Here is a 144,179-nt window from a genome sequence, read left to right on the forward strand (position 1 = left end):
GGTTCGATGTTCGGGCGGCCGATGGCTAAAGAGGCTAGGAAAACCACAAGCGAGAGTGAGCTGGTGCAGTGCGAAGAATACAAGCGCTGTTGCTACTTAGACGAGACAGCATTCACAAGTTTGGCCGACGCGCAGAAGGCGAGCTTCGTGTGCAGGCTGTGCGAGGCACTGAAGGCTGCCGTGCAGCGCATGGAGGCTAGCATCGAGGGGCTTCAGGGGGAGCTTAGGGCGGAACGGGAGCACAGGATAGAACTCCAAAAACAACTCTGAGTGTCGCGTGAGCGGGAAGAGGCTACCGCCATCCTATTAGAGCAAATGAAGTGCGACCATCGAAAAGGACGGGAAGGGCGAACCGAGCTCGAGCAGCGGGTAAAGGAACTAATGGCACTTTGCCCCGGCCCCGAGCGGTGTGAAACGGAAGGCGTGGGTAGCGGAGAAAGCGACAGGTGGGAAGGAACAGGCAAGGGAGGTTAGGGGGCCGCAGTGTCTGGCCACAGCACGGAGCCTCCGAGAACATACAGCTCGGTGGCGCAGCAGTCTTCAAGCTGGGCAGGAACACAGGACAGATGGCAGGGAGAGAAACAGGGGAAGCAAACAGGGGCGGCATCAAACAGGAAGCCAGCGATTGGAGCGTAGAATGGTCCTAGTGGTGGGGGACTCTAACGGCGCCAGAATTAGGGATGGCGTCTTTACGACAATGAAGGAAGATGGGAGAGTGAGGGCGGAGGCCCAGTCAGGGAAGAGCATGGTGGATGCACTTGCCAAAGCTCAGGTGGTTGTAGAGGACAGCATGTAGGGCGAAAATCTCGTCATTATTCAGGCTGGACTCAATGATGTGTTGAAGGGCAAAAATCAGAACCTTCAGAGACAGTTAAAGGATGGAATGCATAAGCCCTGAGAAGCCTCTGGGAGTGTGCCTGTGACCATATGCACAGTCCCAGAGGTCTGGGGGCAGTCTCGTGGGATTGAAAGGAGGATAGTGGAGGCCAACTGAGTGAACAAGGGTATGAGCCGGCAACTCGGATACAAAGTAATAAGCAAGACGTGTACGAGCCTGGCGCTCGCCCCTTTGCACTGCATGGCATTCACTTCAGTGGTGCGACGGGCAGGATGGTCAGTAATAGAATAGGTCGTCAAGCCACAGCTTTTTTTGGGGGGGACCGAGAGCCCTGAGGCCAACAGTGTAGCCAAAGACGGTTCTAAAGGGGTAGAAATATTTAAGCCACACGGAGTCTAGGAGTCCATGGGAGAAGAAACCGACGTAAGCTCAAGGGCCAAGCTAAGTCAGACATAGGCTATATTAACATGCAGGGTGGCGGGAATAGGTTAAAGTCGGAAGAGATACAAGAGCAGTAAGGCAGGAGGAGCTGATGGTATATGGGGTTGTGGAGACACATCTTCAAGACATGGAGAAACCAGCTTGCAATCCGGACTACGTATGTGAATATTGCAATAGAACAGAAGGCAGCAAAAAGAGGATGGAATTGGTGCATTCATACATAAATGTATGGGTTGGCAAATAGTCAAGCAGGGATGCATGGAATATTTATGGTTAAAAGGGAAAGTAGCTGGGCAGATGACACTCCTTGGTTTGGTGTACTTGTGGACGGGAGCAAAGGTCAGAGAAGTTCTTTGGTTTGGGCTAGTTCGTTCATAGTTCTCACATAAAAAGGGCAGCGCAAAAACTCGGAGAAAAAAGAAGGACAATCTCTACTGTCCTTTTTTCCCGAGTATTTGCGCTGCCCTTTTTATGTGAGAAAGGTCAGAGCGGAGAGCCAGGCAATGGTGAAGTGTATATCAAAGGATATTGAGGAATTAGGAGGAGAGTGCGAGATATACTAGGATTCTCGCATAGAAGATGAATGCCCGCATAGGAGATATCAATGAAATGGGTATACTGACCCAACAGGCAAATCGATCATGGCTATGTGTGAAAGGCATGATTTGATCGTTTGCAATAATACTGAGAAGTGTGAAGGGCAAATAACATGGGAGGTAGAAAGACTGCAGTCAACGATAGTTTATGCACTGATGTCACATAGGATGTATGATAGGCTCAGGGAAATGCACATAGATGAATGTGGCTCCAGAAGTCTGGGCAGTGATCACAAACGTATCATTCTAAATTTTGGAAGAGCAGTGAAAGTGGTAAGGAGACAAGATGAGCAACTAAAGCGAATTTTTTATTCAGAAAAGCAAATAGCAGTTGCTACTAAACAAATTCAGAAAGTAATCACTGACGATAAAAAAACAGTGCGGACATACACGAATCTAATTAGACTGTTTAAGCTAGAGCTTGCTAAGGCACGTGACAAGTTTCTCGGAAAAGAAGACACAAACCCATGAGTTGGTGGGATGAGGAAGTTAAGAGAGCCATAGCAAAACGTCAGGAAGCTTCTAGGGAACACAGACATGCTAAGCAGCAGGGTGAACTGCCAGATGATGTTGAAAGAAAATGGGACATTTTTCTAAGCTGTAGAAGGGAAGCATCCCTCCTGATCAATGAAAAGATTAGAATAAAGGGTGCTCAGTGGCTGGAGGAAGTACATAAAAAAGATAGAAAGGCAGCTGCAAAATTTTGGAACCATCTATACTACCTAAGAAATGAGACGAGCCTAGAGCAGAGGTTTATAACTACAGCTCAAGGTGCTAGGCTAGAAGGGGGCGAAGCAATTGAATATATAAGAACAAGGGTGAGAGAAAAAATTTCAACAAAGAAGTGCTTTATGCACCACAATAGCCAAGGATGAATCAAGTGGCGCGATGGCTCCATTTTCGCAATGAGAGTTGGAAAGGGCTGCGGAGAGGGTTCCTAATAGTACATCGCCAGGCCCATATGGCATTCCAATTATGCTGATAAAGACATTAGGTCCGAAGTCTAAGCAGGCTTTGAGAGAGGCAGTGAGCAAAATAATAATCGATGGAGAAGTTCCCGATGGATGGAAACTTAGCAGAATGAGCATGATCTATAAAGGAAAGGGGGACAAAACTGACATAAACAACTACCATCCTATAACAGTGTCATCAGTGGTCTACAGGCTGGCGATGCAGATTACAAAGGAAAGACTGCAGGCATGGATAGAGGATGAGGGGATGCTGGGGGAACTGCAGAATGGGTTTTGGAAACACAGGAGGTTGGAAGACAATCTGTTCTCACTGACGCAGTGCGTCGAAATAGCAGAAAAGGAACTCAGGCCACTGTGGCTAGCATTTTTGGATATCAAGGGAGCGTACGATAGCATGGTTCAAGAGGACTTGTGGGGAATACTAGACACACTGCGTGTGGAAGATGGAGTCACCAATCTTTCAAAGGAAATCTATAAAAGTAACAAGGTAGTTATAAAGTGGGAAAAACAGGTATCCAAGCCCACAGGGGTGAAACGGGGACTTAGGCAGGGGTGTCCACTGTCACCCTTGTTATTCCTGATGTACCTAGTAGGATTAGAGGCCAAATTAGAGGGAAGTGCACTTGGCTTCAACCTCTCTTTACTCAAACAAGGAAAAGTCATTGATCAGGGACTACCAGCATTAATGTACTCAGATGATATAGTGCTAATGGCCAACAACAAGGAAAATTTCCAGAGATTGATGGACATCTGCGGTAATGAGGGAGATAGGTTAGATTTTAGATTCAGTAAGGAAAAATCAGCAGTCATGATTTTCAATGATAACGAAGGTAGTCAGCTTAGAATACAGGAGGTCACACTAGAGATAACAGATAAATACAAATATCTGGGCATATGGATAAGCAATGGGACCGAGTACCTAAGGGAACACGAAATATACGTGACGACTAAAGAAAACAGTAATGCAGCAGTAATAAAAAATAGAGCACTGTAGAATTACAATAGGTACGATGTTGTGAGAGGAACATGGAAAGGGGTCATGGTTCCTGGGCTGGCGATCGGCAATGCTGTCTTGTGCATGAGATCAGAAGTTGAAGCAAGATTAGAAATTAAGCAACGTGGAATAGGTAGGCTTGCTTTAGGAGCTTACGGGAATACACCAAATCAGGGAGTACAAGGTGATATGTGATGGACATCATTTGAGGGCAGGGAAGCTAGTAGCTAGATAAAATTTGAGAAGCAATTGAGAGAAATGGGAGAGGAGCGGTGGGCTAGGAAGGTTTTCAGCTACTTTTACATGACGAATGTCGATACAAAATGGAGGAAGTGAACCAGGAAATCGACTGGTAAATACTTAGAAAACAGCAGGTGGCCAAATCGAAAATAACTATCGGTTAAGAAGAAAGTGAAGGAAACGGAGACTGACATGTGGAGAATTGGCATGATTAAGAAGTCTGCACAAGAGATCTATTGAACTTTTAAGCAGGAAATTGCCAAAGAAAGGATCTATGATAATACTCGGGGTAGTTCTCTACTGTTTAAGGCCAGGACGGGAGTATTGCGAACCAAGACTTATCGGGCCAAATACGAAGGGGTAGACACAGTATGCAGTGCGTGTGGAGAGGAAGAACAAACTGCCGAACACTTGATAATGTTCTGTAAAGGGCTTCACCCTATAGTTCAGGATGATGGCGCAGAGTTTTTCAAAGCACTGGGATTCAGCGACAGCGAGGGCAAAATAGACTTTAAGCGGGTAGACTTAACTAGAAGGAGGTTATCTGATTGGTGGCTAAAGTCAAGGCACGAGTGAAAATTAAATCCTTCACTGCGAAGTACGAATCCTCAACTTCATTATTTAAAGGAAAAAAAAGATAAATGTAATGGTTAGTTCACTAAGTATTACGGCTAGGTGGCTTTAGCCGCCGCCCGATCTAAAGGGTACAGCCGCATAAATCCATCCATCCATTCGTGGAACGGTGCTGGAATGTAATGTCGCGGCCGGGACGATGCTGACACCTATACTTTTAGCCACCATAGTGCTGCTACGCTATTTTCACCCAACTTGGCTTGGATCTAGGTGGATTTGTTGAACATCGTGGCTTTTCGTCAAAGTTTAGAACAGCGGTTCAGGCAACTAATGGAAGCTTTTCATTTGATGAAGGCACATCGGGCGTATTTTTCGTGTTTATGGTCGGCTCGGTGTTCATGTCTTTGGCGCACACTGTGATTGTGTTTGACGTTGCAGTGTGCTTTGTGAACGTGAATAGTTGGATTGTAGTTAGCTTGTGTGAAGGCCACGGTGTCTAGGACTCGTCAACTTGTTTCAGTGCTCTTTGTCATCCGTGATATTTACGTCTGGTGTGTGTGAGGTGGTGACGGTGTGGTAGTCCTTACGTGTTGTCAGTTTTGCTGGATGCGCTTGTAGTTTAGTGGTTTGCATGGCCGTTCGGCAATCTGCTCAGATTCTTGCGCTTGTTCGTCGAATACTTCATTTTACATGTGTAGTAGCATCGAACTCGTATTAGCTGAGCTGTTAAATGCGCGGTACTTTAACCACTACATCATTCAGAAAAGCTGCCGACCATTTCTGGTTTCAAAGTACAGACATCACACGATATAATTTCGATGGCTATACAGTCAAAGTTTCTAAATTGCGTTAGATGTAGAGATGAGTCAATCTTGGTCCATAAATTCACCTTCGATAGAAAGTGCTCATGTGACTCTCGCATGCTCAATCAAGCCTTGCTATTCGCTTCCATGGCTGCACGAGCGACGAAAAAACATTGGACTTTGAGCGTGTGGCTAGCATCCCAGGGTTTCTGCGCATGGAGCAACATATGTGGCTGCGGACTAGTTGGTATTCTATACTTCAAACTGCTCAGCGGTAAACACAGCAGCATAAGTGAGACGGGAATTAGCGCCAACATTCAACTGAAATTTATCTCAACTCCCAAATGTGTTGCCTACACCCAAGATAAAAACAACACGCTTATGCTGAAAACAAAAAAAATCAAAGTAAAGCAAAAAATCACAGAGACCACAAAAAAAAAAACGAAAAGCGGTGACATAGAACATGCCAATGAATCTAGGTAAGCCAGTTCTTTGCAGTCGAAAGTATTGAAAGTTCTGGGTGCCATCATGAGGATGAGTTATAAGAACTTGTGTTTTCTCAAACAGGCACTGGCAATCGTATTTTTAATTATGTGAACCCAAAGAAACATCTGTATTTATGTATTTTACTTTTTGCAAATTACCCTGTAACCATATGTTTAGATACTTTCCCGTTTTACCAATGCACTGAATAAGCAATCTCATTTATGTAATTGTACTTGTGATGTTAAAGGAGCTTTGAACCATGGCCAATCTATGCACGGCAAAACTGTTGACTGTGCAGGAGGCATCGATTACAGCATGTCTTGGTTCTGTGGACACAGTTATGTAGGTCAATGAGACAAGTGCCTAAGTATACGGTTGCAGGAACATTGTCAAAAGGTAAAAACCATGGATAGGGATGGTTCTTTGGCTTCTGATTGTTGAGAATGTGGTTTCCAGCCTCTGTTCGAGAAAACAGAAGCTATTGCAGCTCACCTTTATGATAGCATCAGGATTATCATTGAGGCTGCATGAACAGCTAAAGGAAGCTGGTAACATTAACTCATCGATGTTCTTATCTGCTAAAGAACTGGCTTACCTGTAATAATTGTCTTGTGTTATTTTGCCTTAGTTTTTTTTTAGTTTGTTTCAGTGCACTCTCACTTAAGTTATTTTTCCTTACCATGAGAATGTTAATATTTATTTATTTATTTATTTTATTTACAGGTTCTGCAGGCCTATACTTAGGCCCAAGCAGGAGGGGCAAAAACAACAAAAAAAAAAGTACAATGTCACAGCACTTAATTAGACAACTTATAGTGCACTTGCACAACAGAGTTACGGCACATAAACAGTGATCAGAACACTCATGCGCAGCAGAAGTCAACTAACTACATTACTCGGGCACTGCGAATACACACCATATGGATACATCATTCAGAACTAAACAAAAAAAGTTTCAAGCTGTTTTCAATATCTTCGGACTGAAAAGCACTTATTGGTAAAGAGTTCCAGTCAGCAATAGTCCTAGGGAAAAAACTATTTTTAAAAGCAGTGGTACGGGCAAAAACTGGCGCCAATGAATATTTATGCTTATGTCTTGTTTTTCTAGAAGATAGAGGTTTCACACAGTTGGGCAGACTTGTTGTAACTTTACCGGAAAGAATTTTGTGTAGGAACGTTAACCGATTAATTTTCCTGCGAATTTCCAGTGTTTGGATATCATTTAGTTGCATAAGTTGTGTTGGCGAATCATATCTTTTATATTTACTAAATATAAATCTGACAGCCTTCCGTTGAACTTTTTCAATCAAGGCAATATCTTTTTTACATTGAGGGTCCCAAACAACCGAGGCATATTCAAGTTTTGATCGGATGCAGGTGTTATATGCCAATAATCTAGTCTCCTTCGTTGAGGATTTAAGTTTCCTCTTAAGAAACCACAGTTTCCTAAGTGCAGCCGTGCATATGCTTGTAATGTGGTCTGACCACGTAAGTGACTTTGTCAAAGTGACTCCTAGATATTTGTATTTTTCTACGTCTTTGAGTGGGTTATTGCGGAGAAAATAAGTATAAAGGCTGGGAGTTCGTTTTCTTGTTATTCTCAAGAGAACTGTTTTGTCACTATTAAGTTCCATGCCCCAGTTTTGACACCACTCATCTATACTTGTAAGAGACTGTTGAAGTAATATGTGGTCATTTACACAACATATTTCTTTAAAAACAACACAATCATCCGCGAATAATCTGACGGATATGTCCTTATGTACGACATCAACTAAATCATTAATAAAAATTAAGAATAACAAGGGGCCTAACACACTACCTTGTGGCACACCAGAAGAAACATTTAGCGAAGAAGAAAAACAACCCCTGACCTCAACAAATTGAGTTCTGTTATTTAAGTACATATGAATCCATTTAACGATACCCGAAGGTAGCCCAATATTTTCGAGTTTAAACAAAAGTTTTCCATGAGGCACCTTATCAAACGCTTTGCTAAAATCTAAAAAGAACACGTCAGTCTGCCCAGATATATCTAGAACCCGTGCGAATTCATGCACTGTAGACACAAGCTGTGTTACCGTAGACATATTTTTTCGGAAACCATGTTGATTAGGCGACAAAATATTATTTTCTGATAAAAATGTGTTAATGTAATTTGCAACAACATGCTCTAACATTTTACAGCAGCTACTAGTGATAGAAACAGGACGGTAGTTTGTCAAGGAATAGCGGTTACCCTTTTTAAAGATCGGCACAACACGAGCTTTACGCCAATCGTCTGGTATCTGACCATATTTGAATGATACATTGAAAAGGGCAGTAAGGAAGTCAGTGATTTGTTCAGCATAGCGTCGTAGGAATGAATTACCAATGCCGTCAGGGCCTGACGATTTCTTAGGATTAACCTTAAGTAACATTTGTAAAACACCTTCACGAGTTATCAGAACATCATCCGTGATTATGGGCATCGGGTCTCGCAGTTCATAATACTGTGGTTCGGAAAAGACGCTCTGAAAGTATTTATTAAAATGATCAGCAATTAGTGCCGGATCTGTTATCGTGACCTCATCAACTTGTATTTCAGAAACGCCTTCTTTAGTTTGCTTAATATAGCGCCAAAATTTATCAGGATCTGTCCTGATGAATTCAGGTAGTGTGTCGTTAAAAAATTGATGCCTAGCCTTGCTAACACTCTCTAATAATTTTTCTTTAAGATCGGAAAAATGTTGCGTACTAGTCTTGTGTTTTTTTCGTAACCTTTTTATCTTTCTCTTGATCTGTATAATCTCACGGTTTATCCATGGGTTATGTGAACGCCTGCGTATTCTCCTAAGCGGTACAAAGTTCTTTGTACAGAAGTCCACAATACCACGGAAGCGTTGCCAGGCTCTATCAACATCACTAACAGATGTGGGGAGATGTGTTTCTAAATAATCAATTACTGCAACATCATCCGCTCGATTGAAATCTCTTACAACACTTTCCACTGGCGTTTTCACTGATTTACAACGTGCATGCCTGTCCCAAACAAATGATATTAATCTATGGTCAGAAATACCGGTTTCAACTGTGATAGTCGCTTCGGTAAAGAGTTCCGTTGTAAATAGCAGATCAAGTATCGAACTCCCCCTTGTGGGGTGTCCTACCATTTGCTCAAGGCCTAGAGAAAACATTATGTCTAAGAGTGTGTCAGCCGAAGAAGAAGTACCATAATTTATATCATCCCAATTAATGGCTGGCAGATTGAAGTCACCCGTTAAAATAAGATTTTTGCTTCGTAGACGTAGTAGTTCATCGTACAAACCGCTCATAAAAGAATCATCAGCATTAGGACATCGATAAACCGCACAGAGAAAAAATGACATATCAGCAAATGAAAGTTTTAAAAGCAGACTCTCTCTCACTGGAAAACGCTCAGTAATAGTTACATCAATGCCATACTTGATAATGACAGCCACTCCACCGCCCCGATGACCACGATCACATCGAAAAAGTTGGTAGTTCGGCGGAACTATCTCGCTATCGCCAATGGCTTCATGTAACCAAGACTCTGTTATCACACAGACATGAGGATCGTGCGTGAGCAAAATATTTTCCAACTTTTCAATTTTATTTGTTATACTCCGTGCATTGAAGCAAAGCAAACGAAGTTGGTGCTCCCCTAATTGCTAGCTGGGATTCCCTACGGCACTCTCATGTGACACTTTCCTACGCGCATTAAGCGAGTCATCCCAACAGAAAAAGGTGTGATCAATACGAAGCTTATCGTGAACAAGAGCAACCTTGCTACCGCTTTCTCTGTCTGCTTTTGCAGTTGCCCATAGCAGTTTTCTTTTGCGGAGTGTGTCAGAACAGTAGTCGTTTTGAAGATAAATTTTGGTTCCCTTCAGCTTATGTGCTTGACGCAACACAGCTTGCTTTTCCGTATAATCTTGGAAAAAAAGTATAACAGGACGTCTGCTTGATACCGGCTTGCCTAATCTATGAATCCGCGCAATTGTCGTGCATTTCACCCCTAATCGATCATGAAATATGCCCTTCACTACCTTTTCACGTAGCTCTGCTTCAGATTCACTCCCAGCAGCGCTGATACCAAATACAAGAAGATTATTCCGGCGACTGCGATTCTCAAGGTCAACCAGCTTGGACTGATGAATATCAATTAACTGCTGAATGGAATCAACAGACTCCTGTATCGATTCGCTCACGCCCTTCTGAGTTTGTAATTGCTTAACATTTGCTTCTAAGTTATTCAGACGCACTCCAAAGGTGCTTATTAATGATTCTGTTGAGTCTAAACGTGCTCTAAGGCTTACAAGTTCTGCTCGGATATCAGATTGTCCCTTCAAGAGCTCGTGAAACATTTCATCAACAGTTGGCCCAGGGTTTTGCTCGACATCTCCACACAGCAATAACTTGCAAACAAAATAACATTCATATGCAATAATAAAACATGTCTGTGGGCACGGCACAATAAGAAGTACAATTTCGTCTCCAGACCTATGATTTGAAAGAGAAAAACTAACCTGTACAACGAAAAAGAAGCGTTTCGTTAGCGGCATCTTTCCAGCCGCTTCGCCGTGCCCACTGAAGGTCCAACTGTGTGGCCTGTCTTTAAAAGGGCGATCCAACGATGACGTCACGGGCATGCAATGTTCCAGAGGGGGCGTATCCAGTATGTCCAAATTCGATGAAGGCACTGGACAGTAGTTAGCAGAGACAGATGTAATCGCCGCAACTTCATTCCCGGTAGTGCAAGGTTCCGATGGCCCGGCGAGCATGAAAAACACGGCCTGTACAACGAAAAAGAAGCGTTTCGTTAGCGGCATCTTTCCAGCCGCTTCGCCGTGCCCACTGAAGGTCCAACTGTGTGGCCTGTCTTTAAAAGGGCGATCCAACGATGACGTCACGGGCATGCAATGTTCCAGAGGGGGCGTATCCAGTATGTCCAAATTCGATGAAGGCACTGGACAGTAGTTAGCAGAGACAGATGTAATCGCCGCAACTTCATTCCCGGTAGTGCAAGGTTCCGATGGCCCGGCGAGCATGAAAAACACGGCCTGTACAACGAAAAAGAAGCGTTTCGTTAGCGGCATCTTTCCAGCCGCTTCGCCGTGCCCACTCTACAATAATATACAACCCACATTTAGGATGTGGGTTGTATATTATACGTTCTATAAAATTTCAGTTGGAAGCCTGTGCTTGTCCTCGTGTCACTAGTGTTGCTTTATCTGCAGTTGTGCTGACTATTTTCAAATCTCTGCACAGATGCATTGTATGCATGTTAAAATCGACACAGTCAAACTCGCTCGCTGGATTCCGTGCCGTCCGGTTGTGCCCTCGCGATCTCCAACGACAGCGCAGCCCTGGCCGACTGGGTTGGTCCTACGCCATTTCCTGCCGCCGGTTCCCTACGACGACGTCAGCCGAGCTTTGTCTGACTGGATTAGCCCTACGCCATCTCCAGTCGCCGACAAGATCTCTCGCAAGTGGTGCCCCGTCCTTGGACTCCTGTGACCGTGTTTCCATCCTTCCTATCTCTCTTATGTCGCCGCTCACTGTCCTTGCGCATCTCTCTCTCTCTCTACCTTTAATCCTATCCTTTTAATCCCTCCTTACCCCCATCCCTCGTGAGCTACTGTTGAAGTGTCGCACTTTGATGCAGACAGTTATGGGGCTCACTTTTCTCTTCTTTTCTCTTTAAAATCACATAAGAAGTCGACACAGCGAAAAAACGAGGACGCAGGAAGAACAAATACACATCACTGCACCATCTCCCAACTAACCTTATGAGAAAGCACACCATTAGAAGAAAACCGAAAGTATCAAGCTCCCCTGATCTGGTGGACCACAATCACAAAGTTTAGTCCTGAAAAGGCTAGCATGGTGCAGAAATTTGATGTGGAGGAGGGGGTGAAAAACGTCAAGTAATGCAATTTAAAAAGCCTTTTTACCGCATCTTATATATGGGAAGTTCCTTAGAGAGATTTGTCATTAAATATAAAGAAATGATGATACCTACATTCAGAATGGCTAAGGTATGCTGATTACAAAATAAAGAACATTTACTTCGTTGGTATGTTCTGGCTGCATGGGGGGCTTGTGGAACAAAAGCTTGCGAGCAATTACATCAGTGCGATTTGCCTGAACAGGTTATCAAGAGCAAGAGGCAAGAAATAAGTGCGAGTGCTATTTAGCAAAATGACACAACTTTCTTCCTTGTAAAGTACAAAACAGCTGCTGAAGTTTGAACATGCTCGCTTGATGCATTGTGAAATTTAGCAGCGACAAAAGAAGGAATGTTTGTATTCTTCTGCAGAGATGATCCTCATGGTCGATCGCAGAGCCTCGTCAGTAGGGTAAGAATATTGGCTTCAGAGTGTTTTGTGCAGGCTTGGTCACTCAAGAAAGGTCGGCGTGACACGTTTTTCAGGCCTTTGATTTAATCTGCAACCAGTGCCAAGTGTTGTTCTCACAGGATAACAATGGGACAAAAAAATTGAGGCAGATTTGCAATAGTGGTGCCAAGCCTCAAAGAAATGATACTGAACAAACTTCGTTGTTTTTGTGTTATTAGTCTTTTTCTTCCTCTTTTTCTTTTTATCTTTTATTTCTGTCTTCTTTCCTACAATTTATTTTTGTCTCTATTTTATAGATTCTATTCTATTTCTCTTTTTCACCTTTCTCTCTCACCTTTTGATTCTGTTCCTTCCTCATTCTTTCTATGCGACACCTCTCTCCCCACCTTTTTTCCCTGTTCCTCCCTCTTACTTATCTTTCCAACCCGCTTGCCCTGTATACTATAAAAAGCTATGACAAATTTTGCTAGCGTGCCTGGATAGTCGAGTTTCAGATTTGGTTGTTTTCAGATTGTTGGTACATAGATTTGAATGCCGTCTTGTTGAGATTTTTTTTATGCCAACATTTCGTTCTTTTTGCACTCATTCTCTAGTCCATCAGTCTTAATGCATCATATGCTGGACATATCGGCGCATGTGTTCTGGGAGTGAAGCACAGCAGGACAAAAATGAACAAGAGGCCAAAGAGAGCATGTGCCCGTTCATGTTAATAGCTACTTCTGTTCTCCCATCGCAAACCAGTGCTCTGCTTAAACAGCTCTACTGCTAATATATGAAAAAGGTTGTCATATGCCCAATCTTCTACTATGTTCCAAATGATCTTCCAATTTGTTCTTAAGCGTGTGGGCCATCCGAACATTACAGCATTTTTTAGCGAAATAAAGGTATTTTGACCGTTTCGATCTATCCATCTATCTAGCTGCCTGTGTCTGGGTGCTCGGGTGATCACCTTTTTTACTAGTACGTACCAAAACTGGCAAAACTGGTATGAGTGTAAGACAAACATGAATGACGCGTCATGGCTTGAATGACATGAAATACTTGTGTAAACCATGAAACCTTTTCTCATACACATCTGGTGCATACCCATGACCCATGAAATTTGGGCGTGTCCCATAGGTTATAAGCCCACAGTAAGGCTTTATCCTCAAGTATCGCTAAAACAGACATTTGAAATCGTACCATTATAACTTTAAAAAGCTCATGTCAAAAAAAAAAAAACCTGCTGCTTGTTTCAGTGACAATGCCGAAGAGTAAAATATTTCTAGACCATGCAGAATAAAAATAACAGTTAAAGCCAAAAGTGAACCCACGCATTTCGTGAAGTAGCCAATTTTTCTATCCCAGAGCGACACGACTGCTTCTATCCCAGAGCGACACAACATCTCTACAACTTGTTACAATGCGACAAGCGAGTACGCCTACGAAGAGTTGTTGTCATTACTGACAAAGTGTTAGCCACAACGAGCTGGTTCAGGCAGAAACCTGGCAAGCACGAACCACACAAACATCATATTCTTTCACACTGGCACATAGCTGGCACCACTTTGATCCGGTACATACTATTTGCTTTGCAAGAGGGTGCTTAATGTATGAAATCGGTGCCTTACAACGTCTCAATTCTGAAAGCTTGATTACCACGTGTGTTCCTTTAAAGGAAAGATGTGCCTTATCTTTATCGTGTTTCACATTGCTGCAGGGAGCAGGAGAAGATGCGTTGTCATTTATACTATGGTATACACTGTATTCTATCGCAGATACATTTATTGTCCTCTTGTCTATCAAGTGGTCTCCAATGCATCCAAAAAACACTCGTACATTTAAAGCCTCACATGTTGGGTGCCTTGTCTGGAACTGCATTCTTGCTATAGCAAAGGGGCTAAGAAAGCATGTGTTCCTGGAAAATAACCATGAAGTGGCTTGTAACGAGCCTCTAATCAGTGTGTCTTAATTCATATGATTACCATGTTGCACAAATCACTGGCTCTTGCCTTCTTGTCAAACGAGTTTGCAGCAACGAAGAATTTTGTGATTTGTTCACAGTATATGTGAAAAAAAGTTGGATTCGTTGATCTCTTACCTGTCCGTATCAAAGAAGAATGTGACATTTTGTGTGCTTCAAAATAAACTGATGTTCTTAATTCTGTTTCCTGTGTGGTTTTGTCGATGCCACACATGCCTGCACAGTCCATGTACAGTTCTATTCATGTTTTATGGAATGCAGAAAAAAAAAACTTTCTGCTGTATGGTAAATGTTCGATGAAGCAATCTCTGTGCGAATTACAACATAGGTGACAAATTGCTAGCGGTGCTTTTTCCACGTTATACAGAATTATGTGGTTGCATCAACAAAGAAATGGATAAACACCAATCCCAAGGTTACACACAATACTGCATTTATGCCCTACTGAGTATACTTATTCTCTATTGGTATAACCAATTTCTCCAGTCATTTTTTATTTGTTTCTATGCTGATAGTCCTCTGATACACACTGGGGCAAAAACATCCGGCATCTTCGGCTTCAATCAAGCTTTTTTTTTTTACAGCACTGTCTGCTCTACAAAAATTATGTACGGTAGCCTATATCAAGACGGAACTGTGCTGCATTTGCCAAGACTGAATTCTTCCATGCAGTTTCTTTATGAGAAAAAAATTAAACAGCACCATAATTAAAAGATAAGGTAAAAATGGCAGACTCGTGTTGTGTCTGTTGCCTTCTCTCTAATTTATCTACAGTGCTGCACGATTATCCCCTAAAATAGATGTATTCGGTAGTACACCATCAGTGTGGTACTAAGCACATAGTGAAAAAGTGCTCCACACAATAAATGAGGGAGTTATTTATTTCAGAGTCTAGTATAGAAGCAGAAGCTCTATTTTTGTATGCATAGGTTCTATAACAAAAAAAAAACAGAAAATGAGTATACCACTCTTGCAGGAAGTTAAAAACATGCCAGAAATTCTAAAGTTGAAGAAAAAAGGACAAATGATTCTGAAGACGTAGCACTCATATGTAATAGGATATCACAATCTTGTGCATTTAAAATAAAGTAATATTCACACCCTGGTTTCCTCTATGGCTTTCTTGATGCCAGGGGTGTATGCATTGCCTTTGTTCTGCTGTAGCCATGTATAAAACACAGCAAAGAAAGCAAAGAAAAACACTTTCTTCTCTACAGTATAAGTACGTCCCAAGAACGAGTATGGATTTAGTGACCAATTGCCGATTGTGTTATTTGGACAAAGAACAGAGTATACATATGTCATTTCAACAGGGAATGAGATAAAACCAAATACCAAGGTTACAAGCAATGTTGCACCTATGCTATCCTCAATATAGCTATTTCCTTTTGTTATGATCTATATGCCAGTCATTCTTTAGCGTGTGTCTATGCCAGGCATTCTTATGACTCATAATAGAGCCAAAATATGCTGCATCAAGTTAGGGCAACGTTTGCTGGGTCACATTAATCAAGTGTCTCAATTATTAGGCTGTATTTGCATAGACATAATTTAGCCATGAATTTATGATCAGCACTATATAAAGAAAAAATGTGGTGAAAATTACAGACACAGCATGTGTGTCCCATTGCTTTCTCTCTATTTCATCAACAGCACTGTTATTCCCTCCTAAAAAAATAGTATTCAATACTACACCTGCATGCACTGTGCATGTGCCACCAAGAACATTCCAAACAAGTGCTTCACAAAAACTCTGGAATTCATTCCTTTCAAAGCCAATTACAACTGGTATGTAAAAAGTATGCCACTTTTTGCCAAACTGTTCTGAAAGCATATGCCAGCAATTCTATATGTATATATATAAAGCTGGACAGAAAGGAAATGTCTTTAAAATGCTAGGTATTTAATAGGTAAAAGCTTTGAATATACATTTCAGAAAGAATCAGATTTGCAGAGAACTGCAGTAGTACTGTTTAGTTGATACTGCAGATGACTTCAAGTATGGTCACATATCTCTTAATGTGTACTTTGTACATACATGTGCATCATCACTGCACAACAAAAGGTATTGCAGTTGATAAATCTAGGGAACCAAGTTTTTGGTATTAATTACAGCTACATAAACTGCATGCTTACATATTGGGTTCTCTTGAGAGAACCCAAGATGCACTTTGCACCCATAAATATTGTTGCAAAACGAACTTGTACTGCAAATGAAACAAATTGTGCAAGGAATATGTCAAGGCGACAATGAACAGCATGATGTAAAGCCAATGTGACAATCACAACTGTATTAGTTATAACAGCCAAGTTTATTGTATGGCTTAATTTTTATGGTTGATTTTCCCGGTGGGCACGTGTAGAAAAAGTTGTGAGTGAGTCATTGAAAGAGATTTGGTTGTATACAGTAGCGGTGATATTCCACGCTCGCTCATTTCTTTTTTATATGATCGATATACCCATGAAAAATTGATCGGCGCAGGCAGCGCCAGAATGTTTGAGAAACTTCTAGATTGTTTTAGACTATTTGCGTGTATGACACGTACGAGGAGTCTGGTTACTAACTCAGTTTTAATAACTGTGCTCCCAACGTGAGCCTCCGCGTTAACGCTCGTTTCTTTAAACAGCTATTATGGCCACCTTTCTCATAAAACGGCACACCGTTATAAACACACATGACAATCGATACTGCACAAGTTAGATCGTCAGATGAGAAGTGGTTCTGAATGTCTGACGAATGATGTGCATGTGAGATCAGAGTCAGCGTTATCTTTAGAAATCAAATTTGTGGTGATATGACGTGGTTACTTCGAACTATTGCGCATGTAAGTATGATAAACAAACTAGCAACGTCAACGCGCCCACTCACTGTACGATGTTTAATACAATCCCTAGTCCACAACGTTGACTGACTGAGACCCCATGGAATACGCGTCGTTATCGCGGAGGCTCGCGTTTAGACTACTTGTGCCGTGGGCGCAAATAGTCTAAAACAATTTAGTAAAAGTTTTTTAAAGATTCTGGTACGGCAATGGTGGTCGAAGGCCTAAAAATGAGCGCGCCCGGCGCTTGCAACAAAAGCAATAATAAAAATTATACAATGAACTTGGTTGTTATAAACTACAGTCCTGGCTCTCACATGGGCCGGCTCTGGGATTCATAATATATTATGCAGTAAATTATCACCTGTATCTCATGGAAGCTATGGTTGTTCAGACGTCATTGACGCGTTCATGTGAATGACTTTGCACAACTTGTTTCACTTGCAGTGGGAATCTACATCTTACGTAACATATTTCTAGGCTCAAAGATCGAGAAAACCCATGGCAAGCAGTGTTTCTGTAGCTGCAACAAATATTTAAAAAAACTTTATTGGCTCAATTCATTGCAAGTACTTTTTTTGTGAATTGCAGATGTGCATGCCCAATATGTAGACCGGCCGAGATATATGTGACGTACCATACTTTCAGATGATCCGTAGTACAAATTAGAAAGTGCCTATAATCCTGCAGTTCCCGAGAATTCGTTTCTCCCAGAAAGGTGTGTTTGATGTTTCTCACCAATACATATACGGCACTGGAAACCTTTGTCTTTTCTCTCCAACTTTAGAATTGCTGTCATTATTTCAACTTTCTCGCAAGTGTAGTATACTCATTTTCTTTTTCAATGATGCAACCCATACATGCCAGATGTGGTGCCTCAACTCCCGTAATTCCTTGCCGCGGTGGTCTAGTGGCTAAGGTACTCGGCTGCTGACCCGCAGGTCACGGGATTGAATCCTGGCTGCGGCGGCTGCATTTGCGATGGAGGCGGAAATGGTGTAGGCCCGTGTGCTCAGATTTGAGTGCACATTAAAGAACCCCAGGTGGTCGAAATTTATGGAGCCCTCCACTACGGCGTCTCTCATATTTGCCGCATTGAATATGCAGCACCAAAAGAACAACGAAGAGCACGCGCAGCGAGAGAGAAAGACGCCTCCCAGATTACGCGCCTCCCAGATTGGTGTGAAAGAACGTGTGATGCATACTATATAGGCCAAACTGGTAGATGCATCAATGATAGGCTGAATGAACACAAGAAAAACGTGGCCAAGGCACAATCTGAGGGTTTTCTTGCAATTCACTGCAAAGAATGCAGGTGCCAACCCCTCTTTAATCGCATCAGCATAATCGGAAGAAGCAGTAACCTTAATGACAAGGCTCATCATAGAAGCAAAATTCATTGCTAAGTTTGGGGACGCGTGTATAAGCAAGCCATCGATATCATTATCATTGAAAGAATTGCATTATTTGAATGTCGCATGAGTTGCAGTAGATCAGTTTTCTGGTTCTAGCACGTGGTTGTGGCGCGCCATGTTTGGGTATAAGTATTGCTGTTTCTCGGATTAAACCGCATTGTTGAAAGTTAGCGCTGTGTATGTGTTCTGTGTTTTCTTCTCTGTCCCGTCCTGGATGCGCTATACCTCGAACAACATGAATAACCAACAAGCCCGCCGTGCAACCTTAGTTGACTACATTTCTAGTTCAACGGGCTCTTTTCTACATGTCTCCGCGAACCCGTGCAATACAGTTGCCTTCATCGCTGCGACCGTGTGTAAAGCCCGATCTCTTGGCTTTTGCATCCGCAATCGTGTGCTTCCAGAGGCCATCACTGCTCTCTTCAGTGGCTTCAAGCCCTTCATAGGACACGGGATGCGCATCATGAAGATCCTCGGAGCTGAGTCACTCAGGCATGCTCGGATCTTGCGTTGCCACCTTGACTTCCAGTTGCACAACAGCTTCGAGTTTCACTCGGCAAGATCACAGTTCCGACAACACATGCAAATTGCGCACCAGTTCACCGAGTTCCTGTGGCAGCCTCAGTTGCGGCTTCTTCGGCAACACGTTGCAAAGACGCATCAGATGACTTCTTGTGCTCTCCACAATCCTGACGGTGTTTTAAGACGGTAAGTTGGGCCAGTTGGTTAGGATTCATTGTGAACTTACTTACAGTGCAACACCAGAAAAAATACAGGACAGGGAAGGAGCAAAAGAGAAAGAAAAGACGGCGCTGTCTTTTCTTTCTCTTTTGCTCCTTCCCTGTCCTGTATTTTTTCTGGTGTTGCGCTGTAAGTAAGCTGACGGTGTTTATCTACCTGACGATGTACAGCATCCCCTTGGTTTAGGACCAAAGTTCGCCGTCGATGCTAGGAGGAACAAATGTGAGCTGCTATCCATTGTACGTCAGGTTTCTCAACGAACACCTGAGGACGAAGCTTCTAGAATGAATCCTGAGTGCGTGGATGTGTTAACCCGTTGTAAACCCTCTGGTTCTAAACTTCCTGTGAATCGTGCTGTCAGTTTTTTACGTGACAATTCGTTGTGTGTCGTTCCCACAGACAAGGAAGGTGGTTTTACCGGTCTTTCACACCAATCATTTGACAAAAAAGGCAAGTGACGCCATCAAATCAGTTTTCACTGAACATTCTCGAGTTTCGCTCAATAAGGTTCGAGCAAAGGCTATTAAGTTATGCAAGCAGATGAATTTAACAGGCTTGCAAAAAAGCGTTGAAAAGACAAAGAAGCTTAGCCTCGACGTGTTTTTTAGCGCGAAGCCACATAAAGTTGACGTCCCGTTAAGGGTTATCATATCAGAAAGTGGTACTTGGCAAAAGTGCATGGCATCCTTTTTAATGGATAAGCTTAACATTCTTCCCATCAACGACCCTTTTCTTGTTGTAAATTCTGAACAGATATTAGAATTTGTTGGTCAGCATGCTGATAAAGGAATGCAAGCTTTCTCGGCAGATATAAAGGACCTTTATTATTCACTGCCCCACTCCCAAGTAATGACGTGCATTCACGAATCCATTGAAGAATTTGGAACTGTCAAATTTCATAATGAAGTAGGTGTTTCAGCAGCGAGCTTCATTGAGCTTCTTAGTTTTTACCTGTCGTCTACTTTCATTACTTGGAAAGGATCGGCATATCTTCAGAATAATGGTGTGTGTATTGGTTCCTGTCTCGCTCCGGTTTTAAGCAATTTGTACTTAGCTAAGTTAGACAGAGACCTCAACGATGTACTACAAGGGTCAAATCTAAAAATTTTTCGTTTTGTACATGATTTTATTTGTTGACAGCTCAATCGAACAGTTTGAGGAAGTGTGTTCCAGCATTCAAGTCGCTGTTCAAAGGAGCCTTGAACCCCTTGAAGTGTCCTTTGAAATGCCATGTGACAATGTGATTCGGTTTTTAGATGTCCTATTTGTTTTTAATGATGACCAGACATGCTGGTATTATCACCCTCGTGCTAACAAACCTATACTGCCATATAACTCGGCGCACTCCAAGATCGTCAAGCGAGGGATTGTTAAGATGTGCCTTACTAACACCTTGAAGAAGTCCTGCCAGCATTGTTTGCCTTTAAGCATGAGAGAGCAAAGAAAACGTTTAGCTGACTCGGGGTACCCACAACACGTCCTGACATCTGTCGCGGAAAGCCTTCTGAGGCAAATCCGCTCCGACGGAGCCGCGGAAACGCGTGCTACGCCTGCAAGGAAAGGATTAGCTGTAATCCCATATATTCATGATGTTTCACATAACCTGAAAAAATTAGCAGAACATTGCAACGTGCGAGTAGTTTTCTCGGCACCTATCAAGCTAAACAGTCTTTGCCGAAAGACGAAACCGGAGCGCCCGGAGAAAGGTCTGTGCGAAAAGAACCACCGTATTAGGTTTGTCGCGTGCATCACAGGAGTCATCTACCGGATCCCATTAACGTGTGATACATGCTATATAGGCCAAACTGGTAGATGCATCAATGATAGGCTGAATGAGCACAAGAACAACGTGGCCAAGGCACAGCCTGAGGGTTTTCTTGCAATTCACTGCAAAGAATGCGGGTGCCAACCCCTCTTTAATCGCACCAGCATAATCGGAAGAAGCACTAACCAAATGACAAGCCTCATCATAGAAGCAAAATTCATTGCTAAGTTTGGGTACGCGTGTATAAGCAAGCCATCGATATTATTATCATTGAAAGAATTGCATTATTTGAATGTCGCATGAGTTGCAGTAGATCAGTTTTCTGGTTCTAGCACCTGGTTGTGGCGCGCCATGTTTGTGTATAAGTATTGCTGTTTCTCGGATTCAACCGCATTGTTGAAAGTTAGCGCCGTGTATGTGTTCTGTGTTTTCTTCTCTGTCCCGTCCTGGATGCGCTATACCTCGAACATCATTTTTATCATCGTCGTCGACATCAGCAGTACTAGAAACTTTTAAATCATTAATCCTAGCAAACATTCGTCTAGTGCGAAAGATATGGGGGCCAGGCCATCGTAGTATATTCATAAACGAGATGGCCGACACACTTGCGCGAACATCTCTTGATCTTCCGTTTGTGCCAATCATGCCTCCTACAGCTTATGTAACAGCAGAGAGATTTAGAAAACTTTCCCTTCTTGAAGACTCATCAAAAATCATGATACCGAATCTAGATTTCTCGCACCTGCACTTCACATGGAATAATAAATGGTGTCCCACGCGTAAATTGGAAGCCTTGATAACAAAATTACGTTGCCGTGTACCACCTCTTAATTTCTACTTAAACAAGTCTGGTCTGGTGCCATCCCCTCTGTGCTCAAGCTGTAACGAACCTGAACATATCGACCATTTTCTTATCACATGTCACCGATTCAAAAATCAAAGAAAAAACTGCTTCGAAATTTTATTCAGAAAATTAGGAATATCACTTAATACTCCCATTATTTTGTCTTTTGGGGCCACTTCATTGGGACACAGCGACAGGAACATCTGCGTGGCTCTCTGCGAATTCATATATAACACAAGAAGATTACCTTGCTGAGTCAGCGATCTGCTCTCGAATTTTACTAGCCACACTACCACTTATTATTTAGCTGATACACTGCAATGATTCAACTTTCAGGAGAATTTCATATAACGATTCCACCTCAGATATTCAACAAATTCTATTATTTCTCCCCCCCTTTTTTTCTTTTTTTTGACATTGTGCCAAATTAATTTCACAGTCAAAACACAGTAATCATTTTCCCTTAATCTAGAAAATCTAGAGGTATTGACTTGCATTAACCACCGGCTTCTTGGCCAATCCCCCTTAGTGGGTGAGAGCCACAAAAGAAAGGAACAAGCAAGCAAGTTTGCCAGTGTGCTGGTACAATTAAAGCAAGTTGTCCGGTATTCAACTGCTGCTGTTTCTGCATTGTCACACTGGTGGAGGCGCTGGGTACATGTTCGGGACGCCTGATAACAGCCCCGCATGTAGTCCAGAAAGGCTTCCACGCATCGACACCCCCGTTGACCGCAGCAGCCGCCGCCTAGCTGTTAGGCCTCAGCCCGGAGTTCGGTCCATTGCCGGAAAGCGTGACCGTGCCAGAAAGCATGACTGCGCCTGACTGCGGGTTTCCTTCCACTATACCACGGCGCCATTTCAACGAAACACCTGACGTCGACACGAGTGTCATGACACCGCGGGATGTTCCACCTGGGTTTCGGTCGCGCTCACCCTCTCCTGGGCGTTATTCTTCATCCTCTAGACGGAGCACCACTGACATGCCAAGAGGGAGATCTCCTAGTCCACGCCGGGGAAACTAAAAGCAGTGACCTCAGGGGAGAAGGGTGCGAATCGTCGAAGTGCTGAAAATCCCCTAATACTGCCGAGCGAAGAGAGACACATTTTCAATGAATTGACGAAAGATGGGGTTGTTACTGCCGATGTTGCAACTACGATTGGCGGACATGACGTCATGGCATTGGTCGACACTGGCGCGGACTTCTCAATAATGAGTGAGAGTCTGGCAGACAAGCTCAGGAAAGTTAGAATGGAATGGACAGGACCGCAGATTAGTGGAGCTGGAGCGAAGCTACTCACACCTACCGGAAAAGTGTACTGCAAGAATGAAGATAGGGGATGCATCCTTCGTCACAACTTTCGTTATACTCTCCGAGTGTTGCAAACAGGCAATCCTAGGGATGGATTTCTTGCGTGAATATGGTGCCATCATCAATATACCAGATGGTGTACTGACCTTTTTAGCGGATCAAAGCGCAGCGCTACACCGAAAATCCCTGCGAGTCATTGACGATGCGACCGTACCTCCGTTATCGTGCCGCCTTGTTTCGGTCACGTGCAGTGCGCCGCATACTGGAGAAGGAATCGCTGAACAAGTATTGACGCTTCTACTCTCTCGCGGTGTTGCAATTGCCAGAAGTATCGTCGATGTTGTGTGCGGTGAAGCGGAGGTTGTGTTGACGAATTTTACCAACGAGCGACAACACATTACACAAGGTACTACAGTTGCCTACTTCGACGAGATCACCGAAATCCGCGAGTGCTGTGTAGTGCAACAGGACGAGCCACAAGCCACGTCAGCCCCACCACCCATTGACGTAAGCACGGATTTATCACTAGCGCAGAGACAGCGTCTTGTAGATCTTCTTCACCAGTTCAAAGAGTGTTTTTCATCGACCTTGAGGGTCAGTCAAACGCCACTGACGAAGCACCGGATAATAACGGAGGAGACAGCAAGGCCAATACGACAGAACCCATACCCCTTAGCACCGAAAGAGCGTGAAGCAATTCAGGAACAAGTGAAGAAAATGCTCGCTGATGTCGTTATCCAGCCGTCAAGAAGCCCTTGGGCATCGCCTGTAGTGCTGGTTAAAAAGAAAGACGGAAGCTTGCGATTTTATGTCGACTACCGCGAGCTGAACCATGTGACAAAGAAAGACGTGTACCCATTACCGCGCATCGATGATTCACTCGACAGGCGGAGGTATGCACGCTACTTCTCGTCAATGGACCTCAAAAGTGGGTATTGGCAAATTGAGGTCGACGAGCGAGATAGAGAAAAAACGGCTTTTGTAACGCCTGACGGGCTTTATGAATTTAGTCATGCCTTTCGGATCGTCCTCAGCCCCCGCAACATTTCAGAGACTAATGGATACCGTTCTGTCAGGCCTTGAGTGGCAAACACGTCTGGTCTATCTGGACGACGTCACTGTTTTTCAAAAACATTTGAGGAACACCTGAGCAGGCTGCTATCGGTATTCAGGGCAATAAGGTCTGCCGGCCTTACCCTGAAACCCGAGAAGTGTCATTTCGGTTTCAAGGAGCTCCAATTTTTAGGCCATGTGGTGAGCCATGGAGGTGTTCGACCTGATCCCGATAAGATTGCGGCCGTCAGAAAATTTCCGGTGCCGACAGATAAGAAAGCAGTCAGGCGTTTCCTTGGTCTGTGCGCATACTACCGAAGGTTTATTGCCAATTTCTCCCACATAGCCTCGCCGTTAACACGACTCACAAGAGAAGACGTTTAGTTCACATGGGGCGACGATCAACAAGCGGCATTTGACGATCTCCGACAACGCCTGCAGACTCCGCCTGTGCTTGCTAACTTTGATGAAGATGCTCCTACCATGGTCCACACTGATGTCAGCAACGTGGGTTTAGGCGCTCTACTCGTCCAGTGGCAAGACTCAGCCGAGCGTGTGATCGCATATGCTAGTAGGACACTTTCCCGCGCTAAGTCCAACTACTCCACAACGGAAAAAAAGTGTCTTGCTGTCGTATGGGAGGTTATGAAGTTTCGTCCGTACCTTTACGGTCGTTCGTTTTACGTAGTCAGAGACCATCATTCCCTCTGCTGGCTGGCCAACTTGAAAGACCAACTTGAAAGCAAGCTCTAGCTCAAACAGTCTAATTAGATTTTTGTATGTCCACACATTTTTATTATCCTCAGTGATTACTTTCTTAATTTGTTTAGTAGCAATTTCTATTCGCCTTTCTAAATGAAAATTTACCTGTAGTTGCTCATCTTGTCTTATTCCCACTTTTGCTGCTCTTCCAAAACTTAGCTTGATACGTTTGTGATCACTACCCAGACTTCTGGAGCGACCTTCATTTATGTGCATTCCCCTGAGCTTATCATACATACTATGTGACATCAGTGCGTAATCTATCGTTTACTAGAGCCTTCCTACCTCCCATGTTATTTTCCCTTCACACTTCTCAGTACTGTTACAAATGATCAAATCATGCCTTTCACACGTATCTGTGATCATTTTGCCTGTTGAGTCAGTATACCCATCTGTATCTGCTATGTGCGCATTCATATCTCCTTGTATAATTATCTCGCACTCTCCTCCTAATTCCTCAACGTAATTTGATATACACTCGACCATTGCCTGGTTTTCCTCTTTGGCCTTTGCTCTCGTCCACAAGTACACCAAACCAAGGAGTGTCATTTGCCCTGCCACTTTCCCTTTTAGCCATAAATGTTCCTTGCACTCCTGCTTGACCCTTTGCCAGTCTGTACTTTTATGAATGAATGCCCCAATACCACCCCTCTTTCTGCTGCCTTCTGTTTTATTGCAATATTCCCATACGTAGTCCGGATTGCAAGGTGGTTGCTCCATGTCCCGAAGATGTGTCTCCACAACCCCCTATATCATCAGTTCCTCCTGCCTCAGTTGCTCTTCTATCTCTTCCCACTTTAACCTATTCCTGCCACCCTGCATGTTAATGTAGCCTATGTCTGATTTAGCTCGGCCCTTGTGCTTACGTCGATTTCTCCTCCCACGGACTCCATGTGGCTCGAATATTTGTGCCCCTTTAAAACAGTCTTCGGCTGCAATGTTGGCCTCAGAACTCTGGGCCCCCCTAAAAAAGCTGTGGCTTGACGACCTATTCTATTACCAACCCTCCCGGCTTTCGCACCACTGTAGTGAATGCCATCTTGTTCAAAGGGGCGAGCACGGGCTTGTACACGTCTTTGTTCACCTCCATTACACTGTATCCGAGTTACCGGCTCATACCCTTGATCACACAGTTGGCCTCCACTACCCTCCTTTCAATCCCACGAGACTGCCCCCAGACCTCTGGGACTGTGCATATGGTCACATGCACACTCCCAGAGGCTTCTCAGAGCTTACACATTCCATCCTTTAACTGTCTTTGAAGGTTCTGATCCTTGCCCTTCAACACATCATTGAGCCCAGCATGAATAATGACGAGATTTACGCCCTCCATGTTGTCCTCTACAACCTCCTGAGCTTTGGCCAGTGCATCCACCATACCATTCCCTGACTGGGCCTCAACCCTCACTCTCCCATCTTCCTTCACTGTCTTGCCACATTAGAGTCCCCCACCACCAGGACCCTTCTACGCTCCAATCGCTGGCTTCCTGTTTGTGATGGCGCCCCTGTTTGCTTCACCTGTTTCTCTATCTGCTGTCTGTACTGTGTTCCTGCCCTGCTCGAAGACGGCCGCGCCACCAAGCTGTATGCTCTCGGAGCCTCCGTGCTGTGGCCGGACACTGTGACCCCCTGACCTTCCTTCTCACCTGTTCCTTCCCGCCTATCACCTTCTCCGCTACCCATGCCTTCCGTCTTACACCGCTCGGTGTTTAGGGATAGGGAGGGCAAAATTGACTTTAAGCGGGTAGATTTAACTAGAAGGAGGTTATCTGATTGGTGGCTAAAGTCAAGGCAAGAGTGAAAATCAAACCCTTCGCTGTAAAGTACGAATCCCCAACCTCACTATTTAATGGAAAAAAAGATAAATCTAATAGTTAGTTCACTAAGTATTACGCCTAGGTGGCGTTAGCCGCCGCCCGATCTAAAGGGTACAGCCACATCCATCCATCCATCCATCCATCCATCCATCCATCCATCCATCCATCCATCCATCCATCCATCCATCCGTTCGTCCGTCCGTCCATCCGTCCATCCGGATGTAATTGCCCAACATTATCCATACGCCCAGATATTTCTATTTGTCTGTTATCTCTAGAGTGACCTCCTGTATTCTAAGCTCACGGTATTCGTTATCATTGAAAATCATAACTGCTGATTTTTCCTTACTGAATCTAAAATCTAACCTATCTCCCTCATTACCGCAGATGTCCATCAATTTCTGCAAATCTTCCTTGTTGTTGGCCATTAGCACTATATCATCTGCGTACATTAATGCTGGTAGTGCCTGATCAATGAGTTTTTCTTGTTTGACTGAAGAGAGGTTGAAGCCAAGTCCACTTCTCTCTAATTTGGCCTTTAATCCTTGTAGGTACATCATGAATAACAAGGGTGACAGTGGACACCCCTGCCTAAGTCCCCGTTTCACTTCTGTGAACTTGCCCCGCCGCGGTGGTCTAGTGGCTAAGGTACTCGGCTGCTGACCCGCAGGGCGCGGGTTCGAATCCCGGCTGCGGCGGCTGCATTTCCGATGGAGGCGGAAATGTTGTAGGCCCGTGTGCTCAGATTTGGGTGCACGTTAAAGAACCCCAGGTGGTCTAAATTTCCGGAGCCCTCCACTACGGCGTCTCTCATAATCATATAGTGGTTTTGGGACGTTAAACCCCACATATCAATCAATCATCACTTCTGTGAACTTGGATACCCGTTTTTCCCACTTTATAACTACCTTGTTATTTTTATAGATTTCCTTTAAAATATTAGTGACTCCATCTTCCACACGCAGTGTGTCTAGTATTTCCCACAAGTCCTCTTGAACCACGCTATCGTACGCTCCCTTGATATATAAAAATGCTAGCTACAGTGGCCCGAGTTCCTTTTCTGCTATTTTGATGCACTGCGTCAGTGAGAACAGATTGTCTTCCAACCTCCTGTGTTTCCGAAACCCATTGTGCAGTTCCCCCAGTATCCCCTCATCCTCTATCCATGCCTGCAGTCTTTCCTTTATAATCTGTATCGCCAGCCTGTAGACCACTGATGTCACTGTTATAGGACAGTAGTTGTTTATGTCAGCTTTGTCGCCCTTTCCTTTATAAATCATGCTCATCCTGCTAAGTTTCCATCCATCAGGGACTTCACCATCGATTATAGTTCTGCTTACTGCCTCTCTCAAAGTCTGTTTAAACTTCGGACCCAATGTCTTGATCAGCATAATTGGAATGCCATCTGGGCCTGTTGATGTACAATTTGGAACCCTCTTATCAGCCCTTTCCCACTCTCATTGTGAAAATGGAGCCATTGTGCCACTTGATCTATCCCTGTCTATTGTGGTGCATAAGGTACTTCTTTGTTGAAATTTTTCTGTCACCCTTGTTTTTATATGTCGGGGCACGACATCGCGCCAAGCATGCCAAGCTTACGATGGTTGCTCTTACAGGCTGCCATTTCGTGGATGGTGCCTTCCGTACATCTCCTTCCGAATTGTGACTTGCCCGCTGCCCCTCTTCAGCTGCCACCTGCTTCGGCAAACCGCACGCCAGTTCCGGTGGGAACAAACTACCCCATCTGGCAACCTGGAATCGCGGCACCAGGTGGTGGCACAGACGGCGCGGGATTCATAAGCCAGCCAGGAGCCGTCCACTTCGGGCACGACATCGCGCCAAGCATGCCAAGCTTACGATGGTTGCTCTTACAGGCTGCCATTTCGGGGATGGTGCCTTCCGTACATCTCCTTCCGAATTGTAACTTGCCCGCTGCCCCTCTTCAGCTACCGCCTGCTTCGGCAAACCGCACGCCAGTTCCGGTGGGAACAAACTACCCCATCTGGCAACCTGGAATCGCGGCACCAGGTGGTGGCACAGACGGCGCGGGATTCATAAGCCAGCCAGGAGCCGTCCACTTCGGGCACGACATCGCGCCAAGCATGCCAAGCTTACGATGGTTGCTCTTACAGGTTAGTTACCTGAAAGGTGCCATTTGCTACAGAACTAGTAATTATGTCCTAGTTGCGGTGTCGTGCCCACCCGAATTCATAGATAAGATACAGCGTATGAAAGATGTTTCTTTTGTGAAGTGCCGCGCTTTCTGCTCTTTATTGTTACTTCTCGCCGGTGACGTGGAATCTAACCCGGGCCCAATGACGAAAACTGAAGCCGACACATTTTCTCAAGCTCTAGACGCCATACGGAAGCTTGAAGAAAGCCAGGATACCTTACTAGCCGAATTGAAAGCTCTGAAAGAGAAGCATATTGAAGCCACCAAGGAAATTCAGTTGCTTATGGCTAGAGTCGCGGCCCTGGAAAGCACTACCACGTCACCACATAACACAGGTGTAACCGAGGCAAGTGCCAATGCACTGCGTACAGTATCAAGCCAAGTGACAGAAATTTCGTCGCGGTGTAATAACTCTGAAAATAGATTACGGCGCTCTAACCTACTTTTCTTTGGACTGGACGATGAACCTAAGGAATACTGGGCAAAATCTGAGCAGAAAATAATCGACTTCTGCTCAGAGAAATTAGGCATCACTGTGACGGAACGGCAATTTGAACGTGTGCACCGAATAGGCAAATATACAGAAGACAAGCGGAGACCTATAATAGCGAAATTAGCCTTCTTTAAGGATAAAGAACAAATCCTGTCGTCTGCACACAAACTAAAAGGTTCCGCATTTTCCATACGAGAAGATTTTTCACTGGAAACTCGGCTGTCCCAAAAGAAGCTGATTGAATTCGCGAAAACGCAGAAAAGTGCGTATAAGCTCTCTGTGGACAATCTACGCATCGCTTCAAAGACATACATTTATGACTCTGCGACGAACACAGTTATCGAATCTGTCAGATAGCTACAGCGTTGCACGCGCGTGCAGAATCAACGACCGAAATATGCTAATACCTCATTGTCGCTGTCAATCGCTAACACACGCAGCATTATGTCGAAGCAGGATTTGATATCTGCTTTTCTGGATGACAGCAAATCTGATATCATTGCATTCACGGAAACTTGGCTAAATCCTGCTATCAGTGACGACGAAATATTCACCTCAGCCAGCATTTATCAAATCTACAGGTGTGATCGCACTGGTAAAAGAGGAGGCGGTGTTCTGGTCGGCATAAGGAAAACCATTACTTCATTTTTTATCAACACTAATTCTGACCTCGAAATAGTTTGGGTAGCTTGTACAGTCCCTTCCTCCAAAATCCTCGTAGGTTGCTGCTATCGTGCGCCGGACTCGGACTCTTCCTTCATTAATATGCTACGTGACAGTATAAACAACGCTTCTGAAATTTTCAAAGCCGATATCATTTACTTACTAGGCGACTTCAACTTTCCGCTCATTGATTGGGCCACACTGTCATCGCCCTGTCACATGTCAACTGAATTTCTTAACTTAACTCTAGATTTCAACCTCTTTCAAACTGTTCTGAAACCTACACGTGGTACGAACACCCTTGATCTTATCCTCACGACCGCTCCGGAAACAATACGTAATACAGATTACCTGGACGGATTCAGTGACCATAATTTACTCCAAGTAGATATAAACATACCCCTTCCCGTAGCCGGTGTACATACAAAACAAATTCGGGACTATAATAAAGGCGATTATCAGGCAATTAACACAAAGCTAAGGTTATTTTCTGAAAACACTCTCCTGCCGTGTTTCCACAATAGATCTGTAGAAGAGAACTGGCTACTTTTCAAGCAAGTTTTGTGTACGTTAGTTGACAAGCATGTTCCACTGGTTAAAATTAGCAATAGTAAATCAAATCCATGGTTCAATAAAAAGCTTCTGAGAATGCGGAATAAGAAAAAACGGCTTTACAATAATGCTAAGTGCTCGGGTAGTTCTTCTTCTTGGCTTAAATATAAAACCTGCATAAAAGCATATTGCACAGCTTTAAGTAAGGCTAAGGAAAAGTATTATTCTAATGATCTACCCACACTACTGAAAAACAACCCAGCTAAATTTTGGAAAGTCATAAACCCCTCCAGCGAAAACCAACACATCTCATTGCATGACTGCAACAACGTCCCTCTCACAGCTAGCCAGTGTCCAACAGCATTTAATTCCTTTTTCACTTCTGTCTTCACGAAAGAGAACAGTACCAACATACCCAACGTAGCTGAGTTCGATTACCAATTTATGGAACCAATAGATATTCAATTAGAAGGCATAATTACAGCCATAAATAATCTTAAGTTGTCGTCTTCATGCGGCGTGGATGGAATCAACTCAAAGGTGCTAAAGAATACGGTAACGGTCACAAGCAAAATACTACTTCATATATTCCGGCAGTCTCTCGAAACAGGCATGATACCGTCTGACTGGAAGCTGGCGAAAATAATTCCAATATTCAAAAGTGGAAATAAAACCTCATGCGAAAATTACCGTCCTATTTCCCTTACATGTATTTGTTGTAAAATTCTAGAACACATCATCGCTTCACATATTTACAGGCATCTGGAATCCAATCATTTCTTTTTCAAAAATCAGCATGGTTTCGGAAAGGGCTTTTCGTGTGAGACTCAGTTGTTTGAATTTACCACAGAGCTTCATGCAAATATGGACAATAATTATCAAACTGATTGCGTGTTCCTCGACTATTCGAAGGCGTTTGACAGGGTTGCACACTGTCGCCTGATATCGAAACTTTCCGCCCTGAAATTAGACTCCCGTACATTATCATGGCTTCGCAATTTCCTGTCGAATCGTCAGCAATACACAACAGTTAACAATTTGTCTTCTTCCCTATCTGACGTTTCTTCAGGTGTACCACAGGGCAGTGTACTCGCGCCATTACTTTTCCTCATATTCATCAATGATCTTTCGCAACATGTCTCTTCATGCATCAGGGTGTTCGCTGACGACTGCATTATTTACCGTCCAATCAAGAACAGTGAAGATCACCTGTCACTCCAAAACGACCTCGACGTAATTAATGGTTGGTGTAGTGCATGGCTGATGACACTAAATGTCTCAAAATGCAAAGTAATGTCGTTCACACGTAAACCTAGCATATCCGAATTCTCTTACAGTATTAATCATTCCATTCTATCGACTGCAACACAATATCGGTACTTGGGCGTAATACTGACACCTAATCTATCCTGGTCCGACCACATTACGGCAATCTCTGCCAGCGCCTCGAAATCACTAGGTTTCTTGAGACGTAACTTGAAAGCTGCACCATCAGGCATTCGCAAATTATCTTACTTGACACTGGTTCGTTCTCAACTAGAATATGCCTGTTCGATTTGGTCTCCCCATCAAAAATACTTAATTGACTCATTGGAAAGAATCCAGAATAGAGCAAGCCGCTTCATTGCCAATACCTACAGTCCGCATTCTAGTATATCACAAATCAAACAGGAACTTTCACTCCCACTCTTGAACATTCGTCGCGACATTGCCCTGCTGTCATTCTTTCATAAAATTACCCATTCTTCCCGAATCACCGTTACTGGTCTGCAAAAACCATATCTCACTTCACGTAGACTACACAATCATCTTAGCTATTCCCGTGTATACGGCTCAACAAACGCGTTCAATCAGTCCGCACTTCCACGTGCTATCCGTCTGTGGAACAGTTTGCCTGACGACATTGCATCCCAGACAAACTCTGACACATTCCGTCATATCTTATCAAGCCACTTCACAAGCCTCAGCAAGTAGATGCCGTATCATAATTCATTGGTCCGTATTGGTTCATTTTTGTGATTGTCACATTCATGTGCGCGAGGATTCTGCCTTGTGGCCGCTGCATGCGCAGGAAACACAGTGTTTCGCCCACGGTTACTATGCGTGTATCTTTTGTACATGTTGAACTTTTGTACATGTTGGTGCTTTTTGTTTGACTTATTATTTTCCAATTGTTTCTTTTGTATTTGTTTTAGTTTGAGATGTATATAAGTATTGCGCCCCTTACTCAATTGTTTCTTTTGTACTTTTTTTCATTTTGAGGTGCCTATATGTATTCCCCCCTTGCTCAATTGTCTGTCCTGTATATTTTTTTCCAGTTTATTTGTATATATGTATAGCCCCCCTTACTCAATGCCCCCCATGGGGCCTGTAAGGTACTTTGAAATAAATAAATAAATATATTCAATATCTTCCTCCCCTTCTAGCCTAGCACCTTGAGCTGTAGTTATAAACCTCTGCTCTAGATTTGTTTCATTTTTAGGGGGTTTAGATGGTTCTAAAATTTTATAGCTGCCTTTCTATCTTTTTTATGTACTTCTGCCAGCTACTGAGCTCCCTTTCTTCTAATCTTTTCATTGATCAGAAGGGATGCATCCCTTCTACAGCTTAGAAAGGTCTCCCATTTTTTTTTCAACATCATCTGTCAGCTCACCCCGCTGCTTAGCATGTCTGTGTTCCCTAGAGGCATCCTGACGTTTTGCTATGGCTCTCTTAACTTCCTCATCCCACCAAATTTTGGGTTTGTGTCTTCTTTTCCAGGGTGACTTGTCACGCGTCTTAGCTAGCTCTAGCTCAAAGAGTCTAATTAGATTCGGATATGTCCACACTGTCTTATGATCCTCCGTAATTACTTTCTCAATTTGTTTAGTAGCAATTTCTATTTGCCTTTCTGAATGAAAATTTTCCTGTAGTTGCTCATATTGTCTTCTTCCCACTTTCGCTGCTCTTCCAAAACTTATCTTGATACGTTTGGGATCACAACCCAGACTTCTGGAGCCACCTTCATCTATGTGCATTCTATGTGACATCAGGGCGTAATCTATCGTTGACTGCAGCCTTCCTACCTCCCATGTTATTTGCCCTTCACACTTCTCGGTACTGTTCAAACGATCAAACGTGTATGCGACAACGAGTGCCCCCTAGCGGATGCATAGCTAAGCGGCGTTAGCCCTTCCCACGCCATAGACGCCGCTTAACAGTAACCGGACTTCTCCTTCTAGCCACTGTAGTATGGTGGCTAGAAGAAGAGGTGTCAGCCATAGAGTTTCCCAAAATTAACTAGAGGGCACTCTGGCGCTGCGATAATTCAGCGGCTTAGAAGTGTGGCAGCTTGGGCTAGTTGGTATGGCATGACGATAGTTATAGCGCGAGAACAAAACGACGACACAGGGACAAGGACACGGAAGACACGACCGCTAACTTCCAACTGACTTTATTGCGCATAGCACGAAAATATATAGAGGAGACAGTAACCATATGATAAAAACCATATGGCTCAAATAGCAGAACATGAGTAAGAGAAAAACAAAGAGATAAACAAAGCACAAAAAACGGCAAAGAAAACATTTTTTTAAGAAAACGAAACAGAAAAGTAAAGATAGTATAACTACTTGCGCGCACCGAAACCTTCGAGGAACCCGAGTTCCTTCTCGGACAGAGCAACGGAGGGCTTGCTAATACAAGACACCTGTTTGCGTTCCATCTGCGCGGCCTCGACAATGACTCGGGTGCGCTCATCTCTCTACTTGTACAGTGTCACTGTGTCCTTGAAAAGGGGCGCACAATTGCACTCAGTGCAGTGCTGAGCAAGAAAACCATCTTTCCTGTTTCTAACTTTGTTAGCGTGTACTCTCAGCCGATCGTTCAGACACCTTCCGGTCGTTCCGACATAACAAGCACCGCAAAGGGGGGCCCTATCGACAACTTCTCGGGAGCAGGCCACATAGTTGTTTCTATGTTGAACTCTGCATTCCGTTGATGACTGCGTTTTCAGGGGGTCTGTAGATTTGGTGAGGCTGATCAATTTGAACGGTGCCGAGAACAGGACACGACATCCAACACGTTTTCCGATTTTCTCGAGTCTGTGTGAAATCTGGTGTTTGTATGGAATCACGGTTATCCTTTCACGTTCTGTATCCGTGTTGCTCGGATTCTGTCGCTGCCTCTGCTCTGCCTTATTAGTCCGCGGGTAGTCTCAGCAACAGAAGGGATAAACGCTTCGGGGAAACCCGAAGCCTTAAGCCGGGAAACTTGAGCTTTGAAGCTCGCAGAGATATTGTGGGCGCACGACCTATTTAAGGCATTCTGAAGACAGGTTCGTGCTATGCCTCGCTTAACTAACTTGCTGTGCGCGGAAGAACAAGGAAGTAGAGGTTTCCTCGCACGTGGTTCATACCACAAACAGATGTGCTGTGAGCTAAAAAGCAGTCTTAAATCCAAAAAGCGTAACTTGTCATTCCCGGGCATTTCATGTGTCAACACAAGAGGCTTTGAACAATCTTCGAACTCACCTATCGTTTGAGTCGCAAACGAGTGGAACATAGAATAATTACAATTTAGAAGAACCGAGAAATCATGCACGTATCTGAATACTTTGACGACATGCGAGCCTTCCAGCTTTTCCTGCAGTTTTTTGCCCATTTTTGCCAATAGAAGATCACTGAGTAGAGGTGCTATGCATGGGCCGATTGAAACACCCTTTTTCTGCAAATAAATGCGATCATTCCATTGAACGAAAGTAGAGGTAAGGTACAGCAAAACCAGGTCAAGAAAATCTCGCGCACTTATGCCAGTTTTTAATTGGAAGTTCAATTCCCCGAAAATTTCTATGTTATCCCTTATACATTCTAATACCTCATCGTGAGGCAGAGAGTAGTATAGGTCCTTTATGTCAATTGAAAAACCGAAAAGATTAGATTGATTTGACTGTTTGAAAACATCTATCAGAGCCTGCGAGTTTTTGATCAAAAATGGGTCATCAATCTTTAGACACTTTATAGATGGGTCTGTATAAACAAGCCGAGTTGCTTTTGCCACGTACCACGTACTGAAGTTTAGCGTTCGGGATGAGCTCGATCATGATGTGTTCAATTTTTAAGTCCGGCCTAACGTCATGACGTAAATAGGCGAGATGCTTTGAGACTAGTGTCGCTACACCCCTCCTGCGTTCTTTGAAATACGCTTCTGCACGATAGTGACGAAGAACGATGACATCGGTGAGCGTTTCCTGGAGGAGGATTACTGATGGCCTTTCGGTAGCAAAGCTAAGAAAGGGATGCAGTACTACTTTCCTTTTGCGGAAGCTGACGCAATTCCATTGCCAGATTACTAGATTGCTTGCTTTAGCCATTTTACTGACTCGAAGGGGGTGTGCCAAGCAGTGCGTGCTGCCTGTATGATTCTAAAATTTGAAGCCTCGCGGTGTGCTCGGTCAGTTGGAGCCTGATAGGAGTAATTTCAGCAATAACGTCATTTCTTAGCTTTTCAAGCAGTGTTTGGATGCTTGAGACGTTAAGCGCCTCCTCGTCCATGGGCTCAGGGCCTGCCCTGCGTTTCGCCCCTCTGTTGACAGACGCTGTGGCTGCGGTAGCTTGATCGCTAGACGCGCGCTCTCGCTGCTGCATTTCTTGCAAGATCGACTTAATATTAGCTAATTCCTGTCGAAGAGACGCATTCTCGTGCTCTAGTGATTGTAATTTGTCTCGCGTTTGCTGTGACAGTTGCCCTGGTTGCGCGGGGGCATGGGCCTCACCTGTTCCGGCTACCTTGTCCGCCCAGGTAGGTTGCGAGTTGAAGCCACCCCGGGAACTCCGAGAGCGTTCTGTGGCGGCGTTCCTTGGAGCAGCCGCAGCTGGTGTCTTGGTAGGAGCGGAAACTTCCCGGTCTCCGGCGTTGCTCGTAGCGTTCTTCGTCTTGTGACCGCCTTTCCTTCTTTTTCTGCGTCGCCTTCTTAGAACGTAGGGAACTTGGTATCTGTTTTTGCAGGTACGGTCACCGGTGAGATGAGCGTCTCCGCATAGCGCGCACTTCGGTTGCACACATTCGTGTCCGTTTGCGATGATCGAAGTCCCGCACTTTTCACACACTTTTTCAGTCGGTCTAGGGCAGACATCGTGCCTGTGGCCGATTCGGCCGCAGTTACGGCAAGTGTCGATTTGCCTCTTGTACAGTGTACAGCGTAGCATGTTGGGGCCGCAGTGAACAGAGTTGGGCACTTTCATGCCGTTGAACAGTACAATCACGGTAGGAGTCTCCTTTATGCGCCTGACTCCGAGCACCATCGGGTTTCTGAGTGTGACAAAAAGGCTTTGCAGCGCAGGTTCGGCCACATTGGTGTCGATGCCCCTGACCACACCTCTACAGGTATTTCCCGGAGGTGTAATGTAAGCCGAGATAGAGTGCTTTTTATCTGCCAAGAATATTTTCTGCACTTTGCAGTATGCATTGGCATTCGATTCGGAGGGTGTGCTTATAACGAAGATATTCTGCATGGCGTTCGCACACACGATAACCTCCTCGGCTGCCGCTGGGGGCAGCCTGGCAGCCATTAAAATGGCTTGCGTGACCTTTAACTGACTGCATGTTCGCACGTCCAGCCCTCCCTCGAGCGGATGACCACTCGAAAGTGCGATGTGGGCAGGCGTGGTAGCCTGGAGGCTGCGGCAACCTTTCTCAGCTGGCTGTCTTTAGCGGGGCCAACGTGGTTTCTAGTTTGCCTAGCCGAGTGCGTCTCGTGCTTGAAGCGGGTTTTATCCGCATTCCGCTTTCTGTGGGCGGTAATCCAGCCGTTTGACTCGGCTTCCTCTTTGGAGGTTTGCTCTCCTTCTACCATAGCCTCATGAGGCATGGCCTCCTCGGGGGTCGGCCGAACAAGCGGCCGCGCGTTCCGCGTTTCCGCGCTGCTGCGCCCGATGCCGTGTATAAGCACAAATAGGCCTAACCCTTGTTGTCGGAGAAAGGACCCACAAAAGAGGTTCCAGTGGACCTACTGTGATTAATGGGGTATTCAGGTGTTCCTTGAAACTTCCCGGATTTGCTCCAGTAGAAATCTCGGAGGGAAAGCACATCGGACTCAGTTGAACAACGTCGGTTGGTGGAGCCAATGCAGACGCGTTCGCAAGCCACTCCACCACCTAGCGTCTCCTTCATGTACAAGTAGCTGACAACCTTCCTAGCCCAACGCTCCTCCCCCATTTCTCTCAATCGCTTCTCAAATTTTATCTTGCTGCTAGCTTCCCTGCCCTCAAATGATGTGCATCCCATATCACCTTGTACTCCCTGATTTAGTGTATTCCCTTGAGCTCCTAAAGCAAGCCTATCTATTCCACGTTGCTTAATTTCTAATCGTGCTTTAACTTCAGATTTCATGCACAAGACCACATTGCCGAACGTCAGCCCAGGAACCATGACCCCTTTCCATATTCCTCTCACAACATCATACCTATTGTAATTCCACAGTGCCAATTTTTCATGACTGCTGCATTCCTGTTACCTTTAGTCGTCACGTATATTTCGTGTTCCCTCAGATACTCGGTCCCATTGCTTATCCATACGCCCAGATATTTGTACTTATCTGTTATCTCTAGTGTTACCTCCTGTATTCTAAGCTCACTACCTTCGTTATCATTGAAAATCATGACTGCTGATTTTTCCTTACTGAATCTAAAATTTAACCTATCTCTTTCATTACCGCAGATGTCCATCAATCTCTGCGAATCTTCCTTGTTGTTGGCCATTAGCACTATATCATCTGCGTACATTAATGCTGGTAGTGCCTGATTAATGAGTTTTCCTTGTTTGATTAAAGAGAGGTTGAAGCCAAATTCACTTCCCTCTAATTTGGCCTCTAATCCTAGTAGGTACATCATGAATAACAAGGGTGACAGTGGACACCCCTGCCTAAGTCCCCGTTTCACATCTGTGGGCTTGGATACCTGTTTTTCCCACTTTATAACTACCTTGTTACTTTTATAGACTTCCTTTAAAAGATTAGTGACTCCATCTTCCACACGCAGTGTGTCTAATATTCCCCAGAAGTCCTCTTGAACCACGCTATCGTACGCTCTCTTGATATCCAAAAACGCTAGCCACAGGGGCCTGAGTTCCTTTTCTGCTATTTCGATGCGTAGTATGGGTAGTACACACATTTGCCCATTCTTCATACTTGCGGCCAGCGAATCGTACTTGCGGCTTCGTTTATTGCTGGTTACGGTTTTGCTTTGAAAGAAAGAACAAACCCTTTTGAACTTAGTGACTTGATTCAAAATGGTAAGCCTAAAAAAATAAGGTTGTGAAGCGTAAACATTCAACATTCGCTAATTTATGTGTTCATGAAAAAAACAGCTTCAAGCCACACAAACACACACGGAGCCAGAAGCAGGCCAGAAGTACAATATTATAGAAATGTGTGTACTGCCCATCATTCCCATGCTCGCTAAAGCGCCGTGTGTTGCAGCTCCCTTAGACACTAGCGCCAGAGTTCCCTCTAAAGTATATTAAGAAACTCTATGGTGTCAGCATCATCCTGGCCGCGCCTTTAAAGGAGGCGTGCTGGTATTTCAATCCGTTGTAGAGCGGCGTGCAAGTCGCCACTCCACGGCATGATTAAGAAGTCTGCACTAGAGATCTATCGCACCTTTAAGCAGAAAATTGCCAAGTAAAGGATCTATGATAATACTCGGGGTAGTTCTCCACTGTTTGAGGCCAGGACGGGAGTATGCGAACCAAGACATATCAGGCCAAATACGAAGGGGTATATAGACACGGTATGCAGTGCATGTGGAGAGAAGGAGGAAACTGCCCAACACTTGATAATGTTCTGTAAAGGGCATGATGGCGCAGAGTTTTTCAAAGCACTGGAGTTTAGGGACAGAAAGCGCAAAATAGACTTCATGTGGGTAGAATTAACTAGAAGAAGGTTATTTGATTGGTGGCTAAAGTCAAGGCACGAGTGAAAATTAAACCCTTCACTGCAAAGTACTAGTCTTTAACTTCACTATTTGAAGGGAAAAAAAAGGTTAAACTAGTGGTTAGTTCACTAAGTATTACGGCTAGATGGCGTTAGCCGTCGTCCGATCTAAAGGGTACAGCCACATTCATCTATCTATCCATCGATCAGTCGAGAGCGTTTGCCAACCGCTAGTAGTGCGGCAGTTTTAGTCGCTTGCTCGTGTGCTAGCAAGCCGCAACGTCTGCGCTTTGCCTATTTGGACTTGTTCAGGACACGACCTCTTCTATAGATTCTATAGAGGAGGTCGTGGTTCAGGATCAATACGTGCCAATGTGACCATGCAACAGTGATGAGTAAACAGCAAAGACACTGCTTTACACCTGGATGCAATGTGGGATATGGTTCACCCCGCAAACAAGGGAAGGAAGCGTCTCTCTTCTCTGCTCCCGCCCACGATGAACAGCGCAAAGCCTGGGAGCGTACGATTCCTCGCGCTGTCAAACCACTGGAAAAGGACTGCGTTGTGTGCGAAGCTCATTTCGACGAAAAATTCATCGTCCGTAGCTACAAGCATGTTATCAATGGGTTCTAGGCAACTTGGGAAAACACTGTACATAAGGAAATGGGTTCCTATGTGAAGCAACTGTCAAGGACTCCGCGTCACTCTAACCAGCACCCTTTCCTTCCAGCACTATGTCACGAAAACCTTGGGCTATAAATACTTGATGACGTCTCGCCTCTGCCAAGACACACTAAAAATCTTTTTTTTTTTTTAGAATTCTCAAACAAATGTCTGACTTCAATGATCACACTTCTCCTAAACAATTTTTTATCACTGTGAATGGCCTCAATTTTTACAATTTGGCACAGTCATCCTCCAGTGGAAACATATACCTTCTGGAGTACTGAGCAGCTTTTTATGTCCTGGCATCCACAATAATTCAATAAAATGGCAGAATAAGCTGGATGAGCTGCTAGATGTGGGGTGCCTCAATGAGGTTCATGAAATTATTGTAGCTTGTGAAGCCCTCGCTGACCACTCTGATTGGACGCAAAAGTTACTCCCGGATCACATTACGTCAATGGCTATGTGGCCCGGAAGATTGTGAAAAATACGAAGTGCAACAAATGTAGCAGGTTGTTGCTTCGCTAAGAATTCCAGCTTGCTTCGGGCAAAATCTTGCTTTTTGTACCCGTCCGAGTCCTTAACAGATCTGGTCAAAGCTATGGAAGATGTATTCCCCTACTGTTTGAGTTTCAATACGTTGAAAAGTGACCTCATAACAGACCTTATCTCTTGCCTGTCTGTTAAGAGGTTAAATATGGCTGGCTGTGAACACCACAAACTGGAAGTGACAAATCAGATAATGATTTTTTACACTGACCACAATGCATTTTCTTAGAGAGAATGTGTACGATAAAAAAAGAGAAAAAATGAAGTTCTTGAAGTTGAGACATATGACTTAACTGTCATAGTGTTAACTCAGAGAACAAGGATTTATTTTATGTTTTTGTGCGTTACTCACACTTTGTTGTTTCTTGTGATTTTACTATTGTTTTGTTCACATTGTTATAAATCTCCTGTTAACAACAGTGATGTGACTGTCTGGCTCTGTTTCACATAAGCAGAAATAATTTTTTTTCGTGAACTGGTTTGTGACTATATCTATGTTTGCGAATAAAATCTCATTGTTATTGATACATGTGTAGATACATGTGTAGATACATGTGTAGATACATGTGTAGATACATGTGTAGATACATGTGTAGGAAGTTTCATGTAAGTCTTCGTTCCCGCACCGCTCTGCCATCTGTTCACCATGCCAAGTTTCGGCAACCTCGAGCCGTTCAAGGGGGGAGGAGACGACTGGCCCTGTTACGTGGACCGGCTCCAATCATTTTTCCTGACGAATAATGTCGCCCCAGACAAGCGTATTGCCGTGCTCATCAGCTGCTGCGGGCAGAAAACGTACGCTTTGCTCCGCAATTTGTTCAAGCCCGCCAATTCAGTGACAAGACGCTGGACGAGATTCTTCAAGTTCTTGGAAGCCATTACTCTCCGAAGCCCTCTTCCGTCGTGCAGCGTTTTCGTTTCAACTCGAGCATTCGCACGGAAGGGGAATCCGTCAGCAATTTTATCGCAGCACTAAAAAGCCTGTCCGAGCACTGCAACTTCGGGGCTGAACTCGAAAACATGCTCCGCGACCGCGTCGTGCGTGGCATAAACAACGTGAATGTCCATACAAGACTTTTGGAAAAACCAGACCTCACCTTCGACGACGCCGTGCAGACCGTCCTGGCAATGGAAGCAGCAAAAAGGGACGTAGGTGACATAGCGCAAGCGAACACAAGCAACGCTTTCTCAACTCACCGTGTCTCGTCAGGTTCTGGGGGCGTAACCTGCTACCGCTGCGAAGACGGACATCTTGCATTAAAATGCAAGCATGTGAAGACAATCTTCAATTACTGCCACAAACTAGGTCATTTGGCGAAGGTGTGCAATTCGAGACGTAGAAACAGCCAAGCCCAAAGCAACAGCCCTGCCAAGGCACGTTCGTTCTCGGCTTGCAGTTCACCTTCGTCGAGTAACCTTCATCGTGCTAATACTGTACGCAAACAGGAAGCCGCTACCACTTCATCTTACGAAGTTTTTGACATGTGGCCGGTCGACTACGCCACCCCGCCTCCCCCTTTCACCGTCACTGTTGACGTTTGCGGCAAGCCGCTCCGCATGGAAGTGGACACGGGGGCAAGCGTCTCTGTCATGGCTAAAACGCGTCTTCTTCAACTTTTGCCTTCGGTTCCCGTGCAGCCGTCATAAGTGCTTCTGCGAAGCTATTCCGGGGAACTAAAAAGGTTCAGGGCAAAGCTGACGTCAGTGTGAAGTTTCATGGCAGGAAGGCCGACCTACCTATTTTTCTGACCGGAGACGTATCGCCCACTCTTCTTGGGCGCAACTGGATGCGTGAGCTGGGAATCGGCGTTTCAGGCGTTGAAGTGAACATCCACGCACTTTCCGACGTCAAACACCTAGTCCAAGACCACGCCGAAGTGTTTGAAGAAGGCCTGGGTACTTTCAAGGGTGCCAAAGCTTCTCTACATGTTCCTTCAGATGCTCCGCCTCGGTTCTTCTAGCCACGTCCACTGCCGTACGCCTTGACAGATGGAGTAACTCAAGAAATCCATAGACTAAGAAGAGATTCCATTCTTGTTCCAGTCAAGACAGCAAAGTGGGCTGCACCTATTGTTCCTGTGACCAAAAGAGATAGACGCATCAGAATCTGTGGAGACTTTGGTGTCACCATAAACCCAGTGGCAACAGTGGGGCAGTATCCCATTCCAAGGATCGAGGACCTGTGGACTGTACTTGCTGGAGGTGAGAAATTCACAAAATTGGATTTGCGAGATGCGTACCAGCAAGTTGTCCTTGACGAGGCCTCTAGGGAGTACGTCACAATTTCGACGCATATGGGGTTATTTCAGTGCACCCGGTTGTCTTCTGGCGTCTCATATGCTCCTGCCATATATCAGCGCGAGATGGAAAACTTGTTCAGGAGACTGCCCCATGTAGCAATCTATTTTGACTACATTCTTGTGACTGGCGCAAATGACGCTGAGCACCTTCGCAACCTTCGTGCTGTACTTAGCAATCTTCAGGAATTTGGCCTCAAACTGAAATTAGAAAAATGCCATTTCTTTGTGCCACAAGTTGAGTATCTCAGGCACATCATCAGCAAGGAAGGCCTTTCCCCGAATATTGACAAGGTAGCAGCCATTCTGCATGCTCCTGTGCCTCAGGATGTCAGGAATCTTCAGAGTTTCTTGGGAATTGTAAACTTCTACAGGCGCTTCTTACCCAATCTTTCGTCACTCCTTCGTCCACTGCAGTTGCTTCTTTGTGAAGGGAAGAAGTGGGAGTGGGGACATGAACAACAAGATGCATTCATTGCGTGCAAGCAGTTGGTAACATGAGCTCCAGTTCTTGTGCATTTAAACCCTGCCAGGCCTGTTTGCCTCAGCTGTGACGCATCGCCTTATGGTATAGGTGGTATAGGTGCAGTTCTGGCGCACAAAGACGCTGATGGCAGGGAACATCCCATCCTCGTCGCCAGTTGATACATGTGTAGATTACGGATGGCCAGACGGTAGTGACTGCCGTGAACAGTAGGCCATCAGGCCCGCGAAGAACACGAGGACATGTTGAGCCCTTTGCCCAGAACGAACTGTCGTTTATTGTTTCCAAAATACCCCCCCCCCTCTGTGCCAGGCTTGCGCAGCTCAACACAACTATCAGCGCCACGTGAAGCGCTGCATTTGAGCCAACATTGTAACAGTTTTGTGTGTATGTATGCACATTGTATCATAGTATATTTACTGTTCTCTTTATTTGCCTTATTCACTTGCTTTAGCTAAGTTTCATATAACTTGTAGTTTCATCAACCTTAATGCATATGCTGTGTTTATTTTTCATGTTTTTCGCTTTCGAGAAAACAAATGTCTTACTTGTAAAATTAGACCTTGATTGTACAAGTTATGAAAATAGCGGTTACCGATACATTTGCGTGTATTAAAACTTCACGGAGAATACTGTGGCATCAAATTTGAAAACTACAAGAACTTTGTTTTGGTGTCAAGCTCACGGCAAGTCACTTGATTCTCTATTTTCTAAGCTTCGTAGCTGATTTACTACGAAGTGAATTGAAAACACTAGTTATCAGTTAGCAGCTTTGCAGCTCGCCACCATAATTGTGACAGGTAGACTTTGTTATATCCCGCAGGGTAGCGTGAAATATTTTCAACGAAAAACGACTGATGCGGGGGTGCGAGGAGGCGCATCTCGAAAGCGACCGCAGCGCCGTCGCATCCAGATAAATTCTCACTCGTTCTCCGGCGCGCTGATGCTGACACCTCTCCTTCTAGCCACCATAACTGCCAGTTTAGCTTGTTTTTGCGTCGTCTTAGCGTTCGTGGCTGGCTGCGGCTGCTTGTGTTCCGAGGTTTTATGCGGATAAAATTATTTCGATGAAGCACTGGCAACTCGAGCACAGCTGTATCAATCCAGGATGAAGTCTACATGCCTGAATTAATTTTATATGCTAGTAAAAACGTGCTGTTTCCTGACCGATGACGATAGAAAGAGTGCCTGCATTGGAGCGATCACGCGAGAAAACTGGATTCCCACCAAAAGCGTGTAGATTTGTTCTGCCCATTTCATCAAAGGCAATGTAAAGCTCAGCGCAGAATAGTGGTGGTGGCGGTGGTAGTGGTTAGAAGAGGAGAAAAGGCACCTAATTTCTGCAACCCGGTCGGGAGCACGGCGAGTGCCTAGAATAGTGGCACAGAGGCGATACTCAGACGTCGGACTAGTCGAAGCCCCCGTTACCGGGAACACATGAATTAATGTCGTCTTCCACTTATGGCAGATAAGCGTATGACGCGGGATATTGATAGCAAAACGTGAAAACTAACACTGAAAATCCATCGCAAAGGCGTTTATTGTATAGTTTGAGCTATACCAATGATGCGTAATGTTCGAAACAAAACGGTACACAAAGTTAACCGCGCTTAACATTGATCGCCGCACGTGTACGTGGTGTCCACGTTTCGTTATCATTTCATTTTATTTTTTTAAGCGACTTCGGCGAGTGGGCTCTCATTTGTGCGAGCCCACTCGCACAGTGAGTATGACCATCGCCGCATTCAAGCTCATTTATTTTTTGGGTGTGAACATGAACTGTCGGCTTAGGTAGGTTCAACTTGAAAGTTTTGTTCATGAATAGCTTACTCGTGAGTAAAACATAATAGTTCGCGTAACCCTGCAGCTGAAGTTTACGTCATCACATCAGTAAATTTTATAATTTCTCAGTCACACTAACACTTCGGATCGTGAACGCTTCCGATGGCCGCTGATCTCTTTAAAAAGTGACCGGTGTGACACAGGCGATGAAATAAGCGCTTTATCCTGAGTTTGTGTGCTTAGACAAAAATACAGATATGTTCGGGGTTCAACAGGAGAAAGGTTTTCAGTTCTAGCCGAAAAGCTGAATTTAACAACTTCACTTTTTTTCCTGCACATCGACGATGTGGGTGCGCTTTGAAGACGTGGACAGGAAAAAGACAGGTGTGCGCTGTCAATTCCCGGTGCGCGTCTTCAAAACGCATCCACGTCGTTGAAATACAGAACCAACTCGCCCAATTAAGTTCGCTGACAAACTTGTCCTACAATTTATGCTTTTTATGTTTGACCACTATCAAAGGTGAAACGGAGCAAGGGGCCGCGCTCATCGGAAGACCACTACGGATATTTGGCGTGGCGCCCGTCGGCCACGAACACACTAGCGGTGCGACGCTCTGCCGCGCGCCGCTCGCGAGACGCCGCTTTTCTCTCTTTCTCCCGCCGAGCGTCGAGGAATTTCTGCCGCCGACTCAATCGCTCCTTGCGCTATTTCTGCCGCCGCCGCCCAAGCAAAGCGCCAATCAGCGACGTGCGTGGTAGTCGCCATAGCAACGCACGAAGCTTGTTTTCTTTTTTTTTTTCCGGCTGTCATTTTTCTCACGCCGTCGTTTTTTGAAGCACGCACCATGGACACCGAACGCTTTTTAGAGGAGATTAGACTCTACCCTTTCTTATACGACAAAACGATGCCTGATTACAAAAATAATGAAGCAAAAATGAACAGATGGGATCTTATAGGATCTATGTTTGGATTGACAAGTAAGTGGCGATTGCGTGGCTCATTGAATGTTGAGCGCGAATGAATAGTATGTTTTATTCACTCACTTGTGCAGGAACACAGGCCATGCTGAAGTTTAAAAATATTAGAGACAGGTGGATGAAGCTTGTGTCGGGAGTCGAGGCGAACACTCGGAGTGGTGCGCCAGGCAATAATGGCAAAATTAAGTGGCCCCTGTTCTCAATTATTTACAGCATGCTGAGGCAGACACCTCACTATGCGGAAAAGTAAGTGATCAATGACGTGCCGTTTCATATTGCAGCGCACGCAGGATACCTGTTTCATGCCTTCAGTATCTCTGTACCTTCAAAGCGGATGGACCCAATATCTTCGCGGCGCATTTCGAGAGCGGCGACGCTGAAGCAACAGCAGACACGCCATCACGGTAACGTTGAGCGTTGCGCGGAGATCGTCGACGCCTGCCATTGTTCCCACGATTGCACCGTAAAGTCGGAGAGCTCAGAACCAACGCTTCCTAGTACAGGAGGCGTTGTCAGAACAGACGACGTAAAAGCGCGCAAAATCTCGCGAGCTGCGAGACCGCTTGAGACTGTTGTCACGTGGCTCCCGCAGATGTGGCCAGCGTGCCGCTTTTCACCGCTCGGCGGCGAAGACGCGCGTCATGCCGCGGCGGCACGCTTCCCGCTTGTGTGCTCGTATTACCTGCAGCAGTGGCCGTGCCTGTGCCTGCCATGTTCTACGTCGAGCCCCTTCATGTAGCCGCTAGACGTTGCTCCAAACACATCGTTAGTAACGCGGCAGTAAAAATAGAGCAGCAAACTCAAATACACTACGCATACTCCGTCGGAACCATTGAAAAAGCATTGCCGAAAGTGCCGCACCGGAAGTCTACCGGGGTAGGCCGTTCAGTTTGTTTACAAACACCGAAACTGATGCCAGGTGCGACGGCGTGACCAGCGTCCGTCGGTGCGGCCCGAAAGCAACCGGTGCGAAATTGGCACCGATGCGTTACCCAGACAACACTGCGTCTCCCTATTTTCGTGACGGATGGATACCGGACGCGCTGAAACGCGCATGCCTCAAAGCAACGCAGCGCGGCGCACGCCTGCAAGTATATGGCAAAACCGGCGCCTGGCGTCGCAACGCCGGCGTGACGAGACGAAATGAACGCCGGCGAGCACGCGCACCGCGTCATTTCATTAATCTATGTCGTCCATTCACGTCCCGTAATACCAAATTTGGTATACGTGAAGCTAGCCAAATGGCTGCCAAGGCTACGCGGTAGGCGCAGCACAGTCACAGCGAAAGCTAGAAGAGCGTCCTTTCAGAGCCTTTTCAAAACACTTATTGGGTAACTACTGCAAGCACACTTGCTTGGTACCCACTACGGCATTATAATAAAGTTTTGGGTAGTAGGCCGGCATTCGCTATGCTATTTTTCGTCATTCTTCTGAGAAGCGTGGTATCCGCTGAACAATTGCAAGGAATTTTGTGCCAATTGTCCATGCAGTGGCTGATGACGATGACGAATTATGGCTGTAGTGGGTATGCGCCACACTTAATAGGGAAACAAGAACAAGCTTTTGTAATGGGTTGGAGCATTGGATGGCCCTCTCGTTATGCTGATCGCATATATTGCGATGACTGGTTGTTCTTTCGCTGTTTTAAAACGCTTTATAAGTCGTATTAACGCGATTGCCTTCCCGACAGCAAGCCTGCCTAAGGCAAGTTTGACAACAAGTCACGAGCACCGGTGTAGCTCAGTGGTAGAGTACTGGGCTGGCATCCAGCGGACCTGGTTTCGAGCCCAAACGTGCCATTGGTGCTAGGTCATACCTGTCTGAAACAAGTTTAACATCAAGTTACAAGCACCATCGTAACTCAGTGGTAGTAATACTGGGCTGGCACCCCACGGAGCCGGGTTTGGTGCACTGTTTTTTTTTTTTTTTCATGTGGTTACGGACAGTGACGGCGGAAACATGCAAGTGCGCGTGACGCGAAAAGTGATCTCATAACAGTTTTCGCTGTAATATTATTTCAAGAGAAATTGGCCCCTCCCAGACACCCGCGCAACCCGCCACACTCCTGTTAAAGGTGATATTTGCCTTGCCGGATCTGTGAAGCCGCCAGTAGGAGAAGACGGGCAGGCCAGGTGAATGCGAGTCAGGTTTGGCCTTGGCGCGGTGCTGAGAAGGCAGGATGATCGAGCGGCCTGAATGCTGGGATATGGCGACGAAAGACGCTACTCAAAAACAACGCTCTAGAGAAGGCTGCGATCTGCAAAATAAAACTCTTCGTTTATCCATCTTAAGCAACTCTTTGGATGCGTGGAGTTCTTTAAATTGCTTGCTACTATTCTTTCGTGCTCCACGGCGAAGCGTTCTGTTTTGCATTGGTCCTAATGCAGGCCGACAGTCGGCACTGCGTTCGTTCTACTACATTTCCTGTGGTTTCGACTGCAAGCGGCGACCAATAGGAGCTAGCGTGCTTGCTACAACCAATGCCTCGTTGCCGCAGCGCACTTGAAGGTCATTCGTGAGTTCGGCGTGTTTCTGCCCTGGTATAGGTGCTCGTGGCGTCTCGGTGCTCTTCGATAGCGGCACGAAAGACAGCGACAAGAACTGTGAGTGCATTTTAGCCAGATGTTTCGACAAAGACGAGTGTCTATCGCGATTATACACTATTATACGGTCGAATAGCAGCTGGGGGCCATATTGCGTTGATATCGTTCTCCACCAGTACCACAACTTCACGTTGTGCTGCGCATCGGATCTGCCAGGAAGGGCAATCCGCCGATTTCACCGTGGTGTAAAAGCAAAAGCCTGTCTCATGCCAAGCCGTGGCTTAGCGTTCTACCATTTGCGTCGCCGCTGCGAAATGACGGTAGTCGTGGCCGATCAGGTGCCTATAGCTACTTGCGAGTGCGTTTTTGGAAGCCGCTCACGAGCGAAATGTTATCACCAAAGTAGCTGTGTGCTTCGGGACATTTTGCCTGGCTTATTTAGGACACTGTACGCCTTCGTCTAAAAACCCCCGACACTGTTGAGAATTTGTTTGATGTACAGCCGGTCATTTTCTAAACCTGAACGCGCGTGCGTCGATCGGCCAGTCAATAAGCGCCCTATAAAGGCTGTTTCACATGCCACGATTGCAGTGAAATAAAAAAAAAAATCTTTCTGTTCGCCTTTTTGCAGCCGCCGCTAATGAAGGTTTCGTTTCACGTGAACTGCCAATGCTCCGCGATTTTCGCTCTGCGACTATGGCGTCCAGCAACGTTTCTGCCGGAGGTCTTTGATGACAGACACTGCAGAATTTTTCATGTGTAGTGATCTGTGCGAAGAGCACGCGTGTTTCGTCATTCAAGAACACTTTCTGCAGTCTAAATTCATTTTGAAATGCGGTGAAATCGGGCATTGCCCAAACAAACAAGCAATATCGATGGTGTGGCTGGCCCGGCTCTAGCTATTTAGCGGGTCCCGATAAAAAAATTGCTTCGCCGCTGAGCGAAAAATTTCCAACATGTTGGTAGCTCGACGCAGACCACTGCGGCGGGAGCAAACTGCCTTTTTTTTTTTTGCTGCGACCGAATTCACAGCCTCAAAATCGCTACTTTGTGTGTCATGTGAAATGGCCTTAACGAAGCACAGCGGCGAAATGAGCCAGAATGTGCCTGATGAATAGGCCCGTGCGGCTGCCTCCTGCCAGGCTGTTGCGGGAAGCGGTGCTTGTTCTCTCGGGGATCTATGCTCGCGTGTTCGAAAATGCTTGAGGCCCGCCCATGTGCTCCGATTTAGGTGCACATTAAAGAACCCCAGGTGGTCGAAATTTCCGCAGCCCTCCACTTCGTCGTCTCTCTTAACCGTATGGAGGTTCTGGGACGTTAAACCCCTACAATTATTATAGATCTTCCTGCGTTCTGATTAAAAATGTGGGCAGCTGTACAACAAATGATTTATCAGTGAACATTCATCCAAATGTTCGTAGGGGAAAAATTGTGCTTTTGCTATGTAAATAATTCAATGTTATGACCCAAATCGGCAGATGTATTCCATTTATTATAACACGCGCCTACCTATGCTTAATAATTGTTTTCTTCTGAGGCTAATAGCAATGAATGTTTAGTGCAAAAACAACTGCAGGACAGAGAAAAAAAAGAGGGATTCAACATTGCTGATTTTTTTATTCTTGTTTACTCCTTGTGCTACTTGTGTACTGAAAATTCATGCATCACCTAAATTGTTGCCTTGTGAGGTAAACAGTTCATTTGGTCCTTGCCCCACCATGTGCGACTGGCTAGAGTGTTTTCACTGTCAAAGTTCTTGAGGAGGCTGTTGTGTCATGTTGATGCTGGAAATAGGTTAATGTGCACTACATAATTATGACAGGATTCAAAGAATCTGCTTGTGCCAGTGCACCTCACTATCAGCATAACTGATCTCAGTTTTGCATGTGTGCAGGCACCCAAGAACATACATAGATTGAACTAGCCTAAAAAACATTTCTGGCCCTGCACTAGCCAGAAAAGACATTTCTTTGCAGTTCCTGATGCATTCACATGCTTCCCACTGATTGCTTTTTCTCGATGCACACAGCTATGATTCAGGGCCTTTGGTACAGCTCCAACTTCTTCAGGCATCGTCAGTGGCCAAGACTGCTCACGCTTTTGCCAAATGAAAGAATTCCAAAGTCTGGGACGACCAAGGTTCCTTTCTGTGTTCATAATATAAAGGAACCTTTTCTGTGCATGGTCATGAAGAAGCAGGAGAGTCCGTGTTGTGGTCCTTCATATCGCTAGACATGTTGGATACTGACAGTGGCTCATGGTTTCCATTCCTTGATCGATGCCTCACCTTTAGCGGGAAATGATTAGGCTATGTGTAGTATCCTTGTTTCCTCTGTGTTCTGAAATAGTCCTTCCTGGCATGTATGTCACCCATGAACTCCCTCACGAGGCGACTCACTCGAACTTGCTCAGACTCTGATAAAGCTGCGAGTCTGGCTGACGGAAATGTTTGTTTGTGTGAGTCTGGCTTAGAAGAGTTTTGGGCAGTTCGAGTGAGCTCCGCTTTATTTTGTCGACCTATTATAGCTACACATTTTCAGCATTACTATCAATCTTACTTGGGATAATCACGCTGTACAGTGGAAGTGCCACAGACCAGCTGGCCGACGCTTTGATAGGAGGTCCTATCTTTTTTAAAGGCACCGTATTATCCTCGGTGTGCTAGTTTTAAGGGTGGGTTAGTAGTGACATCATCTGCTGGTAGTGGCGCATGTCCCTTTTTGTAATCGTCATCTGAAAAGAAAAAAAAACTATAAAGCAGAGAAGTGCAGTCCTCGCTTCTCTTCATTTCAGGTGCTAGTAATTCAAAATTGTTTTTCGAAAGTGGAAAAAAAAAGAAAGAAAACATGCAAAGTTGGAGCGGTGTGCTGCTAAAGTGGTGGCCGCGTCAGACACGAACAAATGAAAGAGCTTAAAGCTTCGGAGGCGGCAGACGGTTCCCGGTTCTGGCTACCATAAAGGGTTGCCAACCGTAGCGACATATGCCTGTTACCGAACACCTATGAATGGGACGCACAAAAAAAAAAGCAGTTACAAACAGGGGGACAAGCAGGCAGCGTATTTTTAAATACCCAAGATTTCGAAAGTAAGCAATACCGGATGAGGTCTGAAGAGCGTGTGTTTAATGGGGAAGATTATTGGTGAAATAAGTTTTCAGTATCCCTGTATGTGGCCAGCTCAGCAGAATTAATTCAAGAGTTCGGTGGCATGTTGGCTGAGAAATAGGGAAATTGAGAATGCAAGAGAAATGAGCAAGGACAAGAGAAACACAAAAAAAGAAAAAGGAGGGTGAGGGAGGGAGGTGACATGTTAAGGTAATTTGACGAAAAAAGTTAAGAAGAAGAGAAAAAAAAAGACTAGGAGAACTTTCTGGGTTTGCAATGACCTTAACGATGCCTGGTAGGAGTGGTTTTAAAAGCAAGAAAAGAGGAAAAAAAAACGAGGCGTGTAAAGGTTCTAGAAAATAAAAGCTTTGTAGTTGTGTATAAACACATGCATATATGCAATTAAAATGGAGAAATTGAAAGAGAACAATAATAGCACAGTATCTAGGCTAGAAGGGATTCCATGTAGTACCTATTATGGCTATTTGAAAGTTGAACTTGTATTGTCTCTGTAAATATTGCCACAATTGTGCTATGGCTTTCACTGATTTTAAATTTCCACGTGCTACATTTATTCCTGATGGGTGTAGGGGCCTGAACTTGTGTATCAAATATGATTCCATGTATTTTCTGTCTCGCGGTGACCGGAAATCAGTTCGTAGAATGTAAAGCTTTGCTTGATCCAAATTGTGGTCTTGCTGATTGAAGTGACCGGCTACTGCTTTTGATAAATTGTGTTTTGTGTGTGCATGGTGGCCATTCAGTCTTGCGCTAATTGGCTGCCCAGTTTCGTCTATATATTGTTTTCTATGGGTGGCACACTCAAGACGGTATTTAGGTTGTTTGAAGAGCAGGTGAAGGTCAATGTGACCTTGTGAATGTAATATTTAGGTGCTTTGCTTTAAAAACGCTGGTAGCCGGCTGTTCTCTTTGCAGGTGGAGCATCTGGGCCGGCCACAGGGGCCAGATGTCCTAGTCTTAGCTTTGAGTTTCGCGTGAACAAGCATGTCTTAAAAGTTAGCGTTGCATCTGTAGGCAACCTTAAGTGGTTCGGGAAAGATTTTCTCAAGTTTCTGGTTGGTTGTTAGAATTTGGTGGTATTTTGTGAGGATGTTGTTTATGTCAGGGTGTGCATTAGAAAACGTCGTAAGAGGCATAGTTGTTATGATTTTGGAGCATGGTTTCTCAATCCATGTGCCATACTATCATTGTTCTTTTTCAATTTTTCAATTTTAATTATAGATATTCATGTGTCTAATAAAACTACGAAGCTTTTATTTTCTAGTCTCCCCCCCCCCCTTTTTTTTTTCACTTCTAAAACAACTCCTAACATGCATCGTTGAGGTCATTGCCTACCCAGGAAGTTGTTTTTTTTTTCACTTTCTTCCTTCTTAAATTTTTTCCTCAATTTACCTTAACATCCCACCTACCCCCCCCCCCCCCCCCCCCCCCCCCGCCTTTTGGTTGCATAGCTTAGCCTGGGTTCATGGGTGCATAGCTTAGCCCCCCAACTCTTTGAGAGAAATTCTTAATATATCTCTTTCAAGAAAAATGTTCTTATCAGATTGCAGCCACTCATAACCTGTACTCGAAAGCACCATATCAAAAGGGGCTAAGAAGAGCACCGCAATTACGCGAGATAAAAAGCATTAACACCATGATAGGAAAAATTAATTCTAGGCCAACACTGGACTCTCGAGTTGACTTATTCAGACTGAGCTGTGAATTTGTGTCCAGTGGAAGGAAACTTTGAGGAGTGCAATTGCCGTAATTACTCGAATCTAACGCGCACCTTTATTCCGGTTAAGCGAGTTCACAAATCGCATGCGCGTTAGAATCAAGTACGAAAAAAAAAATACGTTCAATCTATTGCCATCGGCAAATCCAAAATGGCCGCCCCCTACGTGCGTCGGCATGGCGCGTCAGCCATTTCTGCCTATGTGTTTCCCATGTGCGGCACTTCGTACGTGTGCTGAGGAGTTCGTCATCTAGTAGTGCATTAGCATCGACGGCGTGGAAGGGCCGACTCCGAAAACTCAAGTGCACCACGATGCCGCTTTTAAAGGAAAAGCCATCGCGTGTGCGGAAACTGACGGGAATCGGGCCGCATCGCGGTCGTTCGGAGTTCCCGAAACGTGCGTGCGGGATCGGCGGAAACAAAAGCAGAAGATTGTCGACAGCAAAGCTTCACGCAAAGGCTTCAGTGGACCACAGCAGGGTCGGTTTCCGCTAATTAAAGAGCTGCTCGGCGAGTATGTGCTTGAGCAGCGAGCGGCAGAGCGGCCCGTGACGACAGAATTGCTCCAAGTGCGGGCTATGCAATTAGTCTTAGAAAAAGGTCTAATGTGGAGCCAGTTTAAAGTGAGCAGGTGCTGGCTAACTAACTTTATGAAGAGGAAAGGCTTTTCCCTCCGAAGGGGAACATGCATATGCGAAAAGTTTTGCGGAGGAGTACGATGAAAAGCTTCACAGTTTTCAGCGGTTCGTCCTAAACTTGCGGCGCAACAACGGCTACCTGCTTGGGCAAATCGGGAATGCCGATCAGACGCCTCTTTACTTCGACATGCCTGGCACCACAACCGTCGAGAAGAAGGGGGCGAAGCAAGTTCGCGTGCTGACACTGGTCCACGGTAGAACTACAGTGACGGCAATGCTCTGTTACACGTCAGATGGGCACAAGCTTCGCCCGTACCTCATATTTAAATGGAAGACGCTCCCTAAAGGAGTCGTTTTTTCGAGAGATGTGATCGTGCAGGCCAGCGAGAAAAAATGGGTGCGCGTTGCAATCGATGTCTTACGTTTTTTTTTTTTTTTTCGCGGTGGAAATCGGGTGTGCGTTACAATCGAGGGCGCGGTAGAATCGAGTAAATACGGTGAGTCTGGCCAGATATATTTCTTCCACATTGCCAATAATTTTCTTGTGTTGTTTAGTGGCTCCTTCCGTGAGGGCTTTGTATGGAATGACTTCGGCATTCACCGATTCTCCTTGACAGTTGCATTCCATTAAAACAATATGTGCGGCACCTTAAATGTTTCGGCTAGCACTAGCTGTCATCGACCTCCCATCAAGCTTTTTGTGCTCTGTGTAGTTGCAACTGAATGGAAACAAGAGTCTGGAATGAGTAAGTCGTTACACACAGCATTTTCCTAACAAGAGTGGCAGATGTGATACATATTTATAAACAGAATTTATGGTATGAAAGGACCCCTGACACCGGATTTGGTAACTCGAGATGCTTGTATTGTTTGATAGTCCAGCATGTGTGAGCACTGCTGACCGATTATGACTTACGAATGTAGTCATTAAAATACATTAATTTAGTTTAAAAGTAAGCATGAGTGCTCATCTTGATCTTCAGTAGCCCTTGACATTGCCACAAGTGTGGAATGGACTCTTACTGATATTTCACAGAAGCGAGTATTATCGACATCGCAGAATCCTCATGGGGTGCATGCAAAATCACGACTGTTCCTCGTCCCTATCGCTTTGTTGTTTTGCTGCGTTTCTAGCTGCTTACACCAGGAATGCTCCCGGATTGTTTCTTTGCCGCAAGTGGGTTACCCGGCTCCACGTTCAGCGTCACATCTGGCCTAAGCACTCTCCTGCTGTAGGGTACTGATTTCATATGGGGCATTTTGAAGTCATACTGAAATTAGAATGCAGTTATGATGCTAGCATTAATTAAATGGCACATGAGAACACTTTTAACTCAATTTCAGCATTACCAGATGCAAAGCTACAAATTACAGTAAAAAAAGTCCCAAAAGTGTTGCTTTCAGAGACCTTTCAAGTAGCCCATTATAAATCTTGCATCGGAAGATTTTGTTGGTAAAACAATTGGTTACTTGTTCTAATATTTTTGCGTGGCTGTTATACATTAATTAGTGTAAACGAGGTGCCAACATCTTTCTTGCAGCCAATGACGCTTTACTAGCCAGCGTTCTAAAATTGGGAAACATATAAGATGATCTTTTTATTTCCATTCTCAAGATTTTCTTTTTTTTTGTTTCATGTACGTATCATGCAGTGAATAAATTCCTTTTACACTCTGGTGCACCCTACATATTTTGCACATAATGATTCTTTTTAAGAATAGCGTGCACATTAAAGTACATGGATGTGATGCATGTGAACAATAAATATGCAAGTTTAGTTAATTGCTCAACAATGCCTATGCAAGTACAGTGAATTGCTCCAGTTTTTTCGGCATTGCTGTTTCTTATTCCCAATGGTCTCTGCATAGGCTGGCATTCCAAAATGTGCAGACAAGAGTTTTTTTGCTTTTACACCTCTGCAATGTAGTAAAAAAAAAAAACGAGAATGTGTGCACAGCGTTGCTTCTGGTGTGAGTGGTCTTGTTGGCATGAAGGCAAGCTGGTGGCAGCACATGAACATGGGGGAGAAGAAGGATGTCCGAATGAGAAGATGGCCATTTCTTCTATTACGTGATGACCTGTAATAATTCAAGTACTACAAGCCCTATCGTGTCAGCAGCGTGTCCGAGTAAGATTGCGTAGAAAAGTTTCATAGAAAAGGAGGTTGAAGCCAACTATGGAGCTGCAGATGTTGATGCAAGCTGAGGTGCCGTCATCTGTGTCCTCACTCAATATAGGTGTGCGGTTGCTAAACATTTTGGAAAGGTGTGCAAGTCTTCGCCACCATCCAAGTGAAACTGGATGTAGCCCTCTAAATGAGAATTAAATGAGCAAAATGAAACCCAAACTCTTACAAATTAGCTGAAAAGGCCAGATCAACATGATATGCATGCGGTGAGCCTTGAGTTCTGGCACAAACGTTCCCAGGCTTTGAAATAGCCGCTCTTTAGTGAATAGCTGGTGTAAGTTCTGGGCACTTTATGTCACTCAACACTAACACATTGCGAAGCTGACATCATCATTTGTATTCGGCTTGGGTTCATTTTGGAGTACAATGAACACCACGCATTTCTCTCAAGTGCGTCAGCCATGCCCACTTTCCCAACAACACATTCTTGTTGGTTTGCATGAAAGTCTCTCAAAAATCGCCCAAGTTTTTACGGCAGCGAAATTCAAACTTATTCTGAAAGACCAGTGGCTGGACTAACAACTACTCGGAGGTGCCAACATGAGAAGCGAATTGATGATTCGATGCATGAATCACCAATGATCACTTAGAATAGGCAGGGTAACGAAGAAGTGAACCATCATTGATGAAGCTTTCTATTTGTTGACTAATCAGATGAGATATTTGGCAGCTGTTCTTAAAGAGGTGCATGGGCCATTTGTCTATCATGTTCCTTTATTTAGGGCACAAGGTACGTCCCATGCATTTTTGACTGAAAGGGTACCCACATACAGTATTTATTCGAATCTAGGCTGATAGTTTTTTTCACTTTCTTTGCATCGAACTCCAGGGAAGGCTTAGATTCAAGCATTTTGAAAAAAAAAAGCTAATTTTTATTGAGCAAAGTGGTGCAGAACAGGTGCCACTTAGACGGTATTGTATAGCAGCTGAGCCAGCACCTGGCTTTAGTACACAGTGGTGTGCTCCGAAGCGGTTTTGACTGGCGTGAGGGTGGGTCAGAGTCAGCGGCAGTGGCGCACGCTGGATAAATTTTTTGGTGATGGCGCACGACCACTTTTAATTGGCAACAGCGGTGTGAAAGCAGAAACTGCAAGTTGAGCTCGCAATTACTGAGTACTAGACCTTACTAAAAGAGAAATACTAGAAAATAAGTGGCAAATGTTATATAAATGCTTTGTTTTTGAGCATGCATATTGAAACTTTGAAAAAAAAAAAACAAAGGGTGACTGACAGGGGGGGGGGGGGGGGGGCATTCATCTCAAGTCGTACCACAATTAATTTCCGGGGAAGTATTGACCACCCGGTTATCTTCAGTCTAAATGCGAATACCACGGCTGGGATCGAACACTCATCATTACACCGTGCCACCGGAGTATGTGGCTATGTTTAGTGTGTACGTGTTATTTGTTTCCTCAATTGTGCAGCACTTTATTTTTTGGTACCTGCCGTGTTTGCATATGTTTCACAAGATTCATGGTGGTAAGCGGTTAGCTTATCGTTTGCAAGAACGAAGAGCCCAGCCTTGAAGGATGCTCGAACACAACCACGAGTGAAAATGTGCAACACGGAATTGAACTGGTTTCAACTGGTAATAACTGGTGTCAACTGGTCCCAGGTGGGAACAAACTGGTATTAGTTAATAACAGCTGTAACTGGTTCCACTTAGCAGCTGGTCCCAGTTATAACTCAATTGGCCACCAACCAGAATTACGACCAGTTCAACTGGAAGCAGTTGGCTCAGTTATATTGGAAGCAACAGGTCCTGGTTGCGCTCTAACTGAAATTGCTGCCAGTTGTTCTGATTGTTAAAAAAAAAGAGAGAACTACAACGTATACAATGCAGCAAAGCTGTACTTGAGCAAAGAGGTATTATCGAAGAGCTTTTTGTGTCTTGCTCACGAGAGTGTACCGAATTGCTGGCCTAGTAATTGTTAGGGGCCAATATTAAAACAGCAGACAATGAGAAATTAACAAAATGATATCTCTTGGATTTCAAATGAAGTATATTTTTTAGTTTAGACATCATCCTCTTTGTGCTTATTTATAGTCTCACCTGACCTGTATTTATTATCGTGGCTTATTCCACTAAGGCACAACACAGTGCACTACAAGATTCACGAATTAGCAGTGAAGCAACTGGGTTGGAAAGCAATATCGAGACACAGACATGATGCAACTGGTACATATGAAAACACTGCACATGAGAGCATCCAATTAATTACAAATATGCCGATGCCCTTAAGTACCATAAAGATTTCTTTAAAAAGGTGATCAGCTTCTTTCCGTGATAATGCTATGGAAGGTATATACACAATCAGGACCATGTTTTTTTCTTTGCATTTTATGTTTCCATCAGTGCCCTCTCGCAGTTATTTCATTGCTCAGTATCATTAAAGACGGGCGAGCAACCGCACACTCTGTAGTCGAGAAGGCGAGTCTGCTCTTGCTGATGTTTCATGTTATTTGTGCCTGTCATGTGCACCGTCTACCACAAGGATTGGCTAACCTCTCTGTTCTTCCTTTTCTCTTCTACAAGAAAACGGTATGCGATACTTGTGACATGTAACAAACCAATGAGCCCTTAATTTTCCACTTCTTTGCTGACATTCGCGATTAATTCGGTTAATCTATAACATCGCCAGTAGTGCAACTGCTTCTTGATTTTCAGTTTTCGATTATCTCGGAAAATTGCAAAAGCATTGCATGGGCATCTAAAATTTGGAAACTTTTTTTCAACGTGTGAGAAATCGCGTACTTCCACTTGTCTACTGTATACTCGCTTTCATGGATACCTGGAGTGACTGTTCATCAATAAATCAGACCTACAAGGTAACAATGCGAGGATTTACTTACGTACTGACTGTGTGTAGAGTACTGGCAGTGAATTAGCAACTCCCAGGATTGTTTTTTTCCACAAAAACAGTGATACGAGTCAGAAAACAGAAAAAAAAGTTATTGTAGTTGAATGAAATGCTGCAAGATCTCGCTTTGTGGCCGCTGTCAACAGTATTGAGTTTCGTGTAAATACACTAGACGGAACTGTGGTGCTAGTATCCATGGAAGCTGTCACACGGTGCCTCGGCCAGCATGGGAATGATGGGTAGGACACAAATTTGTCTATAATCTTCGTTCTTTAGGCTCTGTATGGCTTCATGTGGCCCGGAGCCGCTCTGTTGCGAGACAGCAATTTGCAAACAAATGTTCAGCTGTTGCACTTTGCCACCTGGACGTCATTATGCTCAGATCGTCTCATGAAGTTCACAACTGTCTGTCTTCTTATTGAAAACAAAACGAAAACACACAGTAAATAAAGCCACAAGTGAGTTTGAAGCCACAGGTATGATGACTAGGTAAACTTGTGTACTACCCATCACTTCCATGGTGGCTGAATAATCACAGTGCCAGAGTCCCCTGTAGTTAATTTTAGGATGCTCAACAGCTGCGGTAACCAGTTTTCACAAATTTTAGGCAGTCTCTCTACTGCCAAGATTGTATTGCATAGTGGACAGGTAACTTGTTCGGTACGTCAACTTGCGTATGTGGGATTGGTAGGCCTTGAGAATGCTGCATTGTCCAATCTGAATCGGTAAAGCGTACATCACATCACTTACATTGTTACGAAGTGTCAATGATAAGATATCACTGCTTCCTTAATTCATCGCTTCTCAACCTGCTACTCTGCAAATGCTTGGAGCAACAATGCTGCGGCTGCTCCAAGCCTTAGAAAAGTGTCTTTTCAGGTGGAAAATGATGACTGGTAGAAAATTGCAGCCACTAGAAAAATTCACGCAGTGAATGGAGCCTTTCTGACTGATCTCTACACTCTTCTCAGCTTCGTCGCCCATCACTGCACTGGATAAGCAAAGTAGTTTGACAATTGAGGAACTTACACTCGCAATGCTCAACATAGCAGACGAAACGGCAGCGCTGACAACATGGCAGAACCTGGCCAGTGATCACCTGATCGCATTTGCTAATGCACTATGTCGTGGGTCTGCCACAGAGTGTTCTTTGAAATCAAAACTGCTGCCGGTCCTAACATACAAGCGTATAATTAAACATTTGTCTTCATTTGGGCAAATGCATTTCGTTGTCGTCATTGACGAATCAGTAGCCACTGAATAACAGCAGAGGTTCACAAAATTTTTGTGACTTGAGTTTTTTTTTATTTTTTGGTTCGTGGAACAAAGTTAAAAAACATAAGTGCACCTCAGTTTGATAAGTTATAATATTTCTGTTGAATCCTAAATTCAGTGGTGGGAATGCTGCTTCCATTGCTTCAAAAGACTACATTTTATTGAAGCTGCGAAATTCCTTCTACAAAATAGAAAAAATGCTCTGAAGGTTGGCTTTCAAGATTGCTGAACTGTCTAAATCATCCCACACTGCCACATGGACCACAACTACTAAGAGAACTTAGGGTCAACCCGAGGTAGCAGTTGGGACTACCTGATATGAAGTCTCTCTCCTGAGATAGCTACATCCTATATGCACCCATTCACAATTAAGTATGCATGTGTCAGTATTTTTTGGGCACAGTTGTGCATATGCTTGGGCAGCTTCACGATTTAATTGGGCCTTGCATTTGGGAGAGTTAAATATATGGTTCCGTCTGCTGAAACTGCACCACTAGGATGGCCTTAGTAGAGAATCGGAGCATGCACATTAGCTACTGTTTTATCCCCGTTTCTGTTTTCCACATGGCAAGTTGATAAGGGGGCAGACTGGTCTTAGACATTTTTTGTTTATTTCTTCAGTGATCTCGATCAAACTGCACAGGATTGTGCAGTTTTTCTGCTGAATTCAAATATTTAAATTTTCTTTTAACTCATCTTGTTCCTGAGATACCTAAGTTCACACCTATTGTTGAAGGCCGCCATAGAAAAAAGTGCTTAATGAAAAGTGATGTTTAAGATATGCCAACATAGCCTAATGACTATAGATTGAAAGTGTGCAAGAGTTTTTTTTGTTTGTTTGTAGGCCTTTCTTGGTTATTTTACAGCAAAATGAACTATCCATTTCAAAAGCAGTTGGAATTGTGTTCAAATTTTTATGAGTAATTAATTGAAGACGCTTGGGCTCTAAATTCTGCTCCCATACTTGTATTCTACCCATATACATGTTTCCATTACAAAAATAATTATTGTTGTACGAGCTCTAGCTACAGAAATATTGAGGCCTCTAAATGGAACTGTCATAAGTTTACTTTTTTGAGAGAAATGAAAAAAAAAAACTGAACACACACAGTTTCTTCAAAAAGCAACAATCATGGTGTGCATGTTTTGCAATCCTCGTAACGGTGCTCATAAATTCATAGCAGAGATTCTAATACAGGTGCCAGCCAATTATAAAGAAGCCTCGCAGTTGGTTTGCCATTTTTTTGAAGGTTCTGCATTTTAACAGCACCAAGAATCTGGACAGTTAGAATGACATACAGAAAAATTACCACTTCCTGGTGTGTAAAAATTTGCAGAGATAGAAAAAAACTTGCAGAAACCAAATATGTCAATTAAAAAGAATGAATTTTTTTGTCACTTTTTGGTTCCAAAGACCAATCTGCCCCCTTAAGTCGGCCGAATCAAGCAACTTCTTCAGTGATAGTCACCATCATAATTTAGTTAGACAGAGATCTTGGGAGTAGGTTTTTTTAAAGAGCACTCACATGTTGCAGAAGCAAGCTGTGCACTTACCAAAACTTTGATTTGTAGTAAAGCGTGCCAAGTTTCCGCACCTCAAGAACTTGCATATACCGAGACTCCAGAAATGCTCCAAGTTCTCTGGACTTGTGAATGGGGAACTTCTCGAACTACAAAATAAAGTTGCCACCAGGGAAAGGTTCCTTACAAAGGTATGTAACTAGTGCAACTGAATGTGGACAGAGTAGAATGTGCACGCACAGACACACAGCCCCCCAACATGTCAGCATGCCGTCCTTGTCCAAGGAGGAAATGAGATTTCTCGATCTCTGTAGTTTGATTACAACAGGTTGTGGTGGCATTTGTGTCATCATTCTGTATCTTTCTTGCTTCTCTTTTCATCCTTTATTATTTATTTGCATGCACTGCTGTTTTGCATAGTAAGATATGGCAGGAGTTACACTAAAAAATGCAGTATCAGCAAGAGGTAATGCGTTGCAAAAAGATAAATACAGCAGGAAAGTGTATGCAGCTCATCGGTGAGGCAAGTTTGGCATTGGCAATCGTCCTAAGAATTCATCATCAGACGACATGACGCGCTTGCGCATGGAGCCCTTGAGACCATTCCAAATGTAAAAAGCAATCGATGGATGATTTCAAAGTAACTAGAATAAGGTGGCAAATTCTGCTTGTTTGTCTATATATATTAAAACTTGGTAATTCCAAGTTTCTGGAGTTATAAAAAATTTTTGAATTAGGTGGGTTTTTGAATTAACAAATCATACAAAAAGTGGGATGCAAGAAAGTTGGAAATATTCAAAGTAATTAGGGATGGTCGTTTGCTGTGCCGGCTAGTCTGCCATTCCAAGGGTCATGTTATCTAGCAGTACCTAGTAGCAATTTCACCACAAACATGGGAGAACAGCTGGCCCATAGCTCCTAGCGTAGCTGGTGCTAATGGCTACTTCAAGAATAAGCAACAGAAGCCGCCGTGGAAGCTCAGTGGTAGAGCATCGAACGTGTTATTCAAAGAATAAGCAACATATTATATTAAATCTAACAGCACAGAATACCAAAGTCACTTTACAGACAGTAATGATTGAAAAACAAGGAGTATAGTGTTCCTGGAATGTAAGGTGAGCTTCCACACTAAGGTGATCCTTGGAGAATGTTGATGTTGAGTGCAAAGAAACGTAAATTGCTATGGGACAGTGCGAAAGCAGAAAAAAAAAATGGCAAGAAAGTCGCTTTGATAGACGAGAAACTGCGAGTCGATAACGATTACTTTATATGGAGCGATCCCACCAACGGCAGGGTTAAAATTCATAACTATCGTAGCACTTCAAAAAAGGACTGACTTCCTCCACCTCGTGATTTCCGAGTTTTGAACATTAATGCACGAAGTGTTCTTAATAAAACTGATAAGCTTGAAGCGGTTATTCTTGCATAACCCACACGTGGTCGTCATCACGGAAACTTGGTTGCATGACGAAATAGATGATACGGACGTTTTTCCCTCTGATTACCGTGCTTTCCGTCGCGATAGGCATACAAGGGGTGGTGGTGTTGCTGTCTTGGTGAGGCAAGATATCACCGCAGTTCTCCTACGTCAGACAGCTAATCTTGAAACGCTTTCTTTAAAAATATTATGCCGTAATACATCTTTTCTATTATTTGCTGTTTATCGAGCCCCTGATTCCCCTCCGCTATTTCTTCAAGATCTGCATGAACACATGGCATCTTTTGTACACAATAAAATTTTTTTAATAGGTGATTTCAATCTACCGGGCATTGACTGGATTCGCGGTACATATAGCGCTGATGTGAGCGTAAACAATGAACATTTGCGTGACATTATTTTGATGCATAACTTACAGCAAGTGATTACTGAGCCTACACGAATTAGCGCTGCTTCTGCTTCAATACTTGACCTCATATTTATTAGCCAGACTTTTCAAGAGTTTTCTGTTTCTGTTGAACAAGGCATTTCTGATCACGAACTTGTGGCTTTTTCCTGTACCATCGATCTTCCCAAGTCTACTAGTTGTAAAACTGTTTCTGTAAAGGATTATTCACGTGCCAATGATGAGAGCGTACTAGATTACCTTGATGATAGTCTGAGTGCTTTTGGGGGACATGACGCTGCTAAACTTTGGGACGAATTTAAGAATATTTGTATGCACTGTATCGACAACTTTATTCCAAGCAGAACTAAAAAAACATCCAAACCTACTCCCTGGATGACGCGTGAGATAGTGCATGCGAAGAGAAAAGTCAAACGTCTGAGACGACGGGGTATTTCTCGTGACGAAATCGTACCATGCCAAGCTAAATTAAACGAGGCTGTTAGGGCAGCTAAACTTCGTTACTTTCAATTTACCCTGCCTAACTTCATCCGAACTGCTCCCAGCAAGTTTTGGAGCTTTCTCAGCAAAAAAAGTAAACCAGTTGACCATATTATGCACGAGGGCAATCCTGTCGTCGCTAAACAAGAGATCGCTGTTCACTTCAATGCTTGTTTTAATAGTATATTTTCAAACTCGCCTGTTCCCCGTTGCCTGAATCACACATTGGTGAAGGATGACTTTAGTTTTGTTTCTTTGCCTGGCGTCTTTTCTATGCTGTTCAATATAAAAACAAAATCATCACCCGGGCCTGACAACTTACCAAACGTGTTTCTTCACAGATACGCCGAAATGCTATCGCGTTTTCTTGTTATCATCTTTCGTGCATCACTATCTTCAGCAGTGCTTCCGAACGACTGGCTATCTGCTCGTGTCATTCCTATCCTAAAGAAAGGCGATCCATCATTAGTTCAAAACTACCGCCCCATATCACTAACCTCCTCTTGTTGTAAACTTTTAGAACACATTATTGCTAACGAAATCACTAGGTTTCTTGATGATCGAGCTATTTTAACTCCTATGCAGCATGGATTTAGGAAGGGCCTCTCCACTGTAACCCAATTAACTACTGTAATTCACAGTCTCGCTAGCGTTGTCGACAAATCAGGACAAACTGACATCATATTTCTGGATTTTAGGAAGGCGTTTGATCTCGTGTCACACGCGAAACTAATCGAAAAACTTGTTCATCTGGACGTTCCCTCATACCTAGTAAATTGGATTTCTGCTTACCTCACTAACCGTAGGCAATTTGTTGCAATTGATAATTGCTGTTCGAGTGACCTTGCTGTTACTTCTGGAGTTCCCCAAGGAAGTGTTCTTGGACCTTTATTGTTTAATATATACATTAATGACATAGTTGACTCTATTACTGAACCTGTACAGATAAAATTATTCGCTGATGACTGCTTACTCTTTAATGAAATTACCTGCCAGCAAGACCAAATCACCCTAAACTCTAACCTTCAAAAAATTTTAACATGGTGCGAACGCTGGGACATGCAGCTTAATATTGATAAAACAGTATTTATGAAAATCACCAAAAAAATTAATAAACTTTCGTTTACGTATAATCTTGCATCCATGCCTCTTACAGAGGTTGATGAATATAAGTACCTGGGTGTCATCATAACTAATAATCTCAGTTGGAACTCCCACATCTCTCACCTTTGCGACTCAGCCTTCAAAAAACTCTGCTACCTCAGACACAAATTAAAACATGCTCCTCCCGAGACCCGTCTAACCGCTTATACCTCTCTTGTCCGTCCTAAGCTTGAATATGCAGCTATCGTATGGGATCCTTACACTAAAACTAACATCGATGCGCTAGAAAGGATCCAACGTAAAGCAGTAAGATTCATCTTCTCCAAATATTGCACCAGTGACTCTCCAAGTGACCTAATGGCCCAACACAACATTCAGTCCTTGCAACTAAGAAGAAAAATTCACAGGCTTAAATTTCTATTCTTACTGTATAAAAATAAATTGTCTCTTTCTCCTGAACCTTACATTAAGCCTCTCACTGCTCGCCGAACAAGACATCGCCACTCTGCCACATTAACGCCTTACAATACCAGAACCAACATCTTTAGGTATTCCTTTTTTCCTCGAACAGTAGCCGACTGGAACAGCCTACCTCTTAGTACACTCAGCAACACCGACTCTATCGCATCCATTTCATCTTAGATCTAGCCCTTCCTCTTTCAATACAGTGATCCAGTATTTTACTAACTCCTTTGTACATTGATTAGATAGTTCTGTATTGTTTATCTTCTCATATTGTATATTATTTTTCTTTGTATCACATTTCTTTTAGTGCTCATTTACTTGTTAGTAGATTCACTTTGTTGTTGCTTTGTATAGATCCTACTTGTATATATTCTTGATATTTGCAGACTTTGTACTTTTGTTCGTACTTTTCCCCTCCTGCCTGGGCCTATTAAGGCCTGCAGTATTCCTAAATAAATAAAATAAATAAATAAAGTCATGGTGGCGGAAAATATGAGTGCTTTATCATTTTTGCATTCCTTTTGTGTTTTTTGTAGGTCTTTCAAAAGTCACATGATACAGAGTATCGGCTACCGTAGCGGTCCTTTTTGGTGGTTAAGTGAAACTAAAGGAAAACTGATCCTGTGAAAAATTGATGCAGTGAAACTTTGGTGTGATAAAGTGAGAAAAGCAATGTTTGGTTCTCGAACAACGGGCTTTCTTCGACAAATGTTAAGTGACTGAGACCATATGGTATGAAATGGTGGTTATATTGTTTGGGTGACAGCCAATACGTGCAGCTCTTGCAACCACTCTTTCCATACCCTTTAATTAGTATGCCAAGGGATGCAAGCAACTTGAATGGCCAATTATCGACTGCTTTGCTTGGGAAGAAAAACAAGCGGGGCTCGTTTCACGTTGCCATTGTAATGCATAGACCTAACCCAAGCTATGTGCCAGGAAGGAAAAGAGGGACAATCTTGCCGCATTGGCGATGCACGTTCGAAAATCACCAACTGATGGCATTGGACCTGTCTATGCTGTATGCAATATGCGAACTTTTTGTGGTATTGATGTGCAGTGTGCTGCGCATGCCTCCTGTACTGTGTATTCGCCCAAGGATCGGAGTACAAGCGGCAGCACCGGGATCATGCTAGTGTGGATAGGCGGTGCGCATTTCCTGAGTGGTGCAAGTTGCTTGTTGGAGAATAAAATGCTTTGACTGTAGCCTACTTGTAATATGTATGTTGCCCGTTACCGAATGGATGCACGAAGCTCTCCGATCGTTAGGAACACAATCTCCCATTGAAAGGGATATTCACACGTGGCCACTGTCTGCGTTTTCACACTACTTTTGCATCGTTATTTGTAAGTACCCTTGTAGTGCAACTGAATTTGTCATTTGTTGCATTCTTGATCAATGAGCTAAGGTAACCGCGAATATGCATCCACACATAGGACAGTTGATACTATGCAAAATCGGGAAAGCTGAGAGTCGGAGCGCTTTGGTGCACTTGTCCAATGACAGCAAAAAAAGGTAACAGCACACAGATTTGTTCAATTGATGACCTACATGACAGCAGGGTTCGTACAGGTTCTTAAAATACTTGAAAACACTTAATTTAGAAAAATTTATCTTCAAGGCCCTTGAAAGTCCAGGAATGTTTCGCCATCCTTGAAAATCCGTGAATTTCCTGAGCAGTTCACTCTCATATTGACATCGCGACCTCCTAAATGTGGTACATCAGTGTGTCAACCTGTCAAACTCCTCATTTCTAAAGCAGTAATGCGATGTGGGTGCACACGATCCCATTTGGCAAAAGTGCTTGTGAAAAAAGTTACTTTGTGGCAGGGTGAAGCAGTGAGTGTGATAGCAAGAAATTAGAATGTCACACCAAGAGCAAGCCACCCCATATATGTAACGTTCCACTCAACCATGAAGGACGCACAAAAGGAAAGCACACAAGACGAGTGCTGGTGAACGACTGTCACAGCTCGGCACTGGAAGTGTGCTGCTTAAACAAACTAAGAAGGCTGCTAGAAAGGAACACACTTGTATCCACAAGATGAGTGTAAATTAACCACTGTCACAGTTGTTACCTCTTGGTTGTTGAGCAACATGCTGCGAGTGTCAACTGTGCACAAGCCGACACTCTTGATGCAGTGGTGCAATCAAATTTCAAGGCACCGTGTGGGTTTAAGAATATATCTTAAGTCACTTCCCAAGTGTACCTAAATGCTCATTCTCCTAAAGAAGCTCATCGCGAGTGCATCCAACACTGACGTAGCTCTATAGGAAGGGCAACGAAAGTTCTAGTAATGTCGCACCAGATTTGTAGTCGGGTGAGTGACCTCCGGACCTTCGCCCCGTACATAACAGCAAAGTATCACTGCTGCAGATACTGGCGAGTTTGTTTTGCAGGTGCTTGGTGTGGGACATGTGTGCGAGAGCTGACCATACTGAGCATGACACGTGCAAAGCTCTCTGATCAGGTGACTAAGTCAGCTACGCTACTACGTACCTGCCCAACTCGGTCCTCACAAGCGGGAACTGAAAATTGGTCATATCAAAAAGATGACAAATAATATAGCAAGAATAAATGAATCTTGGTGCATGTATCGTGCTTATAGAGCTGTAATTAAAGCTTGCAGTAAAGAGCACGCAAGCCACAAATATTGTGGCACGACCCCTTTATGGCCCAACTACACATGCGCGTTGAAGCCCATCAGCACATAATCTTCTGACATGGCATCGTGCTTTCTCTCTATAGAGTGTGGGAGAGGGTGTGATAATTAAGACTATGCTCTTTTTTTTATAGTTGTGATATACAGATATCTATTTTAAGTGCACTGAAATTGGTCATTTTTGAAAATTTTTAGGTGAGAAATTTCAACTTAGCATACTGCTTTCAGTCCTTGAAAAACTTGCAACAGGTCCTGGAAAGTCCTTGAATATCCTTCGATTTTCGCTTTGGAAACCTGTAAAAACCCTGGACAGTGACGCAACAACCTTTGGTTATTTGATGGCACAAAGGTTATTTTTAAAGTGAATATCCCCTCTTTCTGTCAACCTAAAACAATGCCGCAAAAGCGCTCAAGATAGTGTAAAACAAGATGGTGTTTTGTGGGACATATGATATAATGGAGGCATGCCATCTGGATTAATTCTTTTACCATCTTGATTCTTTAAACTGAACTCAAATCTAAGCAGATGGGTGGGCTCGCACAATGTTCAAGCTGCGCATGGTGACCCATGTTAAATCATGGCCATGTACTTCTATTCTTTTTAAAGGACAATGTAAGTACCGAAGTGGCAGAATTTACTTGACACAAATATTTCAATGTAATGAGACCGTACAATGCAAAAAGTATCTCGAGTAAAATCGAAGCTCGTGGCATCATAGAAAAGCACAACAGCGCCGCAGTTACAATAAGCAAGATCTGGTCAACCTGCCTTCTTCGTCCTTGTTAATATGTTATCTAATATTCCTTATGTTTAAGATGACGCTAAGGGCACTTTAGTACAATGTGCTTTACATGTGTGGTTCTGCAACTCCATTTTGTTTTTTTTTTGCTTGATATTGTGATTATTAAGAAGCACCTACTCGCTCAAGGCATTCGACAAAGCGGCACCTATACTGACATGACCCTGGCGAATGGAGGGTACGACAACAACACCCAGTACTCGGCAAGGGCACATACTGATCATATTGCAGTGCATATACAGGCGAGCAAGTCCAAATGCTTGCGTAGATAATGCTAGGCAAACATGCAAGCAGTTGAGCTTATGCTAATAAAGCAGGACAAACCGCCCTTTGAGGATGAACATAATGTGCACACACACGCTAGCCTTGCATGGCTAGCAGACAATGCAGAGGCCAATCCACACTAGGCACGCTTTAGCTAGTGGCCACCCGACATCAACACAGTTCGATCTTGGGGCGAATACATCTAGGAAAATTGTTGTGCAATGAAGATAATTTAGCGCTTGTCCTGTACATGTGTTTGTCTCTTCCATACCAAATTACACACTCTGAAGTTTATCGCTGTGTGAAGATTAACCGACGAAGCCAGTACAGTTCGGAAGCATGTGTGCTTGATCATTGTGCCTAATGTAGATTTGAAATTCATTATGCCATTTCGTTACTTTTTCTGCCTTTGAAGTGTGTATTACAGGCAGTTTCTGTGCCTTACACGCAGTCCTCGGAACATCACAAGTTTCCTGACGATGCCATCATACCGCAAGCCACCTGTGAACAACGAATATTGCATTGGAGGTGAAGAGCAGAAAGCTGGAGCTAGCAAGGGGCCCCAGAGATCTGGAATTTCTGAGCCCTTCCACCCAGTGCCTGGATGTCGCAGCTTAGGTGAATGGCACCCCTTGCAACAGCCAAAAAAGGATGTGCCACTAAACCCTCCCTTGCGACGCCCAAAGGAAGACCTGCCACTGAACCGTCCCCCGGGACAGCCAAATGATGTGCCACTGAACCCTCCCCTGCGACGGCCAAAGGAAGACCTGCCACTGAACCGTCCCCTGGGACAGTCAAAAGATGTGCCACTGAACCCTCCCTTGCGACGGCCAAAGGAAGACCTGCCACTGAACTGTCCCCTGGGACAGCCAAAAGATGTGCCACTGAACCCTTCCTCGCGACGGTCAAAGGAAGACCTGCCATTGAACCCTCCCCAGCGACGGCCAAAAGAAGACCTGCCACTGAATCATCCCCTGAGACAGCCAAAAGTAGTGCCACTGAACCCTTCCTTGCGACGCCCAAACGAAGACCTGCCACTGAACCGTCCCCCGGGACAGCCAAAAGATGTGCCACTGAGCCCTCTCCTGCGACGGCCAAAGGAAAACCTGCCTCTGTACAGTCCCCTGGGACAACCAAAAGATGTGCCACTGAACCCTTCTTTGAGACGGCCAAAGGAGGACTTGCCACTGAACCCTCCACCTCTGCTCGAGACCACTACGCCCTTAGAGTTGTTCCAGGATGCATTTGCAGTCCTGAATGACTTCTGGTAGGCTTCCTTCTTACCTTTGTGAATATGTCCTGCATGACATGTGGTCCGCAGTCTTTTCAGCAACTAGGCCTGTATCACTGGTGTTGTATGTCTCACAGTTTCGTTATAGTTGCATTCACAATGAAGCTAACAGAACATGCGTAAAAAGTTTGTTGCAGTAAAATTTCATGTATAGACGACAAGAGTTGAGAATGACTTGTTCTCTGGGCCCAGCAAGCATGTGCATTATTTTTTACATCACTTTCACTAACTTATGCTTATTCGGTTGCACTGAAGTTGCCGTATTTTATTGCATATAAATTTGAACAAAATATACAGATAATGGGGAGCCAAAGTTGGATCGCAACTTATATGCTAATTTCAGTGCGTAAGTTGGCTTCATGGCACGGGTTCACGGTAGTATAAACCCTTCATTTTGATTTGCAGGAATCGTTTTTCTATCATTTTTGTTCTATGATCTGTAGGGCAGGGTAATACGAGGAAAAAATACAGCATTGAGACGACTCCCGAGTGAATGCATTTGTCAAAGCTTCAAGGGTGGCAGGAACTACAAAAGCTACGAGCCGAAGTATGCAGCACCATGGTTTCAAGTGAAGGACAGAAACGCACTTTGTGCCTTTTTACAATCGTGAATACTTTAAGAGCTGTGTAGCAGGTATAAATGATCAGAATGGTAGCAGTGATGAAAGTGCTGTTCCAACTGCTCCAAGAGAGAAATGCTGCTCTATGTAGCTCCAAAGTGCAATATTTGTTTGTAACTGCTCCAAACCTGCTCTGAAAGGATGTTTGCAAACTAAAAAGAATGAAGTTTAGCCATGAGACCATCCCGTGAGCCTAAGCGAAACCAAAAGAAAGCTGTATACACTATCATTCTAGTGTGCTACTCAGTGGCATAAATCCAGAAAAATCTCAAGGGGTGGCAGATATCAGGCTATGGTGTTCAATTCATATTTTTAATATGGGTTGTATTTTTATATATATAGGAATTAAATCCTGCTTCCAAATAAAATAATTGAGCATAGGGTCTGAGCTTGAGCAATTGCACTGTTCTATTCAGTCTTTTTTGTTTCACCTTTTTTCGATTTGCATAGTTCACACAGCTAAGGGGCATTTGACACAGGCACACAGTAAAAGATAAAAAGACTTTTAAAAAGTTTATTGTGCTATACTTAACTGTTAACTCAGTTATATCATGTCCTAAAGCTAAATCTCAAGTGGGACACTTGCTAGGGTGTCCTCCCCAGCCTGAACACCAAAAAAGTCCGGGCTCTCTTGACCCCTCTCCTGCCCATGATTTACGCGAACTATACTGCTTGTATACTAGCGGCATACCAGCATATGGCATACCAGCATACGACACGTTTATTAATACAGTTGAATCAATTTATAAGAGATGTGCTCTCGACAGCAATTCTCTTTTCTTATATGAGATGTCTCTTATAAGCAGGGCACCTCGTATTCATTTTTTTATCAACCCGTATTTTACTGTAGGCACACTGGTGTCTCTTATACCTATTTTTTCTTATATCAGTGTCTATTATAAAGGGGTTAAACTGTAAATATAAACATTTATTAGATGTGTAAGTGATGTTTTAGACTTTAGGAGTCCTTAGAAACATGCATCTGCTCCAAAAACACCAACAGCAACCCTAACCTCTAGCATTTTTTCTGCTTTGAAGACACTTAAGGCTGCTTCAAAGCACCATTTCGTCTGCTCCAGAATCAGCTCCAAAAAGCAAAATGTCGCTTTCATTACTGTAGTAGGGAACCATGGTTTTGTTCGCAGTGGTCAGGTAGTTCATTCTTGGTGGGCTGGCTGCACATGTGCTGTCAGAACAGCTTGCATGACTGTGTCTACTGCAGCTTTGTTGGCAGAGGTCATGGCAGAATATAGTTTTGTTTGGTTTGCATGCCTCTTTCGAATGTCTTGGTTGTTTTGCCCAGTCCCCGCAGGGGCGCCTGCGCAAGTAGGCGTTTGGTGTGTAGCGACACCACGGACCCGAGCTAACGGGGGAGTTTCTACTCCCTCCCGCGCCTAGTCGTGCGTGGCTTTGCCGTGTCCGGGGAAAAGGGGATCCTGGGGGTTGAGCCGACGCTGGGTGATTGGACCTTTAAGGCCCCCCGGCAGAAGCAACACACCCCTTTGGCCCTGGCTTCACGTAGACGGCACCCCTGGGCTGACCCACCCAGGGGAAATCGGCAGTCGCCTTTTCCTATCTCTCTCTCTCCCTACATCTTCGTCTTTATCTCTTACTGTTTATCTGTCCTGTCTTCTACTCTCTTCTGTTTACTTCCAAACTTCCTGGCGGCGAGGGTTAACCCTGTGCAAATAGCCTACCTTGGTCTAGGCGCATTGGGTTATAGTTGCGTTGTACGGCTGGCGTCTGCAGGTTTTAGCATCCACAAACTTGTAGCGTCCCCTTGTTGGGCTCCGTGGTGGGTGGCCGCCAACGCTTCTGAAGAAAATTAAACTGGCATGCATAAAGCATTTCCCCTATTAAGTGATCGTACCGCCTTAAAGCGTGTACGCACCGAAGACTTAGGCTTTTTCAACCGATCAAGTGAAAACTTCCCCCATTTTCATGTTATACATAGTGAAATAAGCAGCAAGCAAGCCAGAACCGTATCACCCTTTGTAGTAGCCAGATGTCTCACAGAAACTCTTGGAGCCGGGTACAAAGTTACCAAAATGGCCAGCGGAGACCTCCTCCTTGAAGTCCGAGGAAAAGAACAGTTCGAAAAGCTACAGAATCTTTCAACTTTTGGTGACACTCCCATCACTGTAACGCCACACAGATCCATGAACACAACCCGTGGAGTAGTATCTGATGCTGATTTGCTCAGCTTGACTGAAGAGGAACTTCTGGAGGGGTGGAAGAGTCAGAATGTGACCAATGTACAAAGGATCACCATTAGAAGAGACAACAAGGCAACACCAACAAAACACCTAATACACACGTTCGCTTCCAGTAATCTCCCAGAAAGTATTCAAACAGGCTACACAAAGACGTCGATCAGACCATACATACCTAACCCACGTCGTTGTTTTAAATGCCAGAAGTATGGCCATGGCTCACAAAGCTGTCGTGGTCACCAAACTTGTGCACAATGTGGAGTGTCAGGCCACAATTCTGACAATTGCGAAGAACCATCACACTGTGTGAACTGTGGTGGAAATCATGCCGCATACTCACGGTCTTGCTCATTTTCGAAAAAAGAAAAGGAAATCATGACATTGAAAATTAAAGAAAATATCGCATTCAAGGAAGCAAGACGAAGAGTGTCGCCATTTTATGGCGCTACATATGCTGATGCGGCGCGTCAGGGGGCAACGCCGCACCAGCCCTCGCCACTCCTTCGGCCAGCGCAGAGCGAGCCGACGGCTGTGGCACCTGCCCCCAAGGCGGCAGTAGTTCAGGCTACTCCGCCTCCTAGCGAATTGAGGCCGGAGACTCCAGGGTCCTCTGGTCTCAAGGCCTCCCCTCACCAGGCGAGGCCTAAAATCCGAACCACGAGCTCGCATGTGCGGGCACCCAGTGCCTCTGAGGAGGCAATGGATACAACGGTACCCTTGGTACCAAAAGAGCGGGGCGCCTCCTTGGAGCGCGCCAAGAAAAATAAAAAACCAATAACGGGGCCGGACAACCGTCCTGCCACCTGAATTAATGAGCTCACTCCAACACAGGATACTCTTTGTACACACAGCAGCATCTCTCTTGTTTTAATATGCAGACAAATATTACAGTGGAACATCCGAGGCCTTCTTCGAAACCTCGATGACTTACAAGAACTCCTCCATGAACACAATCCAAGAGTGCTGTGTGTACAGGAGACACACCTAAAACGAACTAACACAAACTTTTTACGTAACTATATAATCTTCCGAAAGGATAGAGATGATGCCATGCTACCATCCGGTGGTGTAGCGGTTATAATAAGTCATGGTATAGCATGCACACAATTACCCCTTCAAACTTCCCTCGAGGCGGTGGCTGTCCGAGCAGTTATTCTAAACAAACTTGTCACTGTTTGCTCTTTGTACATACCTCCGCACCACCGTCTCGAAAAACTTCAATTCCAGTCTTTAATCGACGAACTACCTGAACCTTATCTGGTCCTTGGGGACCTGAACGCACATAATGGTCGTTGGGGTGACTCTCGCTGTGATGCCCGAGGTCGTCTCATTGAAAAATTCCTCATTTCATCGGGTGCTTGTCTGTTGAATAGGAAAGAGGCAACATACTATAACCTTGCCAACAAAACTTACTCTTCCATAGACCTCAGTATCGCATCTCCTTCACTTGTACCATTACTTCAGTGGAAAGTCATAAATAATCCATACGGAAGTGACCATTTCCCTTTAGTTTTGAGTACACCAATAACAAATGAATGTCCTCCACATGTTCCCAAATGGCTGGTAAACGAAGCCAACTGGGAACGATTTCAAAAGCTTACTCACCTAAATTGGACTGACATATGCGGGTCAGGCATAGATGAAGCTGTGCAGTACTTCACGGCTTTTCTTACTGACGCAGCAACCAAGTGCATTCCACAAACATCTGGGCTGCCCGGCAAACGACACGTTCCGTGGTGGAACACTGAGTGCCAGAATGCGCGAAAGGAACAGAACAGGGCATGGAGGTTGTTGCGGAACTCGCCGACAGCGGAAAACCTTGAGAGCTTTAGGAAAATAAAATCTCGAGGCAGGAGAACGCGTCGGCAGGCCAGAAAAGAAAGCTGGCACAAGTTTTTATCAGGGATAAATTCATATACACAAGAGGCTAAAGTCTGGAACATGGTTCGTAGGGTAGCAGGAAGACAAGTACACTCACTTCCACTCGTAAACACACAAGGTGATAGCCTGGAAGATCAAGCGAACTTCCTCGGTGCACACTACGAGCAGGTGTCTAGCTCGTCACACTACACTGAAGCTTTCCAAAGACACAAAGCAAAGATAGAAAAGCAGAAACTAGAATCCAAGTGCAGAAATTACGAGGAATACAACCAACCTTTCAACTTAGCTGAGCTACAAACATCACTAACCTCTTGCAATAATTCCGCTCCAGGCTACGACCGTGTCACATATGAAATGTTGAAAAACTTGCCGCTCGAAACGCGAAAAACTTTACTCTCTCTATACAATGCTATCTGGCTTTCAGGTACCATCCCTGCTTCTTGGAAAGAGGCTATTGTTATCCCTATTTTGAAACAGGGCAAGGATCCTTCCTCAGTTTCAAGTTATAGGCCCATTGCACTAACCAGCTGCGTTTGTAAACTTTTTGAAAAAATGATAAATCGCCGACTTTTACATTTCCTTGAAACACACAATCTGCTCGACCAATTTCAGTGTGGGTTTCGGGAGGGTAGATCCACCACCGACCATCTGGTGCGTATCGAGGCACAGATCCGAGACGCTTTTGTCCACAAACAATACTTCCTCTCAGTGTTTCTCGATATCGAGAAGGCTTACGACACAACATGGCGTTTTGGGATATTAAGAGACTTGTCTCACCTGGGTGTGCGCGGTAGAATGCTTTCCATAATCGAGAATTACTTGTCCAATCGGAAATTCCGCGTCCGTCTGGGCAGTACTCTCTCCCAAATATTTGTGCAAGAAACGGGAGTACCGCAAGGTGGTGTACTTAGTTGTACACTTTTTATTATAAAAATGAATTCCTTGCACCTGTCCATCCCCCGCAACATGTTCTACTCCACATATGTCGATGACGTCCAGCTTGGCTTTAAGTCATGCAACCTAGCAATGTGTGAGCGACAGGTTCAGTTAGGTTTAAACAAGGTCTCCAAATGGGCAGAGGAAAACGGATTCCGGCTGAACCCAGGAAAAAGCACGTGTGTCTTGTTCTCTCGAAAGAGAGGCATGCACTCAGAACCGGACATTGAACTGAACGGCCAACGTCTGTCTGTGAATGCGGAGCATAAATTCCTATAGGCTTAATCTTGGACAACAAGTTGACCTTCGTACCACACATAAAGTATTTAAAAACAAAATGTTTAAAAGCCATGAATGTTATAAAAGTGTTGTCACGTACTACGTGGGGTAGTGATAGGCAATGCCTCATGAACCTCTATAGAAGCCTTATTCGTACCCGCTTAGATTATGGGGCCGTTGTCTATCAGTCTGCCACTCAAAGTGCCTTGAAAATGCTGGACCTCGTGCACCATTTGGGCATGCGCCTTTCTACGGGTGCTTTTCGCACCAGCCCCGTAGAAAGCCTTTACGTTGAGTCAAATGAGTGGTCGCTTCATCTGCAAAGAACCTACATGTCCTTTGTATATTTCCTTAAGGTGAAAGCAGACAAGAGGCACCCCTCATACTCTACTATTAATGACTTGGCGAGCTCCATTCTTTTTCAAAATAGGCCTTTAATGAGGCAACCCTTCTCAGTTCGCCTGAAGGGTCTAGCTGAGGACACTGGAGTGTCACTCGAACACAGTTTAATGGCTCCTGTAGCATACCCGCCACCGTGGCAGTGGCAGACTATAGACTGTGATGTGTCTTTTCTAGAAGTTACAAAACATGCGCCTATTGCCCATATCCAAACATACTTCCTGGAACTTCAACACAAATACACACGTCCTGAGTTCTTTACAGATGCCTCCAAGTCTAACTCCTCTGTGTCCTACGCTGCTGTCGGCCCATCCTTTTCGGATGCTGGCCCTCTACATCCACGCACAAGTATCTTCACAGCGGAAGCTTACGCGATACTGGTGGCAGCTAAACACATCAAACAATTACAAATACAAAAAGCAGTAATTTATACAGACTCCCTCAGTGTGGTAACGGCTCTGCACAGTCTTAAAAAACAAAAAAACCCAGTCCTTGTCTCACTTTACTCCATTTTGTGCACACTCTACACACACAAACAACATGTTGTAGTGTGCTGGGTGCCAGGGCACCGTGAGATCCAAGGCAACGTGAGGGCGGATCAGCTCGCTGCATCCGTCCATGAGAGCACCGCCATTACATCTATATCAATCCCGGCCCTTGATCTTAAGCCGTCTCTCAAACGAAACCTCAGGGACTACTGGCAGAGCAAGTGGGATACACACACACAAAACAAACTACACATTATCAAGCCACACCTTGGCCATTGGCCACCAGTATCAAAATCACGTCTAACAGAGGTAACACTAACAAGACTCAGGATAGGACACACATACACGACACACACACATCTTTTATCCGGTGGTGATCCACCATTGTGTGATAAATGTGGTGAGACATTAACAGTTCTTCACGTTTTAATTCAATGTAAACATTTAGACAGTCTAAGAAGACACCACTTCCCTCTATCCTACCGATAACATATACCTTTACACCCTGCAATGTTCGTCGGTAGGGAACCGCTTTTTAGTCACAAATCACTATTAGCGTTTTTAAAGGAAATTCATAATTTTCATATCATATACCCGGGCATACCGTAGCACGACCTCTCTTGAGAGGTTTTTGCTGCGGTGGCTACACAGGAAAGCACATGCCTCACGGCCCTTGGACGCAAGGGTATGAACGAGTGAGGCACTTGTGCTAATGCCATACATATCCACCATCGTCTTATTATCACCAACTTTTGTCATCATTCACACCACACACATCTTTCACGGTATGGCCATCATTTCATTACTCGTATGTTCTTACCCGCCTTATCGCGAGGAATTTTATGGCCCTTATACAGCCGCTTATCACAATCATTGTCCATATTTTTAGTAAGATGAAATGGCGCTCTTTGGCCAACAAATGGCCCTTGCGCCAAAAACACCATATATCATCATGTTTTGCCCAGTGGCAGAAACATAGTGGAAGTGTGCCAGATGGGTCTTGCAATGCACTGCTTGAGAAATTTTTGTGAGGATTTTACAGCAATCACAGGCCTTTTCTTTTCAAGGTAGCACTTGCAAAAACTTCCAATATGGTAGGTAGCTACTTTACTGTAAGTTTTTTCCAACTTGGCCTTAGGTCTCCCATCTTGACTGCTTCACGAGCCTGTTCAAATTCCCGCAGTTGGTAACCGACATAGGCTTGCAAAATTAATTCCATTTCTTAAGTGAGCCTCACTTAGCAGGGTGTCTACCAACCTGGAAAAGTCACGGAATTTCTGAAAAACTTAGCCAGGTCATAGAAACTGACGGCAGTCTGTGAGTTTGTCACAAAAATTAGCATTACCATTTTTTCAAAGCTTAAAAAGTCGCTCCATCAGCTGACTATGGTCAAAAGCTAGAAGAGGTGGGAAATAAAGGCAGTGCATAACTGTCGCCTCTTAGTGCAAACGCAAAAGGATACACCACTAAAAAAAATACAGTTTACTGAAATTTCGGCACCTCATGTGGGAGGTTTGTTCACAATAGAAAGGCACAGCATATTTAAAAGGACGTTAAAGAGCAAAACTATTTTTCACATGTTAGGAAAGTACAATTTCACAATCTCTAAAACACCATTCTTACCGGGGCACGACATTTGGTAAGCGAGAAAGCGCACCACAAAAAATGCGGGCGGAGATGCCACCTTCAGATTCCTGTACCAAACGCTGTGACATCGTAGACCTTGAAGACTTACTGGGTCCTACATAACTTCTACTCGATAAAAATGAAATACATTGTCATCTGTAGGTGCCATATATCTAGCATACGAAGTTGCAGAAAATTTCCTCTGGCCAATGTCATGAAAATACAAAAAGTACATTTTTAAATAGGTCTTCATGTGCGGAGATTTATGAGCAAAACTTAAGAATGAAACTTCAACTTTTATTTTCTTCTTATGATAGTGAAAAATAAGGCATCAAAGTTCTCAGAGTGCAGTTTGCCAATCGAAACTAAATCATTGTTTCTAGCCTTTTAGTGTACCTTTAAATATGCCTAAGTACATGACATAAGCCTTGAGAGTACATTGTCGAAAGCGTCCTATCACTCCTGTTCAGCATGTGCGCAGTTGTCTGTATGTGCGGGGATTGCACGGGCAGGCATTTTGCCAGCTTAATTTTTTTTTTACCTCGACACGTGCACTTGACCAGTCAGTTTGATGGTTTGTAGATTCTACATGTTCAGCAAGGGCATTCGAGGCCACTTGTCATTTTGTGACATCATGTTTATGTTGTTTAACTGTTCTTGAAATGGTCAATTTCACTGTTACATAGGATTTCACAATCGTGGGAACCTATAGCGGGACCAAGACCGAGGAAATTTATTTTCCTTCACATTGACTACAGCATTTCTTAGCTTCCATGTTGGTACATGAACTATTTGGATGTCTTGCCATCACACAGCATATCTAACTTTAGAACCACTACATTACTCATGGAGCTAAATTTGTGCATGTTTGTTTTGGCCGCGATTTTTTTTGGCTTGAAGGTCTGGTTAGGATAGAACCCCCATCAGCAGAAGCTTGCTGAGGTATGTCGTGCCTGTTATTATTGTTATTACATTACCATTTTTATTATTGGCAATGCAATGGCAAACATCCTCACCTACGCACTCATTGCTGGCAGCTGTGTATTTTCAGCTAAATTTCTCATTTCAGTTTATTGAGATTGTCCTTAAATCTGTGAATATTTTTCAGCGTCACGTCCATAGAGTACGTAAACGAAAGTTACAGGCTGGCATTTGTGATTATTTTGTGGATTTGAGGCAGCTGTTCTGAACTGACTGATTCCTTCTCGCGATCATATTCATATCTGCCAAGTCTCCCGGATCACCCGGGAGACTTCCGGATTTTGAACGTTTCTCCCAGTTATACGGGTCATAGGAAAATTTCCCGGAAATCCAGTTTTGCCTCGCGCATCCACTGCTTTGTCTGGCCACTTGAGCAAATTGTTTGGCCATGTAGTAAAAAAATTCTTTTTATTTTTTTAGCAATGGTAGTAAGGTTCAACTCGATTCAATGAACGTTTTCGAGAGGCGAAACTAGCACCAGAACATGCAGCCAGCCGAATAGGAGCAGCGAAATCGCGCATGGCTGTGCAGTTCTTGAAAGTCGCACACATTAACTAAAAAAAAAAAAAAAAAGAGAAAGCTCCATTGTACCAGAGGGAGGGCAGGGACCCTGTGGTACAGTTGATGCTTTTGCTCGCTGTTAAATGTGCCAGCATTCCCACACCAGAGAGGAAAAAAAGGAGAGCAAAAAGGGAGCGCCTCCTAGGGGCTTGCTTGACTGACCACGGCCGGACTCGACTCCTTCTCCGGCGCTCCCCTTACGGCCTTCTCATTGGGGAGTTTTGCTGCCTGCCGCCGCAAGTTCGGGGTGGGGCTGCTAGACCAAAGTTGCTCCACCGCCTCCAAGCGCGTTCACGGGCGCAGTGTGCGCGCCACAGTGCTATGGCCATCATAACAGCGCTGAGTACGAGGAACAGAAGCAACTGCGGCGCCTGAATTCTTGAAGATGAACGTTTTATCCACAGAATACAGCTCGGTCGTTGCATGTGATGAGGTTAAAATGGTATAGTCGACCTCTGAGAGCACCGCTTACCCAGTCGCAACCATTCCGGCAGCTTTCCCGGATTTTCGCACACGCGTGTTGTCACAAGCAACAGTAATCCATTACAGCGCACAAAATTCAGAGAGAAAAAGCAATATTTATTTTGTCGTAAGGTGGACTAGAACTTAAATAAAAAAAACAATTTCTGTGTGAGGTGAGCACAAATACCTTTTTCTTTCAAACCCACGCTAGCAATACAAATTAACACAAACACAAATGCATGGTACAAATAAAGCGATCCTCCATGACATACTCATCACAGTCTGAAATATTTTCTAGACGGCTTGTGCACATACGCAAGTGGTTTTTCATTTCTATCGCTCACCATCTTGGTGTAGTTAACGAGAAGTCTGATGAATTTGTCCGCAATTAAACGAGCTGTGCGCCTTGCGTGGCTGCTGTCTACACCCTCTGGGCAGAGGAGGACGGGTGATTGTTCGAGGTGTGGGGTAACCAGAAGTTGCAGAACTTCATGCACTTTTGTATGCGGAAGTTTGCTAGCAGCTTTTTCAAAGAAAGTAACAATGTTGTCCAACAGTGTCAAAAACATACGGTTTGGGTAGTGGAGTGCACTTTTGTCCTGGCTGTGCAACAGAACATACAAAGGATCAGCTTTGTTCGTAGTCGTCAGCATCGTAACACAAGCATCACAGTCAAACTCACTGATGAGCTTCACGATGTATCCACTCCCCGTAGGTAGACGGCGATGACTCCGCTTTCCGTTTCGTCATCTGTCGAGGAGCCGAGGTGGCCAAGGGGCCACGCGCTGCAGGTTCTTTACGCGGCCTCTTCGTAGCCGGGACCATATACGAAGGATACTGATCGAAGACCGTGGGCACGGCTCCTGGACGCAGTTTCCGGATACGATATCCGGGAACATAGTCATTTTCCGTGAAGTGTTTGCTGCACACTACAGTCGATGCGGACTTGTCATTGATGACGAGGTTTTCACGTGAAACATTTTTCCTCCACTTCGAACACATTTCCTTATCGCTAGGAAATTGGTGGTACGACACACCTGGTGTCTTCCCTTGCTGTGACTTACACAGCGGCACGCAACAATATACCATGGCTGCGCTAGTGCAGTTAGCCTGCCTGAGCGTGTCTGATGCATTGTTTACCCGAGGTCATCGAACGCAGTCAAGAAAAGTCACAGTCGGCGACGCGGGGAGCCGGCGGAGCTTACAGTGAGGTGGTGCTGCCCTCTACGCGTCAGAAAAAAATATATGCGCGGCGCCGGTATTGAGAAGGACGTAAGGAGCGTGCGGAAGGGGCGTCGAGTCCAGCCGTGGACTGACTGACCAGCCCATTTGCAAACTCTTTGTGGCTGTTCTATTGCAGCCAGCAGTGAGTGTGCTGCTGTTAACCTTTGGGGTAGGGGGGGGATCTCATAGTCAGCCCTTTGCATTGACATCATAAGGAGTGGCACAGAGACTCTGGCGGACAAAAAGGGGCAGGGAGGTGACGCAGGGGGGAGGGGGGTGATGCTGTGACGGACCTTCACGCTCTCCCACCTGTACCCGGAATGCTTATGCCCACACCTCACCACACACTTTCTGTACCTTTCCTTTATGCGACCCTTTTCCCCTCTTCCTCAAGGAGCTAAGCTGAACCCTGCTTCCACAAGAGTTCCTCGAACCTAATGGCAGGGCTTAACCAATTCTCCTTTTCAGTCAGAACTTTTTATTTTTTTATTTTCTAATAATTCGGCAGTTTTCTCCTCACTGTCTCTTTTCTCCCCAACCCCTTTATTTAGGGCTCCTCCCCCATATATCCTTACCTTTTTCCTCCGACATTCTTGTTTTTTTTTTTTTTCTCGACCGCAAGGGTTGCCGAAAAGAGTACTGCCTGACACGGCCTGTTTTCTCCGCGAGCTGGGGGAAGGGAAGGGAAGTTGTCTGCAGGACTGTACATTGGTTCCTTGCCCGACAAAATAACTCGTAAGCAAGCGACGACAAGCTTCGCACGTGGAGCGATGTTATCGCATATGCCCTTCGCGCGACATTGATCGCCTGGTCGTTTCATCTCAGCTTCAGCCGCGTTGGTCCCTAGCGCTAGCTTTTACTCGCTCGCAAAATAGGCTGATGATGCGTAAGCGATGTTATCGGTTTGGACTCGGTGCAGATCAGCGGCGACCGCAAAATTCTGCTGACAGTGTTCATATAATTGCTATCGCAAACCCTGCCCCCTCCCCCCATTGAGTAGATCGCCCGTATTGTGTTTCTCCAAACTTGGCAGGTATGCATATTTTTCAAAAGTCAGTTCTTTAAACGCTACTCCCAGTTTTCTTGCAGGCATCTCAGAAGTTCCGTCTGGATCCAAGCGTCAAAGTCCAAAGAAATAAAACACCAACACGCATATGTGCTTGTCGAGAAAAAAAAAATCGATTTTGCAGTACCCTGAGACATGCTCATAAACTTTCTGTGCTACTATAATCTCTGCTTCGGGTTTAGATCACTGACAGTGCAAAAACCGCTTCGGCAATTGGAATAATTATTGTCTCTTTAGCCAGCGTTCATCTGAGTTATGCAACGTAGAACCTTGCCAGGCAAAGATGCTATCTGTCAGTTTCACTAGGCTCTTTGCAAGGAATGCTATACCCAACCGTCTGCTCGCATTGAGAGTACCCGATAGAAGGGTATAGCAGACGTCTTTAATGCCTGCTGAATTAGCGTGAGTGCCAGTGATCACACCCAAAGTTCTTAATTAACAAAGCCCCCCCCCCCCCCCTCCTCCCCTTGCGTTTCTAGTTCCTTCTTGTTTTTTGAAGATGGGTGGCGCGTTCCTCTCTGCTTTAGTAATAATCGATGGCAGGCCTAGCTGGCACACGGGGTGATGCAATCACATCTGCACTCCGTGCAAAGGAGGTAGGTCGGCTCTTATATTCAATTGTATGGGCAGTCTTGACTGGTTTTTAGCCGCCGCCGTCATTCGCCGTATATGTATACAGATCTATATATATGAAAATTAAAAAAAAAATGCCCGCGCTCGGCGCCCAGCTTGTCGCGATGCGCCGAAGCGCGCTTATCTTTTACCAGATGCTTGTGCGGGCGCGCTTATCCTTCGGTGGGAAGAATTGTGAGCTTCCGCTTTCACTGGAGCGATTGGGTTAGTTGCCGGGCCCAACACAAAGGTCGCTTCACTGGCTGCACATCCCCCATCTGCGAAAAGAATGTGCTTTTCATACACAGTGAAGTATAACAGCTGGTACATTCGTTAGTTCGCACTCGTCTGTACTGCTGACTACGTTTAATGGGCCGTTCTTGTTTAAATAGCGTGTTAAATATCGTGTGGTAAACGTTGTTAGTTCGCTATCGTCCTGTGTATGTTGTTTCGGGCTTTGTTTGTGCGTGAGCAGCGCGCTGCACGTTCCGATCTCCTTGCCGTTCTCAGCGTGACATTCCAAGTTGTTGCTGTCGCATTGATTGCTTCGCCCTTGTGGCGAAACTGGCTTTTTTATCTCTGCTTTAGCTGCGTTCATCACCCACGCTTCCACGCTGCCCGTTTGTAAAACGCATGAGGCGTGGGATGTTATCGATTGGGATATTGCACAACGCATGATAGCGACGGCCAGTGGCATAGCCAGGCGGTGGGGGGGTGCATCGCGAATGTGCACCCCCCTCCCGAATCTTTTTTTGCCAAGGCGTATATATAGCCCAATATTACCTTTTGCACGCCCCCCCCCCCCCTTCAGATCAAGGTGCACTCCCCCCCCCCCCCCCGAAAAATTTACCTATGCCTTTGGCGATGGCAAATACCGGTCGAAAATGCCCTTGTAATTGCTATCGCAATAAAAATGAAGTGGCTCTCGCCTTCTAGTCGTCTTAGGCGTATGCATAAGGTACCCTGTGAGGCGCTTCTTTCTTTATGCGCTGCTTGCTAGAACACTACAGGGGGATTTTGGAGTATAGACAGAATGCCCCAGACACATCATGCGTTGCTTCAAAAGGAAAGCGAAGTTTCTTAAATCGTGTAGTTTCAGCTCAAAAAGATGAGTGCCGGAGGAGGTTGGCTTTATGAGACTAGCTAAAAGACGCCATGTTAAGCCCAGCCATATAATTCGTTCTGAAGAAAAATAACCATTCTATATCCTTGGAGTCGTTAAGGGAAATGCAGTTGCGACTATGTGTGCCTAGTGTTGTATGTCAGAGCGTTTTTCTACCATATATACTGATAACCGCATAGGTGTATAGAATGTTATTTCATGAAGTACAATTTCATTCAACCAGTTTTTGTTTATTTGCTTCAAAAATAATCACTGAACTAGTTTTTTCAGAGTGGCCAACATAATGATGCCATTATTTTAGCATGATCAACTAAAATAGGGAGTGCTCTTAAATGACTGAATTAACACAAAGACCAAGTCATAGCTCACACACCGCCCATGGGGTGGTGCCGCCAAGCTGAGCTCCTGGAGCTTCGCCTATGGTACTGTTTGCAGTTATAAATGGTGCTGACACCAAAATACTGTTGCTGACATTTTTATATAGAATTTTTTCGATTTTACACATTTGGTACATTAAAAATCTGCTATAAAGTAATTTGACCTTTTGGAAAGCTTATAAAAATGATGCATGAAACATTACACACGCTTACAAGACAGTGACAGCATTGAGTGGCATGGTGCCTTCTTGCATTGACATGGCAGGAAGTTATGTGCCACTAAGGGAGTTTTGCAAAAATACTTGGGGGGGCAGGGGGGGAGGAAACCCAGAAATCTCGGGGAATTTCCAAATGCGCACTTAGTAGACACCCTGTCATAGTGTGATATTACGACTGGTTTGGGTATGTGTGCGGCTGCAGTTGTCTGAGGTCAACAGCTGTGCTTTTTTCATCCATCATCTTGCTGGGCGTAGGGCAGGGTAGGTAGGTCAGTTAGTGGGCCTTGGTAAATTCACTGTAGCTTGCTAAGTGTTCTTTGATGAAAATGTTTAGGTAGGGGCACAAATCTCGTTGTAGCAGCATTTATGTGACTGCACACAGGCAGCTTAACAATCATTCCTCTGTGCACGTCTTTTTTGCAGTGTAGCGAGATTACCTTGCAGGTACTGAAATATATTTGAAAGGTTGTGTTTGTGAGTGAAAATGTGGAGCCGTCCTTTTTCGTTTTGCAGTGGAAATCTTTGCACCAAGATACCGTGCGGCCACAAGCATAAGTACCCATTCTACAAGAGAGCGGTATGCAACACTGAGGACTTGATTATGACGTTCGAAACCGTTGTGCGCGTGACGGATCACATGGATTTGTAAGTACTTCCACACGACAGCTTAAGCTTCTTTCATGATTTTGGAAAAAGCTTTTAGGATAACAGGACCACTCAGAGGCTTGCTTATGATAGAAGAGAGGTGTATTGACTGGCCTCCATAGGATGTAAACAACTTGCACATTTTCTGCGACAGATGGTGCGATACGTTTTGGGCCATGCATGTGGGTGATGCTGGCTTGCTGAGAACTTGTGAGGAAAGTGTAACTAAACTATATTATAAGTGATAAAATGGGTTCTAGAGCTTATGTTTACGTTTTCTTTTCAAGCTCAGGTGATCGACTGCTCGTGCTGTGAAAAAACAAAGTTAATGCGGGTGTCTATGAGCACTGCACAGGCCATGATTCTCGACCTGGGTTCCGAAATTCTTCCAAGTTTACATGCCCTAACCCAGCCCTGTGACTAATGTGAGACCTGGGCCCGATTCGAGCTTGAGAAATAATTTAGCCTTCTGGGTCCGGCCTGGCTTGACCCAACCCCGTTGAGGCCCTACAGGGCCCCAAGCCAATAATCTAGTGGGTGCTGTTTGAACAGGGAATTGACAGCAAGGTGTTTTAAATGCAAATATCTACGTTCAGTTGGTGTGTGCTTTGCAAACGATGCTTTAACCTTCGTGTGAAAAGTTGTTCGCGGTGGAAAAAGTTGAGCCAAAACACTGGGCATGATGAACATTTGTGCGAGAAAAAGGCACTGAATTTTTAGTTTTTTTTTTTCAAATACTAGGACGATCATCAAGGGCATTTTGTCGCAGATATTGTAATTCACAAAGTAATTTGCATTGTCAGTTCAGTTTCAATAGGCAACAGAAAGAGAGGGGGCAAAAAACATAATTCTCTCTTCACTTTGTTTTGATTGAACTGTCTAACGCACTAACGACAGTCAGTCATAGGCCCTTTTGGATATGTACCACCTGCCTTCAGCAGTGCCTTGCCAACGTAAGATAAACAGAAGAAAAAAGCCGAATTTGTTACTTTTGTTGTAAATGCACTACCCTAAGCGAATGCACTATGCGCAGTTTTTAGGAATACGTATAAGCAGGCATAAGGAAGAAGAAACTGTTTTAATGTAGTTTTACTGTATTTTTAAAGTTGATAAACCAGCCTTATCTGCAATGAGTGTGTATAGACAATTCGGTGAGCAGATGACATGGAGCACATAAATACATGTGGAGGGACTAATCTGCCTTCCTATTGGTTGAGGGGCCCTGTAGCCTCCACAGTGCTGAAGGGAACTTCTGAAAACAGAGTATAGATTGGCGTGTACCTAAGCAGACTTCTGGCACCACAAGTAAGGTTGCTCAGTTTCCAGGCATTTTCACAGTGGTAGAATGACTGAAAAAAACAAATTAAGAAGGCAGATTGAAGCCTAAATTGCTGTCAGCTTTTGAAGAGCAACCAAACAATGCTTTCAAATGCACAAAGCCATCAATGCAACAAGCAATGATTGATATAACATTTCATCTCATAAATTTGAAATACACCAGGCTCATTAAACAGAACATGAAGAGACCAGATAAATGTGTTTTCTTTAACAACAGGGTTGCAGAATGCAAGTGTGAAACCAGTCACATCGAGGGCCATTGTTCCATTTAAGCAGCAGTGCAATGCTGTCGTGCAATGCTGCCATTTGCATGTTTGCAAGATTGCTTTCCAGGGTGCTCCACTTAGTGGAAAAAAGCAGCACTTGGCTGGCACCGAGCTGAGCGGCATGGGCACTGAGAAACGACTGAAAGCGACTGTACTGCATGTTTTATAGCTGACGACCCAAGAAAGTCGCACGTTATTTTGCAGGGCTCAACTTGTAGAGTCCCGAAGTATGGATGCAACGTGCAGTAACTTTATCAAATGATGGTTTAATATAACAATGGATACATGAAATATAGTTGATTGTGGAATCCTAAATCCTCTTTTTCGGTGGAACCTAGTTTCAGAACACTTACTGGCCTCTTGTACCATGACCAGCAACAAACTAGCATATCGTGTGTGTTTTGCAGCAATAATGAAAACCTATTGCAGCGCAGTCTGTTGATAGTGTTGCAATGCCTGGCTTATTTAGTGTTTATTTTTTGTGTATATGCCCTTGCTGCTTGTGTTTGGCAGGCATTCTAGCATTAATTGTATAGCTGTTCATATGTATTAATGGGCCTTTAGACGTACTACCTACTTTGGCTGGTGACTGTGTACTGTGCAATGGCCCTTCGAACTGGAGGTTCTTGCTTGCAACAATTTTTTTAATGGCTGTATTGCGGGCTTACTAAATACTTGGCCATTGTTGGCAATAGATGTTGTATTGTTGCACCAACATTGTTGGTACAACAGAGATGTCAGTCTCACTGTATGATGTCAACATCTTGGAATGACTCAAGCTCACCTCTACAAGCAGGCTGTTGTGTAGGCACAACAAACATTGCTCGAGTGAAGTAGTGGAAACTGCCACAAGGCATCCAGCATGTGTCAATAGCAGCATTCTGTGCCTCAAGTCCCCTGTGTAGGTGTTCAAGCTGTTAATGCCTCTGTCATGAAGTGTGTTCATTCACACTCAAGTTATCTGCAGGCTGCTTTGCCTAGGGAGAACTCCTCCTTTTGCTCCCACGTATTCCTTTGAAAGCTTTGCTGCTGTCTTCCAAGCCATTTCCTTGCTTCCATGTGGACTCGGGCACCTTCTTTTAAAGCACCCTGGGTTCGTATATTGCTGGCAAGCAGTGGCAGCTCTTGCCTTGCTGTTGCATTAACTTCAGAGGCAACCTACGTGTTTTTTCGCATGCTTGCCACAAGTGCCATCTTTGCTCTTTGAGCCTATTGCTCTGTTAAACAGTAGTTTGCGAAAGGGTGCTGACTCGTGCACGTTTGCAGTTTTCTGGTAGGATTTTTCTTTCTAATTGTGAGCACGAGCACAATGCAAATGGGAGGGCACATTAGTTCTATTTACGCTTCTTTTGCTCGAAAGAAGTTTTCGTACAGTTGATTCGACAGACTTGGCAGCTCGAACATGACTGGTCATTCAAGAGATTATCATTCAGAAGTCCTTCCAAACGTCCCATGTTGCATCTGGCCCTGGCAGCCAGTTTTGCGGAATGGGCAGCTCCTTTCCGTTGCAATTCCATTCCAGGGAATCGCAACTTGCAGTGATTACATTTTTTTCAATTGCTCGGAATGAAAAAAAAATCTTAGCCCGTTCCGACTCCTGGAATGGCCGGGCAGATCGACACCGTTCCTACGATTTCTCAACGTAGGAGAAGCATATTTTGATAGCTTTGCCGAGCTAAGAAAGATTGTAACAACATAAAGCTGATGTTATGAGATGCATTAAGAACTGCACAAGTACGCCAAACACATTACCACGGTCGAGGTATAGTTGCTTGGTGGCTTATATCGGGCACTACAACCAGACGACTAGTTCCCTTAGGGGCAGTTCTCCCACTACCTATAGTTTCTGCATGGTAAGCACAATCTTTAAAAAAGTTTGTAAACATTTGGCAAAGCATGCATTTACTTGTTTTGAAGGTATTTTAATATCTTCGCGGCATTTCTTTACTATATCCAGCAGCTAGAAGGTTCAAGCTTTTGCCGTCAGTAACCAGGAATGCTTTCTCGCCCCGCCATGGTGGTCTGGTGGCTAAAGTACTCGGCTGCTGACCCGCAGGTCGCGGGATCAAATCCCGGCTGTGGCGGTTGCATTTCCGATGGAGGCGGAAATGTTGTAGGCCCGTGTACTCAGATTTGGGTGCATGTTAAAGAACCCCAGTTGGTCGAAATTTCTGGAGCCCTCACTACGACGTCTCTCATAATCATATGGTGGTTTTGAGGCGTTAAACCCCACAAATCGATCATTCAATCAGGAATGCTTTCTCGGTCTTTTAACTAGGTAACTACCAAGCCACATACGTTCCTAGATCTCTTTTAAACACCTCCGTATATCTTGTAGTAATCGTGGCACTCTTTATGAAAATTTAAACCTGCATTAATTTTGTTGATTACTTTGGAATAAAAACTTCAGGCTAAGTGATGGCATACATTATTGCAAATAGAAGGCAGACGATGATGTGTATGAAAGGTCCGTTATTTTTCTAAATTGTATGGCTGCTAACCAGTACACAGGGTGCTATTCCAAAATATATAGGAGCATAAATAGTCTCAAATGGCTACTACAGTAGATACCAACTTAATTCTATATGCGCATTCACGTGTTCTTGTCTGTGATTTGTTCATGTCTTTATGTATGTTGCTGTCATGCATACTTGCCATGGTAATTACATGAAGTAATTAGTCACCACTAATTAATCTGTCAACAATGGCATTTCGCTTATTCTCCTACATATACTTCTGTAATATAAGTATCTTGATGTTGCAATGTATATGCACTATAGACGAGGGTTAACTAAAAATTCAGTAATGTTGTTAATCATTCCAATCAGCACTATTCAGGAACTCTTCAGCAGACTAGCAAGTTTCACTAATCTGCATTTCACTACCTTCACTTACTTGGAGGTTAGTGCTTTTTGTGACAAGTTAACGGTTAACATTCAGTAAGTGAATATGCAGACCGCTTTTTTATTTTTCAAGAGTGCATGTTTGAACAAGTGGTGATGTTGCAATTTCCTTCAAGCATTAAACGGGTTGGTGGTAAAATAACGACTTAGCGCATTGTCTTGTAAGGATTCGGGGAGGCGGCGCCTTGGTTATGTGTGATCGCCTGCTTTGGCTACCCGAACCACTGCTTTCAAAAGTCTATTCTATATCTCTCTGTACAGTTCATCTTCTACAACAGTTTATCGTGTACGAATGTGTGCTGCTGACCTACAAGCCTTTGCGATAGAGTTTCTGGCAAAGGCGCCCATGTGTGTAGTTAAGGGGGACAGTATTGCAAAAAAAGAAGGCGGCAGATAATATGGGTTGAGATGGTGCTCAAGCTGGTATAGGAAAGCTTCCAGTAAACACAAGCATCGCACCAGCGTCAATGCGCATCACAACTTGGAGAAGCGCTTATTTGAATATCTGTCCAAGTCGCAAACAGTGGCTGAAGCAAAAACAAGGTGAAGGATGGGACAACAAGCAGGCAGCTGATGAGCCACCAAGAGGGAAAGAATGGCAAAGTGGGCATGCCGCCGCCATTGTTCCGCACAACGAGTACCATGGCATAGAGCTGTGGTTATGCGAGGAATAGAGGGAAATGTTGGAGCAACACAATCTATATAAGGACAAAATATACTAGGTGCGTTGCTTTACCATGCTTGTAATTGGCTTCGATATTTCAAATTACTACTTTATTATTCAATTCAAGGGTCTTACTAATGTTTGAAGTTTGAAAATCAGCGCGTCGACAAAAATGGGCTCTATTTCCGAAAAGACTTTATTTCATTGCCATTTTATTCCGAGGAAAATGTGCTTGATTCCATTCCCATTTCATTCCTCCAAGCTTTGCAACAATTCCATTCCCATTTCTTTTTGGGGTCGCGAAAATGTGGAATGATTCTGGATTCATTCTGATTCAGGAGTGGCAACTCTGCAATACGGCTGATAGAATGCTGTTTGCTCGCCCTTCACTGACATTAAAGTTGCGCAGGTTTGTCACTGGCATTTAAAGTAGCCAGTGTATGATGCCTTATCTGCCTATCAACTGCAAATAGTAAATGACTACAGAATAGAACAGACAGCTGATACTTTCTAAGATGAGGAGCTGGGCAGCATTTGGACAGTTGACAATCGGGATCAATTGGAGCAGTTGACTGTGTTCCAAAGGAGGGAAGTGCAACTGGGCAAGGCAGGAAGTTCAGTTGTGTGGTTATGAACTGGAATGTGCTTGTGTAGGGTGGAGTGAAGTGGAGATCATTGGTAGAGGCCTTCTTCACTACATAAAAAAAATATCTAGATGAGATGACAACTACCATACAAACGTGCACATGAAGCTTTTGCTTTGGACTCATGTCTGAAAGTTCTTTTTCAATGTTTTCTTAACTGGTTCAGATGGCATGTGACTAAATGTGTAGTCATGCGTTTGAGAGTTTATACTCATTCCCCGTGTTTTCTCTGCAGTGTGGTGAAGATGTTTGGTTGCAGCCGGGACGACATGGTGGACTTTGCTGAAGCACTGATCGTGACACTGATAAAGATCCTGGAGAAACTGCGCCATGAGGTATGGCTGATATTTGCCGCTTGAGCATTGTTTCATGCACAGGGCTAGGCCCATATACAGTACATACGGTATTTATTGGCATAATGAATGCACTCGCATAATACGCACCCCCAACTTCAGTTGCCAAATTCGAATTTTTTTCTCCCGTGAAATGAACACACCCCCTACATTCATCCACTGCAGTCCCGATAACTGACAGCTGGCACCTCCTTGATCGTTGGATCTCTTCTGTTTTTTACAGTCACCGTCCGATTTTTCGCACCTGGCAAGGACAGAAAAAAAAAAAAAGTCCGAAAAATTGAACAGTTCAAAAAATTACTTTTTGTCAGAAATATGAACATTATTGCATCAGGCAGGCTTAAAAAAGTCCATGATTCTGCCTTGCCTCATACTACCCTTGGAAGCGATTCGGCTCGTCCATACTTGCACCAAGGTGACATCATCACCTTAAATGCCCAACAAAAGCGTCACCGCGCTGCTGATCTCCGCTGCCGACAGCTGCGGGCGATCATCGTCATCGTCATCTAAACCGCTTGTCGACTGTGGCACAACCTGGCGAATTATTTTTTCGTCTGTGGGCTCCGTGCACGAAATGCACGGGCACGGAAGCTACACACAACACTTCACAGGCCTTGATCGCCACACGCTATTTCAGATTTTCTGTGGGCAGGTCGCGAACGCCAACTCGCGTTATGACGCATGTGCAGTGGCAGCGACCGCACGGCAAGAACTCGCAGTGCGCTTTTCTAAAACTCCCTAATGTCATTGTGGCAGGCACATTCACTCCACTACTGTGCAGCTCCGCCTCCTCCCCACAGAACACCTACCAGATTAGAGAACGGAAACTGTACCTTTGGGCTGCTGTATCAAAATGAATGCATGCTGTATTAAATCAATGCAAGTGAATGCATGTTGTGGAATCGTGAAGGAAACTTGCACATTGCCGATAGATAGCTCGCGCAGAGAGAGCAATGTAGTTTTGCTAAATTTGTTAAATAAGCAATCTCAGATGCGTGCAGTTCTACACTACCTGTTCATCTCTGAGCACAATCTTTTTTTTGCATAGACATATCGATAGAACTTGAGCACTCTTGCAAGCAAGCACTCGTGAAATCAATTGGTGGTACATGATGTGAATCTGCCCAAATACTGAATCAATAAAGGTCACATTTATTAGACACTTGTTATTGTGTTTACTTTTTCAGTATACTAGTGCTTGATAGCTGAACTTGTTTTCTCCCTGCTACTTTTAGAGGTTAGGATTTGAAACGTGTACTATCTCTCAGTGTAGCTGTGTATAAGTCAAGATCATGTATGTTTCAAGTACCTGTGCGATTTCCTAGATTTTTTTCACGACTGTAGTGCACAAAATTTCACTTCCTAGTAGTAGACACTACAATTATGACAACTTAATTTAAACACAAGCAGATATGCTCAAAGAAATCTGGAACGTTTCTGTGCTATGTGAAAAAAAAAAAAACGGTACCACATTCAATGAACACAATCTTGCTCTTCACGACAGCATTCGCGTCTTTGAGGAAGGTGTGCTGCAAGTGCTCATCACCTTTATGATTTATTATTTTAGGAACCCATTGAACATATGTGCAAAGCTAGAACAATTGAGTGCAGCCTTATGAGCTTTGGTGCATCTTTTTGTAAACTTGTATTAGCTAAACATGGTTAATTAAGACAAAACAGTTCTGGGTGTTGTTCGTAAACTGTCACAAGGCACAACTAAGTGTCGGAAAGCTTGTTAATGCCTCTCACTGCGGGGGTGTTCATTTTGTAATGCAATAATAATTTCTGATGATTCACATGCCAACTATGAAGTGATCGTGAGTCGTACAGCAGTGGGCAAATTTAGATTGATTCTGGCTTCCAGGGGTTTAAACAAATGACATTTTAGCCTCGCAGGAGACAAAACTGCTTGTCAAAATATTTTCTCTGTCACCTCATGTTCACAGATTTTTCATATTTTCAAGCTTCCATCCTTTAAGGGTTAGTTTAGTTCACCTGCACCAATCTGAACTGGTTCACAGCCGTGCACGAGAAGTTCAGAACTTGTGCAGCACGAGTTCAGTTGTGCGGAATCACAAGTGAACTACAAGGTGCCGACAAGGTGGAATCCTTATTTTTGTTCGCTTAATTTTATGAGGTGCAAACATCTTAGCAAAACACGCCGCATTTGTAGAGGTGGGTACGGTAGCTACGTCTAATACTATGTTGTTTGTTAAGCTGTGGGTGTGGCTGCACCAAACCAGTGCCGTCAGAGTAGGAGGTACAGGACAATCATGAACTAGTTTTGGTGCTGTACCTCTCCTGCGCTTCTTGAAATGAATGGCACAATTCAGAAGATGCCATTGCTGCGCCACTGAAACGAATGGCGAGGTGCAGCACTTTGTAAAATGGATCATGTGGTGCAAGCGAATCGAACAAACCCTTAAGCACACAAGCGTCTTAGTGTTTCACCCCCATCGTAATATGGCCACTGTGGCTGGGATCAAACCTGCGTTGTTGAGCTCAGCAGTGCCACACAATCTAACTAATAGTGTTACAGTTTCAATGTTATTGAAGTGTAGGTTCCATGCCACCATGGACAGCGAATGCTTGTGGCCAATATAAAGCACCCCTCTAAGATATGCGCAGTAAAACATTCACAAATACAGAATTGCATGTGTGAGGTTCGAGGTGACTTGTTGTGGTGGACATTCAGATGTTGCAACGTGTTTCATCGTGCCGTCGCATGGCAGTCTGGAAAAACAAGTAACATCACCAGATATCAATGCATGAAATGAATGCATAAAAATTTGTAAAGTAAACAAATAAACTCAGTAAACCAGTAAACAGCAGTATTGTGTACATATATGTATTGGTACCTCATAACACGTGTATCACCCTGGGCTGCTTCTTCACAAGGCATGTCATGTAGCAGGTTCCTTGCCCATTGTTCACTGCTGCTTCCATGTCAGGTGGGCCAGGAGGCTGTGGCAGAAAAAGAAGTATTTCTGATTTATGTGACACTTTCTTTGTCACAATATAGCAAAACCAGACCCACCATTGTGATGTTTCTCAACCGCGACTGCGGTAAACTATTAACTCTTTTTTCACTAATACAGTCAAATCTCGATACTTCGAACTCGAAGGTGCCCGGAAATTTGTTCGAATTGAAAGAAGTTCGAATTAATGAAAGCTAAATAAATGGAGGTCTCTCCATGCAGTGGCACATGTGAATTGAGCTAACACATGAGGGGGAAGTTTAAGAAGACTTACATTTGTTCACAAATTATAGGACATCTGTTATTAATTGGAGTAATCAGTGATGCACGTCTCCACATGTTTGCCTTGCAGCGAGTCAATCAATTTCGCACGCAGCTTGCAAAGCATTTCTACTTTGGCTTCAGCATTCTCCTGGCAAAAGAAGTTGCGCGCGAAAATGTCTCGCGCCGACACTTTCTAAAGACAAATGCTGTGTAGCGTAGCCTCCCGCGCTGGCCAGCACCACTCAGCCGCAGCATGGCCAGCACGTGATGATGATGATGATGATTTGCTGCTGTTCCCTTTTTAACGGGTGGGTTAAAAATCTGAGTGCTAGGGTTTCTTTACGCTATGTAAAGAAACCCTAGCACACAGATGCGAAAAATAAAAATTAAAAATAAAAAGAGTAAAAAAACAATAAAAAAACCCAACAGACATGCCCAGCAAGAGGGAAGAAAACAGAACATGCAGAAAGGGGTGGGGAAATTAGAATAAAGCACAAGCTTCGAGAGTAGCTTTTCCACTCATTGCATGTTGCCATAGCTCCTCCTCCCTGTCACGTACCCGTTCACGCACCTCCTTGGTATGGAGTCTTGGAGTTTTCACCTGTACCAGCTCTTTGAAATTTGCGCCGCCCATATTTGAGAATATATAATTGCGATGCCTGTGAAAGAGATCTGAATGTGCTGGGGACCTATAGTACTTTGAAGTTTGCAGGCTGTATAGTATGGAGGGCACTAGCAAAAAAAAAAAAAAAAAGACAGCTTTATGAACAAGCGAAGTCAGAAAAGTGAAACGTTAAATGCTCACGGGTTACACTTGATTAAAAGGTTGCTTTTTTTTATTTAATGGGACTAGATCTGCTTTTCATTGTAATGCCGTTTCAAGAACCCTCCGGTCCAGTCGCAGAAGCAGAATACAGGGACGAGGATGCAAGCAATCTCAATGCGTCTCTACCATCTTTAGACTGTACGTCGTCGGTTAGGCGGCGATCGTGGGCTGGTTACAGGCACGTCTTGGCCACTTATGGTTGCCCATTCTCACTGTGAATTTTACAATATTCAATGGATACGTTGGGCAATGCAAGAATCAACACCGAAATGTTTTGCTTCTTCAATAAGTACGAAACACGCGTTCAGAGTTTGATGCAAACACTGCATCACTGTATTACAAAGCAGTGACAATTGGCACTTTTTCTTTCGTCAGTAGCCTGCTTCGGCGAATACTTAGTTTTCATTAGAAAGGCGTCGTTATGCAAGATGTGCGGCCCTTTGATTTGGATGCAGTCGAGAGTACAAGTGAAGATGACATTAATATTGCCATTGTGCTACCAAAACATAATCAAAATTCAGATGGCGAAAAAGGATACGATGACAACTTGAGCACTTTTACTGTAAAAGACCTGGGGAGTGAATGTAGGCTGGCTAATTAGAGCCTTCTACAGTATTTCGGCAAAATTACTTCTCACAAACCTTACTTCAATGACATAACCAGGGCACAAACATAGTTATCTAGAGCGTGACTGCGCTTCGGTTGACCACCTTAAGAATATCCGTACGCGATATAAAAATAAAATTATGGGACAGGTCAGAAGAGCAATACAATTCAACGATGATAAAAATTGGCCCAGTTTTCTCCATACCGGTCTCCAGAAAGGAGGAATACTAGAATGCCTCTATATTTCTCAAATCGTTTTAAGACAAAGCGGACAATGATAAAAAAAAAGCAATACTACCACAGATGAATTGATAACTTTTTACCTAACAGGAAAATTCAATAGTTGCCATGCTTTTCGTAGCGAATTGGACCAACAAGGAAATTCCACGACAACGTATTTTTTCGCGCATCTCGTGAATTTTGTTGTCGGATTGACCGTACGACTTAAAAAGGCTCTCTTTTGGAGACCATGCACTCATACCACTTTGTAGAAGCTGTGTTGAACCTGAGGGTCCGCCGGCTACCAGGCTCTCGTGCAGGACGAGAGACGGCACGTCCGAAAGGAATGCTTTTTCATGGAACAGTGAAAAGAAACGGATGGCTTTGTGCTGCTCGAGCAAGCAGCAGCTTGTGAGCAGCACTGGCAATAATGATGAACGGCGGCTGCTTCGTTGGTGAACAACAGAAGCGAAGAAACAATAGCAATTTCCTTCATGACGGCAAATTTTGGTTTTGGCAGTGAAAATCGCGTGTGGTAGTCATCAGTGTTGATTTATTAAACAGAAGTCTTGCAAGCGAGTTTTATTTGGAGCACCTACATGACCTTATGAAGAGGTGCCTCAGGTGAATCAGTAGGCTACTCTTATGCAATATTTTGTGGCATGAGCAAGCAGTGCGCCTGCGGTCATTTTCGTGAGCAAGTCATGGATAGCTTTTTTCCATAGTGTGGTATCCCAAAACAAGTGGCAATGCCGTGTTTCTTTATTAGGGTGATCACTTGCAAGAAGCTAGGCTTCTTGCAAGGCAGCATTAATTTTTTTTTCAAGGCTGCTTTCGAGATATCCATAAAGGCCTTCTTTTGCAGACTAGCACACTTATCCTACCATGTCACACAATTTGTAAGGTGTGCGTACGCAAACCGAAACAAAACCGCTTATGCAGTAGTTTGACACCTAATGCTTGTAGTAGAATAACTTCTTTTAATTAAGGAGTAAACTAAAGTGTGTGATTAGTTTAGAGTGTGGATAAGTATGTTTGCTATAGTGAGACTATTGAACCTGTTAATTTATGTGCACAAAATTATAAGAAGTTCTGTATTTCCTTATGTATGCTGAAGTCTAACTGCAACAGTGCTGTATTTTGGTATATATTGTGGTCTAACTGTGCTTTTTCTGGAAGCAAAATACTTTGTGCTGTGAAAAGGCTTTCGACTCAGTAGATATATTTAGTGGTGATATTGATGTGAGGTAGTTTGGTTACTATACTGGCCAGCCTATGTTTAATCACCTCTCTTTCGCTTGGCGACACATGATATAGACGTTGGCAGAGAGGCTGTGCCGACTTCTCGGTAACAATACAGTTTTGTAACGGCAATGTTTTGACCTTTCTATGCTGTGGAGAAGCTACCCGAAAATTCTGTGGTTGCCGAGCCACAGATTTTGTGGATCTTTTGTGGTTCTTGCAAGTCAGGATTAACGTGAATGCGGTTGCCCAAGTCAGCACAAGCTTTTGTATCCAGTGAAGTCATCTGCAATGTGCTGATGTCAGAAAAGTCTACGATCTCGCTGAAAAAAGTCAGCAGTGGGGCATCTAGGGATGTGCTGAAACTTCCTGCTGAAGTTGGTCAGCAGAACTTGGGAGCGTTTATTCTGTAACCGAACAAAGCCTCGAGCTATGTAGATCTTTCTTTTGAATAAGAGCAAGCAGGATATTTGTCTCTGCAATGCCCTCATAGTTATCAAATTTATCAAAATGTTGCAAGTTACTAATGTGAACACACTACTCATTGGTAATAACTGTCGTCAGGATGTGGCATGTGCAGTGGAAAATGTCACCTGCAACTCTTGCAAGTTCATCACTGCTCAGTAATCCTGGAGAAAGTCCCGTCTGAGAATTAGGTCTTTCGAGGAACTTTGGAGTATTATGAAATCTTTGAGATATGTAAACGCTTGAATGCTAACTCGTGCCATGCATCGTCCCACCAGAGTTCAAAAATGGCCTCCTGCTGTACGAGTCTGGGACCCAGTCCATTGGGTAGAAACCTTCGTCAGCTTGCAGGAGAGGCATGGGCTCATAATGGAGGTGTCTGTTTTAGTGTCAATTAGTGCCAATACTTTGTCATTCAAAATGTTTGGCTTCACCACCCTTCATATCACTTTTGATTGCGTCTGTATGTTTCCCTGCTGTCGTCACTGTTGCAGTGGTGGAAGTGCTGCTCCAATTGATCCAAACTGATCCAAAAAAGAAATGCCGCTCCATGCTGCTCCAAAGTGCAATATTTGCTAGTAACTGCTCCAAACCTGCTCCAAAAGGATGTTGGCAAACTAAAAAGAATGAAGTTGAACCATTGGACTATCCGTGAGCCTAAGCAAAACCAAAAGCAAGCTGTATACACTATCATCCTAGTATCCAACTCAGTGGCGTGAATCCAGAAAAATCTCAAGGGGTGACACATATCAGACTCTTGTGTCTAATTCATATTTTTAATTTGGGTTGTATATTTATATCAGAATTAAATTATGCTTTCAAATAAAGTTTTAAAAAACGAGCATGGTGTCTGAGCTCGAGCAGTTGCATAGTTCTATTCAGTTTCTTTTTTTCACCTTTTTTCAGGCAGCTGAGGAGCATTTCACACGGGTAATAAAAAGCCTTTGATTGTGCTATACTTAACTGTTAACTCAATTATGTCACGTGCTAAAGCTAAATCTCAAGTGTGGCAGTTGCAAGAGGTGTGCTCCTCAGCCTGAACACCAGTAAAGCCCGGACTCTCCTGACCCCCCTCCCGCATGATTTACACCTATACTGCTTGTATACTACCTGCATACTAGCATGCGGCATGTTTAATAATAAATATAAATATTTATTAGATCCTTAAGTGATGTTTTAGACTTCAGGAGTCGATAGGAACATGCATCTGTTTCGAAAACGCCAACAGCAACCCTAAGCTATAGCACTTTTTTCTGCTCCAAAGACACATAAGGCTGCTCCAAAGCACAATTTTTTCTGCTCTAGAATCTGCTCTAAAAAGCAAAATGTCACTTCCATCACTGTTGTCGTAATGGAAGATCTTCTGTACAATCATTGTCAGCGGCCTTGCCTCCAGAGGTCGCTGAACTCAGTTTTTCTGCCCTGCAGGACTGAGCGAGCGTCGTCTTGTAGCGTTGTATGAGTAGGCTGGGCTTGGTAACCTATAGCAAACAGGTGATGACAAGCTGGGTTCGTGCAACCAATGGTTAATGTTGCGACGATTGGAGATAAAGCTATCTGTTGCTCGCCAGGTCGTGGATAAGGAGTGTTTCGCAAGAATATATGGAGACCCACAGCGCGGTATGTAGCGGTAGATGTTTTCGGCTTCCCCACAGTGCAAATGAAGGGCCTGTGGTCAAGTGTTCGCCAGATGTCTTGCTTTGGTGACTAACGGCCGCCTGTGAGGACTGTTGCCTATGGTACTTCTATTTGATGAGTACAACGCTCAATTGGAAGATGTCGCACTGCTCCCGTGTAGCTAATTCTGATGCTGTTGTGGCGCCTTGTACTGTTGGGGAACATGGATAGCCTGGTGTAGCTCTGCGCACTCCATTTCCATAACAGAGAGCTGTCCTATAGGTGGAGCAGTTACCTGCATCACTTGTAGCTAGATGACAGCTCTGATAAGCTCTCACAAGGCACTTATGTCATTGCCGAGAGTGACAGAAGTGACCTCACTTGAGTGTATGACATTGCGATTATACTGCCTGCACGCTGTTGAGGGGCCTTCTCCCTAGCATTGCATTGCTTCTTCATGAAACTGCGCAAGGGTTGCAGGTGGGTTTCGAATTATGCTCGCTGAAATCTTCTTTGACACCTCGCATGCGGAGGCGAACTGTCTTGGCTTCAGTCCTAGAGAGGTCCACATGCCTGGAAAACCGATCCATGTCTCTATGTAGGTTGACACCCTTTCATTTGGGCCTTGTACCCTTGCCTCTATTACACACTCTGCCCTCTCCTTCTTGTCCATTCTGACAAAATTCTTAAGTGAACTGCGGGTGAGACTCATCTAACACGGAAACGTTGCCTCTTGTGTCTCAAACCACGTTTTTGCAAAGTTTTCGAGAGCACAGTACACGTAGTGTAGCTTACGCTAGTTTGACCAATCATTCATGATGGGGACCCGGTCCAAATGCTCCAACCACTTCTCAGCATCTTCAAGAGCAGCTCTGTGAAATGTCTGCGGCGTCTTGGGTTGGTTGATAACCAGCTGCATTCGTGCTGGCGTGGTGATGATAGGGGGTGTTTGGCCCTCTGTCATTCAGGTGGAAAACCGTGCTGTGGCTGGAGGCCCTGGAGATGACGACCAGAACACATGTGCACTAGGTCAGTTTAGCTACTCAATAGGATTGATTCTGGGGTACTCTATGGAGACTGCATCATCTACGTATCCCACAGCTCCACCAGAAAATGTCACCAAGCTAGCAATGGGTGCTAGAATACGCCGGGATGCAGATACAAAGTAGGATTTCTACTCAAGGCAAAATGGTGAAATTCAGAACATGCGCACACTAAACAACTTGGTTGTCCTCCTCTGAGAGGCTGGCCACTATAGTTGCCAGCCTACCTAGCATCAATATAACTTCTCTTCTGCTAACTGAAAGCTGCATGGGTAATCCTCTCAACTGGGCAGCTTTTGGAAGCAGTTATTACGTCTATTGTGGCGTTGTTTTTTGTGTTACTGCTTACTACTCTTCGAGAAGAATGCAGGTACCTTGTCGTTACAACTATAGTGCAGCTCTTATTTTATACCAGCATTTATTAATTCTAGTCAATTTTTTGTTTTGGCAACATGTCATGGAACTGAGGGAAACAGCTACTAAGTCCTATGCTAGAAAGTGTGCTTCAAAATGCTCTCTGCCATACCCCTCACTGCATATATGATCCTACAGTCTGTTTTTCTTGTTTACAGGCCATTCCTAAAAAGAAAACTTGGCGAGTCGAGTTGAATGACATGGTCGACTTTTTGATGGACCCGAACAATAGGTAAGTTCTGTAACATCAATGGCCTTGCTGTGTGTCATGATGTCTAAGTTAGTTACGAAGAAAACAAAAACCAATAACTCTGAGAATCCGTGCTTGGAGAGCTCCACACACAATTGTGCTTTTTACTTGTACATTCACGTCTCAGCCTCTTAGTATAAGAATACAGAAATACTGACTGTGTTAGGATTGCTGTTGACTGACTCCTCATAAAAGTACTTAAGATCTTCTGTATACGTTACAAAATTTGCTAGATTGGTGATATTTATTATTGTGTCACACAACGCCTGGTGTCGCGATAGCACACCAGTGGGTTAGAATTCCTGTAAATGCCCCTAAATGGAGCTAGGCCCTTACCAGGTATGTTCTCTACTACCAACCAGGTGTAAACCTTCGGTCATGTGACCAGTGTATCAGTAACCAATCACCTTCTTCCCAGTCCTTAAAAAACCGCCGCAATAAACACAGGAAAGCATTCTCTCATCAGCCAAGCTTAAGTTCGTGTGCATGTTGTCACTCGCCGATCGCTCGGCCTCTCCGCCGACCTGCCACTGGCTTCGCTGTGCCCCAGCCTTACACAACATATGGCGACGAGGTCTTGAACCCTGAACTTAGGCAATGCCATGAAGTGCCCGACGTAAGTGCCTCTTCACGCCACATTCTACTGCACGTCGGTACCTCCACTTTGCGCCACACTGGCGCCACCTGACCGACTTTTCTTTGTGCTTGCTCCAGCCTCCTCGCGAAGCCACCCTCTCGCTTCAGCTTGCTGCCTCCCTCCTGCACCATGGCTGCCCTCTTTGTCAACCTTCCTCCATTTTTCAACGTGGATGGCGTGCCTTCTATTTCGTGGCATAAATGGAAACAAATTTTTCAGTTACACCTCAATGCGGCCGGCGGAGGCGGCTGGACGACTGACAGACGAGCGGCAGCGCTCCTCAGTGCACTCGGCATGGAAGGTCAGCGAAAATGCTTCGCCGCACAGGCACAGCTCGAAGCGTGAGCCATTCCAAATGCTACACAAACTGCACCAGGCTTGACAACAGAGACTGGCGCGGCAGCATCGATGACGTCAACAGAGTACGACATGCTACTCCAATTTCTTGATGAGCTTTTCGTCGAGATGACGAATGTCCTAGCTGAGCGGCACTAATTCACGACCCGCCAAGAACTACCCGGGGAAACCTACCTCGACTTCGTCGCAGCCCTCGAGAAGAAAGCCCTTACATGCAAGTTTGGCCCCGCTTATGACGATAGAATTTGGAGTAGCCAACGCGGAGGTACGAGCCCAACTACTGTCATTGGTGAAGCCCTCACGCTACAAAAAGCCAAACAACTCAGATGAGACTTCGAGGCACTTCACAGGGCCAACGCAGCTTTCAGTGGGAACGAACAGTTCTCCGATGCCGGCATCATGGTCCAGTGCGTCGCAGCAGCTCAAAATGCCGGCTCGGCTGCTTCGCCGGCCATGCAGTTGCCTCAACATGGCCACACCGGCTCGTCAGCGAGCCTGCATGGGGTTCGCAACCAACAAGCGGGTCAGACTTCTTCAAAGCCCCCACTGGGCCCCTGTTTCCGCTGTGGCCAATTTGGACTCTTGGCAATTAGAAATTACCCAGCCAAGAACAAAATCGGCCAATTCTGCCAAATCAAAGGTCACTTCTCAGCAGTTTTCCGCAATCAGCAATCGTCTGTACAGGAGGTTTGATTGATATGTGGGGTTTAACGTCCCAAAACCACCTTGATTATGAGAGACGCCGTAGTGGAGGGCTCCGGAAATTTCGACCACCTGGGGTTCTTTAACGTGCACCCAAATCTGAGCACACGAGCCTACAACATTTCCGCCTCCATCAGAAATGCAGCCGCCGCAGCCGGGATTCGAACCCGCGACCTGCGGGTCAGCAGACGAGTACCTTAGCCACTAGACCACCGCGGCGGGGCGTCTGTACAGGAGGTTAGCCGCGTTCAAGACGGCGCTCCCACAGTCCCACAAACCATGAAATAGGCAACCTTTTTTCCGTAGATGTAAGTGACATTTCTCGGTTCCGCATCCGGAGCTACTTCGGGCAGTTAAGCAGCGTATAGAAGATAGTGGCGAAGCCACCTTTGTTTCTAAAACAGAGATGTCGTCCGCTAATTTTGTTACCCTTTTAGAAGCATATCTCAATCACACTTTCGTTTCTTTTGATCATGGCATGTTTTTACAGAGGAAGGGCATTTGCATTGGGTCACGGGTAGCACCGATTTTATGTGACGTCTTTTTATCATCCTTTGACCACGCACTACAAAGTGTTTTACTTAATTTCATCCATATGTTCTTAAGGTATTTAGATATTTAGATGATTTTTTAGTTGTTATTGACAATAGATGCCCTTTTTCTTTTCCTGTGATGGTTGAGCAGGTTTTAGATGTTTTTAGAGCAAATGCTAAGGGGCTCACGTTCACTAATGAACTTTCGAAAGATAGCTCCTTGCAGTTTTTGGACCTTGACCTGACAATTTCGGCTGGTCACGTATGCTGTGCGTATCTCCCTCGGAGTAAGAAGGAGTTCTTACTTTACGATTCAGCGCATTCAAAGACTGAAACGCGGAATCGCTCTACTTTGCTTAGAGTTGGCACTACGCAGATCGTGTGAGCATGTTATGCAAGCTAGCTTTATGTGTCAACTTCAAAGTCTTTCCAAGGCCGGCTACCCTCAGTCCGTAGTTAGTTCCCTGGTGGAATCCTTGCTGCAGAGGGTGAAAGGCAGAGTGTCTAATGCAAATGCGTGCCTGAAGGAGAGAGAGCGGGTTAAGCCTGAGGTGGTCCCGTATATACACCGTGTGAGCCATAGCCTCAAGAAGGTGGCTTCCTGTTATGGTGTTCCGGTCGTTTTTTCAGCTCCCAACAAACTTGCTCAATTGTGCGTGCATATTGGAACATGGCAATATCACATGCGATGAACAAAGGGGCTGCCAGAGGCAGCACACAAGACTTTTTAGGCGCTGCGCACAAGGCGTGGTATATGGGACTCCCCTAGATTGCGGCAAGTTCTATATCGGTCAAACAGGGCATTGCATTAATGACAGACTGAGGGTGCATGCCAATAGTTTCGGCAAAAGTAATCATGCGCATCTTCCAGCACATTGTAAAGCCTGCGGATGTGTGCCATTGTTTGAAAAAACGGTGATTCTTGGTAGGAACAAAAAACAAACAGCTAGAGAGCTCTTGGAAGCCTATATTATCAAAAAGAAAGGGCCCAATTATATCAGTGATACATCTATTGTGTTGTACACAACAGAAATGCATTTTTTGGATAACTTAGTGCCTTGTTCATGACGCTGTGCAATGTTTGTTGGCTGTGCACGCATGCGCGGTATTGTCTTCTTTCCAGTGCGTTTCCTAGACGGTCATTAAACAGTTGGTAGTTGGCGCTGTTCTGTCTTCTCTCCTCCTTTTCCTGCTTCACGTTATGTTTTTCGCGCCTCAGTCTTATGCACCAAATGTTGTTTCTACTTAGATGACATACTTGTGTGCGGAAGCTCAAAGTCAAAGCATGATTTAGTTGTATTGCGCAGAGTGGCATGAAGTTGAATCACAAATGTCTTTTTCAGTAAAGGAATTGACATTCCTGGGGCGTAAAATTTCTGCAGAGGGTATATTGCCCATGGAAAGCAAAGTTCACACAATTCTCAATGCTCCTTCTTCTACATGCCTGAAAACCCTTCAGTCCTTCCTTGGCTTTCAGGGTATTACGCCAAATTTTTTCACCACTAAGTGTATATTGTTAAGCTTCTCCGCACTATGCTCAGAAAGGGACAACAATTCTGCTGGTCGGAAGACGCGCAACGTGGCTTTGAACAAGTCAAGGCTGGCCTTGCTTTTGCTCCTGTTATAAAAATGTTTGATCTTTATTGCCAGGCCAAGTTAATCATGGATATTCAGTAGGCATACGACAGGACGTACATTTCGGTTATTCCGGACGTCCATCAGATGTCCGTGAATGTACACTGTATGTACATCAGATACAGAGGTAACGTACAAAGGTAACAAATTTGTACGTTCGCTCGACATTCCTCTAGGACAGCCAACATGGACATTGACAGGCCCTTCAAAGGATATATGTAGTGTTTGTGTGTACATAGCTAGTGCATATTCAAGAAAAACCTTTCATGTGAACAACTTACCCACACAGCCTCGGAAGCCCGTCTTTTTTCCGCGGGAGCTTTTCTGCTGCAAACGAATTCTAAGAAAAAAAAAGTAAAATTCAAGTGGATTTTCAAGGGCAATCAAACCTTTATTATCAACATATATCAAGGCTAAGAAGCACATAACTCACAGCCCGCAGCCATGATTGTAAAAGTGTATACGTAGCCTTACAAGATTTCAGTGTTCAATGCCCTCCGCCTTTAAGTGCAATGACTTCTTAGGCGGCAACAATTGCTTTTTTGGGAGTTGATAAAATTATTAGGAACATGCCCAACTTATGCGTGTTTATGGCAATTTTATTCCAGTAACCACAATACGTACATACAGACAAGCACAGGAGAAAAACTATTGGGTGTTGCACACACTTCTAAAGAAGGTGCAGAGGCACTGACTAGATGCTTGTCAATTGGTTAATAGCAAGGAAAATGCAAGCAAATGAACATCTGGAAGCATGCCATGCATTGGCAGGGCTTATACAAATAATGGACAATAGTTAATGCGTGATAAGAATAGATAAATGTCCGATATGAGACCTAAAGAACAGATATGTAACATGTGGCCTTATCTGTGCGGGCAAGTGAGCGGGGTTATGCTGGTCAAGAGGTTTTCAGGACAATAGGCACAATAGTGCGTGTTTTCTCCCAATACACCCAAAGGAGCATGGCAAGCACGACGTATACGTTCGAAGAATCTGGGCAACTGCGGTGCACCGCTAGTTGAGAAATGTTGAGGCTGGTGCATGAAAGTTTCCACGAAAGCGCAGCGGGATCGTGCGGGGGCCCAGGGCGTGCTTCAAACTTCTCTGTTAAAATAGTTTTTTTTCCCTCTTCTACATGATAAATGCTATGGTGCACTCGATCCACATTTTTGTCAGTTCACATCCATTGTTTCTTATGACATACGATACATATTGAATTAACCAGATTGTTTTGCCGCATGAAGCCAAATTATTTGGCATCCTGGGATCAAATGCGGGTGCCAAAGTTTGAATGAATTTTATATTAGCACTTCTGATGAAATTTTACAAGATTCTCACCTGGAATTCGGCAGGTCTATGTATATTTCACTACATAATAATTTTACAATAATTGATGAACAAATACATGTAGCCTTGGCATGTCATTATACGGACAGCCAATCAATGTTCAAGACAATGTCCGATAGGACATCTAGTTCGGATGTCCAGAAAACAGTCACACGGGACATGGATTTTCACAGTATGTTCATTGGCTATCCGTGTTGGATATTCATACGGCGAGACATTTGTACTCATAATGAACAGCCAGCAGATATCCATGGTTACTTGGGAGTGGTTGTCGGGACGGATGCCTCTGATGTCGGTTTAGGTGTAGAATTGCAGCAACGTGCGGGTTCCCAGCTACACACTTTAGCATTTGCATTCAGGACATTAAGCTCTACAGAACGGAAGTACTCTGTGGAGGAAAGAAAAGCCTTAGTGTGCTTAGTTGCATGTGAGCGGTGGCATATCTGTGGGGCATGTGTTTTACGTTCAGGACAGATCACCAGGTGGTTATTGCCCTGCTCGCAGCAGGTGATTCAGGCAGACGTCCTCAGCGTATTTCCCGCTGGTCTGCCAGGTTACTGTATTATGACTTCAATATTGAGTACTGCAAAGGGTCCGAGTCCCGCTTAGCTGACGCCTTGTCGAGGCTTCCAGTGCAAAACGATAATTCTACTACCCTAGAGAAGGAGATTGTCTCCCTTGTGACCACTGTAGTTGACAAGCAAACTGTTAAGGCAGCTACTGCTTAACAGCTACTGCTTCCGATGAAACATTGCAATGAGTCAACAACTATGTAACTCAAGGATGGCCCCAGAAAAAAAAACTTGATACGGCACTAATGTCATACTTTCATGTACACGAAGAGCTTTCTTTCGTTGACGGATTCCTTTTGTGGGGTGAACGTGTCGTTATTCCAAATATACTAATACGGAACTTTTTGAAATTCGCACGTGAGCCCCATCAGGGTATTGTTCGCTGTAAGCAGCTACTACGCGAGCGTTGTTGGTGGCCCCACATGGATAAGTGTGTGGAGAAGTTTGTCAGGCAATGCCACACATCTGTCAGCTTGAGGATAAATCCGCCAGAACTGCTGTGCCTCCTTTTCAGCCAGTACAATGGCCTGAACAGCCATGGTAGCAACTGGGTATGGGCATGATCGGTCTTCTGCGTACAGCTCCTAATCCTACATACGCCATCACCTAATGGAGTATTATTCTAAATGACCTAAGTTCTTTTTACAAACGTGCGACCTCGTAAAGCTACTCAGTACTGCTTTCAGCCGTGAAGGTCTACCAGAGACCCTAGTTACAGATAATGGACGCCAGTTTATGTCCAGCGAATTTCAGAACTTCTTAAAGGAAAGAGGTACCATTCATTGCTTCTCTTCCAATTATTACCCGCAGGTGAAGGGGCTAATAGAGAGATTCAACCGTGTTTTCAATGAACACATTCAAGTGGCTAAGTTGCAAGGGAAAGATGCCATTCAAAGCAATACAGAGTTCTTAGGATCTTACAAGATCACCCCTCATGCCACCACTGGTTGTTCACCAGCTGTCCTACTTCACGGCTGCCAACCGCGATCAACATTAGATATCAGTAAGCATAAGCTTCCTGTACTGCAACATACCTCTCCTTTCGAACTTCGCCAGAAGGTTCAGCAAAAGCAGGAAGAACGCAATCCTATGTAAATACGGGCAAAGGCTCTAAGCGAACTCTCATTGAAGTAGGCAACAAGGTGAAGGTTAGGCTACAATCGAAAGGTCCCTTCAGGTTAAGCCAACCCCTTACTGTCCTGCAACAAGTTAATCTATCCACATTCCTTCTAAGCGATAACAAAAGTGGAATGCGTCAAAGTTAACGATCATCTCACATGTGACTGCAGCATCTCTTTCATTAACGCCTCAAACTGCAACGATCTCTGATCCACATTTCCTCTTTAATCATGATGACTTGAGCAATTTACCCTCCCCCTCTAATACAGAGTTCTTCCCTTAACACTCCATTCCTAGTGTCCCGGCTGTCCAGTCCAGCCCTGCGCCTGCTATCGCCCAGCGCGACTCCGTCCCACCTAACGTGCCCCCTCCAGTACCTGTGATCCAGGACCATTCGTCGGGCCTTCAGGAGGGAAGCCCTGGGTGTTCTTCACCTTCTGTAGATGCTCCGAATTCCAATATAGGAACGGGAGATGCAGGGAATGGGTCCTCAGAGTCTGAAGTAGCCAACTGTCTGCAGTATAGCTACAGAAGACCAGTGCATGTTCATGCAGTTCATTGAAGAGTGCAAGTTGACACTTGTGTTATCTGTCGGCAAAGTGTATTTTATTTCCGTTACTCTGGGTTGTTTGTTCCCAGGACCATCTTATATTAAGTCGGGCTTCATACTCGATGTTTAGTCCCCACACTTGAGAGGTGTGAAGAACTGCTAGTAATTATGCAAGCGCCTTGAGGGGCTTTTTTTTTTTTTTTCATATTGCATAAGGATGAAATTTTTCCAGGGGGAAACGATGTTGTGTCGCGCGTCTTCTGGTGTCGCGGTAGCACACCAGTGGGTTAGAGTTCCTGTAAATGCCTCTAGGTTGAGCTAGGCGTTCACGAGGTCTGTTCTCTGCAACCAACCCGGTGTGTACCTGCCGTCATGTGACCAGTGTATCAGTGACCAATCACCTTGTTTCCATCTTCCCAATCTTTAAAAAACCACCGAAATAAACATGGGAGAGCATTCTCTCGTCAGCCAAGCCTAAGTTCATCAGCCAAGCCGAAGTTCACCGGCTTCCCCGCGCTCCAGCCCTACACAACACTTAAAGAAACAGATTGCCCTGCGTTTGTATAAAGGGGCACTGAAAGCAAATAATTTGTCAATGGTCAAGGCTTGAAAACATTTAAAGTGTCAAATTTATGCAGATGAGTACTTAAGTAGTTAAGAAATTTTAGTGTAGCACAGTTTGTGCCACCAGTGGGACATTTTGATGACAGCCCTGTGGTATAATAAGCCCTAAGTGCACCCAGCACTGCACCCAGGGCTGGGTGCACTGTCCTTTTTTTTTTCCGAGTTTTTGCGCTGCCCTTTTTATGTGAGCACTATGAACCAACTAGCTCAAACCAAAGTACTTCTAAAGATATCTATTGTATATATAGTTAATTTGCTGGGATTTAGGCTTTTTTACGAGTTAATTCAAACCCAGTGAAATCAAAATTTACGTCTGAATGCAAATGATAGCTGGCTACACGTGGAGATTTTAACTGAATATAAATTTCGGGATTTTTTTATTGAATGGGCACACTGGCAAAAACCAAATTTTTCTCAGTTTCTCTTAAGACAGAACTTTGAAAGGAAGAAAAAATCAACATGTGTATTAGATGCGTGCCATTAGACTGGTGTTGTGCATGAAGGTAAGCAATGTCTAATGTGCTTATGGTAGTATGTCAAAGCCAGTTATGCATAACTAACTAGCCCAGGAATTATTTTTTGAAGGTAGATGCTTGTTTATACATGCGCTCCATTAAATGCACGCTGCGAGCTCGGCTGTCCAATTGAAACAATAAGGAAGCACAAAATCCTCATCTTGATTTCGCTCGGAGGACAACTAAACTTTGCATTAATATTGTTATTGTGAATAATAAAAAGATGGAGGCTCCAAATTCAGTGCTAACTAAATAGCCAAGGTTAATACATATGTTATTCAAAAAGGTATACTGTGCATATTTATTTGCACTTCGTGATGTATTTCTTTCCTCGACATATATCTAGGTAAAATGTGAATCGAACAATGATCAGTAATGAGCCCCGCCGCGGTGGTTTAGTGGCTAAGGTACTTGGCTGCTGACTCGCAGGTCGCGGGTTCAAATGCCGGCCGTGGCGGCTGCATTTAAGATGGAGGCGAAAATGTTGTAGGCCCGTGTGCTCAGATTTGGGAGCACGTTAAAGAACCCCAGGTGGTGAAAATTTTCGGAGCCCTCCACTACGGCGTCTCTCATAATCATATGGTGGTTTTGAGACATTAAACCCCACAAATCAATCAATCAATGATCAGTAATGATTACTTTTATAAAGGTATACTGAGCGCATCGATTTGCTCATAGTGACGTATTGTTTCCGTGACATATATGTAGGTATAATGTAATCGGACAGTTATCAGTAATGACTCTTCGTAAAGTTTCACATTCGCATGATTTATTACTCAAATGTTGCAAGATACATAAACAAAGAGATTTGTGGAAAAGTGCTTTCTGAAAATGTATGAGTATGTTTTCTAGCGAGCTGCTAAGAGTTCCACCCAGTTAGCCAGTAATGGACTCAGTAGCTTCTTGATAAAGACCATGGACTTCTAAACATGGCAGCAATCTGAAAGAAGTGGCATCACATGCTGACCGATTGACGGCAGGATGCGACTCACAAAATAGGAAGGATGAATGGGATTACACCTTTGGACGACACGGTGCAAGCAGGTGTAGGAACGGTTACCGTGCCAGTGTGCAGTGCCCTCACCTTCCGTCATGGCCTTTCAGTCAATTTTTGCATTCATGCGTGCTCTTTTGTTCGGGAGACGATTTGGCAGGCTACACCAAAGTGGGAGATAAAGCAGCCGTGTCTGAGCGGTCGCTGCATGGCGAGCTTGACTCGAGGGTATGATGCTAATGCACAAAATGCCCATCCACGATTCTGAGGAGCCAGGTGGTGAGGTAATTTGTTGCTTTTGACGAGGCACATTTTGCTCTCCTGTGTCCTCGCGATGGTTTTGTTCAGAAATACAACATAGCAACGTTGCGAGTTGAAACAAGTCGATCATAATGTAGTGCAGAACAAAAAACAGTCAACAAACGAACGAGAGAACAAGGAAACAGTGCATACTTCTAACTAATGTTTGTTAGATTGGGACACACGATACATTTTTCAGAGGGGGGCAATGCCAGGTACCTTTCTTCAAGTTTTATCACCATGTTACTCTAAGTTCAGCGCAAACTGCATCTACGTTGTTAGAGAAGCTTCGAGGCTACAGTAGATTGTTTTGTTAAGATTACGCCCACTTCGTGAATCTATCAGATTATTCTGAAACAACGTCGCCGCTAGCGATAATGCTAGAATGTTCAATGGCAAGTGTATAAATGCCGACACGTTTTGCCGCTGGTCAGTTGATCAACGACTGACGCTTAGTTTGCCGATATCAGTGCCAGTGTCTTGCTGTAATGTTGATACGCAACAGCCGGCACAGCCTGTCTGCAAGAAAGAGAAAGACGACGTTGGTGGCTGGTTGTTGAAGTCGTCGAAATGCCACTTTGCTCGTCGTCAAGTAACCGTACTTGGCCACATCGTCGATGCCGCAAAAGTCCGCCCGGATCCCGGGAAAATTCGCGCCGTCACGGACTTTCCTGTTCCGAAGTCAACAAAGGACGTTCGCAGTTTTGTGGACTTGTGCTCCTACTTTCGACGGTTTGTTAAGGACTTCACCATCATTGCACGCCCACTCACAAACCTCCTGAAGAAGGACACCCCGTTTTTCTGGGGCGCTGATCAAGCCTCGTCTTTTTCCCAGCTCACGACGCTCCTTACAACACCGCCGATTTTAGCCCATTTCGATCCATCAGCTCCAACCGAGGTTTGCACTGACGCTAGTGGGTATGGCATCGGGGCAATGCTAATGCAACATCAACGCGGACATGACCGTGTTATAGCATATGCAAGCCGCCTGCTATCTACAGCCGAGCGCAACTATTCAATCACGGAACGTGAGTGTCTCGCTCTTGTGTGGGCAGTCGCCAAGTTTCGCCCATACTCATACGGGCGTCCATTCTGGGTAGTCACCGACCACCACGCGCTCTGCTGGCTGGCCTCACTCAAGGATCCCACAGGACGCCTTGCTCGTTGGTCCCTACGATTACAAGAATACACGTTCACCGTAACGTACAAAACAGGGCGGTCACATCAAGATGCTGATTGTTTATCACGCTACCCTGTGGAAGAGGCTGCCGATACTGACACCTTTCCAGACCTTCTGTCTGTGATGCAGCCTTGGCCACGAACAACGCCTGGATGCTTCCCTGCGAACCATCATTGACAAGCTTGAGTCAATGCCTCGCGACGCATCTCTACAAATGTTCCTGGTAAAAGACGGCATCCTGTATCGCCGTAACCTCGATCCATATGGCCATGACTTGCTCCCCGTCATACCAGCACATCTTCGTGCGACTGCTCTCAACCAACTTCATGACGCTTCTTTGGCGAGTCACTTGGGCGTCTCTCGCACATACGACTGTGTACGTCGTCGTTTCTTATGGCCTGCTCTTGTCCGCTCTGTTCGACGCTACGTCGCCGCTTGTGAGCCCTGCCAGCGCCGCAAAAAGCCATCTTCCCTACCAGCTGGATTCCTTCAGCCGATCGACGTTCCCATTGAACCTGTTTTTCAAGTTGGCGTCGACCTGCTTGGCCCATTCCCGATCTCCAGCTCAGGCAACAAATGGATCGCTGTCGCCACTGACTATGCGACACGGTACGCTATCACACGAGCACTTCCGACGAGTTTCGCAACCGATGTGGCGGACTTTCTGGTATATGATATTATTTTAGTACACGGAGCTCCACGCTAACTTCTCACTGACCGGGGCCGGACCTTCCTATCAGCTGTCGTTGATGAAATCCTGCGCTCTTGCTCTGCCAAGCACAAGTTTGCCACTTCGTACCATCTGCAAACGAACGGTCTTACGGAGCGCCTCAACCGCACCATGACCGACATGCTTTCTAAATACGTAGCGGCCGACCACCAGGACTGGGACGTTCATTTGCCATTTGTGACGTTCGCGTATAATTCGTCACGTCACGACACTGCCGGCTATTCACCATTCTATCTTCTATACAGCCGAGAACCCGTCCTACCATTTGACACCTTGCTGCCCTCGGTCCTTGAGTATGCCGGCGAAGCCATCGCGCGAGCCGACCACGCACGACAACTTGCCCGCAGCCGCCTGCAGGCTTCACAGGAGCATCAAAGACAGCTCTACGATTCCCATCATCGAAACGTGCTCTTTTCACCGGGTTCCCTTGTCCTCCTCTGGTCCCCCACTCGGCGTGTAGGGCTTTCTGAAAAACTGCTATCACGCTACACTGGACCATACCGCGTCGTTCGCCAGGTGACTGACGTTAGATACGAGATCGTTCCAGCCGATTCACCGTCATCATCATCACCTTCGAGTGACATCGTGCACATAGCTCGACTCAAGCCTTATCACCCTCCTTCTACCACATCCCAGTTGCTCAAGCACCGAGACGGTGCTTCTACCGCCGGGGGGTTATGATACGCAACAGCCGGCATAGCCTGTCTGCAAGAAAGAGAAAGACGACGTTGGTGGCTGGTTGTTGATGAACTGTCGACATCTTGGTCGCCGAGCACGGTGCATCGTATTTAATTTATTAAATAAGTTACCCGTAACATTATCAATTCCCTTTTTCGCTGCCTCAAGTGTGGCTGAATAAACAGTTTGATCTTCGACCCACTGTCTGCTTCCTTTGTCATTGTCACGACCCAGTGACAATATACATAGGCAAAATAAGAGAAGATAAAACCAGAAAGAAAAAATAAAAATAAGGAAGAAAAAAAATCGCGAGGTGAAAACTAAAGTGCCGATAAGTCACACATGAGCACTAGCACCGCCCTCCTTTCCATATCTCGCCAAAAACAAAAGCTCTTTGTTGGAAAGGTGCAAAGAACGTGCGTCCCATTCTAATAAACTCTAGTTGAAAGAATGGGCTGTGTCCTTGTTTTCTGGCTTGTTTGTTGTCTATTTTTTGCGCTGAACTTCATTATGATTGTCCAGAAAGTTCAGAGCAGAGTTGGGCCTTGCCACGACTTCAAGCAGAAAGCTCGGTTGTAATGTTCGTGGCCGCGGTACTCGATGTTTCATAGTACGTCGTGCTCAGCTGTGAGTACTTGGAGTTGTCATGCAGTAGTCTAGTCTTCATCACAGTCCCAAGTGTTGACTATGTCTTATGACTGAGCTTCCACTTGCAGCTGCCTTAACAAATTGGCGGCCTGTGAACACAGAACAAATGCAAAAATGTCACTAAGTAGCACTATTTTCGACATCTGCTATGCAATAGCAGCAGACGATGCTATCCTGGAGCGAGTATCAGACCAATGGTGAGGCATGCTGGAGCGACATTGCTGAAGCAGCCAATCTGAGGCCTCAAAATGAATTTCAAACATCTGCTTTTTGTATGCTTGTGTTTTGATAGAGGAGCTAGCGGTAACGAGCAATTCCAACATGGAATGCCTTCACAAAGCACCTTATGAAATACTAAATGGTCGTGCCCGGTTGTGCTATTGCGGGGCTCTAATTAAAAAAAAAATCTTTCTGCACCCAGAAAACTCACGGGTCTTTGCAAGAGGGTTGTGAAGCTCGGCACGATAAGCAGTGTGTGTGACATGAAATATGTGAGGAAATACTGCGCGTGTAGCATATGTGTCGTGTATGGCATTCTGTTAAGTTGTGACAGGTTTTACGTATGACAATCTTGTTGAATAGTATGTTCGGCTGAGGGAGCATGAAAATCTTCTACCCTCGGGCACTGGTGGTAACTTGCCGTTGCACTGCAAGACGTTTGGGTGTACGCCTTTCTTTGATAAGGTGACAATTTTAGGTAAGGCTAAGACTCAGCTTGAATGGGAAAATATTGAGGCATTCCATATCGGGAGATTGGGTCCAGACAAATGTCTTAGTGCAGCTTCAGTTTATCTCACCAGGAAAAAATGTTTGTTTCTAGCACAGAAGTTATTTGCTTAGATATTAGCTTGCTTGGTTTTTTGGTTTGTTAGCTGCACATGCATTGTACGGACCTAGGAAAGTTTTTTCCGAAATAAAGGTCAGTCTTTAGTGCCACATCTCTGCTCTCTGTTTCTGCTGCTCTGCTTTTTTTTTATTTCAACATTTTGTGGCTTTTGTAGTTAACTAAGCCTATCGGCTATTTTTTTGTTGTTGAGCTTTACCTGTGAGAGTATATATGACGGAAATTAATAGATCTATGGTGATGTAATCAGCTTCCAAGTGTGCTTTAAATTTTGTCACGTGCCTCACTGATCACGCTTCAGCACGTAAATACAACCAAGTGGCTTTCCTTTAGAGGCACAATAAAGCAGCAATTTTGTCGTGCAAAGCGATATTAGGGTTTGAACACCGGCATCGCGTCTCACCAGTTGATGGTTGCACTCTTAACAGCACCACTGCTTCTTTTCTAGTCGTCCATCAAAACTAATATACATAGGACACGAAGTTGGACTGTCAGCTTGCTCTATACCTGTGCCACTTTTGCTTTCGTGTGAGATGCCTTTGATGCGCTAAGCCTCTGAAGAGCGCAGCCGCTCGCATGGCCTAGCTGAGAGTGAGCGACTGTGTTCATATACTCCTTGCACACGCATAAGCAGCAAGTGCTTCATTCGTGCGCAACGTTCGACCCTACTGAGCAACAGGTGTTTCTGTACTACTTTTGGGTAAAGAAATAACTACAATTCCATAGGTGCCGGTCACACCACAAAGTCAGTGAGAATATGCCATTGAAGAAAGATACACCCACCCCCCTTGCAAAAGTAAATGAGTCAGTGCAGTACGTGAACTCGCTTTTCTTTGTTTCGTTTCTCCTGAATGCGAACCATGGCTCGTGCATGTATTTGCACACTTGGCGAGTCAGCAGGCACAATAATTGGTTAGTGTTCACAAAGCTGTATGTGCATTTCTTCACACCTCAGAAAACGAAGTGCTGGCCGTTTCAAACTTGTTTTCTTTCAATAATACTCCGCACATGCGTTTCTCAACACGCAGTGTGAAATATAATACATGCCAGAGTCAATGACCTTCTAAGTAAAGCCTTGACAACACGGTGGCTGCAGCTGAAATACTATGCAGTTCGAAGTGACGAGCACACCGGGGGCAGCCACTGGCACCATGATCCTCATAACGATAGTAGAGGGTAATTTCGAATCCATGGTGCACTTCACAATGCACATCAAATGCACAGAATATGTGAAAACACATTCCGGCAGCTCTTACGAGATGTTGCACACTGAACTGTGATAGCCCCAGTGATGGTGTTGCGAGCGAAATCTTTTACACACCACCGACTTCAGAGGTGTGTGCGTCGGGAGTACCCGTATGGTTACATGGGATGAAACCAAACAGCCATTTTCTTGGCCACATGCTATAAATATTGTGAAATCAACTGTAGAGCACCAGCCGCACTTTGTTGCTATGCAGTCGCTCGGTAATCACATTCTTTAAAACAGGTGTTGCCATAAAAATGTTGTAGTGTCTTCAAAAGCAAGAAACATGATTATTGTACTGTAGAATACGCATTCTTAATTGTATGCACAGTAGCGTTGTAGGAAAAATAAATGCAAAATACGTGTTCTCTTATTCAGTAGGTTGTGTCGGCTGCTTGACGAACATTGTCGTGAAGTTTGACCAGGAATTTTTACTAGAATGATTCGGATACAGAAAACGATACAGCTGGCACATTTGCATCATCACCGCTCGTAAGCCCAGCAGCGTATGCTATAACGTTACAAGAATGTAAGCAAATAAAATTGAAGTGTGCCTGCAATAGCTTGATTTAGTTACCTCAACTGAACTTATGTTTATCTTGATCACGAGCAATGTTGGACGCGACAGGGCACTTCAATCGTGCAATCGCATCTTTCAGATTCTTAAACAGTGATCGCATGATATATGCATGTCATGGTTCGCATATTTGTGTTCACACTTCTTTGCTTTTGGGGCCTACTGGCACCTTACAATTTCAACCAGTTGCAGCGAGGTAGTTTTACGTCACTGATTGAACGCTTGTGAAACCATCTTAGTGCGTAACCAGTTCACAGACGATCGAATGTAACTCATTTACTGGAACAGCATTATTTTGTTCAGTAGCGTACGCAAAGCGCCACACACAAGCATGTTACATGCATGTGAATACAGGTTTTTTTTTCTCAATGGGGAGCAGCTTCTAGGAAAATGTGCTCTTCATGGGTCGTAAACTTAAGTACAGTAAGGGAGAATGTAGGCCATTTGAGCCGTCATAGCACATGAATGCTTCAAAAATATGAATGGGGAAGCAATCCTTGCAGAGTATCCGACCAAACGCTACCCACTCCCTAATCTGAAACAGGCTACAAACACGCTTCATAAACCGGTTGCTAAGAATCGATAACACGCATGAGCTACCACAAACATCTGATTTTTATGTAGTAAGCATAGTAATGTAATAAAACAGAACGATGCAGCTTTGAAGTGGCCGTCGCCGTTGTGTAGCGGTAACGATGGTAGGCTGCTGGCCCAAGGGTCGCGAATTCGATCCCAGCCGCGGCGGTCGTATTTCCGTGGAGGTGAAACGGTAGAGGCCCCTGTGCTCTGTGATGCCAGTGCATGTTAAAGACCACCACATGGTTGAAATTTTTGGACCCTTCAACTAGGGCGTCTCTCATAATCATATCGTGGTTTTGGGACGTTCAACCCCAGATACTATTATTGCAGCTTTGAAGCTTGATCATACAGAAAACTGGTTCCTCTGTGCCTGCAATCACATGGTGCAAAGACTGTCTCATTTCGGCGCGACACCAAAGAGTGTTCTCTTATAAGTGCGGATGTTCTTATAAGTGCGGATGCTCTTATAAGTGCGGATGCTGTTACATACCACGTTTATTACGAACAGTGAATGTAAACATGGCATCGGTCTTTAAAGAATTTCACTAAAGGTAACTCTTAACTTAACGATGGTTGTTGACTTATAGTGCTCCAGAAACCTCGTAGTTATGTGTCAAGGAAGGAATTGTTTTGAAATAAAATTGTGTTTCAGTGGTCCGCATTTGGTTAGCACTCTTCAAACTGAGATGTGCCTCAGTGGCACATCTCAAGTCACTGTTGCCATGCACAACGTTGCCCAGCTTTAATTCGCGGTCGCCGACATTATAGCAGCAGCAGAGGGAAAGTAGCGGGAGCCACGGCAGCAACAACGGCCAATGAACAATTTTTAGCCATGATTTACAAGATTGAGGCATGCTTGGTTCAACTGGGTCCTGCTAGATGGCACGACCAGTGCAGTTTAACCTGGCGAAATTTGAATTTTCGAACCACTTTGCGCCATTTCCCATAGTAACGCCTGGCAGTTCTTTTTTCCACAAATCAAATAAAAACGATTGAACAGCATTTAATTACAGCTCTTGATGTACGGAAGGCTCTTTATTTAGTGCAGCTAGATCGATTACTAATGATTAATTGTAGGCAGTTTGTCTGACATCACGGGTATCATTTTGTGAAAGTCCTACTGTGAGGCATTTGTTCTCGTGCATTTGCCTTAATTTCTCGGTAAGTAGAGCACTGCTGTTAATAATATTGACCTTTTAGACGTCTTCATACATTGAGATTTCACTCTGACATGAATCGTTACTTGATATTAGTGTCTTTTTGAGCCGTAGCTGGAGCATCGGAATGATTAGGTGACTGTGTATCAGGGCCCCTTTCAAATGCAAGTAGTGTTTTAGAAACAATTGTATTCAGCTCTTCTTGTGGTGGTTTTTTCTTTACAGGGACTTCCTGACTATGGCTAAGCAGCAAATTAGATGTATGCATGACACCATCTGTTGGACCTTGCTTTCTATCTGTCCTTGAACTAAGCCTCGCCACCAGTGATTTCAAAAACATCGTGGTCCGGTCGAGTCTGCAGCAGCCTTGCAGCTACCAAAGTGCCCTTTTTTTTTCTTCAGTGTTTGCAGTGAAGTACCTGTTGAAGTTTCCGGTGTATTTTCTAAAAGGAATGCAAGTTTTGTACATTCTTTCTTTTTTGTGCCAAATAAAATAACATTCTTGGGGGAACAGTGAGGTCAAGTGTCTGTCAGCCTGCGTTAGCAGCATTTTCTTTCTGCCACAATAGCCAAGTGTTTTTTTTGTACCACAATATTTGTGCAAGTGAGTATCTCCACCACTGCAAGGTGCATTTAATTCCTAAAAAGCACATTTGTGCAAGTTATGGTTTCTATTGCATATCTCTTGAACAGCGTGACCTCGTGCTTGAGCTCCACAAAGCATCTCGCTTCTGTTGGCTTTTCGTGGGATATGCTACCGCTCGTGCTTAGGACGGCACAGTTTTTTGTTGTTGGGTTGGTGGCCTATTCACAGTGAAGCAGTCTAGTGCTAGAATCGAATCGTACTCGTGTAGGCAACAAGTCTGGCTGAATCGCCATGTTTTGTTGGAGCATGCAGACGTGCATGATGACTCCTAAAATAAAGTTACTGAGGTCGTCGTTCCTGTTAAAGCGTATTTTTTCTTTTTCCATTTTTATGTGTGCGTCATCACGTATGTTTGCTTGTCAATTTAAGAAAAAAAGGCAGCGTCCGAATCAGCGACTTGAACCTAGTCAAAGCAATCACCTGGGCAAATGGTGTCATGAGCCTGCTCCTGTAGAGTCTCTAAAGTAGCGACACTCTTCTCCACATGCACGTTTTCTTCCTCGATCAAGGGTGGAAAAGCTGCACCATTCACGCCATTGTGCACCAAACTTGTTCACCTGCGCCATTGCGCGCTGAACCACCCCTATTGCACCATGCATACTTGTTCATCAGCACTGTACTGTGCTCCAGCGCCCCAATTTAGCCGGATAGTGCGACAACCATCAAATTGCGTGCCTAATGTATATATGTATATTTATGTATGTATTATGCTTTATTTTCCACAAAACATCGAATACAGATTTGACGAGGGCAAATTGGGACAATGCGGCTCTACCTAAAGGTGGGCTTAGATAGATAGGGTTCATGATGAGTTGAATGGGGCAGCGTTCTCGTTCATGTATTCGTCCTAACACTGCCCCATTCAATTCATTATGAACAGCTCATGACCACTTGACCGGCCCTGAAACCCCTGCGTCCAATCTACTGCACTAATAATAAACTAGCTGCGTGTGCACAGAGCTCTGTAAATATTAGGGGTGTGTGAATATCCGAAACTTTTTGGACAAAATTGAAATAGGGCATAACTGAACAACCGTATATAGCAGCAAAGCACAGATTTTTCGAGCAAGTTACATAAGTATGCATTTAGCACACAATACCAGGTAAAAAAAAAATCTTGCCACTATAAACTGCACAGCATGAACAAAAGCTACCCACGAGAAAAAAAAATTAAGATTCGCATGAGAAGGATGGGACAAAATATAATACTGCCAACAATCTGTGGCTGGAACATAGCGTTCTATTAAGACAGCAATTAGAAGGGGGAGGTGGGAGCATTGCGCGCTGCGGAGGTCGGCGGATAGGGTGTCAGTTGTTCATGCCGACGAGCGGTGGCGCGCGTGTCGTTTTTTAGATGCCCCTCTGGGCCGAAGCGGAGCACTTGCGTTTCCGCGGCTTGCGTTCGTACTGTTCGCACGATGCTTGAAGTTTTGAAGCCTCTTCACACCGCATATCGTGATGGCTAAACCAGTGAAGCGCCAGACTCACTGCATCGCGCCCGGATGCTCTACCGGGTACGTTTCAGCCCGAAAGGCAGGTGTAAAAAGTTCTGTTTTTACCGTACCGAACGATGAGGACCGGCTGAAAGCATGGCAGCGGTACGTTCCACGTGGTGACAAACTGCTCGACCGAACTGCAGTCCTGTGCGAGTTACACTTCGAGCAACGGTTTATTGTGAGAGATTACACCCACATCGTGAATGGTGAAGTTGTGAAGATTCCTCGCGGCCGCCCATGCCTTACCGACGATGCAATACCGTCGATCTTCCCAAACACGCTGAGTTATCTCTCTAAAAAGCTTCCTCAGAAGCACAGCTCTCGGACATCGAGAGGAGAAGTGCTCGGCAAAAAAAGAAAAATGAACGATGAAAACGAACTTCCTTCGATGGAGCACGATTCTTCCTTAGATGTGACAACGAACGGTGAACGTGTTCCCGGCGCGTCGTGTACAGTGGAAAAAAAAGTGCCGCCATATCCACGAAGTGAATGATGATGAGTGGGCGAAGCTCCGGAGGTAAACCTGGTAAACCATGAATCCTCTGTACATTTTGCCCACTCGATTTTATTACATCGCTCCCCCTAGCGTACGTCGCCGCACTAAATCGAGCGATTGCCTTCAACCAATGACATGCGCCATATGTGACATCATTCTTATTTTATAAGATCTCGCGTCTTTCATCAACTACAAGTACCGCTTTCTAGTTTATAACATCTTGCATCTTTTCATCATCAGCTACAAGTACCACCATCTAGTAAACACTACAAAAACTAAACGAGAGGTGGCTACATACAGGAGATGGTACCGCCATCTAGTGAACACTGCAAGAACTAAACTAGAGGTGGCTACATACAGGGGACGGTACCGCCATCTAGTGAACACTGCAAGAACTAAACTAGAGGTGGCTACATACAGGGGACGCACAGCCCACGCCCTAAGGAGCTTCGCCCCTAAAACTGGGGCATATGAAAGGTAGAGTGCCTAGAATATTCTCCTAGTGTCATGAACAGGCGCCTTCCCCATCGGCGACTGGGAAATTGATTTGGATTCAGCGTTAGGGGGCGCTACTTGCAACTGGCGCGTCAGTTTGCGTGCCGGCCGGGCCTTTCAACGTTGTGTCGGGTGGCGACTTGTCTGTGTGGTGAAGCGTGTTCTCGCTACGTTTCGAATATGTGCCGTGAATTCTCGTGCAGCGACTGTGTGTGACTATGCCTGAAAAAAAGGAAGAACGTGCTTTGGGCCTTTGTGCAAAGGCGGGTACAAGTCTTTCAAGGAGAAGGTGTCTCTGTTCAGGGCTCCGGCAGACCCTGTTCATCTTCAAGAATGGGCGCGAAACATCAAAAGAGGTGACAAAGTTCTAGACGAAACTTCTGTAGTGTGTTCTCGTCATTTTGATGATCGCTACATCCAAATAACTTTCAAGCATGTCATCAACGGCGAGGACGTCGAATTCGACCGTGAACGACCATCGCTAACGCCGGACGCCGTTCCTACCATTTTCCCGGATGGCCCCGCTTACCTGACTAAACCAGTGCCTCGAAAAAGAAAAGAGAGGAATATTGCTGACTGCACAGCTCCGCCTGCTAAGCGTAAAGCGCCGAATGAACCCACGACTTCCCAGGCCTGTGACGATGCTGCCGCTGGCGAGGAAACAGCACAGGCGCCGCACCCGTTTCACAGCATAACGCCGCTGTCGGCATTTTGCAGCAAAATTTGCTTGCCCAGTAACCCAGAAGCATTGTGCTTCGCATGGCACTACAATACAGTGCCGGGTGACGTGTGCGTGTTGAAACACGTAGTGTTTTCGTCAAGCAAGGAAGTAGGTGCTGCAGATGGGTACCTTTGCAGTACTTACTGCCGCGGCATAAATGTGGAAGAGCACTATGTCAGCACCGAAACTGACGCACTCGCTTCGCTGAAAAGGGCCGACGATCTGCTTCTTTGTTGCGGCTGCGAAATAGAGCCTGCCGCTGGCACTAAGTGCGTCCGTTTCGGAAGCGGATGTTTTTCGCCCAAGTGCTTGGTTACTACGCAGGATGGGAAAGCTTGCTTGAGGTGCAAGTACCTGAGGAGACTGATTCAAAATCAGTGGAACAGACTGAAGAAGAAACGCAGAGGCACATTCAAGCAGCGCATTTCTAGGAAGTCTGTGCAGTTGTTCCGGGCCAAGAAGAAGCTGGCTAAGGCGCAAAGGAGCATTGAAGAGCTACGGGCAGTCAACAATGGAATTGCCAGGGCTGCTTTAGAAAAAAAGTTGAGTGGTCTGCCAGTGAAGCAGCGTATTGCTGTCAAAACCTGCTTTCAGGCAGCCACTCGGAAGTCGACCAGAGGCATGTCGTATGACAAACTGTGGATATTGGAGTGCATTCTTATGCGAATGAAAAGTCCACAGCTTTACGAGCATGTCCGCAGGCACGAAATAATGGCTCTGCCAAGCAAGTCTTGCTTAGACAAGCATATGAAAGGCTTTAAGAGCGCATTTGGATTTAACTCCAAAGTCCTTTCAGCACTACAGGAGAAGACCAAGGAAATGGACGAGTTTAGCCGTCATGGTGGACTTCTATTTGACGAACTCAAACTTTCAGAGAACATTAACGTCAAGGCATCTGGGGAGCTGACAGGATTTGTGGACTTAGGACCATTTACGGATGACAGAAATAAGACAGAGGCCAGTGACCACGGGTTTGTGGTTATGTTTCAGCCATTCCAAGGTATGTGCATTTGAAACACAGCCGTATTGTGGATGAATGTTTACAAGTACTTAAATTTATCAGCAGCGTTTGGTACTATTACTCGATTGCCTCTTTGACCTGATTTCATCTGGGGGGCTACTCATGCATTGTGGGATTCGATATCTTTGCAGGAAAATGGACTCAGATCCTTGGAGTCTTTGCCTCAAAAGGCAATGTAAAAGCCTCGGTCCTGTCTAAAATTCTTCTGGAAGCCACAATCCTCGCGGAAAACGCTGGACTATTTGTTGATTATTGGACAAGCGATGGTGCAACCTGGAACCGGGCTCTCTGGAAGCTGTTTGGAATCAAAGGTGTGATATCTCTACTTTTAATTTTTAAATTATTATATGAGCTGGTAGTCAACCAGGTGCTTTTTTTCTATTTGTGCAGCTACCTCCAAGGGAATCACCTGCAAAGTTCCACATCCGGTCGAGCCAGGGAGGAACGTGCACTTCATATCAGACTTTCCTCATCTGATCAAGTGCATCCGAAATGCATTTGTGTCGACAGGCCTGCAGATCCCAGATGGTCACGTCCATGTTGATGTTGTCAGAGAGGCATGGATTAAGGACAGCAAGTCACTGACACTAAAAGTGATGCCGCACATGGGGGCCTGCTCTACCCATCAGACGCTCTTGAAAAGCTCATCACAAAGCTTGAAAATGCTTTCACTGTGTTTTTCAGCCGGAACAAGCTTCATGCCGAAAGCTTGGTTAGCTTCTTGCTTTTTCTTCAGGGTCATGAACTTGAAAAAGTTGGCTGCATTGAGCACGGTCGTAAGTTCACTACAGCGATTATTAAGTTTTACGCACTCACCAGACTGCACTTCTTCACGAAAGCAACAAATAAGAGCCTGTCCTCTAAGCGAGAGAAGCAAAAGCTCTTGAAAATGCGGCGGTGTCAGTAAGGTGTTCAGTGCTGTTCATGTAAAAAATGTAAATAAGTTCCTGGTACAGTGGCTTTTGTAATTAAGAAATCTGGCATTGTGAATCTGTTAGGAGTTCGGAGCTGCCAAAGTGAAAAATGTAAATAAATTCTGGACACTGACTTCTGCAATAAATGTTGATATTGTAAATTGACATTTTGTATTGGTTTGTTTTTCCTTACTGCTGGTAACTCATTCGCAGGGGGTCCTGTTCGCCAGTGGTTTCGTCTGGCGCACTGTCATTGCTTTGGCATTATTTATTTTTCTGATTACTTCGAGGCGTGAAGGGCCAATCGAAGAGATAATGACCCTTGTACGTGGGTGCGTCCAGGCCTGCCACCGAGTGCAGGGAAAGTAAGTGTCCATAATACATTGTATATATAAAAAGTTGCGAGAAGAGGGTTTGTACAGTGCCTGCGATTCTGCACATGACAACAAAGTCGCGACAGCAGCCTACGGAGGGAATGGTAATCGCGGATGAGGAGAGAAATATGTGATTTTTTGTGTTGAACAGTCGTACCGCTGGGAGCCCCCGGTTGGCCACCCCTTAATTACCGCAATTTAAAAAGTAGCATTGGTAACGCGCGAGCGGCCAATCTATGAAGAGGCGGCACGGCAGGAGGACACAAAATCTCAACAAGGCAGAGAGCTCGCATACATTTCGTTCAAATTCACACGCTTTATTTACAGTCTGCATGGAAAACGCAGGATAACAAGGCAATCGCGTGCTAAGCCATGAAACCACCACTGCAATTTCAACGCAAAGCGTCTGCTCCGGCTTGCTGCCTCCCCAGCTTGCCGAAAAAGCAGCGCGCCAGAGAGCGGTACTGTCACCTGGCGGCTGTATCGCATACTATTTCCCCTCGGCCAGCCCGTTCACGACACTAGGAGAAATATTCTAGGCACTCTATGAAAGGTGAGAAGCTTCCGTGATGCCGATCATCATGATGCTGATGTTTTCTTCTAAGTTAGGTAGTTAGGTTTAAATCACAGTGCAAGTAAAAAAAAAACGAACATAAAGTTCCATTTTGTAACAAAAAATTTATTGGCATTGTACAATTGCATTGTCCCGGATCTGTAGTCGAGATTACTAATAACCCTATGTTTAAGGCTGCTGTAACTAACCTGTCGCCATAATTTTTAGGAATATAGTATTTCCATTTTTCAGTAGCACGTTGTTCTACATTTTTTTTTTCGTATCTTGACATTTGCTGTTGAAATGATGCATTCTTTTTGTTTATAGACACGTGCGTGTGGTTGAGTGTTATATCGTTTGCTTGATCTTTTTGTTTAGTACTAGACCTGTTAAGCTTTGTAGTTCTTTAATACCTGTTTTGTAATGTGCACTATTTCTTGTTGGTTTCTTTCATTGATCCATGTAACCACCAATTTTTCGCTTTTTCATTATGTTGTGTTGAAAATGTAACCCACTCCCCTCTGTAATGCCCTCGGGCCCTGAAGGTATTGAAATAACTAATAACTAAATTTTTTTTTCTTGTCAGATTTAGTCAGTAAACGCGAAGGCTTTCTACTTTGCGCATACGCAGATGCGACAGCCACGGCCGCGACGGCGTTGCAGGCATTTTTTGGGCGGTACGGGCTAAAAGTGCAAAAAGCTCGTTTCAACGCTATCCGGCTTGACGCCCTCCGGCAACCCGGTATACGCAGAAACATACCGGATTGCCGGACAGACTAAAATACTCTATTAACGTGTTACTGGTGGTGCAATTATATACAAATTCCAAATCCGGACGGAGGCGTTTTGTCGGTGACGTCAGAAAGTGGGCGGTCGCGAAGACGAGGGCAAGCAAACAGCCAATGAGGGAAAAGAAGGCCTGCGTCATCATTTTGACGTTGACTTGGGGACCGTAGAGCAAAGTAAAAAGTGTTTGTGACATGTTGAGAAATATTTAACTATTATTGCTCACTATTAAAATATGTTGGCACTAGTTCTGAAACGTTGAAGAAGCAATACGGCACAATCTAAACGTATTTTTTGGTTATTGTTGTGGAACAACGCTAAATTTTGTGGGACGGTTAGTGATGATGCTAGGTACAACCCTGTTTCAAGCAGTTACTGTTCTCATATCTCCATCACCAAACGGCGCAACTTTCGAAGCCGTTGCATAGAGAAATAAAGAAAGGTGTCTTCTTCTTTCTCTATGGCCGTTGGCTCAGTCGAGCGCAGTAATGGCGGAGGGCAACGACACTGCTAGCCTGCCGCTAGCTACCAGCAGCAGCTGCTCATCTGCGTTTCCGAGGGTCAGCGCGCGCTGGTGCTTGCCTTTATGACCGAACATCCGCAGCTTGCTGCGAAAGCCATCGAGCTGCAGCACGGCGTCACGGTCACCGACCGGCGGCGGCTGTGGCAAGAGCTCAGCTACGCACTGAACCGCTGCCGCACAGGCGAGACCAAGGAGGATTTAAAAAATTGCTGGAGTGGAAATTATTGCGCAGAAGTGAAGCCGTTCCTCTGGAAAGATGGCGGTTGTGGCGGCCATCTTACTAGGGGCATGATAAAGTATCGCCGTTCAGTGACTAAAAACTAAGCGTTTCCCTCGCCCACCAACGAGTTTAATATGGGAACTTTTTCGGGTCACATATTGCTCCAAGTGCGTCTTACAGTTACTAGTTTTCCTTAGTGAGCCTCTAATTGGAGGCAAAGTTCTTTGAAGATTCAGTCATCCATACTTGTTGCTGTGTGTTATTTCGTCGGGAACAACTATCATTTAATATAGAACTAACGTAGCATTTACATAACATATAAAAGCCACTTGATCTTTAAGTGGGCACTATGAGAAAAGATTTTGCCACCGCCATCTTGGCAGTGGCAAAAGCTGGCTTCACTTCTGCTGACAAGGCATTGCGGGAGCTTCCACTCCAGCAATTTTTCTTTAATCCTCCTTGGGCGAGACGAAGAACCGTGGCAGTGGGAAATGCCATGTTGTCTAAGTGCCCGGATGCCGAAAAGCCGCAAAGCCCTTGCATTTCAATCTAATCTATGCCACCTCGCAGCCATTTCAATCCATCTGGTTCCTTTCGAACGGTTTCTCCGACCGTTCCGTCGCCTTCCTTCAAAAACCGGAGAAAAACAGTCACGTGACACCTCGTCCCACATCACATAGAACGTCACAGCATTCATCACGGCTCGAATGGGCCAATCGCGTGCGACTCAATAGAACAGACCGCCTCCGTCCGGATTTGAAATTTCTATATAATCGTACCACGGATACCGGTTTGCGTTTACCGTCTTACCGGAACGCGTGTCTGCCAACGTTTTGAGCTGCTCATACATAAACGTGTGTGCCTTTAAGTTGTCGCAAACCATAAATGGTGATGCCAACTGCATTTAAATTGCATAGGATTGAATCACCGTCGAGACAAATCACGAGACTTTTTTTGTCGTGCACAGTATCCTGGTATGCGCCAAAAAAAAAAAAATGAAAATGCAAGGTTTTACTTTAGGCAGCGTCTTCTGGGCCGCGCGGCGCAGCAGCCAGACGCACACAAAAGTGGATTCTGTGCCGCACGGAAGTGACGTCACTTTAAAAAGTATTACCAAAAGCTAGTTAAATGTATAAATTATTCATGTGTAATGCGTTAAACCTACAAACATTTTACTAAGCAAGTGTTTAACAAGTCAATTTCCCTATGTTTGTTAATTATGTTTGTTAATTAAACACATATTACATGTATTTTAAATACAGGGGGCGCAATAGGCGCTGCGGCTGCGAATGGTGAACACTGCCAAATGATAGCTGCCTGCGATGTGTGTAGGTGGTGAAAACTTCAATTAAATCGTGACCATGGCCTAGACCGCCTTCAAGGAGGACCGGAGACCCTGTGTCGTTGCTGCTTCGTGTAATTGCTGGATGCCTAATTGAACCTGGTGGTTGGAGCTAGCACGGCCGTCCACCGCGCCGCAGCTTCATCTGAGTGTGTGCGCCATAAAGTTTCTCACTATGAAGTGCGGATTATTGTTGTTAGACGCACTGCATTTCCTAGGCTGCAGTGCCAAGCGCGGTGTTGACAAAGGTGAACGTTTTCTTGCTGCAAGGTTTTCTTGTCGCGAAGGGCAAGGTCAAGGATGAAATAAATGCTTTCGCACAGTTGACGTGTGACTGACCGGACGCACATGCATGAAACCCCAGCGCGTCGGCGAAGTGTTCATACGATGAATGGAAACAACTTTTTGTGGTGTTCTTACGAAGCCTGTGGTCTCCGAAGGCCAAAGCTACTGCATTGCCGGCTGTTTTGTTGAGTGCGAACACGTATGGCCGTTCTCACCCGTTGCTACGTAAATGCCCCCGTGCTGTCACAGGCCGTGCGCGTTATTCTGCAAAGCAGACTAGCTGTTTTGTAGTTATATGGGCTAATGCCGTCGGCACTTCCTGTTGGGCATCGTTTATCAAGTGCTGATCGCCTAGACCATTGCGGTGGCACGTTGAAGCGGCCTGCTGGTGACCTCGCTAGGTGATGGTACGCTGAGCGACATAAAAAAGTTTTGAGTTTTTCGTGTCCTCTTGCGTCTCGCCGATTAAGAGCAATAATTCGCAAAACACTTTATCACAATAAATATAGCCAATTCTGCGAGAGTCATCAAACATCCAATATTAAAGGGCCTGTGGACAGGGCCACCACCACCAGCAGCAAGTCAGGCTGACGGGAGACTGATGAGGGGGCGGAAATGTTAAAACAATACATGCGTGAACAAAAGGAAAGAGAAAGTAGGAAAGAATGCAATGGGGCTTGAACTACCGTCCTCGCCAGTTCTTGATGTGCAGTTCTAACCAACTACACCACAGCTGCCGATATGTTTTGAATGGCAAACAAGCTGGTTTTGTGTTGTTGTCACGCTGGACCTAAATAACATTTTGTTTATTTTTACGTTTGGAGTAACTTTAACGGCTTTTATCCTTACGTCTAGACGTACCGCTGAACAGTCCCGACTATTTAAACAAAGCGCCTAACCGGGAAAGTGCATGACGTCACTTCTGTGCCGCGCAGCAGCCGTTTCTGTGTGCAGGTGGCTCGTGTGCTGCGTGGCACAGCAGTCTCTGCCTTTACTTTAACGATAGTGTCGACATCTTCTGACGCTTTGTTGAACCACAGTCTTGCACATGTTGCCTTACGCGTAGTGTTTTTGAGGTGAAAATGATTAACTAATTTGTCATAACGCCGCTGCGCGGTTTTTTCACCAGGCGTACAATGCGCAATGTTTTTGCAATAACATTGTTGTGATTGCCTGATTCACTAAGGATGGATGGATGGGTGGATAGATGTGGCTGTACCCTTTAGATCGGGCGGCGGCTAACGCCACCTAGCCGTAATACTTAGTGAATTAACCATTACATTTATCTTTTTTTTCCTTTAAATAATGAAGTTGAGGATTCGTACTTCGCAGTGAAGGATTTAATTTTCACTCGTGCCTTGACTTTAGCCACCAATCAGATAATCTCCTTCTAGTTAAGTCTACCCGCTTAAAGTCTATTTTGCCCTCGCTGTCCCTAAATCCCAGTGCTTTGAAAAACTCTGCGCCATCATCCTGAACTATAGGGTGAAGCCCTTTACAGAACATTATCAAGTGTTCGGCAGTTTCTTCTTCCTCTCCACACGCACTGCATACTGTGTCTACCCCTTCGTATTTGGCCCGATATGTCTTGGTTCGCAGTACTCCCGTCCTGGCCTCAAACAGTAGAGAACTACCCCGAGTATTATCGTAGATCCTTTCCTTAGCAATTTCCTGCTTAAAAGTTCGATAGATCTCTAGTGCGGACTTCTCAATCATTCCCATTCTTCACATGTCAGTCTCCGTTTCCTTCACTTTCTTCTTAACCGATAGTTCTTTTTGGTTTGGCCACCTGCTGTTTTCTAAGTATTTACCAGTCAACTTCCTGGTTCGCTTCCTCCATTTTGTATCGACATTCTTCATGTACAAGTAGCTGAAAACCTTCCTAGCCCAACGCTCTTCCCCCATTTCTCTCAATCGCTTCTCAAATTTTATCTTGCTGCTAGCTTCCCCGCCCTCAAATGATGTCCATCCCATATCACCTTGTACTCCCTGATTTGGTGTATTCCCGTGAGCTCCTAAAGCAAGCCTACCTATTCCACGTTGCTTAATTTCTAATCTTGCTTGAACTTCTGATCTCATGCACAAGATCGCATTGCCGAACGTCAGCCCAGGAACCATGACCTCTTTCCATATTCCTCTCACAACATCATACCTATTGTAATTCCACAGTGCCCTATTTTTCATGACTGCTGCATTCCTGTTACCTTTAGTCGTCACGTATATTTCGTGTTCCCTCAGATACTCGGTCCCATTGCTTATCCATACGCCCAGATATTTGTATTTATCTGTTATCTCTAGCGTGACCTCATGTATTCTAAGCTCACTACTTTCGTTGTCATTGAGAATCATGACTGCTGATTTTTCCTTACTGAATCTAAAATCTAACCTATCTCCCTCATTACCGCAGATGTCCATCAATCTCTGCAAATCTTCCTTGTTGTTGGCCATTAGCACTATAACATCTGCGTACATTAATGCTGGTAGTGCCTGATCAATAAGTTTTCCTTGTTTGACTAAAGAGAGGTTGAAGCCCAGTCCACTTCCCTCTAATTTTGCCTCTAATCCTTGTAGGTACATCATGAATAATAAGGGTGACAAGGGGCACCCCTGCCTAAGCCCCCGTTTTACCTCTGCAGGCTTGGATACCTGTTTTTCCCACTTTATAACTACCTTGTTACTTGCTAAGGTTAAAGCTTGGGCGAGTTGGTTCAAATACATGATTAAAAACACAGCGCAAACAACGGCAGGAAGAAAGGAAGAGACAGGACAGAGCGCTGACTTACAACTGATCTTTATTAGGAAATGCGAACAAATATATATCATGGCAGGCAAATAACACGTGTCCACCACAATATCAAAAAATTCGCACAAGCGTCACCATCACCATATCGCTACTGTCTCACCGCACACGTGTTCATCCTACAGATAAGAAGTCCATCTCTTTTTGAGAGAGGGTTACAGATGCCCTACTTACACATTGATCTTTCAGACGTGCAATTTCAGCCGCTTCCATTATCTCCCTAGTTTTTCTTTCTTTGTGCCTGGCTAGGATTTTAGTGTCGCGAAACTGCGGTGTGCACCCACAATCCCTACAATGGATGCCAAGGTGGCCGCTAATAGTATTTTTCACGTTGTACTCGTGCTCCTTCAATCTTGTGTTTACGCACCTTCCTGTTTGGCCCACGTATATCCTTCCACAGGACAGCGGGATCGAATAAACTACATTTTCCGCGCAAAGTATGTAGCTAAATTTATGATTTACTGCGCAGAGCTGCGGCACTCTTGCGGGTTTATTCACTTGCGCACATATGGACAACAGCTTTATCGGCGCAGAGAACAGCACTCTGACGTTGGCATGCTTCCCTATCTTTTTCAAATTGTGTGCGATCCCATGCATATACGGCACAACGGTACACTTTTTATTTCTGTTGCATTCCGATAACGATAGCCGGCCCTGGGTATGCTTTAGCTTTTTTAAAATAGATTCTGCGACAGAAATTAACAGATGTGATGGATAAGCTGCTGCCTTAAGGCGTTCAAGTTGTTTACTGAAGCTCTCTGAAATTAAGTGGCGACAAGACTTCTTTAGGGCATTAGTAAAGCACGTAGTGGCAATAGACCTCTTTACCAATTTAGAATGGCAGGAATCAAAAGGTAGCAATGGTTTACTGGCTCGTGGCTCATACTCCCAGCAAATGTGATCTGTTTCAAATTTAAGCTTTAGATCAAGAAACCTAATGACCTGCCCCACTGGTAATTCATGCGTCAAAACAAGTGGCTGGAAATGCTTTCGAAATTCATTTAGCACTTCTAACATTAGTGGTTGTAGGCCTGATTCGTCCGTCTGAAAAATAACTAAGAAATCATCTACGTAGCGGAAGACCTTGGTCAGCCTTAAAACATTCATGTGGTCGTGCACTTGCCTATCTAGATGCGCTAGGAAAAGATCACTTAATATCGGAGCTATGCTAGATCCAATGCAGACCCCATTTGTCTGGATGTAAACCCTGTCATTCCATGTTGTAAAAGTCGAATTAAGGTACATGGTTAAAAGCTCTAAAACCCATAAAGTGGACATGCCATTAAGGGTAATAGTATCGGAAAATGGTACGTGGCAGAAATGTTTGTCTTCGTTTCTGCAAGAAAAGTTAAGGAAATTGGAAGTAAATGACCCCTTTATTGTGCGAAAATCTGACGATGTGATTGCGTTTTTAGATACCTGTAACGACAAAAGCTACATGGCATGCTCATTGGATGTAAAGGACCTTTACTATTCTTTGCCTCATAGTCGACTTATGCTGTGTATTGAAGAGTGTATAGATAAGCATGGTGCAACCGCCTTTCAGAACGACACAGGGTTAGCGGTTGGCAGTTTTTTAGAGCTTTTAACCATGTACCTTAATTCGACTTTTACAACATGGAATGACAGGGTTTACATCCAGACAAATGGGGTCTGCATTGGATCTAGCATAGCTCCGATATTAAGTGATCTTTTCCTAGCGCATCTAGATAGGCAAGTGCACGACCACATGAATGTTTTAAGGCTGACCAAGGTCTTCCGCTACGTAGATGATTTCTTAGTTATTTTTCAGACGGACGAATCAGGCCTACAACCACTAATGTTAGAAGTGCTAAATGAATTTCGAAAGCATTTCCAGCCACTTGTTTTGACGCATGAATTACCAGTGGGGCAGGTCATTAGGTTTCTTGATCTAAAGCTTAAATTTGAAACAGATCACATTTGCTGGGAGTATGAGCCACGAGCCAGTAAACCATTGCTACCTTTTGATTCCTGCCATTCTAAATTGGTAAAGAGGTCTATTGCCACTACGTGCTTTACTAATGCCCTAAAGAAGTCTTGTCGCCACTTAATTTCAGAGAGCTTCAGTAAACAACTTGAACGCCTTAAGGCAGCAGCTTATCCATCACATCTGTTAATTTCTGTCGCAGAATCTATTTTAAAAAAGCTAAAGCATACCCAGGGCCGGCTATCGTTATCGGAGTGCAACAGAAATAAAAAGTGTACCGTTGTGCCGTATATGCATGGGATCGCACACAATTTGAAAAAGATAGGGAAGCATGCCAACGTCAGAGTGCTGTTCTCTGCGCCGATAAAGCTGTTGTCCATATGTGCGCAAGTGAATAAACCCGCAAGAGTGCCGCAGCTCTGCGCAGTAAATCATAAATTTAGCTACATACTTTGCGCGGAAAATGTAGTTTATTCGATCCCGCTGTCCTGTGGAAGGATATACGTGGGCCAAACAGGAAGGTGCGTAAACACAAGATTGAAGGAGCACGAGTACAACGTGAAAAATACTATTAGCGGCCACCTTGGCATCCATTGTAGGGATTGTGGGTGCACACCGCAGTTTCGCGACACTAAAATCCTAGCCAGGCACAAAGAAAGAAAAACTAGGGAGATAATGGAAGCGGCTGAAATTGCACGTCTGAAAGATCAATGTGTAAGTAGGGCATCTGTAACCCTCTCTCAAAAAGAGATGGACTTCTTATCTGTAGGATGAACACGTGTGCGGTGAGACAGTAGCGATATGGTGATGGTGACGCTTGTGCGAATTTTTTGATATTGTGGTGGACACGTGTTATTTGCCTGCCATGATATATATTTGTTCGCATTTCCTAATAAAGATCAGTTGTAAGTCAGCGCTCTGTCCTGTCTCTTCCTTTCTTCCTGCCGTTGTTTGCGCTGTGTTTTTAATCATACCTTGTTACCTTTATAGATACCCTTTAAAAGATTAGTGACTACATGTTCCACGCCTAGTGTGTCCAGTATTCCCCACAATTCCTCTTGAACCACGCTATCGTACGCTCCCTTGATATCCAAAAATGCTAGCCACAGGGGCCTGTGTTCCTTTTCTGCTATTTCGATGCACTGCGTCAGTGAGAACAGATTGTCTTCCAACCTCCTGTGTTTCCGAAACCCATTCTGCAGTTCCCCCAGCACCCCCTCATCCTCTATCCACGCCTGCAGTCTTTCCTTTATAGTCTGCATCGCCAGCCTGTAGACCACTGATGTCACTGTTATAGGACGGTAGATGTTTATGTCAGCTTTGTCCCCCTTTCCTTTATAGATCATGCTCATCCTGCTAAGTTTCCATTCATCGGGAACTTCACCATCGATTATTATTGTGCTCACTGCCTCTCTCAAAGCCTGCTTAGACTTCGGACCTAATGTCTTTATCAGCCTAATTGGAATGCTATCTGGGCCTGTTGATGTACTACTAGGAACCCTTTTCTCAGCCCTTTCCCACTCTTGTTGTGAAAATGGAGTCATTGTGCCACTTGATCCATCCCTGTCTATTGTGGTGCTAAGGCACTTTTTTGTTGAAAGTTTTCTGTCACCCTTGTTCTTATATATTCAATAGCTTCGTCCCCTTCTAGCCTAGCACCTTGAGCTGTAGTTATAAACCTCTGCCCTAGGCTCGTCTCATTTCTTAGGGAGTTTAGATGGTTCCAAAATTTCGCAGCTGCATTTCTATCTTTTTTATGTACTTCTGCCAGCCACTGAGCTCCCTTCCTTCTAATCTTTTCATTGATCAGAAGGGATGCATCCCTTCTACAGCTTAGAAAGGTTGCCCATTTTCTTTCAACATCATCTGTCGGTTCACCCCGCTGCTTAGCATGTCTGTGTTCCCTAGAGGCTTCCTGACGTTTTGCTATGGCTCTCTTAACTTCCTCATCCCACGAACTTTTGGGTTTGTGTCTTCTTTTCCGGGGTGACTTGCCACGCGTCTTAGCAAGCTCTAGCTCAAAGAGTCTAATTAGATTCGTGTATGTCCACACTGTCTTATTATCCTCCGTGATTACTTTCTCAATTTGTTTAGTGGCTATTTCAATTTGCCTTTCTGGATAAAAATTTTCCTGTAGTTGCTCATCTTGTCTCCTTCCCACTTTCACTGCTCTTCCAAAACTTAGCTTGATACGTTTGTGATCGCTACCCAGACTTCTGGAGCCACCTTCATCTATGTGCATTCCCCTGAGCTTATCATACATCCTATGTGACATCAGTGCATAATGTATCGTCGACTGAAGTCTTCCTACCTCCCATGTTATTTGCCCTTCAAACTTCTCGGTACTGTTGCAATTGATCAAATTAAGCCTTTCACACATATCCATGATCATTTTGCCTGTCGGATCGGTATACCCATCTATATCTTCTATGTGCGCATTCATGTCTCCTAGTATAATTATCTCGCACTCTCTTCCTAACTCCTGAATGTCCTTTGATATACACTCTACCATTACCTGGTTTTCCTCTCTGGCCTTTGCTCCCGTCCACAAGTACACGAAACCAAGGAGTGTAATTTGACCTGCCACTTTCCCTTTTAGCCATAAATGTTCCTTGCACTCCTGCTTGACCCTTTGCCAGTCTGTACTTTTATGAATGAATGCCCCAATACCACCCCCCTTTCTGCAGCCTTCTGTTCTATTACAATATTCCCACGCGTAGTCCGGATTGTTCGGAGGTTGTTCCATGTCCCTGAGATGTGTTTCAAGAAAACCGTATACCATCGGCCTCTCTTCCCTTAGCTGTTCTTCTATCTCTTCCCACTTCAGCCTGTTCCTACCACCCTGCATGTTAATATACCCTATGCCTGAATTGGCTCGGCGCTCGTGGCTACGTCTATTTATGCCCCGGATAGATATTGGTGCCACTTTGGAATCGTATCTGTTCAAACTACCTGTCGAAGTGTCTCCCTGGTTGTTTTCCCCGTTACTAGCTATCCTGCACCCCGAAGGGCTCGCTTGCCCCCCAAAAAAGCTACTGCGCGTCCTGCAAGTCGCCAACCCACCTCATGACCTAGCCGCCCATCGAAGTGAATTCTGTCTCGTTGAAAACCCCCCCACCTATGCACCTCTCTGTTTATTTCCACCACCTCAAAGCCTTTCTCTCGACTCATCAGCCATATCTCTTGGTTTGCGTTGACCACCGCTCTTTGCAGGCTGTTATCACGCACCGGTACCTCCGGCATCGTGCATATCACTACCTGCACCTTAGGAGAAGTGGCGCGCATGTCATCGACGCCTTTCGCCAGTGTGGCTGCTAGTCCTGCTGCATCTTCATTTAGGACATCGTTTAAACCACCTGAAATTATCACGAGGTTTCGTCTATCAGCTGTCGTTTTGAGCTTTGCGCTCGCTTGCTTCATGACTGCTTCCAGCTTGCGTCCTGGGAACGCCCCTACTGCAACCCTCTTGTCACCTCTTACCCTCTCTTTGATGACTTCTGTGCATCGATTTAAATTTGAGTCTCCGGCGATTATCACATGCTGTGACTTTTCCGGTGGAGCGTTCTGCACCTGGGGGCTACTTGCACCTGTGACGCCGGCTGCTTTATTCCCTCCCTGCCCCACCACTACCTCGCTGAAGCTGGGCCTTGCGACAGTTGAACCGGCTAAACCTGTTTTTTCCAAGCTTGCTTGCTTTTCCTTCTCCACCGTTCTGGTTGCCGGTTCCCTACTGTTCTCTCGGTAGGTCGCTTCTTTGTTCAGCTTCGCTAGCGCTTCCTCGGCGGACTTCAGTCTTTCTCCCATTGCCCTCGTTTTCTCTTGCTCTGTCGCCAACGCAGACTCGAGCTCGGCGATTCTCATCAGCAGTTCACTCTGGGCAACCATCATTTTCTCCATTTTTTCCTCGACCTCACATTGCCTACACTTCGCGTCAGCCTCTTCTCCATCCGCTTCTACGCTTGGGTCCACTTTCAAACCCACTCCACATCCTGAACACTTTACGGTCTTTTTAACCATGCTTTTCTGACACCAATTGTCCCTATACTCGATATTTACTAAACTCGAGCCCTGCACTACGAGAAATAAAAAGAAAGTCTAAGCTCTACTACAAAAATTTGCGTGTTCAATGTACGCGCACCTTCCCCACGGGGTGGCGAAAGAAAAAAAAACAGCAACAAAAAAATTCAAACACACACACCCACACTAACTAATAAATACCTGGTGACTGGCCGCCGAAAAAGCCGTACCATAAAATAAGTGCTACGAAGATTTCAACCGCTGCCTTATAATTATAAAGACAAGCTCAAAACATGCAAAAACACTTATCTGCGCAGTCGATCCGGAGCGCTCAAAAAACTCGTCCATCCACCTTGACAGCCCGAACTGAAGTGCCACTAAGACCACGCTAGAATGCGCCACCTATTCAGCTGGTCGGGGGCTAGAGTATTTTTGGTTTATATGTTCCAGGGCATTCTAGCTTTGGTAATCTGGCTGAAACGATGTAATCACTATTGCTGCTCACACTTTGGCTTATTTTAACTCGACGGCTAGAGTATCCGCAGTGTGGATACCGTGAGTTCCTGTGAAGGTGGACCTTACGAGGAGGCCAATCCATGCTGTCCGAGATTTCGCGCCTTTGTGCCACGCTGCGGTGGTCTAGTGCCTAAGGTGGGGCTCTTCGATTTTCAGGCCTCTGGCAGCTCTCTGGCAGCCAGAGGGTCAGTCAGCTAGTTCCGTTGGATGGATAGATGGATGTGGCTGTACCCTTTAGATTGGGCGGCGGCTAACGCCTCCTAGCCATAATACTTAGTGAACTAACCAGTAGTTTTATCTTTTTTTTCCTTTGAACAGTGAAAGGTTTAATTTTCACTCGTGCCTTGACTTTAGCCACCCATCAGATAACCTTCTTGCAGTTAATTCTGCCCGCTGTTAGGTTTGGCCTGGGGATTCGTCTCTCAATCCCTTCGGCGCCAAGTCTGACGGACGCTGTCAAGTATTTGAGTGATTATCCAGACCAGGCGGCGGGCAGTGGTGAGTCCCGTCCTTCAAGTGCGGACCCTTTGGTCGTCCCTTCGAGCAGCAGCGTGACTGATGACCTCGTCGACTCGTCGGGCGACAGGAGGGCTGGCGTGGCCGGCGCCGGAGCTGACAAGAGGAGCGGCGCTCCCTTTTGATCCCCAATCACCAAGCCGACCGGCCGACTGCCTATGCTCGTCAGGCATTGTACGTGCTAGCCGGAGGACGAGACGTCGTGTCGCCAAGACGCCCTTAACCATTTGAGAGAGGCCAACAAAGACAGCATCTTCCTGGAGGAGACCGATGGCCACCGCAAATCACCCCGCTAATTGAGCGAACAAAATCGGCGGACCCTTTGAAGTATGCTGCCAGGATCGTGGGAACTCTCGAGTAGCGGCACACCCACGACGAGGAAGAGCCCTGCTGGCGCCACCACAGTGCAGTGTTCACGTGGACCTTGCATGCTCGCCTCCCTCACCTGTGTGTGCGTGATTGGTGTTCGACTCTGAGAGGAGGAGCCCGACAGGGCATAAAACGACGCGGCAGAGTGCTGGACATTGGGCTCTGAACTATGCAACGTTCAACCACCACGCTCGTGGTTTGTGAAACTACTATCCCTTCTTTTCTGTAAATATGTGTAAATAATGTCATAAACCCATGTTATGTTTTCCGTATCCTCTTGTCGGCGTTCAGTTCCTCCATCCGGATGCCATCACCTGCAACTTCTTCCTTCCCAGCTCTTACAACTGGTGGCAGCGGTGGGATGCCATCAGCGAGCGTCATTCCTTCCCCAACCTTAACAACCGGTTGGCAGCGGTGAGATGGACTTCGCGACATGGTGCTGTGCTGTGGTGAGTGCTTGGTCTTTGCTTTGACTTTCCAGGCTTCAATTGTGTGAGTTTATTAGAAGCTGGATTGTGTGTGGGTTAGGGAGATTACCGTTTGTGAGTTTTGAGTTGTAGGGATCCCCTAATTATGTGTGAGATGCAGGACCAAAGTACAACGGCAATCATGTCGTGGAAGGCAATGCTAAGAGATGAACTTTTGTGTGTGAGTAAGCATCTAGGCATTGAAATAGAGGAAAGAATGGGCAGGACAGCGATTTGGATGCTGATCTCGCAAAAAGCCAGTGAGGACGAGATTCAAAACGTAATAGAGATTTTTGAAAAACAGGAAATGGAAAAACGGGAGCGAGAGGAGCGCGAGCGAGAGGAACGGAAACGAAAGGAACGGGAAAGAAAAGAAAAGGAAATAAGGGATAGAAAAGAGCGTGATCGAGCACGCGCCATGGTGCTCGAACGATTGGAACAGAAAAACGAGGCAATGAGATGGAAAATTCAGCCATCCGCAACTGTAGCGCACGAGAAGTGCGATAATCAAGTGAGTGAGGTGCAGCCCAGAACTTTAGAGAAGGCTAGCACGTTTAATGACAGCAGCAGGTTCGACGATGAACCAAATCTGAGAGCTGCTAAAGAGGCTGCGCTGCGTAGAGAGGCCGACGAAGGCCAGAGCGAGTGCGACGAGGTGCTGTGCCAGTTAGCTGTTAGCGAAACAGCTAGGATAGCTGTAGAAAAGCTGGTACAAACCTCAACTGTGTTTGTCGCAACGGTGGATCTTGCAAATGTGGAAGTAATCAAGACCACCGGAGAAAGCTAAGAGGCAGCGAAGGTATAGAGTGACGGTAACAGTGCAGTTGGCAATAGCTCCCAGGAGTGCGAGCGAGATGGTTCAGAGGGAAACAGCTGCATTGTTACGAAGTGTGTTAAACTGTCCGCCGGTTTAAAATGTGAAAGAGATGATTTTGTCGAAAATAATTTAGACTGCGCGACTGAGACAGCTGACGAAAGCTGTGAGAGGGTTCACGAGTGTGAGTTGCTATCGAAAAACTTAGAAACGAAGCGCAAAAAGCGGCGCAGAGGAAAGCGACGTCGGAGAGCTGCGAGCGAGACAAAAGACACTAAGGGTGTAAAGAAGGGCTCGACATCTCTGAGCGTAGAGAACAGAACTAGGTGTTCTGCATCGGCGTCGAACTCGGCTTGCATGCGTCCTAGACACCGAAAGAAAAATACAAAGAAAGCGGATTCGCTGATAGAATCTCGGGTAAAGCGGCAGTCTTCGGATTTTGTCCCCAGCAAATCATATGGGTTGCCTTTGAACTGTAGCACTGCCGATGACTCAAAACGCGGCCAATTTGAGAACAATGAGGGAAAGGTCGGTCGCAAACGCCGCCGTAAAAGGAAGAAGCGTACGCGCGCGGCTAAGCAAAAGCAAGAAAAGGGTAACAATGGGCCGGGCGAACGGGACAAGGGTAGGCCATCGGCCAGTTCAACAAGGTCTTTGTGTCGTGCAGTAAGGCACAAGGGGCGAAATAATGGTAGTCTACAGCGTTAGTGCAGTGTTCACGTGGACCTTGCATGCTCGCCTCCCTCACCTGTGTGTGCGTGATTGGTGTTCGACTCTGAGAGGAGGAGCCCGACAGGGCATAAAACGACGCGGCAGAGTGCTGGACATTGGGCTCTGAACTATGTAACGTTCAACCACCACGCTCGTGGTTTGTGAAACTACTATCCCTTCTTTTCTGTAAATATGTGTAAATAATGTCATAAACCTCTGTTATGTTTCTCGTATCCTCTTGTCGGCGTTCAGTTCCTCCACACGGTTACATCAGGGACCTCACCTGCAACGACTTTCCTTTCAACATCTAACACTGCTTAAAGTCTATTTTGCCCTCTCTGTTCCTAAACTCCAGTGCTTTGAAAAACTCTGCGCCATCATCCTGAACTATAGGGTGAAGCCATTTACAGAACATTGTCAAGTGTTCGGCAGTTTCCTCCTCCTCTCCACATGCACTACATACCGTGTCTACCACTTCGTATTTGGCCCGATATGTCTTGGCTCGCAGTACTCCCGTCCTGGCCTCAAACAGTAGAGAACTACCCCGAGTATTATCATCGATCCTTTCCTTGGCAATTTCCTGCTTAAAAGTTCGATAGATCTCTAGTGCAGACTTCTTAATCATGCCGATTCTCCACATATCGGTCTCAGCTTCCTTCACCTTCTTCTTAACCGATAATTCTTGGTTTTGCCCCCTGCTGTTTTCCAAGTATTTACCAGTCAATTTTCTGGTTCGCTTCCTCCATTTTGTATCGACATTCTTCATGTACAAGTAGCTGAAAACCTTCCTAGCCCAACGCTCTTCCCCCATTTCCCTCAATCGCTTCTCAAATTTTATCTTGCTGCTAGCTTCCCTGCCCTCAAATGATGTCCATCCCATTATCACCTTGTACTCCCTAATTTGTTGTATTCCCGTGAGCTCCTAAAGAAAGCCTACCTATATCATGTTGTTCAAGTTCTAATCTTGCTTGAACTTCTGATATCATGCACAAGACCGCATTGGCGAACGTCAGACCCGGAACCATGACCCCTTTCCATATTCCTCTCACAACATCATACCTATTGTAAATCCACAGTGCCCTACCGCTGCATTCCTGTTACCTTTAGTCCACACGTATATTTCGTGTTCCCTCAGGTACTCGGTCCCATTGCTTATCCATACGCTCAGATATTTGTATTTATCTGTTATCTCTAGCATGACCTCCTGTATTCTAAGCTCACTACATTCGTTGTCATTGAAAATCATGACTGCTGATTTTTCCTAACTGAATCTAAAATCTAACCTATTTCCCTCATTACCGCAGATGTCCATCAATCTCTGCAAATCTTCCTTGTTGTTGGCCATTAGCACTATATCATCTGCGTACACTAATGCTGATAGTGCCTGATAAATAAGTTTTCCTTCTTTGACGAAAGAGAGGTTGAAGCTCAGTCCACTTCCCTCTAATTTGGCCTTTAATCCTTGTAGGTACATCATGAATAATAAGGGTGACAGGGGACACCCCTGCCGAAGCCCCCGTTCTACCTCTGCAGGCTTGGATACCTGTTTTTCCCACTTTATAACTACTTTGTTACCTTTATAGATATCCTTTAAAAGATTAGTGACTATATCTTCCACACCTAGTGTGTCCAGTATTCCCCACAAGTCCTCTTGAACCACGTTATCGAACGCTCCCTTGATATCCAAAAATGCTAGCCA

General features: G+C 44.8%; 1 protein-coding gene across 4 annotated transcripts; it reads left to right on the forward strand.

The window, feature by feature from the left end:
* Window positions 1-48,788: 48,788 nt before the first annotated feature.
* On the forward strand, window positions 48,789-120,961 carry LOC119162989 (uncharacterized). Of its 4 annotated transcripts, none has more exons than XM_075884523.1 (6): window positions 48,789-48,945; window positions 70,283-71,098; window positions 86,702-86,833; window positions 92,884-92,983; window positions 102,834-102,907; window positions 110,126-110,845. In XM_075884523.1, exons 2-6 carry the CDS (start codon window positions 70,311-70,313, stop codon window positions 110,388-110,390), a joined length of 1,359 nt encoding a protein of 452 aa, XP_075740638.1. In that variant the 5' UTR covers window positions 48,789-48,945; window positions 70,283-70,310; the 3' UTR covers window positions 110,391-110,845. The 4 variants fall into 4 exon arrangements, with proteins under 4 accessions (XP_075740638.1, XP_075740637.1, XP_075740639.1 ...); XM_075884522.1 differs by lacking the exon at window positions 48,789-48,945 and adding an exon at window positions 53,870-55,111; XM_075884524.1 differs by lacking the exons at window positions 48,789-48,945; window positions 110,126-110,845 and adding exons at window positions 57,858-57,946; window positions 120,676-120,961.
* Window positions 120,962-144,179: the final 23,218 nt, after the last annotated feature.

This window comes from Rhipicephalus microplus, unplaced genomic scaffold, assembly GCF_043290135.1.
Source record: "Rhipicephalus microplus isolate Deutch F79 unplaced genomic scaffold, USDA_Rmic scaffold_34, whole genome shotgun sequence".
NCBI lineage: Eukaryota > Metazoa > Arthropoda > Arachnida > Ixodida > Ixodidae > Rhipicephalus > Rhipicephalus microplus.

Excerpts from the sequence above, each read along its gene's own strand:
- LOC119162989 (XM_075884521.1), top strand. The coding sequence starts at position 57,873 with ATGCGAATACCACGGCTGGGATCGAACACTCATCATTACACCGTGCCA. Across the intron at positions 71,099-86,701 it reads GCAGTCCTGAATGACTTCTG|TGGAAATCTTTGCACCAAGA; the intron begins GTAGGCTTCCTT and ends TTCGTTTTGCAG. Across the intron at positions 102,908-110,125 it reads TTGATGGACCCGAACAATAG|TGTCCCGGCTGTCCAGTCCA; the intron begins GTAAGTTCTGTA and ends CTCCATTCCTAG.